General features: G+C 32.7%; 3 protein-coding genes and 1 long non-coding RNA gene across 7 annotated transcripts; 1 reads left to right on the top strand and 3 right to left on the bottom strand.

The window, feature by feature from the left end:
- Positions 1–20,935: 20,935 nt before the first annotated feature.
- LOC126891540 (uncharacterized) lies at positions 20,936–23,314 on the top strand. The gene is made up of 2 exons (XM_050660716.1): positions 20,936–21,127; positions 22,286–23,314. Exons 1-2 carry the CDS (start codon positions 20,960–20,962, stop codon positions 23,312–23,314), a joined length of 1,197 nt encoding a protein of 398 aa, XP_050516673.1. The 5' UTR covers positions 20,936–20,959.
- Positions 23,315–27,363: 4,049 nt separating this feature from the next.
- On the bottom strand, positions 27,364–36,197 carry LOC126891892 (uncharacterized). Of its 2 annotated transcripts, XM_050661232.1 has the most exons (11): positions 35,343–36,188; positions 34,871–35,112; positions 34,608–34,806; positions 33,970–34,179; positions 33,736–33,807; positions 28,908–30,562; positions 28,668–28,840; positions 28,523–28,609; positions 28,304–28,375; positions 28,191–28,244; positions 27,364–27,576 (listed from the first exon to the last, which is right to left on the bottom strand). In XM_050661232.1, the coding sequence occupies exons 3-11, from the start codon at positions 34,788–34,790 to the stop codon at positions 27,422–27,424; spliced, it is 2,661 nt and encodes an 886-aa protein (XP_050517189.1). In that variant the 5' UTR covers positions 34,791–34,806; positions 34,871–35,112; positions 35,343–36,188; the 3' UTR covers positions 27,364–27,421. The 2 variants fall into 2 exon arrangements, with proteins under 2 accessions (XP_050517189.1, XP_050517190.1); XM_050661233.1 differs by lacking the exons at positions 27,364–27,576; positions 28,191–28,244; positions 28,304–28,375; positions 28,523–28,609 and having other exon boundaries at positions 28,714–28,856; positions 35,343–36,197.
- Positions 36,198–37,068: 871 nt separating this feature from the next.
- Positions 37,069–84,235, bottom strand: LOC126890877 (zinc finger protein 235-like). 3 transcript variants are annotated; one of them, XM_050660018.1, is made up of 2 exons: positions 84,026–84,235; positions 37,069–40,429 (listed from the first exon to the last, which is right to left on the bottom strand). In XM_050660018.1, the coding sequence occupies exons 1-2, from the start codon at positions 84,150–84,152 to the stop codon at positions 39,174–39,176; spliced, it is 1,383 nt and encodes a 460-aa protein (XP_050515975.1). In that variant the 5' UTR covers positions 84,153–84,235; the 3' UTR covers positions 37,069–39,173. The 3 variants fall into 3 exon arrangements, with proteins under 3 accessions (XP_050515975.1, XP_050515973.1, XP_050515976.1); XM_050660016.1 differs by lacking the exon at positions 37,069–40,429 and adding an exon at positions 48,029–49,853; XM_050660019.1 differs by lacking the exon at positions 37,069–40,429 and adding an exon at positions 57,504–59,028.
- Positions 84,236–93,034: 8,799 nt separating this feature from the next.
- LOC126891817 (uncharacterized) lies at positions 93,035–94,960 on the bottom strand. Its single transcript, XR_007700586.1, has 3 exons — positions 94,701–94,960; positions 94,449–94,640; positions 93,035–94,386 (listed from the first exon to the last, which is right to left on the bottom strand). It is a non-coding gene; the product is annotated as an uncharacterized LOC126891817 (long non-coding RNA).
- Positions 94,961–120,861: the final 25,901 nt, after the last annotated feature.

Genomic DNA, 120,861 nt, shown 5'->3' with positions numbered 1-120,861 from the left:
ACTAATTCCCTACTGATATTTTCCCACCCTAGTATATTTTCCCACTGATTTAACGTCCACTTAATTTTGTGGTAACTTGGTTTATGTATTTTTGACTTCAGCAGTTGGTTTTCTTTGCCTTGCCCGCCTGATAGTCTTGCACAACACTCTCCCCTTTTTATTTTCCCCACAATCTTCTAGTTTTGCCAGCTACGGTCACTAATATCTATTAATACATGATATATGCTTCTCTGCTTTTGAAAATAAATAAAAGTATAGCTGTCTACACTTGAGAATCAACCGATATACCTTAACAATGGTGATACAGGTAAAATAAGTATTTATTCTTTTCAAATAGCATTTATTTTTTGTTATAAGTTAACTATGCGAGTCGTATTGGACGAAAATGAAGTTATAGTCAGATGTAAGTTTTTTTTAACGATTTTCCTTGGTAAAAGATTCATGTAAACCTCAGTAATCAGTATCATGACAAGCAACGACTCTCAAGAAACAAAAGGATACACGGTTTAGGCAAATCACAGCGCAAAACCATCGGCAATGATGTACGATCTCACTGAAACGTTTCCAAGTCATATTTGAAACGTTTCAGTATATGTATTATACCTTTATTGAAATATCCGCTTTAATACCAGTTCAAGCGTACACGATACTTTCGATTTTACATAGGAACATCTTAAAAAGAAAGGTCTAGAAACTCCTAATCGTCTCAATCGATTTTTTGATTCAAACTACTTACAACTAAATTTGAACATAAGAATTAAAAATTTACTACATTGCTAAATTAATATCAACCTAATCAAGTGTTCAAAATGTCCTTCGTTGTTAATTTGACAGTATCGTAAATGATGATAGAATACATCTATTACATTTCTTTATGTTTCTCTATAAATTAATATCGATTCATCGATAATTCTTTTACTTTAGCTCTGCAACACTTGCTGGTAAGTATTCCCAATAAAAATATTTAAGATTCAAATCGGGTGAACTAGCAGGCCATTCAATACTACTAATACACCGTCCAAGAAATGTCTGATCTAATTAACGCTGAACATTTTCACAAAAATGAGCTTTCAGCAAAAATGTCATTAAAATTGGCTCCAAGCTTGTTTTCCGGGACAGGTACAACTTTACTTCTAAGATAGCATTTCATAATTATTGCATGTTAAACCATATATTTAGTTTTTGTGGTCTTTTATGGTTGTTACGTATCCAGTAACGATTTACTTTCCTTAAGCTTTGGCGATTTACATTCTCACACAGTTTAAACATTGCTTCGTCGTAAAAACATTGTGCTAACGAAGTTCTCTTCGGTTAAAATTTTATTCATCATTGAGGAATAGTCGTAGTCATCTTGATTTAATTCGTACAACAATTGGATTTTGTAGGGTTTAAAAATGAATTCTTATGTAATACACGCAAGACTGAAAGGTGATCTACATGATGTATTTGTGCACCTCTGCGTGAGGATGTAGTGGATCTTCAACGAAACATAATTTGATTACATCTAAAGTTATTGGGCTACCTGTTCGAGTGTCATCTTTTATTCGTCCAGTTTCCTCAAAGCACGTTGCAATTTTTTGTACCGTTGCCTTATGGGTATGAGAATGGTTCAGGCCTATAATAGATAGGAGAATCATTAAAACAGTGTTTCGCTCTTTTTCAGTAAAAACCATATTTATTGTAGAGCTTTTAAAATACACGTAAAACAACTGTCAACTTTACCTAAATAGAATTTGTTTTACAAAACTTTTCAAGAAACGTCAAACTGTTGAATTACTTAACTATTATTTAAGACCTAAGGTAAAATACCAAGTGTTATGGTTGAACTCGTATTGAAGTGAGTATTCTCATAATGATACAATATACAGTGTTGTATTTAAAAAAAATCAAAGTGACTTATGAGTGACATAAGTTTTTGTCCAATTCGGACCATCCATTTAAGAGCGTTCAATTTTGAACATCTTCTCGTCTACCCTGTATATATGTACTGATACCTACTGAAGTAATACTGAAAACTACAATTTTTGTTCAATACTTTCATATAAAAGTTTACTGGGCTCTTTTTAACGTTTTTTAATAAATATTTTGCATTAGGAAATCACTAGAGTATTTAATTGTAACCATAAAAATGTCAAAAATATATTTTTATGTGCTGGTTTTCGAAACTCTTAAGTTCTGCTTATATTGTGGATGGAGAAATTGTTGTGCATGCAAATAACCAATATTTGCAAAATTTCAGAAATATATTTTTGATATTTTAGGTATTTTCTATGTACATAACATATTTTTTCGAGTGTACATAAACAAAATAGACACATGCTTTAGTATGGTCGAGGTTGTGAAGTAAACAATTAAACATGAATACATTAATCAAATCTGAACTAATTATTCCTTATATTTCTCTTGGTAGCTTTTTCCTAGGAAAATAGTTTTTTCTTTGATTCTTTTTCCGAAGTGTTTTCTTCGAATATATATATTTTTCATTTGGCAAACCATTTTGGAGCTTCATTTACCGGTTTTACTTCACTTAAAAAAACTACAAAGTGACTGAATTGCCATATTTCCACATTTTAATTTAAAATTGCTTTATTTTTTCTCACCGAGCCACATGTATAAGTATATTTAGCGAATATAAAATCAATGTTATTACATGACATACATATCAGGAAGGTGTCGAGGTGTCTTCTTTATTCGTTATTTTCTGCGAACTTACGCCACTTTTTTCTCTCTCTAGCTAATTCTTTGGTTTCTTGTCACGATTTTCCTCTATTCTTCAATATTTCCATCACACTTGTCTTTTTATTCCAGATTTTTCTTGGTCGGCCTCTCCTGGGGTGGGATTTCTGTGTTCAATCGCTAACGCCGATCGCTTTCTATCGATGTCAATATATTTGAATTTTTAGTTTTAATTCAAATATTTTCTTGTTTCACTAAGTGTCACTTCAGCATCAATTAGAATATAACCTAGCAAAACTAGAAAATAATTCAATTAAAGCTAAAAATTCAAATATATTCCCGACAATTGACATCGATAGAAAGCGAAGTGTAGATATCTACAGTGCACGGAATCTAGCCCCTGTTTTTCTGTCGACCTATCTGTTAAACAGATAAACAATAGTAAACTCAATACCCCTCCTTGTCCGACTTCGATTTATGGTCTGGCAATACAAACTCTGGATTGTGGTTATCAGTTCCATATCTACTCTCTTATTTGTCTCAGGCTTTGCCATATTCCCTCTCTGCTCACCATGTCAATAGCTTTTTTCATATCTAGGAATTCCTAATATACCGTTTCATCTTTGAGTACTGCTTTTTTCGATGATCTGCTGCAGAGTGAAGATATGGTCCTGGAACTATTATTACATGACTTAATATTAAAATTAAACTCACCAGACCTCCTGGTTGTACTGGGTCGATATTCACTGAGCCGAGCTTTCGACGTCCTCTCTGAAGTCATCTCCAGAGCTTCCGGGGTCTAAACCCCAAACACTACACATCCCCTTGAAATTTTTGTTGTAATAAATAGCCTATACATTTTATCTATAATAGTCAACCCCCTGACACCAATATGACTGTGGTAAAAAAATTATGTTAATTATTCTTCCATCTGTAATGTTTCTAAATAAAATAAGCTTTATGAATTTTTCTGTTTTGTGGGTACATTTTTAATCAAATACTAGTGTGCGGCTATGTGTACTTATGGAAGAAGGAAAAAGTTAGTCCAGTTTTGTAAATGTATTCGGTTTATGAGTGTCTTTACTCAAAAAGAACTGCTAAACGTCATGCAGTTGTAGGTTTAAGCACAAAATTTTGAAATTATTGATCCAAAGGAAAATTAGTGTCTACTCTGGTTGATATTTTTAACTGTCCGGTTTTGAATGTTAACGATTATAATTCTTTATTTTGTTGATGTTAAACCATATTCGCGGATTTTTTAGTCTTTATTTTTCTTGATTCTCTAATGACAAACATAAATCTTTAACAGTTTTTTGTTTTCCCTGTAATAGTTATATGTATTTCTTTCGGATATGTGGGGAAAGTTGATGAACCCCCTCCCCCCACATATTTCGGATGTGTGGGGGACGTCCAATGAACCAAACTACATAAAAGACACAAATAATAACTGCATATGCATTAAGTTTCCTTAATTATCCTAACTAGCAGGTTTATGGAGTTGATTTTGTGTGTCTATGGTTTTATTCATGTCACCCAAGACATTTCAATATTTTTGTTCTTTAATTTTGGACCTTAGGGGGAGGGGGTGTTTCACATATTTCTCTCCCCAACCCTCCCTTAGATCCGCCAATGGCTTCGTTTGGTTATTTTTCTACAAGTTATGCCACATTAAAACAATAGTTTGTTTATAAAAATATTGTTTTAAATAAACAACTGGAGTAGATATATTTGTTTATTTATCGTTGTAGTTATTGGTTATTTCACTTTCTGTAAATTTCTTCTGTCTATATTGTAGCTTTTAAGATCATTTATTTTTTTGTACCAGTATTTATTTAAATGTTTGTCAAGTGTTTTATTCAATAGGAATTTTAGTTTTCTGATATTATCAATGCTATTTCTATTAAAATTATATTTTGTAATAACTTTTCTATTATTTCTATTTGTGTGTAAATATTTCATGGTACTAAAGCAATAAATTTGTTTCTTATAATACTGTTTGTGTTTTATTGTTTACTAACCGATAATCAACTTTTTTATATACAGAGAGAGTCTGTAATTTGGAATAAATTCAAGTTCCATGACATCTCGTAACGCGACAATTCGTAACCGGACAGTTGGTAACGGACAATTCGTAACAGCGACAGTTCGTAACGGCGACACTTCGTAACGGCGACAGTTCGTAACTATTCAAATTCGTAACCTCCAAATTGAATTATTCTGTTTATTGTTGTTAACGTGGAAACTAACTGTTATTACAGTTATACATGAAATTATGTTTATCAACTTAACGAATCAGTATCAGGATAAACATTTTTAAGGCATTTCATATTTCTTGTTTCAGAATATAATAAAAGTATTTAAACCAAGTATTAAAGTATTACAAGCCATCCCTCTTATCAACTATAACCGTTGATTGAATGCCCCAAAGCTATTACCAATCAAGGTTTATTATAATAACAGGTAATTATAATCTTTCCTTTACAAAATGTTTATTTAAAAAGTTTGGAATGTCTAAAGACGGTTGTCAGAATTTCATGAATTAAGTACTTCATTGTTCCTTTGTCTAGGTATATGAAAATTTAAGGAACAATAAGAGTGATAAAATTTAAAAATAATGTTAAAAGTTTCTATGTATTTAAATATATTTGTTTGTGTTTGAAGACTTTTAATATATATTCTGAAACACGAAATATAAAATGTGTTAAACATGTTTATCCCCGTTCTGATTCGTTAAATAGATAAACATGTATACAGTTGAGTCCGCTAGTCTTTACCCGTGCGTCATCACTTGAAGCATACGAAATAAGTCGGAAATCTATTTCACGCAACAACAACTGACAGAAAGTGGCTACTGTTCCGATTACGGGTTTTATTATAAAATTTGACGTTATCAAATATATATGTCAAATGTAAGTTTTGCTTCAAAATTTTTGCGCAGAATTACAGCTACATTTGAAGTAGCTTAATAAATTCTTTTATTATTATTGATTAATAAATAAATAAACAATTTATAAAAAAATCCAATAACATATTTTATTTTTGTTATTTTATTCACTTTGACGGAAATCTAAACACAGTCATTTCTTTACTGTGTGAATGACGTTAGCTTTGTATGTTTTAAATATTAATTGCCTAAATATAATTATTTACCTTAAAATTTCAAAGCCCAATATAAAATTAGTTGTGAAAACAACTGTTTGTGTAATATAAAGAAACTTCAAAACGCAAAAATTCGACAAAAACCGCAAAAAGTTCAACTGACTGACAGCCACAAAATTAAACAAATCAGAAACGTCAAACAAATTGTGCTTAAAATATTGTGACGCCTCACAACCCGGCCTAATTCTTCTCGATATTTCTCCAAGTTACGAGTGAACGCCAGATCTTCCACGGCGATTCGAGTCGACCGCTGTCGAGAGTATTTAAGGACAGGAATCCGATCACAAGTCAGTCAGTCAACGAATGAGCCGCGACGTGTAATATAATTGTACTCGATTCGGATTTAATGAAATGTATTGTTATATTTCTATTTGATATGAAAATTAAATTTTGATAATTATAAACAAAATTCAATTTAATATAAAATATTTTCAATTTTCTCAACCACGGGCATATAAATTTAAAACAACCTGTATACAACAAATTGTTATATGTAATTTTAAGAAGTGATTAGAATAAGCGTACGAAACTCGGAACAATGTGCTTAGATAAACAAAGTGAATGACGCGTACCATTATCGTTCTTCTCGGAAGGTCGATCATTAGCCTATGCTAAATAAAACTCAGTGAAATAGATGATAGTTCATTATCGTTTTTCGCGGAAGGTTTCGATCATTAGCCTATGCTAAATAAGACTCATTTGAAAGAGAGAATAGGTCATTAAAATTTGTATATAGTAGAAAGTATTTTAGAATGGGAATTAAATATTTTCTTTTGAAATCCATTAAGCATATTTAGAAAGATTAAAAATTGGTTTTGAGGAATACTGCGAATGAGAGTTGGTGGTGGAAGATTGATTTGTGAATCTGGAAGGGATATTTAGAAAGTAGGTGAATGAATGACAAAGTGAGGGCAGAATGTTTTGAGCTGAGGAGAAGTGAAGTCGAGTAGTAGACGGTAGTGTACGGAGAGTGAGAAAGCCGATGTAGTTCCGTGAGTGTGGAGTATCTATCGTGGAACGAGAAGTAGGCCAGGTCGAGAGTAAAAGAACCTCCTTGAGCCAAGAGTGTCCCGGTAGCTGATAGCAGTTTCGAGAAAGGTAGAACGCAGCATCACGACAGACGCAGGAACGAGAGCTATACGAGCTAGTTTTTCAAAGGAGAACATTACTGGAAGCCAGGACGAGGTTTGATCGCAGCCAAGGATAGCAGGAAACGGGTCTTGTGTGAGGACATTTTCAGTTCACCAGGAAAAGGTCAGTCTCATTTGTTTGGACATGAATGTATGGGTTTTTCGTATTAAATTCCACATAAAAAATTGAATAACATAATCAATAATATCAGAAAAGCTTCATCAAAGTTAAATAGAGTTGTTCCTAATAACTCCTAATAGTTAAATGTTAATAAAAACTTTCAATTGAAAACCAAAAGGAAATAAGATTCCCATTTGTAAATGTTATGTTTAAGAATAATAAGAAATAGCAGATATTAAGCATTGATTGCCTTTTAAATAAAATAAAAAATATTTTGATTATAATTGTAACCCATATGTGTATTTTTTTTACTCTTTTCTTTTCTATCCCGATTAGGAACCATTAAGAAATATTTGAAGCCACGAAAGTAAGTAATTAATTTATAATTCGCCCTGAGATTGAAAACATATTGATATGTGATCTGGTTAATTAATTAGATTAGTATTAATACATTGATTAAATTAAGTGACATATAAGAATATTATCTCATATCAATAATCAAGATCACATCAACTGTCGTCCAACGTGGAGGGCATTGTAAAGTATTTCTAGTGGCAAATTTGAAGGATAGAAAGAGTAAAGCCGGTATTTGAAAATTTATATGCCTGTGGTAAAAAGTGAGATACTTACATTTGATAACATAAAATTTTAGATCTCTTTAGGTACAAATTTTACATAACTGATTTAATATTTTATTTTTACGATATTACATTTGATATATTTATTGACAATTTATAATATTTGGGTGAGAAAAAGTCGTCTTGGTAACATACTAGTAAAATTTCATATTTGGCGAGGACAGTACTTCTTGAAAACAAATGTCTGTGACAAGAAGCCAAAGCAAAGACAACAAAAAACAAAAAGAACATTCAAATCAAGAGAATAATTCAGACCAAGAAGACATTTTAGACACGACAATCATGGCATCAGAACAGCAAGAATTATCAGGAATAGATAAAATATGACAAATGATGCAACTCCAGTCACAAAGAATGGAACAAAAACTGGATGAAAATCAACGTGAAACGAAACAAGCCATGGAAGAAACATCAAAGAAAATGGATAAAGTGGATCAAAAAATGGATGAAACACAGCAAAAAATGGATGACAACCAAAAGGAAACAAAACAAGCAATAGAAGAGAACAATAAGAAAATAGAGGAACGCATAGGAAAGTAGGAAAAGGAAATAAAAGGATGTTTGACAACAATGAAAAACGAGATGAAAGAACAAGAAATGAAAATTCAAAATAAAATAAAGGAGATAACGAACTGCCAGAAAAAGGAAATAGAAAATTTGGAAAACAAGTTTGAAAACGCTATTCAAGCAATCAGAGAAGAAATGGAAAGAAAGATTGCGGAAATCAATATTCAACAAAATGGAGGAGAAAGAAGAGAAATGGTTATACATAGCACAGATGACGTGAAGATAAGGTTTGGCGGGGATGTAAGAAGATTACACCCAGTGCCGTTCATAAATAGCCTGAAAAAGAAAATACAGCACATCGGAAATTTCGAAACAGCAAAAGAAACTATCAGAAACCATCTCAAAAATGAAGCAAGCCTATGGTTCGATTGCAAAGAAGAAGAATTTGACAGTTGGCAAGAATTTGAACAAAAATTTTTGAATTATTTCTGGGGAAAAGTCCAACAATTGGAAATTAACAAGGAATTGCAAAATGGGAAATACAATGATAGGATGGGTATATCAGAAAGGACATATGCATTACAAATTTACTATAACGCAAAACATTTACAATATAATTACTCATCGGAACAATTAGTCGAACTGATTGCAAGACATTTCGAAGAAACGCTGGAAGACCATATCACATTGCAAAACTACAAAGACATAGATAGTTTATGCCAATTCCTACAAATAAGAGAATTGCGTTTAAGAGAAAGAAAATCAAGAAGGTCGCGAGAAGATTACAGGCCCCGAGAAACACAGGAGTACAGAGATAGAAATGAAAATAGGAGGGACGATACAAGACGAGATTTTAATCCCAGAAGGGAAAACGAAAATAGAGACAACGGAAGAGGAAATTATGAACAAAGAAATAGGCAATGGAATGAGGACAGAAATCGAGAATACCAGAATAGAAACACCACACGCTCAAATCAAGAAAACAGAAATAATGGTAGACAAAATGAACAAGGATATCGAGAAAACCGAAACAGATCCGACAGACCAAGAGAAAATAGAAGAGAAGTAAATAATACCCAGACAGATGAATATGACGGAGAGAGACATTATGACGAAAATATAAACAACGATGAGCAACCGGCGTTTTTTCACGACGGCGCTCACTAAAAACCAAAAATCAAACAGGAATTTTTTGTAACCCCAAGGAGTTTATTAAATTGGCAAGAAACAACGAAAAGAAAAATGGAGTTAATTTAAAATTTGTGGATGGATTTATCAACGAGAAACCAATTAAAATTATGATAGACACTGGATCTGAAATAACATTGGTCAACAGAAAACTAATAGAAGAAGTTAACTTAACAAATTTAATTTACAAAATACCTAGGGTAAATTTAGTGGGCGCAAACAAACGGACATTGGCAACTATAAATGAAGGCATACGAGTAATGGTACGACTGGGTAAGAAGATGTATGCACTACAATGTGTAATAATGCCAAACATGTCACATGACATGATAGTAGGAGTTGACGAATTGGCAGAAAAACATGTAGTGATAGATTTTAAAAATAATACGATGAATCTAACAGAAGAAAAAGAAGAAGAACAGGACAAGGAACAGGAGAAACAAAATACGGACGAATCAGGTAAAGAACAAACAGTGGAAATGAATTTGGCAACGAAGCAAGGACAAAGAAGAAAAGGGAGAAAAAGTCAGAAAAAGACAAAAGAAAATGAAACCTGTGGCTCCTCAAAAGAAGAGTTGAGCCCAGAAGAAGAAAATTTGAGAGTATCAGAAACAAAGGAAACCTGGGATTCCTCAAAAGAAGAGACGAGCTCAGGAGAAGAAGAAATAAAGAAAAAAAAATGAAAGCGAAAAAGATATGATCGAAACAGTGGCATTTGAAGAGGAGGCATATGAAAACGTGGATGCAGAATACACGGTAAAAGTATGTGAAAAATCTGAGGAAAAAGACAGAAGATTAATATGGGAAAAAGGGAAAGACAACATAATAGCCGACACTCTAACACAGGATGAGGACACTGAAAATAAGGAAACAATTACTCTACAGGTGGGACTAATTAGAGTAATACAAGAAGAAGGGGTATAAGACGTAGATTAAAGTAAGGAAATATACAGGGAGTTGGTTTTGCCTCGAGAAAATTTATTTAAAAATGCAGATAAATTTTATCGAATACAAGGCGGGGATTTGTTATATTTCTATTTGATATGAAAATTAAATTTTGATAATTATAAACAAAATTCAATTTAATATAAAATATTTTCAATTTTCTCAACCACGGGCATATAAATTTAAAACAACCTGTATACAACAAATTGTTATATGTAATTTTAAGAAGTGATTAGAATAAGCGTACGAAACTCGGAACAATGTGCTTAGATAAACAAAGTGAATGACGCGTACCATTATCGTTCTTCTCGGAAGGTCGATCATTAGCCTATGCTAAATAAAACTCAGTGAAATAGATGATAGTTCATTATCGTTTTTCGCGGAAGGTTTCGATCATTAGCCTATGCTAAATAAGACTCATTTGAAAGAGAGAATAGGTCATTAAAATTTGTATATAGTAGAAAGTATTTTAGAATGGGAATTAAATATTTTCTTTTGAAATCCATTAAGCATATTTAGAAAGATTAAAAATTGGTTTTGAGGAATACTGCGAATGATAGTTGGTGGTGGAAGATTGATTTGTGAATCTGGAAGGGATATTTAGAAAGTAGGTGAATGAATGACAAAGTGAGGGCAGAATGTTTTGAGCTGAGGAGAAGTGAAGTCGAGTAGTAGACGGTAGTGTACGGAGAGTGAGAAAGCCGATGTAGTTCCGTGAGTGTGGAGTATCTATCGTGGAACGAGAAGTAGGCCAGGTCGAGAGTAAAAGAACCTCCTTGAGCCAAGAGTGTCCCGGTAGCTGATAGCAGTTTCGAGAAAGGTAGAACGCAGCATCACGACAGACGCAGGAACGAGAGCTATACGAGCTAGTTTTTCAAAGGAGAACATTACTGGAAGCCAGGACGAGGTTTGATCGCAGCCAAGGATAGCAGGAAACGGGTCTTGTGTGAGGACATTTTCAGTTCACCAGGAAAAGGTCAGTCTCATTTGTTTGGACATGAATGTATGGGTTTTTCGTATTAAATTCCACATAAAAAATTGAATAACATAATCAATAATATCAGAAAAGCTTCATCAAAGTTAAATAGAGTTGTTCCTAATAACTCCTAATAGTTAAATGTTAATAAAAACTTTCAATTGAAAACCAAAAGGAAATAAGATTCCCATTTGTAAATGTTATGTTTAAGAATAATAAGAAATAGCAAATATTAAGCATTGATTGCCTTTTAAATAAAATAAAAAATATTTTGATTATAATTGTAACCCATATGTGTATTTTTTTTACTCTTTTCTTTTCTATCCCGATTAGGAACCATTAAGAAATATTTGAAGCCACGAAAGTAAGTAATTAATTTATAATTCGCCCTGAGATTGAAAACATATTGTAGCGGTTATTTACTGTGTAATTACTTCTAATTACAATAAAACCAGCGGTTCGTAATTTATTTACGACTTTATTATTTATTTATACAAGTTTACTTTACAAACTTTAGCTTAAGACTAACTCTATTTACAAATATGTCCTATTTATATATGCGATACAGATATTCCAGAAATATCTATATATCTCCAGCTATGTCCATGTGACCGCTTGCACGTCATCGGCGCTGCATCGGCGTATCTCGAAACATCGATAGTGTTCTGTCTGTCCCGAGACGGGAGCTGGTATACGAGGGTAGGTCAATAATTATTTTGTTACACTGCTCCCCTCTTAAGATCTGAGCGTCCCGATCAGCAACTCTAGATGGCCCAGGATGGCGGAATCTACAGGATTCTCCAGCTCTGCATACACCCCTAGAAAAGAAGTAACAGTCTACTGTCTTTGAAGGGTATGACATCTTCGGGTTCATGCAACACACAGTAATCCGTACGCCAGTTTCTCTGAAGATCACTTCCAGCATGCTTCTCACAATCTTCCAATCCAGATTTTCTACTGCATGGCCAATTTTTGGTAAAGCCAAATCTTTGATGTCATAATTACAGACCATTTTCTTCAAATTAGTTAGAGCACGCCATATGTTCTCGTAGCTTGGCGTGTCCGTATAAGACTTCCTGGTCACTATATACAGCAAAGATCGAGGACCATCTTAATCGCAATACTCTTCCAATTTTAGGTTGTTGATTCCTTAACTCGTCCAGGCGGCCGAACTTTCTATTGAATACGGACGATATTCCTTTAGTCATCTCGAGGTCTTGGGCAACACAGTGGGCCAGAGAGACGTTTTCTGGAACACCAAACAGATCTTGCTGAACTTCTGTGGTCACGCCGAATCTAGCACTCTTTCTTTCTGCGTAATTTGACATAAATTCCTTAAAACTTGGCTGTGGTCCATCTTTCATCTCCTGTTGGAGGACTCGGGCTTCCTCTGTTTCATTGGAGCCAGCATATGGTGCAAGACGATTTATGTGAATAACTTTTGGTTTACCGTTTGGTAACTTCTTAATTCTGTATATTACGTCATTTATTTTCTTCTTAACTTCATACGGACCTTCCCATTGTCTTTGCAGTTTAGGACACAGGCCTCGACGACGTTGTGGATTATAAAGCCAGACAAGATCACCTACTTCGAAGCTTTCATTCTTGCAGCGAGAATCATATTGATCTTTCATTCTGTCACTGGCTATCTGGATGTGTTGTCGGGCAAGTTCATGAATGTTGTTCATTCGTAACTTCAGGCGGTCTACGTATTCTTCGCCTGCAACATATTCCTCGGAAGGTCTGCAGCCAAACTCTAGGTCGCAGGGCAAACGAACTTCACGACCCAACATCAGGCAGGTTGGTGTTTGACCTGTAGTTTCATTCACGGCCGAGCGGTAAGCCATCAGGAATAAATGAATGTGTTGGTCCCAATCTCGCTGATGTTCAGATACAACTTTGGACAAGTGTTTACCCATCGTTCGGTTCATCCTCTCGACCATTCCATCTGATTGAGGATGCAGGGGTGTTGTTCTGGTCTTATTGGCACCAATCAATTTACAAACGTTTTGGAAAAGAGCTGACTCAAAGTTTCGCCCTTGGTAGGAGTGGATCTCCAAGGGAACACCAAATCGGCTGAAGAATTCTTTAACAAGTACCTCTGCAACGGTAGCAGCTTCTTGATTCGGTAATGCATAGGCCTCGGTCCATTTCGTAAAATAGTCCATGGCTACCAGAATGTATTTATTTCCAGCATCGGTTTCTGGAAATGGACCTGCAATGTCGATTGCTACTCTTTCCATAGGACTTCCAACATTGTACTGTCTCATGGGTGCTCTCTTTTTACCAACTGGACCATTACCGGATGCACACAGTTCACATTTCCGGCACCATCTTCTTACATCATCTTTACAGTTCACCCAATAGAACCGTTCTCGAACCTTTTGCAGAGTCTTCGTAATACCAAAGTGTCCACCTGATGTACCGTCATGCAACTGACGCAATACTTCTGACACTTTACTTTTAGGTACAATCAACTGAAGCTTAGATTCTGTACCATCATCGTTCTCAAAGGTTCTGTACAGAAGATCATCTTTTAGTATCAGGCAATTCCATTGGCTCCAGTAGGCCTTGACTTCCGGACTACATGCACTAATGTTTTGCCAACTAGGTCTCTCACCTCGACGCATCCAATCCAATACTCTTTTTATACATGGATCGTCTTCTTGGGCTTCTTGTAACTGTTGTGGCCGCCATTGCTCATTAACGACGGTAGTTCGTCTCACAGGGCAAAGCTGTTCATCTACTTTAAGCCGGTGATTACAACTTTCACTGCATGGCCGTATCGAGGAAGCATCTGTATTTGAACCAACTCTTCCAGCCCTCTTCATGCGTCTCTTCGGCATCGTGTCACGAATCACCCTCCGTACCATTTCCACCAAACGTTCATCTTTTCTCTTATCGCCTTTTTCCACGGTTATTACTCGATTGTTTCGTGAAGCTTGGCTAGCTGCTTCGTGTTCCAAGGCAATAGCAAGTGCTTCATCTAAAACTTTCGGTCTTGCTAGTCGTAAAGCTTTCTGTAGTTCATTATCTTTCAGCCCATTGACGAAGGTATCTACTGCAATTTCTTCTAAAACGCTGTCTGGCACCTCTGGATAAGCCAACCGCACCACACGAGCCACATCTGCTTCAAATTCTTGCAGATTCTCACTTGCTCGTTGACTTCTATTTCTCAGTTGTGCTTTGTATACTTGTTGTAGATGGGCATCTCCATAGCGTTTTTCTAGACGAGTGAACAAGGTCTGGTAACATTTTTCTTGACCCTTAGGAATTGATCTTAATATATCTGCAGCATCACCTCGCAAAGCAGCAGTCAAGGAAACAGCCTTTTCTTGTTCGGTCCAATGGTTGGCGGTCGCAATAGCTTCGAATTGTCTAAGGTATATGGACCAAGAGGACTTCCCATCGAATGGTGGCAATTTAAATCTCATATGATGCGATGTTTCGTCTCTCGGTGTTTCATCCTTCACTACAAGATCTAAAGCTACTGCATTAACTGACGGTTGCACTTTTGTATCGGTTATCATGCTCTCTAATTCTTTGATCTTCTCTTCTACGGCCAAAACTACTGCATTAACTGAAGGTAGCACTTTCGTATTGGTTACCATAGTCTCTAGTTGTTTGATCTTATCTTCTAACATTTCTTTACTGTCGTCTACGCTTTTCTGTATCTTATCGAATGTTCTAGAAACCTCTTCAAATTTCTCGTCGTTCTGTCTACAAACGTCTTTAATTACTTGAGAAACACTTTCAAATTTCTCGTTGCTCTGTCTACAAACTTCTTTAATTACTTGAGAAGTCTCGTCAAATTTTTTAGCAACGTTCTCGAATTTCTCGTCGCTTTTTCTACTAACTTCTTCAAGTTTCTCGTTGTTCTTTATAGAAGTTTCATCGATCTTTTGAGAAATGGTTTCGAATTTCTCATTGTTTTGACTACATACGTCTTTAATTATTTGAGAAGTCTCATCGAATCTTTTAGCAACATTTTCGAATTTATCGTCGCTTTTTCTACAAGTTTCATTGATCGTTTCAGAAACAGTTTTTAATTTCGATAAGATTACTTGTTCTGCTGACTGGAAGTGGAACGTCTCTGGGTCATCTCCGTTCTTCGTGAGGACATCCTTGAGTCGTGCTTGTAGGACTATCTTGCACCCACTGCTGTCTAATTCGTACTCTTCTAATTGTTCACGGAGCTGTTTTATGGTCAGTTCTTGTAGCAACATCTTTGGTCGGCACACACGTACTTTTCAAAATGTCTAAGTCTTTCCGAATACCGAACAATCAACGCACTTCAATTATTCCCGACGAATAAAGTTCAAAAGTCTTTCCGAATACCGAACAATTAACGCACTCCGATTATTCCCGACGAATAAAGTTCAAAAGTCTTTTTTTCACTTTTCATTTATTTACACTCCACACCGTTAACACCACTGTAGCGGTTATTTACTGTGTAATTACTTCTAATTACAATAAAACCAGCGGTTCGTAATTTATTTACGACTTTATTATTTATTTATACAAGTTTACTTTACAAACTTTAGCTTAAGACTAACTCTATTTACAAATATGTCCTATTTATATATGCGATACAGATATTCCAGAAATATCTATATATCTCCAGCTATGTCCATGTGACCGCTTGCACGTCATCGGCGCTGCATCGGCGTATCTCGAAACATCGATAGTGTTCTGTCTGTCCCGAGACGGGAGCTGGTATACGAGGGTAGGTCAATAATTATTTTGTTACAATATTGATATGTGATCTGGTTAATTAATTAGATTAGTATTAATACATTGATTAAATTAAGTGACATATAAGAATATTATCTCATATCAATAATCAAGATCACATCAGTATATATTAGTTATCGTTATGTTTAGTTAATTAAATCATAAGTTCGAGTTGTAAATAAATTAGATGTGTTAGTTAGTGTTATTTGTAATTATTAAAATAAATTAAGTGATGTAAATAAAATAATATAAGTAAGTCTTCCTTTATTTAAATTAAACTTAGTGACTAAATCTATAAATAAATAAAATAGTAGAGTCAATCGCGTAACAATATGAAAACATACCGAATCGTCTTTTTTTGTACCTATCTCTTTTCAATGCACTGAATCTAGATGGTTCATAAAAATAACATGTGTTGTTACTTAATAACAAACGGCAGCTGGTTTGTCATGAGTTTCATGCATGGAAGAGAATGATGCTGGATAAAAAGTATGTGTTTTATCTCGCCAGGTATTAATGACGCACGGGTAAAGACTCGCGGACTCAACTGTATACACCGTTCTTAGGCGTCAACGCCCTTCGGTAGGGATCTATGGGGGAGTATCACCGAGCCGCAAGCCCTTATCCCTTGCCGTACTGCTCCCTCATAGGTCGATCAGATGCCCGCATATTCCAGTCTAAGCGCCAGATTCATATTTAGAATTTTATACTGACGCGTTAGCCTTTTTGTTTTTCCGATGGCCTGGCTTGGGCTTGAACTCTCGTACCTCACGGCAAAGTGAAGTGCTGGTCAGCCGCTAGTCGCACTGAGCTATCCGATCGACAAATAGATAAACATAATTTCAATTATAACTATAATAACAGTTAGTTTCCACTTTAACAAAAATAAACAATAATTCAATTTGGACGTTACGAATTGTCTGTTACGAACTGTCGCCGTTACGAACTGTCGCTGTTACGAATTGTCCGGTTACGAGGTGTCTGGTCACGATAAATTCAATATCTCAAATACTAATTGTTTTTTTGAAAATTGCTCAGACCCGCCGATTAGTATTTCAAATTGTCCTTTTTGACATACAATAATAATGTATACAGGGTGTCCCAATTTAGAGATATGACGTAATCGTTGATTTTCTTAAATGGCAACACTGTCATTTTTATAGCTATTTTGATAGGGTGTGTAAAGTTATACATAACTGCAAAATATCAAATTTTTATTCTCTACCACTTACAAGATAATAAAAAATAACAAAGTTATGTCTGGAATAAATTCAATAATTCAAATACTAATGGTTTTTTTGAAAAATGCTCAGACCCGTCGATTAGTATTTCAAATTGTCATCTTTGACATATAATAATAATGTATACAGGGTGTCCCAATTTAGAGATTTGACGTCATTGTTGATTTTCTTAAATGGCAACACTGTCATTTTGATAGCTATTTTGATATGGTGTGTAAAGTTATACATAAATGCAAATTTTCAAATTTTTATTCCCTACCATATACAAGATAATAAAAAATAACAAAATAATAAAAAACAAGTAATCAAATAAAAATTTAATTTAATTATTTCAATTAAGCAAATGTTCATAATGTTGCCCTCAATTATTGTCAAATGGTCAATGGGCAATATTATGAGCATTTGCTTAATTGAAATATTTAAATTTCATTATTATTTGATTACTTATTTTTCATAACTTATTTTTTATTATCTTATAAACGGTAGGAAATAAAAATTTGAAAGTTATGTATAACTTTACACACCCTGTCAAAATAGCTATGAAAATGATAGTATTGCTATTTAAAAAAATCAACGATGCCGTCATATCTCTAAATTGGGACACCCTGTATACATTATTATTGTATGTCAAAAAGGACAATTTGAAATACTAATCGGCGGGTCTGAGCAATTTTCAAAAAAAAACAATTAGTATTTGAATTATTGAATTTATTCCAAATTACAGAGATAACTTTGATATTTTGCAATGATGTATAACTCTACACACCCTATCAAAATGACAGTGTTGCCATTTAAGAAAATCAACGATGACGTCATATCTCTAAATTGGGACACCCTGTATACATTATTATTGTATGTCAAAAAGGACAATTTGAAATATTAATCGACGGATCTGAGCAATTTTCAAAAAAACGATTAGTATTTGAGATATTGAATTTATTCCAAATTACAGACTCTCTCTCTGTATATAAATACTGACCAAAATAGATAAAGCGGAGAATACGGACTCTCTCTTAACATAAAAAACAAATTTATGAAAATTAGGAAAAACAACAACAATACAAACGAAATATTAACGGTAGGCGACCAACACGTTGAAAGAGTAAAAAAATACTTACTTGGGAACGATAATCACAGAAAATAACGATTATACTGCAGAAATAAGAGTGCGAATTGAAAAAGCATGTGAAAATGAAACAGATTTTATGCAGTAAAGATCTGACACTGGCCCTCATAATAAGGTTAATGAAATGTGCACATTGTGCTTTACACTGTGTACAACTCACAGTGTGAGTTGAATCAGGGACATTAAACCAAAATGCAATAAATCGACTTAACGCGTTTGAAATGTGGACATTTAGAAGAGTGTTAAGCATTTCATTTCATGGGTAGATCGAATCACGAATATAGAAATGTCATGGATAATAGGCAGAGAGAGGGTATAGTATGGTATAGTTAGACCCAAACCCAGACATCCAAAGTGAAAGTTATACTCCAACACCAAATTGTTCTATATGGTCCACATAATGTTCAGAAAAAAGTCACACTATTTTGAGCGTCGGGTTTGGGGGGAGAGGGGGAGAAACCTGCAAATTCGTAGTTTTTTTATGTTTTTCGTCAATATTTCTAAAACTAATCGGTTTAGCATGAACAACCTTCTACCGTTGATTGATGTATTGGATTGATATGGATATTACCCATATCAATATTTCAATCAACGCTTCTACACAAAATTGTTCTACATTAAATTTGAAATAAAAAAGGCCCTATGCATAACCCTTCTAAAATGAACGGTTCCAAAGTTACGGAGGTAGTATAGTATAATTGGTCCAAAAAAGGCCTAACCCAGACATCCAAAGTAAAAGTTTTCCTTCAACACCAAATTGTTCTATATGGTCCACATATTGTTCAGTAAAAAGTTACACCATTTTGAGCGTCCGGTTTGGGATACAATTATGTATAAAACATTTTTTGTTTTAAATTTCATGTAAAACATTTTTGTATATAACATTGTTTACGCTAAAGCATAGTTTTAGAAATATTGACGAAAAACTTAAAAAAACTACTAATTTACCGGCTTCTCTCCCATCTCCCTCCCAAACCGGACGCTCAAAATGGTGTAACTTTTTACTGAACAATATGTGGACCATATAGAACATTTTGGAGTTGGAGGAAAACTTTTACTTTGGATGTTTGGGTTAGGCCTTTTTTTGGACCAGTTATACTATACTACCTCCGTAACTTTGGAACCATTCATTTTAGAAAGATTATGCATAGGGCCTTTTTTATTTCAAATTTAATGTAGAACAATTTTGTATAGAACGTTGTTCATGCTAAACCGCATAGTTTTAGAAATATTGGCGAAAAACTTAAAAACTACGAATTTACCGATTTCTCCCCCCTCTCCCCCCAAACCCGACGCTCAAAATGGTGTGACTTTTTTCTGGACATTGTGTGGACCATATAGAACAATTTGGTGTTGAAGGATAACTTTCACTTTGGATGTCTGGGTTATGCCATCTTTTGGATCAACTATACTATACTTGAACTGTATAGTACTCAAGTACTATATAGTACTTGAAAACACAATAAAAGAGAGGACTAAAATCTCGAACATGTGATGAAAGGCGAAAGGGGCCGTTCAAGTATTACGTAACGCAGGTTGGGGGGAGAGGGGTCAAAAATCTTCAAAAATTGCGTTACGTAATACTTAACTCCCCATTACGGTGCATTACATAAGGGAGAGGGGGGTCAAAAATCGCGTTACGTAATACTTGAACGCCCCCAAAGATCATCTTGATACATAATTCAAGGAAAAATAGAGGTTAGGAGATGCGTTTCCTGATTGAAGAACATGAGAAAATGGTTTGATTGCAGCTCAAGGCAACTATTCAGAGCAGCTGCCTCGAAGGTCAGAATAGCCATGATGATTGCCAACCTTCGTCACGGAGATGGCATTAAAGAAGAAAAGCAGACTAAAAATTAAAGGAATAACGCAGAAAACACAACAAATCGCAGAATTTGAAATGCCATTAGTGTAAAAATTTGATAAATGTCAATAGTGTCAAAATTTCATAAGTTTGTGGAGTAAACTTTCATGCTGTTAGACCAATTACAAACAAGCATTACGGCGCCGGCGCGGTAAATTTTAATTAGGTTTCCTCCTAGTTTAAAATCGAGGTATACAGTAGAACCCCGATTATCCGTGCTCCACGGGACCGGACCACGGATAATCCGAACATTTATTTCTTATATGTTGTACATGTGTAAATCATAGATACATAAGTACCTACTATAAAAAGGAAGGGAAAAAAGTAAATTTTATAAGTTTGAATTAACTCACAGTTCAATATTCTGACGTATTCTGTGCAAGTTCAAATATCTACAAGTTCCAAAGTTTCTCGTTGCCCAAGTATATTAGAATATTTGCAGCTTCCTCTTCTTCTTAAAGTTCCATCTCCTAGCGGAGGTTCGATATGGTCACTTTGTTGGCTGCTGCTCTGAACAGTTGTAATGAACTACAGTTAAACCATTCTCTAAGGTTCCTCAGCCAGGAGATGCGTCTTCTTCCTATGCTTCTTTTTCCTTGGATCCTTCCTTGCATAATAACTCTCATTAAAAAAGCAATCAGTTCTGCTTATTCTATGGAGGTTCAAAGGGATGTCGATTCTGCTAATATTAAGAGCTTAGACGTCATGAAAAAACTTATCGATGATCAATGGGCGTTAGAAATATCGACTGAAGCTGGACAGAATATTCAAATCAATCGATTTAATAAACCGACCCTGATTCCCATGGCTGAGGATATTGCTGTAAGTAGACTGTATAACAACTGTCATTCTTTCAAAGCCTACCTGTTGTTTTGCTATATCATTATGAATGTTTTACTGAAAAATTCTTTGGTCAGAATACTGTCATTAGCACACTAATTTAAAAATTGATAAATTCATTGTATATTCAAATTATGAATCGGTTGCACTTGTGAGTCCATTTCAAAAGGTACGTAAAATGAAAGAAATGTTTAGACTTACTCACAATCGTTTATTTAACTATGGACGACCGGTTTCGACCAATACACTTTACTGGTCATCATCAGGTCTCCGGTACAGTTAATTAAAATGCTAAAAAATCAACAACAAATCAGGACAACAAAAGCTTTATGAGGTCTAATAAGTAAGATGCCAATCTAACCTAAATATGGTTTGAGGGTTATCTAATATACTTATATGCCGGTACAAGCTATGGAAACTATCGTGTAGTAAAAATTTCATTTGTGTTACTTGGTTCAAACTATTGGGTGATAACTGTATTATAGAACGATCAACTTTAGGGTAAGATCTCGAGGAGTAGATATTTGGGATAGTACATTTCCCAAATATCTACTCCTCATGATCCTACCCTTAAGTTGATCGTTCTATAATACAGTTATATACTCTCCAATATCGGAGACCTGATGATGACCAGTAAATTTTAGTGGTCGAAACCGGTCGTCCATAGTTAAATAAACGATTGTGAGTATGTCTAAATATTTCTTTCGTTTTACATATCTTTTTTTAGTGTATTTGTGACATTTTAGTTCATAGAGATTTCGAAATTAAAATGGTCATAACTCGTTAAATGCTCTGTATAGTAATATAGAACCCTATATTTGAAGAACAGGGATTATAAGAGAAATGTACATATGAGAATATATACAGGGTATCCCATTTAAAAAAAATGTATTTTTGCTTTACCACGCAGTTATGAACCACCCTGTAGAATTGGGCATATTTTCAAAGCAAGGAGCATATCATTGCCTACAATTTTTCTTAAAAACTTTTTTTGGATATCTTGTACTCTAACGGAGTTATCGACCAATCTCACACTAAAAACTCACCCTGTAGATAATGCACCTAGAATACTAATAACAGTTTATGTACGAATACGAATATAAATTACTAATACTAATATCCATTTCATATTTTTTTCAGAAAATGAAGACTTATCTGGATGAGCTTATAACATCTTCAATAACTCACCTGGATGAAAATGTGAATAACACACAAGCGTACAAATGTCTGCTCGAAGGTACATATTGCAGCTTACTACTTTTTAATAAGAGACGAGTAGGGGAGCTGCAGAGATTACCTTTAGATATTTATTTAAAACATCATGATTCTCAATCTTCTAAAGAGTTTGAGAAAGTCCTAACAGAAACCGAGAAAATTTTAGTTCACTCTTTAAAACGCATAGTAATAAGAGGTAAGAGAGGTAGAGGCGTACCTGTTCTGTTTGACAAATTGACCAAAAGTGGAGTTGACACTTTAATTAAATATAGGAATAATTTTTTTACCTCTTACAACGAATACCTATTTGGCATACCGAATACTATTAACTGCATCAGTGGATATCATGTTCTCAGAAAGCATGCTTCTAAGGTGTTGAATGATGCAAACAAAATCACTACCCTCACGTCAACTCGCCTCAGAAAACACTTAGCAACAATAATACAAATTTTAAAAATGGAAAAGGGTGAACTAGAACAACTAGCAAAATTTATGGGGCATACCTCAAAAACTCATGATGAGTGGTATCGTCTCCCGTCAGACATTTACCAAACCGCAAAAGTTTCCAAAATATTATTGCTCGCTCAAAACACTAATATTGACCAATATAAAAATCGAAATTTAAATGAGATTGAAGTCGATAACGAGATATTGGAAGACGCAGAAGAAGCTGATAGTGACGAAGAAAATACTAATCAACCTATTCTTCAACAAAATGAAGTAAACATCCCGTCACAAAATAGAATAAAGGAGAAAGGTAAACGTATTTTAGTTCCATGGACAAAAGAGGAAAAAGAACTTACGCAAAAATTCTTTGCACGTCATATTAAGAAGAAAATTCCGCCAAAAAAAATGGAAGTTTTAAATTTGGTAGAAAAGTATCCAAATGTTTTAAAAAACAGGAAATGGGACACAATAAAAGTATTTGTACAAAATAAATATAAATCACAATAATTCATTCAAGTGATTACGATTTTCAATAAAATATTCTATTACAATCCTATAGTTTTAATGTATCCTTCATTACTTTCTTATTGAATTAAACCTAATTTTATTAACGTTTTAAAACGTCGTCATATTAATATTTTCTCTTGGATTTTGTAAATCCAATGAAATGTTGTAGATAGAATTTGAGGTTGGACAAACATTCATTTTTTCTTAGTTGTTCTAGTTTTAAAATAAAGTTTCTAACTAGTCTATGTTTCTAATGGTAATAGTGGGTTTTGTACAATTGCTAACGTATAGACTTTACCTATTTTACGTTTTTATCGAGGCTATTTTTTTTTAAATAAACCCGGTGTGGTCAATGTTGATTATTTCCATACGACATGTGAGTCCTAAAGTAACGGATAAATTCAATATTTTTGTAACTAAAAATATTTTGACGAAATCCTCGTACAGGTCGATTTTTGTTTTTTGTTGTGCATTTTTTCAATATAATCTTTTTATACAGGGCGTGTCGTGTAAGAGTGGCCAATACCAACTTTCTTATTTTAAATACAACACCCTGTATATTATTATATCTTTTGATTTCTAAGAATATTCTAGATAAAATTTATATTCAATCTTCTATTCCTATCTTTAACTGTTTTTGAGTAATCGAGGTTGGAAAAGTGACAATTGCTCACAAAATCTAAACAGTTCGATCTAGAGTAAAATGGTTTTTATATTAAGACAAAAGCTTTTTGTATTTACAAAAAGCTTTTGTCTTTATATTGATTCAGGGTATACAGCCAACTATTGGATTTGGTCCATTTTAATTAGTTTTTATATTACTATCTTAGTTTTTAATATGCTATCTAGTGGTATTAAATAAAAATAAAATACGAAAATTGTCGTGGTCGGCCCTAAATTTCAAAATTTGTCATTTTGAATATAATCCTATCATCTCTGGGTTTGATACCACTAGATAGCATATTAAAAAGTAAGATAATAATGTAAAAACCATTTTACTCTAGGTCGAACTGTTTAGATTTTGTGAGGAAAAATACACGAAATGTCACTTTTCCAACCTCGATTACTTAAAAACGGTTAAAGATAAGAATAGAAGATTAAATATAAATTTTACCTAATATTCTAAGAAATTCAAAAATATAATAATACACAGGGTGTTGTATCTAAAATAAGAAAGTTGGTATTGGCCACTGTTACACGACACGCCCTGTATAAAAAGATTCTATTGAAAAAAATGCACAACAAAAAATAAAAACCGACCTACATGAGGATTTCGTCAAAAGATTTTTAGTTACAAAAATATTGAATTTATCCGTTACCTTAGGACCTCACTGTATATAAATCACAATTGATCATTTTATGTACCATTATAGGTATGTGCCATGTATAGCCTTGATAAAGACTTAAAATAAAGTAAAAACATTGGCAAATTTTAAACATTAACTAGGTTTTAATTGTCCCTAACCCACTATTACCATTAGAAGCTATTAAGTGGACACTACTCCTAAAACGTTGTTTACGTTGAAAGCTATGTATCGCCATTTTAAAAAGAGAGACCAAGAAATTTTGTAAATTATATGTTTGCAACTGTGTTTCTTACAAAAACCTTTTGTATGTATATAACTTCTTTATTATTCACTTCTAATGAAGTTAAGAGATAAAATACTGATTCTGAATTTTGTTTAAAAGAAGTGTACCTTTAAACATTTGATTTTCAACTTCTTCAAAGTTACAGTAATTTCAACATCTTTTCAATTCTTGAGTACTTCAATTCCCAAGAGATTTCAGTAATTTTATTTTATTTTTTTCTACGTAGGGCAAACACAACCATGAGATATAATCGAGACTCCATATATTTCAAACTAGGTTGATTTTGATAAAATTGGTTTTTGTTAGGTACAGATAATAATTACCTATGTAGTGCCTTCATAACAGGTAATTCTTATTTTTATGTTACAGCCTTAAAATAAAACATACATTATGTCGAATAAATTTTGATATATTATTTATTAACAAACGGTTAAAGAAAAACAAATATGTGTTAAAATACGACTCTTTTTTAATTATTGCTTTTCATAGTATATGGACATAATATTTTATCTCTTTTTAATGTAAAAGAATCTGGTTCGTTTTGATTGTGCATCTATTATTATATAATACCACATCAAACCAGATTCAGTGACGTACGAGAAGTATGGGCAGAGGAAAGAAAAATACACACAGTTGTAAGAAGTCAGATACCAAAAAATAAAGGAGAAAGTTATGTGCACTTTGCGTTCGGCAATAATGTGCCTGTTGTCTTAAACATCTTCACTTGCAAAAATTTTCACAGTGAGTGTTATCAAATGGTCGTATACTCTTATAAGTACTTTTGTTTGCTTTCTAAGTATTTTTCATGGACTTTGAATTTGCTAAAATATTGGAAAGTGTCATCGAAAATGCAAATCGAAGAGAAATACGAACAAGAACGAGAAAATACAGCCCATATAGCCCATAATGCGACGTAACAGCCCAAGACATGAAGTTACAATCATTGTAACATTTAATTTTAACATTTAATCCTACTATACCAGAATTTCTTTAGTAATACCAAATAATTCATTACAACAGAGCTCTTTTACTCAGGGAATAATCAGACTAGAAGTTGTTAAAAGACGATAAAACATTTTTAAATTACTGAGCTTAAAAAATGTAAAATAAAAGTATTTAGCAAATTAAATCAAATTTGAAGCTGTCATAATTTTAAAAGAAAAATATTCAATCTCGAAAAAAGCAATAACTACCTGCCTACAATTTATAGATAAAGAGTAATATACTCTAACAAGTTAAATTTTTAAACATCCGTTTCGACAACAAAATATTACAATGACTGAACAGATGAATTGACTCAGGTAGAATTCCACCGAAACCTTTAGGTATTATTGTCGACTTGAGTCATAAACCAATGGATGCTAAAGGTCCAAAGCCAATCGATGCCAAAGAAACCGCAACAGCGATTGATGCCAATTGGTACCGCAACAGAATTCGCTGTATATTATGGCCCGTGAATATTCACGGATGCCAAATGGGAATACTTTTCGTCCAGAAGTCAATTGGTACTACAAAGATATATATATATATATATATATATATATATATATATATATATATATATATATATATATATATATATAGACGTACACACCGGCCATGTGAGTCCCATTTTGCCATATGCTGCGCACCGTCCGAGACCCGTTTTGACCATGCGAGACCCTTCAGCGGGACTCGCATGGTTTTATCGTGTATATCGGTTGCAGAAGGTCCAACTTATCCAAAAAAACTGATCAACAAAAAATTTTTTTTGGACTCGGAAGTCTGTTTGCTATCGCAAAATATATGGAATTTAGTTCATAGAAACGCACCATAGGCGGCGCACAGGTAGACTGTATGTAAGCTGTATGTCCATCCGAGACCCAGATTGATCAAACATTATATGCGAGACCCAAAACCCGGCAACATTGCTTTGTTATAATTTACTAAAGGAATTTCATTTGAACTTTATTTTAGCCAGGGCCGCGATTCAAAAAGAACGACTGTCCGCCATATTTAAAGACGGCGTAAATCGTGTAGCCGAGAAGCAGAATCGCGGGACTGATTATATTTTGTCAGCAGGCTACTTTTCACCAGATTATTGATTACGTATTGGTTGTATTCGGTGGGATTTTGTATTGGATTAAAGAAGTTGGAAAAAAAAACTTTTGTGCGATGAAAAAATTTAAAGTTGTATGTATTTTTTAATCCACATTATAAAAACATAATAAAATACAAGTCAAAAAATGTTTTAGGGGTGGACAACCCTTATCATCTAGGGGGATAAAAATCGGTCGAACCGTTTCAGAGGAGTTTGGGAACGTACTTTATGACACAAGAATTTTATATAATATAAGATACTATTTTATTAATCATATTTTTGTTAAGAATCTGATTTGCTAGATTAAATGAATTTTTACCGAAAAATATATATCAAACGAAATCGAATTAAAACACAAATGTTTAGAAACACATTATTTAATAAAAAACTTCACAAAAACTACACTCTGTAAGAATTGTAAACAAACGTTTTAATTTTTACCCAATCAATTGATTGAAAGTTTTCTCCAGCTTTATTTTTTTAAATTTCTGTACGTCTGCTTTTTTCGGAACCCTTTTTTCTTTTATGAATCTTGTAAAGTATTTAAGCATAGTTTGTTTGTCCTTTTCGGTCCATCGGTGCCTTGCAATCGCTAAAAAAAGTTAATACATAAATAGTTATTTATGATATAAGTGTTAAAAGTACACGTTTAAGGCACGCATGTGAAAGTTTGCAGAATGAGCTATAGCAAGTTCTGCAATTCACATGAGTGCCTTAAAAATGTACTTTTTAACACGCATATCATACAATATTTTTTCTACAAACGTAATTACAGAACAATATCTACAAAAACTTTTACTTGAACTTGACTGACATTCCATTTTTATATTTTTTGACATTACATCAAAATTGTCTATACGGTCAATACGAACTGCAGTGCCTTAAAAATATTTTAAAGCACTAGTGCCTTAAAGTAGCATTTTTAACGCACGCATGGAGTGCTAAAAAATGCATTTTTAACACGGTTGTAGAAAAAAAATAATACTTAAAAATTGTAACAAAAAATATGCCGTAAATTAGTTATAAAATTTGGAAAGCATTTTTAATTTTAACAAAAACAGGTAATTGTCCTTTTACAAATAAAATTATTATATTAGAGTTTTTTACGAATAAATATTTTTTAAATCCTATTAGGTAATAAATGTATTATTAAATTAAAACAATTGTATTACGAGTAGCAGAGTAATAGTTATCTAAAGAAATTACCATTTGAAGTGCTTTCGGTTTTTTCAGTAGTTGGCACCTCCTTTCTTTTTGTAACTAAAAAAATCAAATAATACATGCATTTTTTCGATATACTCTTATTAAAACTGCTTTACCTTTATTATTTTGCATTGGATGCGTCATTTCATCGGTAAATAACTTTCTTTTACCCTTCGACGAAACTTTTTCTGCAAATTAATAATAATTAGTAATTTGTTACTTTTAAGTAGAAAACTGCTTTTAAGAGTTAGGAGCTACTCATCTTTTTTTTTTTCATTTATAACATTTATTGTAATGATTTTTTAAGACTTCGTTTATAATAATCTTTTACCTACCATTTTTATTAGCTTGTTCAATCTTTTCGTCGGTTACATCGCTAAAATTACTTTTAGGACTCCAAGAATGAGTAGGCTCTGTTAATTCTAAAAAATGGATTATTAAACTTTTAGGCAATTACCAATGCGAGTACACTAATTCTACCTTTTTCATTTATTTCATTTACTTCTGTTTCTATGTTTTCAATTTCCAAGTAGTCATTTTCTTCTATATTGATATCGTCTAAGCTCTTTCCTTTGTAAATATTAACATCACCTTTATTCAAAGCGATCATTAGTTTGGCTATTTTTGCAGTCTGGTATAGATCTTGAGGAAGTCTAAAAAATATTACAACTATTAATTATGCTAATATAATAATAAACCACTTTAACAAGATTGGCTTACCTATACCATTCTTCATGGGTTTTTTTTGTATGGCCCATAAAAATGGCTAATTGTTCCATGTCAGTATTATTAATGTCCATAATCTGTAAAATTGTTGCAGTCTGTTTTCGAAATTTGGTAGAAGTTAGAGAGTTGGGATCCTTTGCCCCACAGTTTGTTGCAAATTGTTTAATTACACTTGTTCCATGAAACCAACCTTTCGACGAATTTGGATTTGCAAATATGTATTTATTATCTTCTGGAATTAATTTTATTTTTTCCCTTATTTTAATCATCAGCTCAATTTTCTCGTTTAAAAAAGGAGAAATTAAAATAGCTACAGGTTTGCTACCTTTTCCACCTGTAATAATTCTTCTAAAGTTTCTACACAATAGTTTTTCTGAAACAGTTAAACTTTCAGCAATTTCTTTTTGAACACTGGGCTCCGCAAATGATCTTTTGTAAGTAGAAATTTCAAGGTATTGAATCTCACCGATGCGTTTTCTATTTAGTATTAAAAGAAGGGCCATTATTCCTTTTGCTAAGGTTTTATATAAAGGAAGTAAATCATTTTTGTCATTTTGTTTCCCCTCCTTTTCTAAAAGTTTGTTTAATTTTTTGGCACTGTCTTCAACCTGATTTTTGACAAAATTATTAAACTTAATTACGTCACTTGTCACCGGAAGTATTTGGGGTTTTTCCCATTGCTGTTCTTTCATTGTTTTAAGGGCTAATGAAGAAATTTCATTGGCCCAACTGGTCTCTAATAATGTTTTTAAATCTCGAATGCTTTTTTTTTCCTCATTAGGGTTTTTAAAGGTAAATAATGGGGATTTTTTTAAAATCATTCGATTAATTATATCGCATACTTGTTTTAAAGTGGTACCCATATGAAGTGCTAATGATGAAGATTTAAAGCTTTTATCGGCATTACTAAATCCCGAAATTACTTTTGTGGCCTTAACTAAATCGTCAAATAATTCTGGTTTCATAGCATCAATTAGGTTCTGAACAGGTGTGAACTCTCTAAGAGCAATCAAAAGTCTTGCTAATTCTCTCATTTTGTTGGACGTTACTGTTACAATTTGCTTTCTTTTATGTTTTTTAAGATGGGTTTCCCCGAATAAACATATTAAAATATCATTTTTTGCGGTGGCGCTTATTTTATCTGCTTTCATAATGCAAAATACCTCTTTCTTTAATCTTGACTGTGATAAAAAACTGTTTTGGCAGCGAGAAGCCGCTAAAAATGTTTGGGATTGAGTTAAGGCATTTAGTCGCCCACACTTTGTACCAGTGTGTTTTTCTTGGCATTTTTTAGCATGCTTATAGAAAAATTTTTTTTTGTACACCCCAGAACAGTTTTCGCAAACAACAAAATCGTCAAAGTCTAATGCTTGGGCTTCCGTGGGCCTTCGAACAGCCACCACTTTTTTTTCTTCTCTAAACAAATGAAAATTTCCTTCCTTGCGTAAAGAATCCCATAAGGTTTTCCTTTCATTAGATCCTTTTGGAAAAGATAAAATCTTTTTTACTCGACTTTCGTCAGCATGATTTCTTTCCAAATGTCTTGCAAAATGACTCACTTCTACGAAACAAATTGGACAGAAATTCTTTCTATCCCAAACTCTGTTTTTTCTATGTGAAAGGGCAACAATGGAATTATTAGTTTCGATCTAAAAAAATTAAAAGTAAGACTGTAAAAAAGTACATTTTAAAACTAAATTTAAACAATTTAAATTAATTTAAAAATTACAAGGGACAGGCCCGCGCCAAACACACTTGGCGCCCTTGTGCATTAAATTACTGTGCGCCTTCACCTATTAGGCCAGGGTAGATCCTGTTTCGAGATAAAAAAAAATTTAACAGCATTATGCATACTTTATTTTGTAATTATTCGTTTAAGTACTTGAAGGGAAGTGGATCGGGAGGAAAAAAAATTGAATGGGGGTTGGTGGGGGTGGTTTATAGGGGTGAAAAATTTGCCTTGCGATTTCCGGCTTAGGTTCGCAATTTTTCTAATAACATTGAACGTAAAAGTTGTAGATATTAAAAAAACAAACAACTTTTGTTCTATGTATTTTTCAACATAACCTCAAAATTTACGAGAAAAATGCCAAACACCACTTTTTCATGTTCTTCAGTGTAACTTTAACAAAAATTATTTAAATTTAACCAAATTCCGGGAAATATACCTTTTTGCATCTAATATTTTTTTTAATTTTTTTTTAATGGCGGATATTGAACGGTTTCCGAGAAATTTCAATCGAAAAATTTGGTAGCTCAAATTGAGCTTTTTAACTTTTGTAGGTGGGCATTATCTTCGTTGAAATGTGTACTTTCGAATGAAAAAAAAGGTCATCTTAAGAAAGAATTTTTTTGAAAATCGCAAAAAAACCGAAAAAACCGGTTTTTAGGTTATAGAATTTAAGTGATCGTTATAATTTTGAAGTTATTTACTTAAATTTCGGTTCAAACTTTGTAAAACATGTTAACATAGTTATTTATAAACAGTTTTCAATTATTTAAACACGATCAGTTAATAAAACTATTGTTTTAACAATATTTTTGCATACAATTTTTTTGCAAAATTGACATGTTTGCTTGGAAAATTTTTTTTTGTATTTAAAAAAACAAATCGAAAGTATTACATATATGCAATTTTATGAAAAAGGCGATAGCTTTTGAGTAAAAATTCTTTGAAAATTTTAAAAAGTGGTAGACTAGTATAACTCTAGGTTTTTATGTGTTCAGGACCGTAGAAATAAAAAAGAACGTAATTTTAATTTTTTTTATTCAAAATTTTGTACAGATGTTTTAATTACAAAATTAAAAATGAAAACTTGTTACACGTGCACTTTACAAAAAAAATTTGATCAATTTATTTGTGCCTACTTCTTTTTGGAACTGGTTCATTAAAATTTTCAACGAATTTTAACTCAAAATCTATCGCCTTTTTCATAAAATTGCATAGAGTACTTTCGATTTGTTTTTTTTAATACAAAAAAAAAATTCCAAGCAAAAATGTCAATTTTGCAAAAAAAATTTTATGCAAAAATATTGTTTAAACAATAGTTTTATTAACTGAACGTGTTTAAATAATTGAAAACTGTTTATAAATAATAACTTAAAATTATTATAAATAATGTTAACAAATATGTTTTACAAAGTTTGAACCGAAATTTAAATAAATAACTTCAAAATTATAACGAACACTGAAATTCTATAACCTAAAAACCGTTTTTTTTCGGATTTTTGCGATTTCCAAAAAAATTCTCTCTTAAGGTGCCCTTTTTTTTCATTTGAAAGTACACGTTTCATCGAAGATAATGCCTACCTACAAAAGTCAAAAAGCTCAATTTGAGCTACCAAATTTTTCGATTGAATGTATAGTGTCATTTTATGAAAAAGTGAAATTTCTCGGAAACCGTTCGATATTCGCCATTAAAAAATTTTAAAAAAATATTAGATGCAAAAAGGTATATTTCCACCAAATTTGCTTAAATTTAAATAATTTTTGTTAAAGTTACACCGAAAAACATAAAAAAGTGGTTTTTGGCGTTTTTCTAGTAAATTTTGAGGTTATGTTGAAAAATACATAGAACAAAAGTTGTTTGATTTTTTAATACCTACAACTTTTACGTTCAATATTATTAGAAAAAATGCGAACCTAAGCCGGAAATCGCAAGGCAAATTTTCCACCCCTATAAACCACCCCCACCGACCCCCATTCAAAATTTGTTTCTTACCGATCCACTTCCCCTCAAGTACTTAAACGAATAATTACAAAATAAAGTACGCATAATGCTGTTAAAATTTTTTTAGAATTTTGACTATTTTGAGAGGATCTACCTTGGCCTATATACCGCTTTTCACAAAATTTTAACTATGCACGTTTAAGAACGACAATCATAAATAACAGGTAAATGACGCTGGCCTATTGCTGGGCTCTGGGTTCATAATCCATAATCCGCCCTTCTGGCTAGTGGGAACAATGGTTAAGCATGCTGTCCTTGACTATTGAAGGAGGACAAAGATGTTTTCGTGCATAAACGTAAATTATGTATTTAACCTTTAACTACACGCGCTGGCGTATTTTGTACGCCAGATATAAGAATTCTACTGCACATATATTAAAAAATTTAATTTTTGACCTTGTTTATCTATCTAACCTGTCACTGGAATGTGATTTACAATTTGGTTTTAGTTTCGTTATAATCGGCGTTCTGAGAAGATCATAATTTACAGTTTGTTGGTGGACAATAATAGGTGGACAGTAATTTGTTGTTTCCGGTGGTGGTCAATATACACCACGATTATAATAATCTAAGTAGTAATATAAGTACATATTTTAATTGTTTTTTAGTCATTATGGCACAAAATATATTTTTCTTTATAAACAATACTTTTTCTCCTGTAAAAAAAGCACATTTAAAAAAAAATTATTAGTAATTTTATTTATCATGGAATCCAGTTATTCCATGATTCCAGTTATAAATCCCAATTGGCTTACTGAGAAGGAACTCCAAGTATTCACTGATGCCGAATAATGTTTATAACAAACAACAAAATGTATTTCTTCAAAAAAAATAAACAAATCCGCTGTTTTTAAGTGTATTTTCTTGTGGCGTATAAAGTACGCCACGCGTGTAGTTATGTTATAACTTGATGCGCGTGTAGTTAAAGGTTAAGATAGTTCTTGCGCTTTTTGTTATTTAGCCAAAAACCCGGAGCGCCTTTTCATAAATATATATCACTTATATATTATATCACGTATGGACAGAGCGGCCCTGACAAGGGATTCCCAATGACTGCTAATAATTATTTACCTAATAATTCTTTAACTTACGTTAGAAATATGGGGCTTTTCCGAGGGTTCGTCCTTTGTTAAAGTTGATTCAGGGCAAGTTACGTTTATGGTCTAAAATTAATAACACACAATCAGTAATGTCTATAAATAAATAATTACATTGAGCAATATCTTTTAAAATAAGTATCTACTTGTCATTTTGTATTTTACTTAAAATAAGGATTTATCCAATACTTTTTTGAACTGATTAAATATGTCGTATTAAAAAATTACCTTAAAAATTGGAATAATAATTTCCTCTTCCCCTCCCTCAGACTCTATTTCCGTTTCGGGTACATATGAGGATGTGTCACGTGACTCGCTAAAGTCTTCATTGTCTTCATAGTCTCTATGGTCAGTATTTAGATTCGTGTCAATTTTGGTCAAAATTGGATAGCAATCAAAATTTACAGCTTTTAATGGAGTGTAAGTTTTTTCTTCCAGCTAAAGCAATATTTAATAATTAACACCAAAATAAGACTTTTTTAAGATATTACGTTTTATAAAATAGAGCAAATAAGTAGTATGAAGGTGCAATAATATGTCGATAGGCGACTTAAACCATATTATATTTTTCGACTGCACTAAATATACACTTGAAACATTGGAACTAATGACGGAATTAAATAATATAAAATTTCCTCTTCCAGTAAATATTTCAGCACTCCTTGCTTCATTTGATAAAAGAGTCTATGACATATTAGTTCATTTTGTGATTAGGACGAAAGTAGACATTTGATCTTTCTTACGTCATAGTTTGTGGCAAATAGACTTTGTCTGATGCCAAAAACACACACACACACACACACACACACAAGTAGTATGAAAATAAACAAGTTTTTGTTAAATATTTTGTTTAAAACAATTTTTACCTTGTCGTACTCAGGCGATTTTGATGCTTTTTCCTCTAAATCATTTTCTTGAAATTCATATAAATCCAAGGTTTTGTTTAAAGGTTGTGAGTCGTTATCAATGTTATCATTAAGTTTAACATCTGGTTCCAGTAAAATATTTGCTTTGGGTTTTAAATGGTCCTGTTTTTTTTTCTTTATCATACTTATTAAATGGAGTCTAAAAATTAAAATAGTTTTCTTGGTGTATACTTTAATTTACACTAAATGAGATCAAGACTTACCTCTACGTTATTTTTACTTTCAGATAATGTTGATTCATCTATTTTATTTTCTTGACATTCAAAAAAAAAGGGAGTTGTTATAGTTTGCAAGTAGTTATCAATTTTTTCTTTAAGGTTAACGTTCGATAAGATCTTTACATTGGGCTCTAAAAGCTCAGTTTTTTTCTTCGCATTTTGTTTCGTTTTGCTAGGCGGCCCAAAATAAGATTTCCCCATCTTATTTGCATTTGAATAATCTTTTTCTAAAAATTTAAGAAATAAATAAGAATAGAATAAAAAATTATTTATTCCACCAACAATTGCCAATAAAAAAACATAATTTATAAAAGCGCTCCGAAGTTTACAATAAAATGGCATTTTTTAATTTATTAATTCATTTATAATAAATATTTTGTAAAAACTTTAAATAATTAGACGTGTGTAAGTAATATTAACTACTTTGCATAAATTAAAAAACACTTGAGGTACTTACTTTTATTATTTTCGTCCAACGCGAGTTCCAAAATTTTTTTTGATCTATTTTCCATAGGTACCTAATATTTATCCTTGCGCCTAAAATCACTATTTTACGTCCGCCCTTACTATTCACAAGAATTAAAATAACCGCTGAAACAAAACTGTTAAATTCGAGGTGAAATATACAAACCGGGGAAGTACCTAAAATATTCGGCAAACAATACGAGACCCAGCGTTGTGGCAACATCGCTGGGTCTCATATTGTTTGCTGAGTGTGCCATGTATAACTAGCGGGACTCGCATGTCCTTTTGACTTGTAAGTGGGACTCGCACGGTATGCTCCGTATAGATTTTTTAAACTAAAAGATTTTTCTTACCCCTCTCTGGGGCCCATAAAAGTTCATATTATATTCTTTATTTTTCTATAATAAAAATCTAATTATACACTTTGGTTATGGTGGGTCTCGGGTGGTCTGCTGGATATATCGGGACTCGCATGGTGCGTTGCTCGCGTATATATATATATATATATATATATATATATATATATATATATATATATAATTTGTACAAATATTTTCGACCGTACTGTGTTATAGTGGTTTGAAGTTTCAGCAATTCGGTCATGTGAAATAAAAGTCTATTTGTTATTTCTCAATATTTCGTCACACTTTTGTGACTTCTTCAGGAGAAAAAACTATAAGAGTATTAATTTAGATTTTTTGAACATATCGTAAGGGACATTGACTTAATTTTGATTTTTTATTTCACATGACCGAATTGCTGAAACTTCAAACCACTATATATATATATATATAAATCAAATGAAATAGAGAATGTGGAGAAATCCCCTTACGAATAATTCACACATCCACCATATATATATATATATATATATATATATATATATATATATATATATATATATATATATATATATATATATATATATAATACTAGTGACGTCATCCATCTGAGTGTGACAACGTAATCGATGATTTTTTTAAATGAGAATAGGGGTTAAGTGATAGCTCATTTGAAAGGTTATTTAATTTTCTATTCAGTAATATAAACATTAACATTTAACATAATTATTTATACAGGGTGTACAAAAAAAATTTTTCTTCTATTTGTCAAATTTAATCAGTTAATTTAATAATAAAAAAAAATTTTGTACACCCTGTATAAATAATTATGTTATGTTTATATTAGTGAATAGAGAATTAAATAACCTTTCAAATGAGCTATCACACAATCCCTACTCTCATTTAAAAAATCATCGATGACGTCATCACGCTCAGATGATATAACAAAATAAAGAAAATGATAAGATGAAATGAGTGAAGAATATAGAACTGAAGAGAAGGGGATATTAAAAAGGATAGAAGTAGAAGTATGAAGAGACAGAGGCAAACTGAATAGAGTTGGCTAGCATGAGATGCAAGAGAACAACTTGACACTCAAGGATGGATACGGCTCGTTTTCATGCCTGTCGAAGAACAGTAGCTCTAAGTAGATAGTAATGATGACTAAAAGGTGAAATAATAAAATAAGAATAATGTACTGAAAAGGAATGAAGATGAATAATTGCTAAAGACGAACAAAATAAATAAAACTAACAAATCATGGGCGCCATGAAAATGATCTTCGATCATTCTCCCAGGTATCTTACACTGCTGTCAAATATTAAATATATTAAACCTGTAATAATGAACATAAAGGAATAATAAAAATAAATGATATACAAAATAAATAAACATTTATTAAAATAACTTCCAGATTTTTAACAATCTCTGAGTTAGATCAATGCATATAATGTGACTCTAAAATTACATAAGTTATACAAAGTTATATTTGAGATAACTACAATAATGTTATCTGTTACAAAATTACATAAGTACCTCTTACTTACATATAGGGTACAACTCACATGAGTCTTCTACCAAATGGTTATAGTACGCTTGCTACGTACCACTAAATTGAAACCGACGAAGATGAAACTAATATAAATAAATAGGCACAAGCCTGACGAAGAGAAAATACAATGATGAAGTAAGCAAGTTAAATATACAATGAATGAAATAGAAATGAATTTGAGATAAATACCGAAACGATGACCTAAATTAACCGAACAAATGGAATAAAGCTAATAACAATAAAATATTTGGGAAACAAGCAAGTAACATTACAAAATAAATATCAAACCAATAATAAAATACAAAACCTAATTTTCTAGGGACTGATTACCTTGTGCACAATGTAACGTACCATATGATCCTAAATAAGTTTGGGAACCTAATACATACATTAATAAACAAATATGTTATATAAAAAAAATACAGGCAGCTAAATCTGAAAAAATATTAATAAACATAGTGCATTACCAAAAGTCCGAAATATAAAACACAAAAGTTACTCAAATTACCAAACTGAGTGTTCCCAAACAAACCCATTCCTCAAATGTATAACCAACAGGTTCCCAGAAAATGAGCACGAGGATAGTGCCAAACCATGGTTCCTGTAAGCACAGGTGTAGACAGAAAATGAAGCTGGAACGCTTCGCTTGCTCCCAGGTGACCGACTAATCTATGTAGCCGGAATAGGTTCCTCTCAGGTGGGTGAGGGTCTATGATTTCTCATCTTCGTTTTATATTATTTCCCCAAAAGGCGGGAACAAACTCCTAGTGGACTGCCATTTTCCCTGGTTCAAGACACAGCTGGATACTATAATATTATTTTTAAGACAAACTGGGAACTGTAGACACAAATGCTTAATTAATTTATGGAGATATTCTCCGCCATTTTGGGTACTGGTACTTCACTATTCCGGCTCCACGTCCACGAGTCAAGTAACGAGCGAAATGTGCTTCTCCCTAAAGTAAACGTCAAACTCTCAGAACTCGAGGTCATATTCGCCACCAGAGGAGTAGAGCATGTTCCGTACATAGAAATGTGACGTCACGTAAATATTTAATTACGACAAAATTAGAGAATTTAATTAAGCGACCAAAAGAAAATAATTAAAGAACTAAAAATGATGTTATAACGGGTGGACCGTTACAATGAATGACGTCACTAGTATTATATATATGCCAAAAAGTCCTAATTTAAAAATAAAAATCGACCTGTCGTAAGGATTTCTCTTGAAATTTGGCCATTCTCGAGATAATGAATTTATGCCAACTCAAACGTCCTCACTTATACTACAGTGTCGCGCCCGCTTGATTAGCAATTAGAAAACAAAGGGGTTTCCGATATGGTATTGCAAAAAAACTCTTTGGGATTTCATCAATCAATGTTTAAAGAATATCTACCTACCTTGGCAACTTTGAAATTTTTAGATAAATGTTCGATTTCGCAATTTTTAAAATTTTCAATCGCCTATAACAAAAACTATTAACTTAGGAGAAAAATCACTAAAGACCTTTTCTGTTTGGAATGATTCAAAATACCTAAAAAAAAATTGTTCGATGCAAAAAAAAATAATTTTAGGAAAAACCCCTAATCTTTCCCCCTCGCCTGGCAAGGTCTTATGCACTTCAGAATCGCCTGTCATTGTACACATTTCTTCTAAATGACTTAGTCAAACACATAATTAAATTTAAACCTTACAGGAGAAAGTTTATTTTACCCCTAAACTATGCACTTTTCGATTCAACTGGTAGATACACGTGCAGGACTAATGCCTGCCAGGTCATGGTTTTTAGCCTTGGTGTGCTATGAATTATCACTGGACAAATTTCTAGGACGACATTATTTAGTCGGAGGGTTCACTAGCTCTTAGACTATAAGTCAAATTTAAGTTGATTTGTAAAAAAAAATGACAAGTCCGTAAATAAACATTACATTAAGGTTTTTCTCTAGTGTGTACTATCATATGTTTTTTCATATTAGTTAATTGAGAAAACTGTCTAAAACAAATTTCACACCTGTGAGGTGTTTCTCCAGAGTGCACTCTCAAATGTGATTTCAAATGACTTGTTTGACTAAACTGTTTAAAACAAATATCACACTTATAAGGTTTTTCCCCCGTATGACTACGCAAATGGGTTTTCAAAGAATTTTGTTGAGTAAACCGTTTAAAGCAGATCTCACATTTGTAAGGTGTTTCTCCAGTGTGCGTCAAAAGATGTAATTTCATAGTAGTTAGTTGAGAAAATTGTTTCAAACACATTTCACACTTGTAAGGTTTTTCTCCCGTGTGTATTCTAAGATGTATTTTCAAGGTATGTTGGTGAGTAAACTGCTTAAAACATATTTCACATTTGTACGGTTTTTCTCCGGTGTGAACCTGCATATGTTTCTTCAACTTACTTGCGTCACGAAACTGCTTAAAACATATTTCACACTTGTGAGGTTTTACTCCAGTGTGTGTCATCAAATGTGTTTTCAAATTATCGGCTCGACTAACCTGCTTAAAACAAATTTCACACTTGTACGGTTTTTCTCCGGTATGAACCAGCATATGATTCTTCAACCTACTTGCGTCACGAAACTGCTTAAAACATATTTCACACTTATAAGGTTTTTCCCCAGTGTGCACTCTCAAATGTATTTTCAAATAACTTTTTTGGTTAAACTGTTTAAAACAAATTTCACACTTGTAAGAAGCTTCTCCAGTGTGAACTGTCGTATGAGCATCCAAAGAAATTTTATGTCTGAACTGCTTAAAACATATTTCACACTTGTACGGTTTTTCTCCAGTGTGGACTCTCAAATGGATTTTCAAATGACCTGCTTGACTAAACTGCTTAAAACAAATTTCACACTTGTACGGTTTTTCTCCAGTGTGGACTCTCAAATGTTTTTTCAAATTAAATGCTTGACTAAACTGCTTAAAACAAATTTCACACTTGTACGGTTTTTCTCCGGTGTGTGATCTCAGATGTGTCTTCAAAAAATATTCTGCACTGAATAGCTTTGAACAAATTTCACATTGGTAAAGTTCTTGGCGAGTTTGAATTTTTATAGTTTTATTTAATGGACTATCTTCATGGTGTTGACTCATACGTTTTTCCTCAAGAGATGAATGTTCTGTTAATGTTTTTATAATTGGCTTTTTGTTCTCCTCCTTGTCCCTCTCCTCCTTTTGTTCTTCTCCACCTAAAATAAAAAACTTTTATATAGAGTGTTTCATTGGGAAACGGATTTACTTGAAAGGTGAATAGAGGTCACTGAGGCAGTTCGAGATATACATACTACATTTTTTGCTTCAATGATTTTTATAAGGGTCCCCGCATACTGTAGACTTTTTATAGGTGGATAGTTTAGTCGGATTGGGCTGTTGCGTACTAACTAAACAGTCGGGTTGATTAAGAGGGCGCAAACTAGCAACAGCCGACCGACTATTCTAGAACGATTCAGTACTAAGTTTGTATTTACTCTGGGCTAATTAGCAAAATACAAGGAAAAGTTATTTACCAGCAATTTTATTGCTGGAATCGAATCTTACGATTATATATATTAATAATGTAGGTATGCAAAGTCCGCAGATAGTGTGCTACTTTTTTTATAAACAAAATGGCGCCCGAAAATCGTGTTTTTTTTTTCAATTTTTGCTCTATAACTCCAAAGATTTTAACTTTGCACCAAAAACATCCAAATAAAAATTCACCGCAATTAAATTCTGCATAGAGACGTGTTTTTCCCGATTCACTTCGACGAAAACTTTCCCCGGAAAAAGCGGGTTTTTCCAACAAAATCTTTAATTTTCAACTAAAATTTTAGATAAGTAATTGTTAATCAATAATTAAATAACTTAGTAATGTAAAAGCCCTTTTCGTAAAGATTATATTTCCAGAAGCCGATGGAAATTGAATAAATAGTTTAGCAACAATTGAATTGTTAATTAAAAATTTACAGTCGCTATAATAACGACAATAATTATGATGCATAAGAATAACTATGATTTTTTCATAAAAAGACACTATACCTATCTAATGTACTTTACAGAATTAAAATTGGACTATTTAAGCGACCTCAGGAATATTTTAAAATTATAAACAATTTTTTGGCTTATAAACAAATAAAATATCTCGGGAAATATTAAACTAAATTAAATTATGAAAACGGTATTCGAAAATCAGCAGCAGGACGCTTCTTATAAAAGAAAAAACGTTTAATTATGACAAGTAATTCCTGAGATACAACCGGTCAAAGTTGACCGGAATTTACGGCAAAGATATGAACAATAGGATCATAATTTTTAAACCATCACCTTTTTATTTTTGTGCTCTTTCTCCACACCAATTTTCATATCTTTGAAATACTCATAACATATATTATTATAATAAAAACTATCGATAATACGTGTGAAAATTGCCAAAAATAGCAAAATTCCAATCAAAAATTAGGTTGGAGAAAATGTAACCCTCAAAGTTCAAAATCGGTATATGTTAAAAAAATGCATTTTCTCGGCTTCCCATGGAGCAATTTCCTTCATTCTTTTTTTGTTCCCCAATAAGTCGAGTAGAACCATCAAACTAACGTATTATTAAATGTCACACTTGCTTTTGTTTTGTTATAATAGATTAATTTATTTATAAGAACAGAAAACTACATATTTTCTTCCAGTTGTAGGCTTTTTTTAGATAAACTTACTAAAAGTGTACGTTTTAAAGTTAAAAACATAAATATTCTCATTTGAGAGCTGTATAATTATTTAAACAATTTTTATTTAAACAAATTAAAATTTTGTGTTATAATAAATAAATTAATTTATTATAACAAAACAAAAGCAAGTTTGACATTTAATAATGCGTTAGTTCGATGGCTCTACTCGAGTTACTTGGAAACAAAAAAAGAATGAAGGAAATTGCTCCATGGGAAGTCGAGAAAATGCATTTTTTTAACGTATACCGATTTTGAACTTTGAGGGTTACATTTTCTCCAACCTAATTTTTGATTGGAATTTTGCTATTTTTGGCAATTTTCACACGTATTATCGATAGTTTTTATTATAATAATATATGTTATGAGTATTTCAAAGATATGAAAATTGGTGTGGAGAAAGAGGACAAAAATAAAAAGGTGATGGTTTAAAAATTATGATCCTATTGTTCATAGATTTGCCGTAAATTCCGGTCAACTTTGACCGGTTGTATCTCAGGAATTACTCGTCATAATTAAACGTTTTTTCTTTTAAAAGAAGCGTCCTGCTGCTGTTTTTCGAATACCGTTTTCATAATTTAATTTAGTTTAATATTTCCCGAGATATTTTATTTGTTTATAAGCCAAACAATTGTTTATAATTGTAAAATATTCCTGAGGCCGCTTAAATAGTCCAATTTCAATTCTGTAAAGTACATTAGATAGGTATAGTGTCTTTTTATGAAAAAATCATAGTTATTCTTATGCATCATAATTATTGTCGTTATTATAGCGACCGTAAATTTATCATTAACAATTCAATTGTTGCTAAACTGTTTATTCAATTTCCATCGGCTTCTGGAATTATAGTCTTTACGAAAAGGGCTTTTACATTACCAAGTTATTTAATTATTGATTAACAATTACTTATCTAAAATTTTAGTTGAAAATTAAAGATTTTGTTGGAAAAGCCCGCTTTTTTCGGGGAAAGTTTTCGTCGAAGTGAATCGGGAAAAACACGTCTCTATGCAGAATTTAATTGCGGTGAATTTTTATTTGGGTGTTTTTGGTGTAAAGTTAAAATCTTTGGAGTTATAGAGCAAAAATTGAAAAAAACACGATTTTCGGGCGCCATTTTGTTTATAAAAAAAGTAGCACATTATCTGCGGACTTTGCATACCTATATTATTAATATATACAATCATAAGATTCGATTCCAGCAATAAAATTGCTAGTAAATAACTTTTCCCAAAAATAATCAGCCCTTTCCGATAATCAGCCCAGACTAATTTGACTGTTGAGATAAGTAGTCGCACAATGTAAAAATTATACAGAAATATTATTATAGCTCTCATACAACGGAGGAGGAAAACCAAGAAAAGATTCTGAGGGTATTGAATGCATCCAAATCACAGTGGAAGAAATAAGAAAATGATCATGATTTTTTCATATTAGTTGAGAAAACTGTTTAAAACCAATTTCACACTTGTAAGGTTCTTCTCCTGAAAAAGTTTGAACAAAACGGATATCCACTATACGATGAAATTATACTGGATCAAACAGATACCAGAGAAACAACTCCCCCTTCAGTAACTGAAATGCAAGAAGCAGTTACCAGATTGAAAAACAACAAGTCACCTGGATTGGACAACATTAGTGCAGAATTAATAAAAAAAGGCGGAGACTCCCTATTGAATGCGATACACGAACTTATAGTGAACATATGGAATAATACACAACTGCCACAAGACTGGAATACCGGAGTAATCATTCCACTACATAAAAAGGGAGATAAACTTCAATGTAAAAACTACCGGGCAATAACGCTACTGACTGTGGCATATAAAATACTGTCAAATATTGTGTATGAGCGATTGAGACCATATGCGGAACAAATAGTTGGGGGATATCAATGTGGTTTCTGCAGGCAGAAGTCCACAATAGATCAGATCTTCGTTTTGAGACAAATCTTGGAAAATACTAGTGAATTTAATATAGAAACAGATCATCTCTTCATTGACTTTGAGAGTGCCTATGATAGTATCTATCGAGAATTTCTGATCAACGCCCTGAAAGAGTTTAATATTTCAACTCATCTCACTGATATAGTAAAAGAAACACTTAAAGTACAAAGCAGGATTCGAATTCAAAACGCACTAACAGATACAATCCATGTTACAACGGGCCTACGACAGGGAGATGCCCTATCCTGTATTCTATTCAACATCACAACAAATATTGGCAAATATTCAACAAATATTGGCATTTGCAGATGATGTTGACATCATAGCTAGAAGCAAAAGAGAAATGATAGAAGCATTTAATGCTATAGAAAGAGCGGCACAAAACAGTGGCCTAAATATTAATGAAATAAAAACCAAATACATGAAGGCCAGCAAATCGACAGGTCAAAGAAACCTACAGAATCTGACAATAGGAGACTATAACATCGAAAGCGTAATTTTTTTTACATATCTAGGTTCACTAGTTACCGCAGATAACAATGTCAGCGAAGAAGTTAAGAGAAGAATACATATTGCTAATAGAACATATAATGGACTCATTAAACATCTAAGATCTAACAACATCACGAGAAAAACCAAATGCAAAATATACAAAACCCTGATAAAACCGGTCCTTATATATCGATCAGAGATATGGACACTGTCGAAAAGCGATGAGAACTTATTAGGTACGTTTGAACGAAAAATCCTTAGACACATATATAAGGGGGTGAAAGAAAATGGCGTATGGCGCAGAAGATATAATTTTGAACTGTACGCAGCGTACAACGAACCCGACGTCATAACATCCATAAAGATCGGACGTCTGCGCTGGATGGGTCATGTTGAAAGAATGTTGGAGACCGAAACACCAAAACATATAATGAAGCAAACACCAGTAGAGAGAAGGTCAAATGGGTTTTCAAAGAATTTTTAGTAATTTCATAGTAGTTAGTTGAAAAAACTGTTTCAAACACATTTCACACTTGTAAGGTTTTTCTCCGGTGTGTATTCTCAGATGTATTTTCAAGGTATGTTGGTGAGTAAACTGCTTAAAACATATTTCACACTTGTACGGTTTCTCTACGATGAGCATATGGCTCTTTAACTTACTTTCTTCATGAAACTGCTTATAGACCAGGGCGCATCTGTAAAAATATTAGTACATTTATACGTTGAGAGGCGACTTAAATTTTTTTGCAGAATATGCTTGACAATAACTCAAATAATAATATTTGAGTTATCCTCCCTGTCAAAAAGGTCCGGAACATTGTTTAAATAATTAAAATGTCAAAAAATTAAGGAAAAATTTGATTTTTTTCTTCGTTTTTTGATTATAACTTTAAAAGTATTCATTTCTGAGAAAAGTTGTACTGACCTAAAAATTGCGTAATTAAATTTCCTACAATATAGAATTGGCTAAAAATTTAAAAAATAGTCACCCTTGTTGCAAAATAGCAATATGTAATTGCGAAAAAAACATACAAAAACAAGTATTTGCATTTTACGTTTTTCAACCATTTATGCTACACATAGGACCTTCATATTTCACCCAGAAAAACTTTATGATACAGTAAAACAATACTGGAAATTTCATTAAGATCGGTTCGATAGATTTTGCAATCCAGCTTTCGCAAAAAAAATTAATTTTTACAAAATGTTACAGGACTGAAAATAAAGCAGACAGCAAGTTGAAATTTTTTTTGCGTATAGAAGTTTACTCTTAACTTTCATTTGCAATTTGCAAAATTAAAATCGATTACGTCAGTAATTTTTTTTAAATAAACATTGATTAATGGTGCTACGCTAAGGACAGTGGATAGTTTGCTCTGATTGGTCATTCCAATGCCCTTTGATAATGATTGATACAATTTAATGTTTATTACATTTCTATATAAATAAATAAATTGGTTTATTGCAAAATAAAATCACATACTCTATCTTTTGAAATAACTTTTTTTAGCAAAAACTTTCTTTGTTCATATATTTTAACTTAGAGAATAAAAGTTTGTTATTTTTAAACATATGGTTTGGTTTGGTATGGTAACATTTGGTTTTTGTGGAATTAAAATATTAAAATACAACAAAATATAGAGTAAGAAAATAATATATTAGATAAAGATTGGAAGAAATTTTGGTGGAAATCAACTTGTGTGAATCGAACACCGCTGTCCTGCGCGTAGCACCAAAAATTAATGTTTATTTAAAAAATTTCCTGACACCGTGGTAATTAATCGATTTTAATTTTGCAAATTGCAAATGAAAGGTATAGTACACTTCTATAAGCAAAAAAAATTCAACTTGCTATCTGCTTTATTTTCAGTTCTGCAACATTAAAAAAAAAGAATGTGTGTGTACTTTGTACGCATGTAAGAAGTTATACTTCTAAATATGATTTCAATGAAATAAATATACTTTCGGACAGTTTATTTGTATTTTATTTAAAGATTAAATTAATTTTTACTTACTACTTTCCAAAAATTTTTATTAAAACAATACCAAAAATTAAAAAAAAGATTAAAAAACACCAGGAGTCGAACCGGGGTCCTCTTGTTCTCTAGTCCAACGCTCTACCACTGAGCTATACCCTTTTGTATATCCGGGCTACAAGATTTCTCAGACAGTGACAAACAGACGAAGTGCATTATATAATACTTTAAATATTATTACTTATTATCCTATTCCCGAGGTAGACAAGTCCAAATACACAAAAATTATAATAATAGTTACCTATTTATGATATAAATGGTAAAAGTACAATTTTAAGGCACGTATGTGAAAGATTCGCTTCGCTCATTCTGCAATTCACATAAGTGCCTTAAAAATATACTTTTTAACACGTACCTATATCATACAATATTTTTTCTACAAACGTCTTATATATCAATAATTATAATTTATTCATTCTCAATTACAGGACAATACCTACAAAAACTTTTACTTGAACTGGACTGACATTCCATTTTTATATTTTTCTTGACATTACATCAAAACTGCCTATATTGTCAATACGTAAGTCAGAATAACATCTACTTTTATTTTTGTATATTCTAACAAATTTTAATAGTTTTTTTCTACAAACGTGTTAAAAAAGCAATAATACAGTTTAAATTAAATTTTAAAAAACCTTTTAAACCACCTTTTTCAAATTGCGCAAGTTGTATTATTAAGATTAATGTTAATAAATGAAATATAAATATTTTGACGTTTCACAATTTGACAATTCACTTTTAACTGCAGTGCCTTAAAATTTTTAAACACGGGTGCTTTAAAGTAGCATTTTTAACGCTCCTATGGAGTGCTATAAATTGCATTTTTAACACGTTTGTAGAAAAATATATTTAAAAACACTAATATATTCTTTCCACACCTTTTCTGGACTGATACACACATAAATTAAAACATTTAGTAACTAACTCCATACAGCATGTGTGCGCATGCGCGCAGATTAATAAAATTTCACCCTCAATGAAATCGGGCCTAAAGAAGTATAACTTCAAAAAATGAATTTTTTTTGCGAAAGCTGGATTGCAAAATTTATTTTGCAAATTCTGTTAATCCGATCTTAATGAAATTTACAGTGTTGTTTTACTACATCATAAAGTTTTTCTGGGTAAAATATGAAGGTCCTAAGTATAGCGTAAATGGTTGAAAAACGTAAAATGCTAATACTTGTTTTTGTATGTTTTTTTTTCGCAATTATTGCTATTTTGCAACAACAGTGACTATTTTTTAAATTTTTAACCAATTCTGTATTATAGGAAATTTAATTAGGCAACTTTTATATCAGTACAACTTTTCTCAGAAATGAATAGTTTTAAAGTTATAATAAAAAAACCAATAAAAAAAAAGAATGTGTGTGTACTTTGTACGCACGTAAGAAGTTATTCTTCTATTATATAATTTCAACGAAGTAAATATACTTAACAGGTTATTAGTATTTCATTTAAATATTAAACTTATACAGAAGTAAAAAACTTCAAATTGTATTCTGGTATTATATAATTTGAAGTCTTTTACTTCTGTATAAGTTTTTTAAACTATGGTATACAGCCAACTATTGGGATTTTCCCATTGATTTTATTTAAATATTAAACTAACTTTCTTATCTACCACTTTCAAAAATTTTTTATTAAAACAACCAAAAATTTAAAAAAATATATGAATCGTCCAGGATTAGAACCCGCGACCTTCCGTGTGCTTCCGTTCTCTGACCCACCGCTCTACCAACTACGCCAGCCAGCCACTTGAATTGACACGTAAGTTTCGGATATAATTACATAACACGGTGACAAATTGACATATAAAAAATGTTATACCTACATAATATTTTGTTATCTTACTACAGAGAAAGACAAATCAAAAAATTATAATAAATAATACATTTACTAAAAATACTAATATATTCTTTTAATGACTTATTTGCGCTGATACATAATATATGTACGTACATAACTATCTATAAAGAGTAGCAACTAAACGCCATACTGTCTGTGTGCGCATGCGCGCAGATTTATGCAATTTTACTCAATCGCACCAAAAGAAGAATAACTTCAAAAATGGCAAGTCCGTGAATAAACATTACATTACATTACATTAAGGTTTTTCTCTAGTGTGTACTATCATATGGTTTTTCATATGAGTTAGTTGAGAAAACTGTTTTAAACAAATTTCACACTTGTACGGTTTTTCTCCAGTGTGGACTCTCAAATGGGTTTTCAAATGACCTGCTTCACTAAACTGTTTTAAACAAATTTCACACTTGTACGGTTTTTCTCCAGTGTGGACTCTCAAATGTTTTTTCAAATTAAATGCTTGACTAAACTGCTTAAAACAAATATCACACTTATAAGGTTTCTCCCCCGTATGACTACGCAAATGAGTTTTCAAAGAATTTTGTTGAGTAAACTGTTTAAAGCAGATCTCACATTTGTTAGGTGTTCCTCCAGTGTGCGTCAAAAGATGTAATTTCATAGTAGTTAGTTGAGAAAATTGTTTCAAACACATTTCACACTTGTAAGGTTTTTCTCCCGTGTGTATTCTAAGATGTATTTTCAAGGTATGTTGGTGAGTAAACTGCTTAAAACATATTTCACATTTGTACGGTTTTTCTCCGGTGTGAACCTGCATATGTTTCTTCAACTTACTTGCGTCACGAAACTGCTTAAAACATATTTCACACTTGTGAGGTTTTACTCCAGTGTGTGTCATCAAATGTGTTTTCAAATTATCGGCTCGACTAACCTGCTTAAAACAAATTTCACACTTGTACGGTTTTTCTTCGGTATGAACCAGCATATGATTCTTCAACCTACTTGCGTCACGAAACTGCTTAAAACATATTTCACACTTATAAGGTTTTTCCCCAGTGTGCACTCTCAAATGTATTTTCAAATAACTTTTTTGGTTAAACTGTTTAAAACAAATTTCACACTTGTAAGAAGCTTCTCCAGTGTGAACTGTCGTATGAGCATCCAAAGAAATTTTATGTCTGAACTGCTTAAAACATATTTCACACTTGTACGGTTTTTCTCCAGTGTGGCCTCTCAAATGGATTTTCAAATGACCTGCTTGACTAAACTGCTTAAAACAAATTTCACACTTGTACGGTTTTTCTCCAGTGTGGACTCTCAAATGTTTTTTCAAATTAAATGCTTGACTAAACTGCTTAAAACAAATTTCACACTTGTACGGTTTTTCTCCGGTGTGTGATCTCAGATGTGTTTTCAAAAAATATTCTGCACTGAATAGCTTTGAACAAATTTCACATTGGTAAAGTTCTTGGCGAGTTTGAATTTTTATAGTTTTATTTAATGGACTATCTTCATGGTGTTGACTCATACGTTTTTCCTCAAGAGATGAATGTTCTGTTAATGTTTTTATAATTGGCTTTTTGTTCTCCTCCTTGTCCCTCTCCTCCTTTTGTTCTTCTCCACCTAAAATAAAAAACTTTTATATAGAGTGTTTCATTGGGAAACGGATTTACTTGAAAGGTGAATAGAGGTCACTGAGGCAGTTCGAGATATACATACTACATTTTTTGCTTCAATGATTTTTATAAGGGTCCCCGCATACTGTAGACTTTTTATAGGTGGATAGTTTAGTCGGATTGGGCTGTTGCGTACTAACTAAACAGTCGGGTTGATTAAGAGGGCGCAAACTAGCAACAGCCGACCGACTATTCTAGAACGATTCAGTACTAAGTTTGTATTTACTCTGGGCTAATTAGCAAAATACAAGGAAAAGTTATTTACCAGCAATTTTATTGCTGGAATCGAATCTTACGATTATATATATTAATAATATAGGTATGCAAAGTCCGCAGATAATGTGCTACTTTTTTTATAAACAAAATGGCGCCCGAAAATCGTGTTTTTTTCAATTTTTGCTTTATAACTCCAAAGATTTTAACTTTACACCAAAAACACCCAAATAAAAATTCACCGCAATTAAATTCTGCATAGAGACGTGTTTTTCCCGATTCACTTCGACGAAAACTTTCCCCGGAAAAAGCGGGTTTTTCCAACAAAATCTTTAATTTTCAACTAAAATTTTAGATAAGTAATTGTTAATCAATAATTAAATAACTTAGTAATGTAAAAGCCCTTTTCGTAAAGATTATAATTCCAGAAGCCGATGGAAATTGAATAAATAGTTTAGCAACAATTGAATTGTTAATTAAAAATTTACGGTCGCTATAATAACGACAATAATTATGATGCATAAGAATAACTATGATTTTTTCATAAAAAGACACTATACCTATCTAATGTACTTTACAGAATTAAAATTGGACTATTTAAGCGACCTCAGGAATATTTTAAAATTATAAACAATTTTTTGGCTTATAAACAAATAAAATATCTCGGGAAATATTAAACTAAATTAAATTATGAAAACGGTATTCGAAAATCAGCAGCAGGACGCTTCTTATAAAAGAAAAAACGTTTAATTATGACAAGGAATTCCTGAGATACAACCGGTCAAAGTTGACCGGAATTTACGGCAAAGATATGAACAATAGGATCATAATTTTTAAACCATCACCTTTTTATTTTTGTGCTCTTTCTCCACGCCAATTTTCATATCTTTGAAATACTCATAACATATATTATTATAATAAAAACTATCGATAATACGTGTGAAAATTGCCAAAAATAGCAAAATTCCAATCAAAAATTAGGTTGGAGAAAATGTAACCCTCAAAGTTCAAAATCGGTATATGTTAAAAAAATGCATTTTCTCGGCTTCCCATGGAGCAATTTCCTTCATTCTTTTTTTGTTCCCCAATAAGTCGAGTAGAACCATCAAACTAACGTATTATTAAATGTCACACTTGCTTTTGTTTTGTTATAATAGATTAATTTATTTATAAGAACAGAAAACTACATATTTTCTTCCAGTTGTAGGCTTTTTTTAGATAAACTTACTAAAAGTGTACGTTTTAAAGTTAAAAACATAAATATTCTCATTTGAGAGCTGTATAATTATTTAAACAATTTTTATTTAAACAAATTAAAATTTTGTGTTATAATAAATAAATTAATTTATTATAACAAAACAAAAGCAAGTTTGACATTTAATAATGCGTTAGTTCGATGGCTCTACTCGAGTTACTTGGAAACAAAAAAAGAATGAAGGAAATTGCTCCATGGGAAGTCGAGAAAATGCATTTTTTTAACGTATACCGATTTTGAACTTTGAGGGTTACATTTTCTCCAACCTAATTTTTGATTGGAATTTTGCTATTTTTGGCAATTTTCACACGTATTATCGATAGTTTTTATTATAATAATATATGTTATGAGTATTTCAAAGATATGAAAATTGGTGTGGAGAAAGAGGACAAAAATAAAAAGGTGATGGTTTAAAAATTATGATCCTATTGTTCATAGATTTGCCGTAAATTCCGGTCAACTTTGACCGGTTGTATCTCAGGAATTACTCGTCATAATTAAACGTTTTTTCTTTTAAAAGAAGCGTCCTGCTGCTGTTTTTCGAATACCGTTTTCATAATTTAATTTAGTTTAATATTTCCCGAGATATTTTATTTGTTTATAAGCCAAACAATTGTTTATAATTGTAAAATATTCCTGAGGCCGCTTAAATAGTCCAATTTCAATTCTGTAAAGTACATTAGATAGGTATAGTGTCTTTTTATGAAAAAATCATAGTTATTCTTATGCATCATAATTATTGTCGTTATTATAGCGACCGTAAATTTATCATTAACAATTCAATTGTTGCTAAACTGTTTATTCAATTTCCATCGGCTTCTGGAATTATAGTCTTTACGAAAAGGGCTTTTACATTACCAAGTTATTTAATTATTGATTAACAATTACTTATCTAAAATTTTAGTTGAAAATTAAAGATTTTGTTGGAAAAGCCCGCTTTTTTCGGGGAAAGTTTTCGTCGAAGTGAATCGGGAAAAACACGTCTCTATGCAGAATTTAATTGCGGTGAATTTTTATTTGGGTGTTTTTGGTGTAAAGTTAAAATCTTTGGAGTTATAGAGCAAAAATTGAAAAAAACACGATTTTCGGGCGCCATTTTGTTTATAAAAAAAGTAGCACATTATCTGCGGACTTTGCATACCTATATTATTAATATATACAATCATAAGATTCGATTCCAGCAATAAAATTGCTAGTAAATAACTTTTCCCAAAAATAATCAGCCCTTTCCGATAATCAGCCCAGACTAATTTGACTGTTGAGATAAGTAGTCGCACAATGTAAAAATTATACAGAAATATTATTATAGCTCTCATACAACGGAGGAGGAAAACCAAGAAAAGATTCTGAGGGTATTGAATGCATCCAAATCACAGTGGAAGAAATAAGAAAATGATCATGATTTTTTCATATTAGTTGAGAAAACTGTTTAAAACAAATTTCACACTTGTAAGGTTCTTCTCCTGAAAAAGTTTGAACAAAACGGATATCCACTATACGATGAAATTATACTGGATCAAACAGATACCAGAGAAACAACTCCCCCTTCAGTAACTGAAATGCAAGAAGCAGTTACCAGATTGAAAAACAACAAGTCACCTGGATTGGACAACATTAGTGCAGAATTAATAAAAAAAGGCGGAGACTCCCTATTGAATGCGATACACGAACTTATAGTGAACATATGGAATAATACACAACTGCCACAAGACTGGAATACCGGAGTAATCATTCCACTACATAAAAAGGGAGATAAACTTCAATGTAAAAACTACCGGGCAATAACGCTACTGACTGTGGCATATAAAATACTGTCAAATATTGTGTATGAGCGATTGAGACCATATGCGGAACAAATAGTTGGGGGATATCAATGTGGTTTCTGCAGGCAGAAGTCCACAATAGATCAGATCTTCGTTTTGAGACAAATCTTGGAAAATACTAGTGAATTTAATATAGAATCAGATCATCTCTTCATTGACTTTGAGAGTGCCTATGATAGTATCTATCGAGAATTTCTGATCAACGCCCTGAAAGAGTTTAATATTTCAACTCATCTCACTGATATAGTAAAAGAAACACTTAAAGTACAAAGCAGGGTTCGAATTCAAAACGCACTAACAGATACAATCCATGTTACAACGGGCCTACGACAGGGAGATGCCCTATCCTGTATTCTATTCAACATCACAACAAATATTGGCAAATATTCAACAAATATTGGCATTTGCAGATGATGTTGACATCATAGCTAGAAGCAAAAGAGAAATGATAGAAGCATTTAATGCTATAGAAAGAGCGGCACAAAACAGTGGCCTAAATATTAATGAAATAAAAACCAAATACATGAAGGCCAGCAAATCGACAGGTCAAAGAAACCTACAGAATCTGACAATAGGAGACTATAACATCGAAAGCGTAAATTTTTTTACATATCTAGGTTCACTAGTTACCGCAGATAACAATGTCAGCGAAGAAGTTAAGAGAAGAATACATATTGCTAATAGAACATATAATGGACTCATTAAACATCTAAGATCTAACAACATCACGAGAAAAACCAAATGCAAAATATACAAAACCCTGATAAAACCGGTCCTTATATATCGATCAGAGATATGGACACTGTCGAAAAGCGATGAGAACTTATTAGGTACGTTTGAACGAAAAATCCTTAGACACATATATAAGGGGGTGAAAGAAAATGGCGTATGGCGCAGAAGATATAATTTTGAACTGTACGCAGCGTACAACGAACCCGACGTCATAACATCCATAAAGATCGGACGTCTGCGCTGGATGGGTCATGTTGAAAGAATGTTGGAGACCGAAACACCAAAACATATAATGAAGCAAACACCAGTAGAGAGAAGGTCAAATGGGTTTTCAAAGAATTTTTAGTAATTTCATAGTAGTTAGTTGAAAAAACTGTTTCAAACACATTTCACACTTGTAAGGTTTTTCTCCGGTGTGTATTCTCAGATGTATTTTCAAGGTATGTTGGTGAGTAAACTGCTTAAAACATATTTCACACTTGTACGGTTTCTCTACGATGAGCATATGGCTCTTTAACTTACTTTCTTCATGAAACTGCTTATAGACCAGGGCGCATCTGTAAAAATATTAGTACATTTATACGTTGAGAGGCGACTTAAATTTTTTTGCAGAATATGCTTGACAATAACTCAAATAATAATATTTGAGTTATCCTCCCTGTCAAAAAGGTCCGGAACATTGTTTAAATAATTAAAATGTCAAAAAATTAAGGAAAAATTTGATTTTTTTCTTCATTTTTTGATTATAACTTTAAAAGTATTCATTTCTGAGAAAAGTTGTACTGACCTAAAAATTGCGTAATTAAATTTCCTACAATATAGAATTGGCTAAAAATTTAAAAAATAGTCACCCTTGTTGCAAAATAGCAATATGTAATTGCGAAAAAAACATACAAAAACAAGTATTTGCATTTTACGTTTTTCAACCATTTATGCTACACATAGGACCTTCATATTTCACCCAGAAAAACTTTATGATACAGTAAAACAATACTGGAAATTTCATTAAGATCGGTTCGATAGATTTTGCAATCCAGCTTTCGCAAAAAAAATTAATTTTTACAAAATGTTACAGGACTGAAAATAAAGCAGACAGCAAGTTGAAATTTTTTTTGCGTATAGAAGTTTACTCTAACTTTCATTTGCAATTTGCAAAATTAAAATCGATTACGTCAGTAATTTTTTTTAAATAAACATTGATTAATGGTGCTACGCTAAGGACAGTGGATAGTTTGCTCTGATTGGTCATTCCAATGCCCTTTGATAATGATTGATACAATTTAATGTTTATTACATTTCTATATAAATAAATAAATTGGTTTATTGCAAAATAAAATCACATACTCTATCTTTTGAAATAACTTTTTTTAGCAAAAACTTTCTTTGTTCATATATTTTAACTTAGAGAATAAAAGTTTGTTATTTTTAAACATATGGTTTGGTTTGGTATGGTAACATTTGGTTTTTGTGGAATTAAAATATTAAAATACAACAAAATATAGAGTAAGAAAATAATATATTAGATAAAGATTGGAAGAAATTTTGGTGGAAATCAACTTGTGTGAATCGAACACCGCTGTCCTGCGCGTAGCACCAAAAATTAATGTTTATTTAAAAAATTTCCTGACACCGTGGTAATTAATCGATTTTAATTTTGCAAATTGCAAATGAAAGGTATAGTACACTTCTATAAGCAAAAAAAATTCAACTTGCTATCTGCTTTATTTTCAGTTCTGCAACATTAAAAAAAAAGAATGTGTGTGTACTTTGTACGCATGTAAGAAGTTATACTTCTAAATATGATTTCAATGAAATAAATATACTTTCGGACAGTTTATTTGTATTTTTTATTTAAAGATTAAATTAATTTTTACTTACTACTTTCCAAAAATTTTTATTAAAACAATACCAAAAATTAAAAAAAAGATTAAAAAACACCAGGAGTCGAACCGGGGTCCTCTTGATCTCCAGTCCAACGCTCTACCACTGAGCTATACCCTTTTGTATATCCGGGCTACAAGATTTCTCAGACAGTGACAAACAGACGAAGTGCATTATATAATACTTTAAATATTATTACTTATTATCCTATTCCCGAGGTAGACAAGTCCAAATACACAAAAATTATAATAATAGTTACCTATTTATGATATAAATGGTAAAAGTACAATTTTAAGGCACGTATGTGAAAGTTTCGTGTGAAAGATTCGCTTCGCTCATTCTGCAATTCACATAAGTGCCTTAAAAATATACTTTTTAACACGTACCTATATCATACAATATTTTTTCTACAAACGTCTTATATATCAATAATTATAATTTATTCATTCTCAATTACAGGACAATACCTACAAAAACTTTTACTTGAACTGGACTGACATTCCATTTTTATATTTTTCTTGACATTACATCAAAACTGCCTATATTGTCAATACGTAAGTCAGAATAACATCTACTTTTATTTTTGTATATTCTAACAAATTTTAATAGTTTTTTTTCTACAAACGTGTTAAAAAAGCAATAATACAGTTTAAATTAAATTTTAAAAAACCTTTTAAACCACCTTTTTCAAATTGCGCAAGTTGTATTATTAAGATTAATGTTAATAAATGAAATATAAATATTTTGACGTTTCACAATTTGACAATTCACTTTTAACTGCAGTGCCTTAAAATTTTTAAACACGGGTGCTTTTAAGTAGCATTTTTAACGCTCCTATGGAGTGCTATAAATTGCATTTTTAACACGTTTGTAGAAAAATATATTTAAAAACACTAATATATTCTTTCCACACCTTTTCTGGACTGATACACACATAAATTAAAACATTTAGTAACTAACTCCATACAGCATGTGTGCGCATGCGCGCAGATTAATAAAATTTCACCCTCAATGAAATCGGGCCTAAAGAAGTATAACTTCAAAAAATGAATTTTTTTTGCGAAAGCTGGATTGCAAAATTTATTTTGCAAATTCTGTTAATCCGATCTTAATGAAATTTACAGTGTTGTTTTACTACATCATAAAGTTTTTCTGGGTAAAATATGAAGGTCCTAAGTATAGCGTAAATGGTTGAAAAACGTAAAATGCTAATACTTGTTTTTGTATGTTTTTTTTTCGCAATTATTGCTATTTTGCAACAACAGTGACTATTTTTTAAATTTTTAACCAATTCTGTATTATAGGAAATTTAATTAGGCAACTTTTATATCAGTACAACTTTTCTCAGAAATGAATAGTTTTAAAGTTATAATAAAAAAACCAATAAAAAAAAAAGAATGTGTGTGTACTTTGTACGCACGTAGAAGTTATTCTTCTATTATATAATTTCAACGAAGTAAATATACTTAACAGGTTATTAGTATTTCATTTAAATATTAAACTTATACAGAAGTAAAAAACTTCAAATTGTATTCTGGTATTATAGTCTTTTACTTCTGTATAAGTTTTTTAAACTATGGTATACAGCCAACTATTGGGATTTTCCCATTGATTTTATTTAAATATTAAACTAACTTTCTTATCTACCACTTTCAAAAATTTTTTATTAAAACAACCAAAAATTTAAAAAAATATATGAATCGTCCAGGATTAGAACCCGCGACCTTCCGTGTGCTTCCGTTCTCTGATCCACCGCTCTACCAACTACGCCAGCCAGCCACTTGAATTGACACGTAAGTTTCGGATATAATTACATAACACGGTGACAAATTGACATATAAAAAATGTTATACCTACATAATATTTTATTATCTTACTACAGAGAAAGACAAATCAAAAAATTATAATAAATAATACATTTACTAAAAATACTAATATATTCTTTTAATGACTTATTTGCGCTGATACATAATATATGTACGTACATAACTATCTATAAAGAGTAGCAACTAAACGCCATACTGTCTGTGTGCGCATGCGCGCAGATTTATGCAATTTTACTCAATCGCACCAAAAGAAGAATAACTTCAAAAATGGCAAGTCCGTGAATAAACATTACATTACATTACATTAAGGTTTTTCTCTAGTGTGTACTATCATATGGTTTTTCATATGAGTTAGTTGAGAAAACTGTTTTAAACAAATTTCACACTTGTACGGTTTTTCTCCAGTGTGGACTCTCAAATGGGTTTTCAAATGACCTGCTTCACTAAACTGTTTTAAACAAATTTCACACTTGTACGGTTTTTCTCCAGTGTGGACTCTCAAATGTTTTTTCAAATTAAATGCTTGACTAAACTGCTTAAAACAAATATCACACTTATAAGGTTTCTCCCCCGTATGACTACGCAAATGAGTTTTCAAAGAATTTTGTTGAGTAAACTGTTTAAAGCAGATCTCACATTTGTTAAGTGTTCCTCCAGTGTGCGTCAAAAGATGTAATTTCATAGAAGTTAGATGAGAAAACTGTTTCAAACAAATTTCACACTTGTAAGGTTTTTCTCCGGTGTGTACTCTCAAATGTCCTTTCAAAGCACCTGCTTGACTAAATTGCTTAAAACATAATTCACACTTGTACGGTTTTTCTCCGGTGTGAACCCGCATATGGCTCTTTAATATACTTGCTTCAAGAAACTGCTTAAAACATATTTCACACTTGTACGGTTTTTCTCCGATGTGAACCCGCATATGTTTCTTTAATATTCTTGCTTCACGAAACTGCTTAAAACATATTTCACACTTGTGAGGTTTTACTCCAGTATGTGTCATCAAATGTGTTTTCAAACTACCGGCTTGAGTAAACTGCTTAAAACAAATATCACACTTGTAAGGCTTTACTCCAGTGTGTGTCATCAGATGTGTTTTCAAATTACCGGCTTGACTAAACTGCTTAAAACAAATTTCACACTTGTACGGTTTTTCTCCGGTGTGTGATCTCAGATGTGTTTTCAACAAATATTCTGCAGTAAATAGCTTTAAACAAATTTCACATTGGTAAAGTTCTGGGCGAGTTTGAATTTTTATAGTTTTATTTAATGGACTATCTTCATGGTGTTGAATCATATGTTTTTCCTCAAGAGATGAATGTTCTGTTAATGTTTTTATAATTGGCTTTTTGTTCTCCTCCTTGTCCCTCTCCTCCTTTTGTTCTTCTCCACCTAAAATAAAAAACTTTTAGAAAAATTAAAGTGTTTATCTACTAGATACTACTACGTAAGTCATCTATACGTAATTATTACTTTATTATTGTGAAAAGAAAACGTCAAATAATAAATATACACCACCGTTCAATCATTTTGTGAGGTTAGCTAGCATGCGGTTGGTTTGTCACTTACCAGAGCCGGACTGAAGCTTTCGCCACCGCAGCTAAAATGACTTCACACAATGTAAACACACCTTCCGATCTAACCAGTCCAGTAAATCAACGTTCGAATATCACAAACAGTTATGCATCAGCCGCTTCAAACTCTTTTCCGAGTAAGACCCAAGCAATTGTATTTAGTTGTATCGATAATGCTAAACTGCAGGATTATTTAATTCCGTTGGGCACAATAATCAACCCAAAAAATATTATTTTTTCATCTAGATTATCTCATAATAGAATCTGCATGTATTTGGCAAACAAAACCGTAGTAGATAATTTCATGCAACAACATGGCTCTATAGAAGTACTCGGCGAAATTGTAACAGCACGTAGACTTGTCTCTCCAGCAGAAAGACTAGTCTTGTCTGGTGTCTGCCCGTCAATTCCTCATCAAGTATTAGTTGAAGAATTACAGTATATTGGTTTAAAGCTTATTTCCCCAATAACATTTCTGAAAATTAGCTCAACTCTTCCCGAATATAGTCACATATTGAGCTTTCGGAGGCAAGTTTATGTAAGCCCTATAACATCACCAATTCCAGATTCTATTCTAATAAATTTCGACCAAACACCTTACCGCATATTTTTGTCACAAGGTACACTCACCTGCTTTATTTGCAAAAATACAGGACACATATCATCCCAATGCAATAACAGTTCAGTAACGGAATCAACTCATATTGATTCAAACAATGAAGTACCAAATCAAACAGATCCAACAAGTATATTACACAAGTTACCAAACACTCAGCAGTCATCAAGTTATGCATTATCAAATCCGAGCATATCACCTACACCTACAAATCTCCATGACCAAGAAATTACTAATACTCCTACTCATAGCAACACTTTCAGTCATCCACATTCAGCGGCAATACCGTTTTCACAAACTCCGAAAGCAATATCCTCCAATCTATCAGCACCTCTTCCATTAGATACAACTGCAGAAAACTCCAATAAAACTGATACATCACCACAATTTTCCGAAACAACCATTTCAACCAATCTTACAATCAAAACTTCAAGCTCGACTTCTGTCATTACCAATGAGTCTGCTCCATTACTTCCAAAGGTAATAAAGCCACAACAGCTAAGTGAAAACTCTAATAGCACTTGCGAAAACGCAAGTTCTTCCATAAAACGCAGTATTGGTGAGATCGATACTCCTCCTTCAGACTCAGCAATTTCATCACAAAATCTGTTTGCAAAACCCAAATCTTCTAAACCAAAAAAACCGCGCTCATCTAAAGTCCCATCTACACGGGAAACTCTTGAAAATTTTATTGATAATCATACCCCACCATTCGTTTTAAATTACCACCAATTGTCCTTACTGATTGATAATGTCCAAGGCTCCCCCAACACTATTAGCGTCGTTAAAGAATTTACAACTGATAGATCTACAAAAACTAAGGTTACAAAACTTCAAAAGAAACTTATTAACCATTTAGGGAAAGAGATTTCTGACTTAGACAGTGACTCTTCTGTAGATAATTGCTCAGTATCATCTAACTCCGAATCTGTTAACAACATTCAACTCGATACTTCAATGGAACATTGATGGATTTTTCCATCGTCTCCCTATGCTACAGCTTCTTTTATCTGAATATTCTCCAGATATTATTTGTCTACAGGAGACAAACTTAAAGACCAATCAGTTGTACAATTCAAAACATTTCACTTGTTTCCGCAATCCGAAACATCCTTTTGAAAAGTTGCTAAAATACCAGCTTTCCCAAGCTCATGAACATGGAAGAAGCGTTCAATTTGTATGGGTTCCCTCACACGTCGGAATAACAGGAAATGAAGAAGCTGACAGGACTGCACGAGAGGCAATTTTAAGTGATTTTTCGGAGCCGATAGACAAGTGTGTATCCAGTGACTTAAAAGCTTATTTTAAAAATAAAGTGTTGTGTTTGTGGCGAAATGAGTGGTCTCAATCTAATTCTAAGTTAAATAAAATAAAAAATAATGTGTCTCAGTGGTTTCCATCGTCGCGCAATAGACGAGAACAAATTGCGGTTGCGCGTTTACGTCTAGGACATACCAGGTTAACGCACTCTTACCTTTTCACAAAGAGTAATCCACCTACATGCGATCAGTGTAACGTCCGATTAACAGTCGAACACTTTTTAATAGTTTGTAGTAAATATGACCAAGAAAGACAGCGCTACAAGATCCCAAACGCTCTACCACAGGCTCTAGATCAAAACTATTCCTGCGACAATATAGTTAATTATCTAAAATCCATAAACATTCTGTACAACCTGTAGTTGTTTACTTTTGTTATTTATATTTTGTTCCGTCGCTAATAACCTTTTGGTGGATGCGACTTCTTTTTCTAATAAAAAAAAAAAAAAAATTATATAGAGTGTTTCATTGGGAAACGGATTTACTTGAAAGGTGAATAGAGGTAACTGAGGCAGTTCTAGATATACATACTACATTTTTTGCTTCAATGATTTTTATAAGGGTCCCCGCATACTGCAGACTTTTTATAGGTGGATAGTTTAGTCGGATATACACCTATGTAAAAAATTTGTGTGTAGGTATTGTACAAGCAAAATTAAAAAATTTTGCTGCTACATAAATTGTGCTTAAATAATTAAATAATTTATTTAAATTAACTAAATATGTCTTTTATTAGTTGGTATTAATTAAATATAGGTTTTTTTTTCAAGTAAGAAAAGATACGAAAACGACTGGCGATAGAAAATTCTAATAGCCGTCATCTTGACCGCTCCGGTGCTTCTAGGGATGTAAAAATGTTGGTGTTTCTAGTGTTAATATGGGTGCCATGTCATAAAGGTGTGCATGGTAATATTAGTGGAGTCAATGAAGGTGGATATGAGTGATTACCTCAGATTTCGTTGAACCTCCATCGATTTTCATAAAAATTGGTGAGTGGTTAAAGAATACCTCAAGGAACAAAGGTGACATAGTGCCAACTTGCGCTTTTTGCATTTTAGGGGTGAAATACACCCCTTTTTTAAAAATTATTTTTTAGATTTCTGAAAGTGCAGTCACTGTAAGTTTTCACTTCCTATTTTGTTGAACCTTCATCGATTTTCATGAAAATCGGTAAGTAGTTAGAGGATACCTCAAGCAATAAAAGATATATAGCATCAACTTGCGCTTTTGCATTTTAGGGGTGTAATACACCCCTACTTTTTAAATTGTAAAAAATGCAGATTTCCGCATTATGGCGCAAGTAATCTCGTTTAATTAAGAAAAATAAATATTTTTTTTATATTTATGTGCATGAATTACATTTTTTTTTAATTTTTCAAACCTTATAGCAAGCAAAAATCCGAAAATTAACAAGGCGAAAATCACGAAAACCTTATTCTTCTATATTTCTGAAAGTGTAGTCACTGAATGTTTTCACCCACGATTTCTTTGAACCTTCATCGATTTTCATGAAAATTGTTGATTAGTTAGAGGATACTTCAAAAAACAAAAGTGATATGGCACCAAGTTGCGCTTTCTGCATTTTAGGGGTGAAATCCACCTTTTTTTTTTAATGATAAAAATGCAGATTTCGGCATTCTGGCTCAAGCAATCTCGTTTAATTAAGTAAAATAAATATTTTTTTACATTTATGTGCATGATTTATAATTTTTATTAATTTTTTAAACCTTATAGCAACCAAAAATCACAAAATTAGCAAATCGACAATCACGAAAAAAATTAATCTTTTATATTTCCAAAAAGGCAGTCACTGAAGGTTTTCACCCCTGATTTCGTTGAACCTCCATCAATTTTCATGAAAATTGGTAAGTAGTTAGAGGATAGGTACCTCAAGAAACAAAAATGATGTGGTACCAACTTGCGCGTTTATCCTGGGGGTGGATGTTACCCCTTCTCATGGGTGAACACTATTTTATTAAAAATAACCCCATAATTAGATAGAGGAGTAAATTCTAAGCAAACTTTCTTTTATCAAGTTTATAAATTTTTTATTTAAATAATATTTCATAATTTAATAAAATATTGTTGGTACAGTAAAACCTGACAATAACGGCCACTAAAAATAGAAAACAATTGGCCGTTATAGAAATGTGGCCGCTAATGCTAGGTTTCCTTTTCCACAAATACATAAAATATAATTGAAAATTTATTTATTTTAGTAATTAAAGCAAATCTAATTAAATATAATTCTACAAACAAACGGAACATACTAAAACGTAAATTCAATTTACTACAATATAAAACAATATCTATACGAAAAAACAACTACAAGAAAAACAGAATTTTTGTTTGTTTTACATTTTTTTAGATAAACGAAACATACTAAAACTAATTTAATATAAGTAATACATAATATAAAACAACATACTATAGCTACTACGAAAAATACGCTTATCACTAAAGTATCGTCGTGCTTCCATGCTATATTCAACAAAACCAACTTGGTAGGGCCTTTAATTAGATATCGCAAATCACTTTGGCTGATTTTGTCTGCATATATATTATGTTTGAGGAATCCCTTTTTTTTTGTGAGACTGGATATAGGACATTTCTCAAGTATGAATTCACATTCATGGTATATCGTTGCTTTACAGGGATAATAATCTGTGCAATGTTATGGTACAGGCTACGTTAAATATGAAGTAAATGTGGAAGATATGGTTATTCATTTCAATTTAATTTGATTGTTTTTTAATCGTTCGCAATATTTAAAATAATTAAAGACATAAAGTTAGGGATTTCAAAAATAAATTCAGTTCTCACTGGCAGGGTGGGAAATAATAAAGTGCCATACAATAGCATTTCATTACAATGCTCATTACAGGCTGCTCCGTTTGAGAAAACTCATACTCTCAAACTTTGAGAAAACACTCATTCAGTTTCGACCAACCCCGTATTAGCTAAAATTAAACGTTTTGCTAGATTAATAATTTTTAACAATAATAGATTATATTAAAAATCATTTGAACATAAATTGATTTTCTGATGTCAAATCACTACAATTATACAGGGGGTGAATATTGCTATGAAATTTGAAAATAAAAACGTAATTATCTTTTAAACTACTTCGTATAACATCACAAAACCTGATATTTTAAGAAATAAAACATAGAGGAGAATCCAAAAATGTAAAAATATACAGGGTGTTCCATTAAACAAAAGATAATTTTGTTTCACCCAGTCAATATGGGTGGCCCTGTATATTTGGAAATGTATTTAAATTCTGATATTATCCATGCCCCAATCTCACCTAAATAAACTTTTTTCGTATCTCCTACAACAAACGACTAATTGGACTTCCCACAACCTGTATACATACAAAATCTCCGCTATAAAATTTTTTCAAAGAAAACGTTATTGGTTTTTTTAAAATAACTCCGTTAAATTTTGAAATATGAGATTTATCCAAAAACCATTACAAAGCTAAGTAAAAGTTCTATAACACTGTATTAAACATAATTTTCTAAATATTTTATTTTTTTTTAAATACAAGGTGAAAGGGCCCCGGTTACATGGTTCTCGCAGTAAAATTTAGGTTTTAAATGTTTCTATCTCGGTTATTTTTTGTCGTAAAAAAATATTAAAAAAAGAAAAAGATTAAATAAAGTTAAAACTAAAATTTTGTTCTCTACCATTTTTTAAGTATATCGAGTATTTTTTTAGTTATTATAAAAAGAAAATGAAATTCACGAAAATTTGAAAAATTCTAATTTTTTTTTAATCGTATTTTTTTTCAAAAATAAGCATTCTAAACCGGTCAAAACTGTTGAAGTTATTACTCATGTTAAAATAAATAAAGTTTTAAATGGGTTACTATAAATTTTAATTTTTGTGGAAATGACGTATGTTTCATTTTTCATTCTTCCCTAAAAAATCTGAAAGGGTCCTCTTATTTCCATCATAACTTGCTTAATTTTGATGCTATCGACTTATTATATAGCTTTTTGATAGTTACCTTTAAGTACTTTATTAAAATGTTTAATATCTATATTTAACAAAGTGCATCGTTTTCCTGTTATTTAAGCTTGAATACTAAGATTTGAGTACTCGCGGAAAAAAAATATACATTTAATTGCATATAACTCACTTTGTATATGTAATAAAGGATTTTTCGAATAAGGAGCTTATTTATTTTTATATTACCTTCGATTTTGGTAATAACAACTTTTTTGAAGAAACTTATGGTTTTTGAGTTATTTATGAAAAACTGCTTTAAAACATGGATTTTTTTTTCAGGAAAAATCAAAACTTTTGATCTTTAATAACTCAAAAACTATTGATTTATTGAAATAACTTTATATAACAAATTTTACTTATAATTTGTCCCTCTATCGATTAGTGGTATTATTTTTAATAAAATAATTTCCACCCCCGAGAAGGGGTGGCATCCCACCCCAGGGTAAAAGCGCAAGTTGGCACTATGTCACCTTTGTTTCTTGAGGTATCCTCTACATACTTACCAATTTTCATGAAAATCGATGGAGGTTCAACGAAATCGGAGGTGAAAACCTTCATTGACTCCACTATATGGGTAATGAATAAGCAGATTTGTGAACAAAATTAGGCTCAAGAGAATCCTTGGTAGGCCCAGAACCACTGTGTAGCCTCGCCAAAGCTGCTGTAAGCAACAAGGTTCAGAAGTAGCTAATAAGGAATCATCCAAAGAAATGGACAACCATTGAAGTTCAATATTGTTATGAAGCTATTTATTTGTGGCATTTATGTAATTTATTATTCTAAATATGAAATAAGCCACAATTTAACTTAAAAAAATGATTTTATTGACGTTTCGACTTCCAACTTAGACATCGTTATCAAAATACAAAATATTACTAAATTAAACAATTAAAAATTAAAAAATTAACTATTTTTTAAGATAAATTATGGCTTTTCCCATTTAGAATAATAAATTACATTGAAGTTCAAATCCAGACTAATAATCTTCTCAGGCGCAATCTCCTTCTTAAATCTTCAATTATATTGAAAAATACAAAGGTAAAACTCTACAAAACAATAATACGCCTGGTCCTAAGAAATGATTTAGAGACCTAGGGTCTAATAAAAAGTAATGAAATTATGTTAACAAGGTATGGTATAAAGCAGGGGTGGGCAAAGTGCGGCCCTCGGGCCGCATGCGGCGCTTTATACACTTTTTTGAGGACCGCGGAAAAAAGTGAATTATTTTCATTTAAATATTTTTTTAATTATTGCTAATATTAATAAATAAATATAGATAATGCAGCTATTAATTAACACTTTCGCAGCGGGTCATTTTTCCGCAAATTTTCAATATAATGAGGGGAATTATTTGGGTTTCCGGCAGTATGAAATCCACGAAGTTTCAACAAATGGAAACGATATTTTTGAAGTAGTCTGGAACTGTTTTAAAAATTTTAAATTAACGCTGTAACCACCTAGTAAGTGTAACAACTAACGGAACACCAAATTTAAGAGGAGCAAATATTGTAATGTTCAGAAAACTTAAAGATTACGTCCATGAACAATTTTCAGAACATCAGTTATTATTTTTTACTGCTTAATGGCTTAAGGCTATGGGTACATAATTCGCAAATATTTTACGGCTATCCCTACCTTTTCTGTCTTTGCATGGCAAATTACGTGTAGTAAAATTCACACTGGTATGGATATGTACATATTACTAGAATGTCATTCTACTTGACAATGTCATAACTAGCTTAAAGAGATGGCTTTTGAATGTTCTTGGATAACTGTTATTTTCTGTATAATTGCAAATTATTAATTCAGTTAATAAATGTGATAATGTTTTCACTAGTTATGTATTCAGTGATTGTAATAATTTATATGTACCTACAACGAAAACTAATACTCAATCGAGAAAAGAGGAAAAGTGTTAAAGTGATTTTTTAATAATATATTGTTACTATGGAACGCTTACAATTTTGAACATCTTTAACAACAAAATACTTGGATCACAGAATATATCTTTATGTATTCTCTGCTTCTATCTTCCATAAATAATACACAATAAATAACTTTTTATAAAGTTCACCTCTTAAATCAATTATTTATCAAATACACTATATATCTATATATAATATATATATATATATATATATATATATATATATATATATATATATATATATATATATAATCTTTATCCCTTCTACCCTGAGGTGTAGGGATCTGTTTCTGTTTCTTTCATTCTTTTTTGTTCTTCGTTTTCTTCCATATCTTTCTGTTTTCTGTTAGTTTTTTGGCATCGTTCCATGTTGTTCCCCTCTTTTCCAAAACATCCATTATTACTGCATTCCATTGTTTTCTTGGTCTACCACGTTTTTTCCTTTCTATATTTCTGCTTTCCCAGATTTTTTTAACAGGTATATTATCACTCATTCTTTGAAGGTGTCCCCACCAACCCAGCTGTCTTTCTTCTATATAAGTTTCTACTGGTTCTATTTCTAATTCTTCTCTTATTTTTATATTCTTAACTCTATCTCTTCTTGTCACTCCCATTACTCTTCTTAGGTATTTCATTTCTATTGCCTGCAATTTACTTTTATCCCTTTTTGTCAATACCCACGATTCACATCCATATGTAAGTACAGGTCTATACACAGTTTTGTATACACTCATTTTCGTTTTTCTTGATATTTCTCGTCTATTTACAAATCCACTGTTTATTGCATAATATAGTCTATTTGTTTTTTGTATACTATGATTTATATCTATTTCTTGTTTTCCGTTTTCTTCAAATATTACACCTAGGTATTGATATTTACTGACTTGCTCTATTTCTACTCCATCTATTTGCACATTTATCCTTTTCCTATTTCTATCTATTACCATTGTCTTTGTCTTACTCTTATTCAATTTCATACCGTATTTTGTTAATACCTCATTCCATACTATCAAGCTTTCTCTTAGGCCTTTCTCGTTTCCTGCTGTAATAACCACATCATCCGCAAATGCACATTCTGTCATCCCTATTTGTTCTAATTTCCTATATCCTATGTATATTGGTTTAGTTCTTTGTTTCGTTTCTCTTATTATTTCATCCATAAATATTATGAAAAGAAGCGGACTCAATCCCCCTCCCTGTCTAACTCCCACATTTGTAGCAAATTTTTCTGATATCATATTATATCTTATTACACAGTTATTTGTTTCTTTGTATAAACTTTGTATTATCCTTATTAGTTTCTCATCTACATTTTTCCTTTTTAAACATTTCCAAATAAGTTGCTATTATTGTCTTGATGTGTGTCTTGCATTTTAATTCTATCATCAGTATTCTTTCACTTATTGCTTCCCATTTGTTAAGTGTATTTTTGTGTTCTTTCTTTATTAAACATCCCACTCCTGCTGCCGCTCGTGCATTCTTTTCCACTCCACTCCATATGAAAATGTGGTCATTGTCTGTTTCTACTATTCCTTTATTCTTTTTCTTTGTTTCCGTTATTATCAATATATCTAAATCCGCTTTTTCAAATTCTTTGTTTAATTCTATTTCTTTTCCATTAATACTTCTTACGTTCCACGTTCCTATTATAAAATCTTTTACTACTAATTTCTTTCTTTTATTCTCTTCTACTTTTTCTTCAATTTTATTCGTTTGTCCTATTCCACTCCTGTCCATTTTCCGTTTTTCCTTTCCCGTCTGTTCTTTACTTAGTTTTTTGAACCATCGGCTTTTATTTCTTTTTTATCTCGTTTTGGAGCTCTTTCTATTATTTCCTTATCCTTATTCCATTTTCATTCTTCACTTTAGATCCATATTTTTTGATAACCCATTTTGACTTTCTTTCCCTTATTCTTCTCCTCAATCGCTATTTCCTTCATTTGTCTTTGTATACGTTTTTCACTTACAGTCATCTCGTTATTAATATATATATATATATATATATATATATATATATATATATATATATATATATATATATATATATATTTCTGTTGGTTGTGTTCCTTAATTTGTTTTTGTTTGTCATTACTTTGATTTTATCTTCTATCTTATTGAATTCCACTAAACAGGTCTTATATCCTATCTTTTTTGCTGTTTTTATCTCTACTTCAATTTCCAAATTATTTTGTATAAAGGTTTTCATTTCACATTCTAAAATATTCGATTCGTTCGTGTCTATTTTAACTCCTTGTATTACAATATTATTGCGCCTTTTTTCTTTGTCTATTTCTTCCAACTTTTCATTGATTACTTTTATTTCTTCTTTTAAATGCATATTTTCTTTCTTTATCGCCTCATTCTCTTCCTTCACCTTTTGTATTACTTTAATATATTCTTTTTGTCCCTCTCTTATCATTTTTATCTCTTGTGTCAATACTAATAAAGTTTCCATTATTTTATCTATCTTATTTTCTTCTTCAGAGTTACGTTTCTCTTGTACTTCCATCTCTTTTCCTTTTTTTTAATCTGTTCGATTGTCTATTCCAATTCTACTTAACGCTATATCTAAATTATAATTACCCTATATTATCTTTCTAAATATTACCCAACACCAGCATAAAATTAAAATTAAAATTTCCGAATTAACTTATTATCTTTTCCCTTCCAATGCACCGCGGAAAAGAACACAGACCAGCTATACTGTCAGTTCCGTGCACTTTGTCAATGCAATATAAAAAGAAAAAAAATTCCTAACTAATTAAATTCGTTTTCTTAACACCTATTACTATGTTTAAGTATTTACTTACAGATCTGGCAACGGTGTTTTCAAGCAATCCACGTTCTTACCATCAGCTGTTTTTGGTTTGGTGTGTGTTTTATCAGTACACCTCGTTATCACTTAATGTTGTCAACAATAACGTGTTTATTTTCTGAAATTTATTCTAATTCTGCAGTAATTCTAAATATTTTTGTCTTTTCACTAAATCAATTGTTTATTATCACTTATACCACTATTTCGACAATTATTTTTCGGTATAACTCCCGATTTTTTGAGTTGATTATAGCCGCAAAATAACACGATATTTTCTTCCACTATATATCAACATTATTTAATCAACAACTAAAAATATTCCCGATTCATGTCAAATAACTATTTAAAATTGTCACTGATTGTCAGTGTCTGACTGACAATATTCTATTCGACTAAGTGCGTTGTATGACAAAGATAGATTTGGAAAATATTACCACGGACATTGTGTTCATTTTTTTCGAATCCTGAAAAAACCAATAAATATTTTTGAAAAATCTAAACGCAGAATGAAAGACTAAATTATTACCGAGGGCCGAAAGTCCCTTAGAATCAATAAAAAGTTTATTTTGAATGAGATATTTGAAATTAAAAATAACACTAAATTTTCTCTTAGTTTTTCACCCCTGTAACTTATTAAAATAAACAATATAGAAGTTCTCAGGGACTTTCGGCCCTCGCTAATAACGTAATCTTTCATTCTGCGTTTAAATTTTTTAAAAATACTTATTAGTTTTCTCAGGATTCGAAAAAAATGAATCCCCATTTGAATAGCATTGCAGCCGAAAAAACGTACCGATCCTCTTAATCCATGAACAGGTATTGTACAAAAATGTTTTGCAAGTAGTCAACGTCAACGTCATTTCAATTATAACTAATATTGTTAATTATTCGTTCAATAGGATTAAATCATCGTACATATTTTTATATTATTTAATTCTTTCAAAGAAAACAAAATCAATGAAGGAAATATAAGATTTTTCAAATTTATCTTTAAGATTCAGATTTTTCTTTGTTTATTTTGATTTAAACGACGCGTGTTGCATATTACGTATGATGCGTGTTTGCATCTATTTAAGCACGGAATTTCCCTTCAAATATTTAAGTAACTATTAGCAATGTGAAAATAGAATTTACTATTTTATTTGGGAATAAGCCACAATTTAAGTTTGAAATTAAATTTATTTGACGTTTGCATTTACACTTCGGAAATCGTTATCAAAAAACAAAACATTAATAAATTAAACTAATTCAATAAATGCTTAATTTATTAATGTCTTGTATTTTGAATACAATTTCGAAAAAAAATAGCCGAAATTGTGGCTTTTTCCCAAATAAAATGGTAAATTGCATAATATTTCACAAGGAAATAGCTTCAGAACAATATTAGGGAACATGAAATAGGTTCATAGATAAATTAAAAATAAATAAATATATAGACACACATATATTTGAGGGAAATACCATGCTTAATTAAGTGCGAATGCTGTTTAGGGGGAACGGGTAGGGTTTGAAAAATTTGAAATTTTTGATTTTTTTATTATTTTAAATGAAAGTACATAAATAAATGAATAAATAAATAAACTTCAAGAATACTCTCTAAAATGTTCAGCTTGACTGGAGTAAAATTACCGGAAGTAAAGCATGTTTAATATCCCTACCTTCGACTCGTTTTGCAGTAGCTTGAGCGTAGTGAGAAACGTCCAACAGCTGTTCTCGTCTCTTTTTGTAAATTACTCTGAGATTCAAAAACATATTCCGGTGTGCACACTGGCGGATCCAGGGGAGGTGTCATGGGGGTCATGACCCCCCCCCTAAATTGTAAATCCATGTATCCTAAGATTGGTAAGACTAAGTCACCTTGCATCAGAAATAGGTAATTAAATCACCCTCAAGACCCACGACCCCCCCCAAACAAAATTTAGGGATCCGCCACTGGGTGTGCATCACTTTACGATTTGACAGATAACAAACAAATTGAAATAAAAGTTGTCAAACCAAACGCGTTTTTCTCAAAACTGCTTTTTTCAAAGGCAGTGGACATTGTAACTCAAAAACTACCTACTTGACAGATACACCTGAAATTTTTCATAGATTTTCTTTAGACATTTGGTGAGGTAACTCTGTCGAGATATGTTTAGGTTAACAATAATAAATATGTTGATTTTCGCCCTTTTTTACAAAAATATCGTTATTTTGACTTGTATTTTGAGTGATATCAAAAAGTCAAAAATCGTTAAAACTAAATTATCTCGAGAAACTCATAAGCTAATAAAATATTTTTGATTTTTTTTGTTTCTTATGATCCATTGACAAGTTCTATTGCAAAATCTATTTTTTTGGAGCTGCCTGTAAAAAATTGCCACTGTTGGCTTATTTTTCAATATTTGGTCTTGAATTTTTTTTTTTGAATAATCTTTGAATTGCACTGGACTAATTTAATTTAAAAATAAAATAATTCTACCATAATTTCAAATAAAATTTAAGAAAAGGTGCTTGAAATGTTCATTTCAAACCACCACCCCTCCCCCCTTAAACAAAATTAGTAAAAAGTTAAAAATACGAACATGTTAAGGTAACAAAAAATAATTGCTGCCCTCAGTAATAGACCAAAAATATTTTGTGGCCCTTACTAAAAAAAAGTTTGCCCACCCTTGGTATAAAGGCATTACGACCAAGTGCCATGAGTCTCACCTGATTTAAGAAAAAGAAGAAGATTCTAATTATTTATGGTGCAATTGATTACAAGGTACAGTTCCACGGATTCTATGTGACTTGATACACCTATGAAGGTGTATTTAATGATTTTAATATCTCATTTTTCGAAAGTAGATACTCCCTCTTCGATTAGTAGACAATACAATAGATATCTATAAAAAACAATTAACTATTATATCTTTGTAAAAGAGCAGTATTATGATTGTATACCTACCAACACAATAGAATGTATTTAAGGAGCAGTCCTTTACAGCTCATTTATATAAAAAAAACAAGATAATACCATAAATGTAAGATGGGGAATGCTCATTGACTGGAAACCCAATAACCCTCAATCACACACATTTGTGCAGAAAAGGATATTTTTCAGATTCAGATATGTTTATTGCTTTTAAATACAGTAATATCTCTCCTCATAAAACATTTTCCCCCATGACCATAGGTCGTCTGGGGGGTTGGCCAAAATATAAATCAAATCATTCTAGTTTTCAACATTCTCAAGTACAAGTGGAACAATTTGTCATGCCATGTTTTTGCTGAATTTTAAGAGGTTTTTGTGAAGTAAATAAACTTTATTTTATATGTAAATTTGCAGAAAAATCAAAGTGATTCAGTGATTTACCTTGTTTTGCTGAACCTGTGTTTGTTATGCAATTAATTGACTAAATTGTGTTATAAATCCACAGTAAGTTGTTAATGAGCTGGTTTTTGCTTCCTTCTTTTTTGCCGACATCAATTAGTAGAGGCTAATTTAACTTGTTTCCAAATATAAGTTGGTTTTTAATAAGCCTTATAGTCCAGGGATTTAGTTCAAAGTATTATTATGAATGCAAATTGTGGAAATTGTAAAAATCCTATGGGAGATAAATCTGTAGTGTGCGACAGCTGTCACATAATATTGCATAATACTGAAGAGTGCACCAGTCTCAGTGCCAGTGAGTTACGTGCAGTGGTTCTGCAGAAGAGATCTTTATACTTTTTTTGTACTGACTGTAGGCTTGCGTTTAAAAATGTGCCAAATCTTGTGAGGCAGATTGAAGCTCTTAAGGCAGAAGTTGGGCAAATGAAAGTGGAAATTCAAAATCTAAAAGAAGAGAGGTCAAATCTTAGTGCCGAAGAAGTGATTACAGAAATACAGGAGAGGCAAAAACGAGCGAATAATCTCATGATTTTTAATTTTCCAGAAACAAATCATAACTCTGATGTTCAAGAAGTTAAGAGTTTCATAACTCAAATCGTAGATAACCCATCCAGCGTTGAAGTTAAAAAAATAATCCGAGTGGGTAAGAAAAATAAAAATGGCAATCGACCACTAAAACTAACACTATCTTCTGCTCAAGAAGCTTTTATGGTGTTTAAAAATAGACACAATACCAACAAAGACAAAAAAATTTTTATAAGTCTCGATCAAACTCAACTGCAACGTGAGCTTTTTAGTAAAACTCGAAATGAATTATTAAAGAGGCAAGACCGAGGTGAACTTGATTTAACCATTAAACATTTTAACAATATACCCAAAATTGTTCAAAAAACTAAGTCAGTCTCCACGTGGCACGCCTCATAATAACTTAAATGTTTATTACCAAAATACAAATGGGCTTCGAACTAAACTTCAGACTCTTTTATTAAATATTTCACATTGTTCCTATGATGTAATTATTCTAACTGAGACTTGGCTGACTGCTGATTTTCTAGACTCTGAACTTGGTATGGAAAGTTACATTGTGTACCGAAAAGATAGATCAAATAATCCACACTAGGGGTGACGGTGTTTTGATTGCGGTCAGGAAGTCAATCTCGCGTGCCCTATTTGTAAGCAGCAGTAATATTGAACAGGTGTTTATTACTATTGGCAGTGGTCAGTCTATGGCAATATTTGGAACTGTTTATATTCCACCCAAAGCGGAACCAGCTGTATATACCGAATTCAGTGAAAGTGTTGATGAAGTTAGTGAGAAGTATCCAGCTTCCAAACTATTTTTGTTCGGAGACTTTAATCTGATAAACATTATGTGGTCTAATGATGAACTGTCTTCCAATGTTACTTTTAGTCAATATTGTACTCCTAATGAAACTCAATCTGCTTGGATATTGTCAAATCTATGTAATTTTCACAATTTATTTCAAATCAACACAATATCCAATTCTCGTGGGGTTTTATTGGACTTGATATTTGCTAACGACAGTTCTATTCAAGTTGTAGCTTCTGATGAGGAAATAGTTCCATTAGATAGGCATCATCCTGCCTTGAACATTGCCATCAAAGATTTTCTTTGTAGTAATAGCTGCTCAACAAACCTGAACAGCTCTTACTATTTGGATTTTAATAACACTGATTTTAATGCCTTGAATGATTAACTTTCTTGTGTTAACTGGGATCAAATTCTTGAAAATCAAAGTCTAGATAAAATGTTAAATACATTCTATGAAGTCATGTACTGTGCTTTTGAAATTTTTGTGCCAAAAAAAAAATAATGTCAACAAAACAGTTTCCAAAATGGTTCTCGCCAGAACTAAAGAAACTAGTAATTGAAAAAAAGTTATCACATTTAAAATTTAAAGTTAGTTCCTCTCTAAATGATTATAATGCATTCTCGAGCCTTAGAAGTAAATGTAAAGCTCTAACAAAAACTTGTCATAATAATTTTATAGAAAAAACTAAGAATTCCATTCATAGTAACATTAAATCGTTTTGGTCATTCATAAATTCAAAACGAACTAGGACAGGTTTACCAAATGAAATGTCTTTGAACAATATCACTTATACAAGTGATATTGCAAATGTTTTTGCATTATATTTCTCATCAGTTTATTCTGAGAAAGTAATCAGTAAACGTGTTTTACCTCCCACCACCAATATAACGATTAATTCATGTAATATTACAATATCTCAAGTATATGAAAGGATGATGACGTTAGATGTGAACAGAGGTGCTGGTCCTGACAAAATACCTCCTATAGTTTTGAAGAAATGCAGTTTTATTTTGGCCAGACCATTGTGGAAAATTTTTAATTCTTCTTTGTATACTGGTTACTTTCCTGATCCATGGAAATTAAGTTTTTTAACGCCAATACATAAAGCTGGTAGTAGATCTGATGTTATACATTATAGACCGATTTCTATATTAAGTACTATTCCTAAGTTATTTGAAAGCTTAGTGTCGGACTGCCTCTCGGTATGTTTCAAATTGTTTCCAGTAGATGAGCAATATGGTTTTCAGAAACACAAATCATCGGAATTAAAGCTTCTTTGCTATTTGGATGCGTTGTCAAGTGCTTTGGAGGGTGGGTATCAAATTGATTCTATTTATACAGACTTCTCCAAGGCATTTGACAGGGTAAATCATAACATCCTATTGTCTAAATTAGAAGCTGCTGGAGTAGATGGGAAACTGCTTGAATGGCTGGAAAGCTACCTAATAGGAAGGCGCCAAGCAGTAAGGATCCAGGATTGTCTATCTCAGGATGTAGTTGTCAGTTCTGGGGTCCCTCAGGGTTCACATCTGGAACGCTATTACTTATTATATTTATAGATGATAATGCAGATATAAACTGTGATAAGCTTTTGTTTGCGGATGATTTAAATTTTTTTTCGAAAATATCTATTCCTGACGATTCCGAAAATCTGCAATTTCAATTAAATAAAATACAGGATTGGTGTAAACACAATGAAATGGAGCTAAATGTCAAAAGTGTCATAAAATTAGTTTTTATCAAGGTAGAACGTATATTCCGTTTGAATATAAACTTGATAACACACCACTAGATTGTGTTAATACAATAAGAGATCTTGGAATACTGTTTGACAAATCGCTAAAATTCGCAGATCATATTGATTCTATTATTTCAAAGGCATTACAGATGCTTGGCTTCATGAAACGAAATTGCTATGATCTTAAAAGTCCCAATACCCTAAAATTGTTATACTGTTCTCTTGTTAGACCTTACTTGGAATACTGTTGTAGTATTTGGTCACCTTACTATAATGTTTACGCAGAAAAAAATTGAAAAAGGTTCAAAATAAATTCCTTAGGTTTTTGGGATTTAAAATTAGAGCTATTACTGGGAGTAACAAGTTTTACAGTTATGACGAAATTAGAGCATTTATAAATATCAATACCCTGGAAGAACGTCGTTATCACCATGATTTGAAAATTCTATATAGTTTGTTAAATGGTACTGCAAATAGTCATTATTTATTGCCTAACTTAAAAAGAGTAAAGGTTAGGTTTAAAAGAGTAAAAGAGGTTTTAAAGTTCCTTCATACAGTACTCGAAATGCAGTCGAAACCACTTTTCATGTACCATTTCATTGATGTAATTATGGCCTCAATGAACCTATAACTAGAATGTTACATCTAGCAAATCAAAATACCAAGAGGCTTAATTTTAGTTCCACACCCAACCAATTTATATGCAACTTACAACAAATTAATATTGCCTCTTAATTGTTTTGTTATGTCCACCTTTACCAGTCTGTTTCTAATTTGTTCTGTATGTAATTTATATTATTTATTTTAACTATTTTAACTATTATATTTTATGTGTTATATATATGACTTATATTTAGTATACTAAATTGTTCCAAAATTTGTAAACAATTGTACTTAACTGTATTGGGCTTGTCTCGTGGAAATAAAAAAAAACAAAACAAAACAAAACATTTTTTTTTTCTATAAATAACAATAAAATTAACAATAATTAATAAAAAATAAAAACTAATGAATATGAAAAAAAAAATGATAACTATCCTAGTTTCCAGTGAAATTCCCTAGCTAGGATAAGCTTACACCAGGCACCAGAATCAGGGCCGGATTTACCACTAGGCTGACAAGGCACTGGCCTAGAGCGCCAAATTTGTTAGGACGCGGAACGGACGGATTTTATTCACATTGCCTAGCTCCGAGTACACGCTGGCACAGTTTACCACACATTATAGTTGTTGCCGCTGTAAAATTTCTATCCACAAAAGGATTAGCTCTTCGTGGTAGCCATGAACATTTAGGACTGTTTGATCAAGGCAACTTTTTAGGTTTAATACAATTTTTATCAGAGTTTGACCCCTTTCTTGCAGAGCATTTGAAAGTATATATAGCGATGGAGGTTCAGGTAAAACTTCATACATTTCCAAATCTACATGAAGAAGTGGTCCTTCTTATGGCTGAAAATTTTCGAAGACAAATATTAAATGAAGCTAAGGAAGCAAAATATTTTGGGATTGTGGTAGACTCCACTTTAGGCATATCTCATATTGACCAATTAACGTTGGTACTAAGGTATATAACTAGGGATGACATACCCGTCGAACGCTTTTTGTGTTTTTTGCCCAACGTCGGACACAAAGCTGAAGAGCTATTATCGATGTTTTTGATAAATTCGATTTGGATATCACAAAATGCCGTGGTCAGTCATATGACAATGCCAGTAGTGTGGCAGGGATATACTCAGGTGTTCAAGCCAGAATAAAAAAACTATGTCCTCAGGCTGAGTATGTCCCATGTGCCGCTCATTCCTTAATCTGGTAGGATCTGTGGCCGTTAGTTCATGTGTGGTTGCTGTTTCTGTTTTTGGTCTACTTCAAGAACTCTACAATTTTTTCACAAGTTCAACACATCGATGGGAGCTTTATTTGAACCACAAATGCTCTGTGGTACTTCATAGCCTATCTAAAACACGTTGGTCAGTGAGAAACGATGCTTGTCGAGCTCTAAAAGAAAATTGGCCGGCAATTACAGAAACTTTGAAACTAATAGAGAATGGCAGGAACGAACAACCTTCATACCGAAGTGATGCATCTCTGCTCTAAGATTAAACCTTGAATCACTAGACAGCATTTTTGTCCACATTTTGGAGTACCGTTTTAGAACGATTCCAAGTAAATTAAAAGGATATTACCAGCCGTTGGCTGGTTTTTTGGTAGAGCTTAGAAATGATTTTTGGCGATTAGAAACCTTACCTCATGATGAATCTGGCAAAAGTGAATCTTAAGTTTTAAAAGGATCAGAGAATTTTCTCATAAACACTTTATGTCATGGTAGATTCTCTCAGCACTGAGCTAGGGATACCTGCAGAAAAGTACTAACACTTGCAAACTTGTTTGGTTTTTTTGAAGAAGTGAAGCAGCTGACATCGTCCACGATTACGGAGAAGGCTATAGAACTATGAACAGTGTACGTGAATGATCTTGAAGAGTGAGTGGTTCAAGAATGTTTACATCTTAAATCTTTTTTGTTGTATTTGGAGCAAAGTGACATACAGAACTGATTTAAGCCTCCTCTAACTGAATAAACTATTGAGGAAAGAAGATGTAACTGACGTCTACCCGAAAGTTAAAATACCATTAAGGATGGCTCTTAGTACACCAGCTACAAACTGCACGGGGGAGTGGTCATTCTCTACACTTCGCCGAATAAAAAAACTACCTAAGGCCTAAGGTCAGTCTACTAAATTAAATTTTCTTACAAATTTCCTCATTGTTTATGTTGTCGTTAACTTAATAGTACTTATAAGTAATTTTGTGTCCTTTTATCAAGGCGTGGGGGGCAAGAAATATTAATGCCTAGTCGGGTTCAACATGTAAATCCGGCCCTGACCAGAATACATAATGCAATTTTATAAAGTACTTATTATGTACTTAGATAAACATATAAACACAATTAAATTAATAAATTAATTAAGATTGAATAAAGAATAAAAGGTCACTCTTTAATTGATAAGTATTAACTGCAGTAAAAAAATATAGATTAAATTTTACTATTAGAATGTGGTGAATACAAGCTCAAAATCATTTAAAAACTGATGAAGAGGCAAAATACACGAAGAAGAAGAATAGAGTGTTATGGTTATGAGTCTAATAGTTATATTCCAACACAGTGGCGGCCGGTCAGGGTCGGCAGGGTCGGCAGTGCCGACCCACACATTTATGGACAAATTGTAGATTTTCTAAATATTTAATTTAATCAGAGTTCATGATACTCGTTTCTGTAAAATAAAAAAAATAAAAGAATTCGATCAATCCGATACGTTAAGTGATCCCTACGCGTAAGAAATTTTCAAATTAATAATCCCAGCCATGCGTCCGATTGCGATTGTGTGAATTCTTTTTTATAAGATCTGCTTCGACAGGGACGGCATGCCATCCCTAGATCTACCATTTGAAGCGCTGAGGAATATTAGCAGATAGGCAACCAATTATACATTTCACCAGAATTTCACCCGTATTTGAATGGAAGAGTCCGGCACATAAACAATCTGCCGTTTGGTGATGGGCAGAGAGCAGCAGCAGGCAAGCCACGTACCCTGCCTAATAGTGCGCTCGGGATGAAATTAGTAGCTTTTGTAGATGAACTTAGTAGCAGATTTTCGTAAACAGCTTTTGGAAGTTTTAAATTTTATTTTATTAAAAAAGGCCACAATTTTGCAAGTGATGATATTATCTCGATTCGTGAAGCAATCGGTTTGAAAATGAAATGATTATTCTTTTAATATTTTTTTACATATTTTTAAGAAAGTGCTTAACCAAACTGATGTGACATTCAATGTTGTTGAAAATCAGTCAGCTGACATTATTTATTCCAAAAATAGAATAACAAAGCTGCTAAAAAATCTCAGAGATAGTAACTTTCAATATATACGCAGTGACGTTTTGGATTCGCTTGATATTTCCGAACACCCCCAAAAAATACAAAAGTATGACACAGATGTCGAAAAACAAGTATATTTTGAAATTTTTGATACTATTATTACTTGTGCAAATAGATACTCCTTTTTTCAAATTTTGAAGATTTGCAAATTTTTGAATATTTGCAAAAATTTAAAAGTTACGCCAAAGAATTTTCAAAATATCTATTAGACAAGTGTATTAAAACTATGCATCATTCTTTCATCAAATAAACAACTAAAGAAATTAATTAAAAGTTTTATATGCTGATCCAAATATTTTCGGAAGATGAGATAAGTTACAAAATATGTATAATTTTATATACTGCAATTCATTGCAACAAACTATTCCAGAAATTAATAAATTATTATCATGAATAATTATCTCATTGCTACCAACTTTTGCCTTAAGGTGATACAGTAGCGATCAACAGGTAGCAACAAATGCGGTAGAAGATTGCGAAAGTTCTGCGAACTTTCAAAAGTGAGGCAACAGTGCGTCGGTGATTCGACACTGACAGTCACGTTTATACTATCAAAACAATAATTTTTATATACCTAGGCGCGAAGTGTTGCCAAGTCAGTGACGTTAGATTTCTTGTTATAAAAATATCGATTTTTGGTAGTTCCAATGTGACACAAAATCTAGGCACGGGATAAAAAAGTTTATTTGAAGAAAGTGTATTTTTTTGTCTTTCTTAATGGCGGTACAGGCACCTTTTTGTAATATTTTATTTAGTTATAGAGTAATTTCCACATACTAACATATTTCTGAAATTGGGCTCTGTACCGCCTTTCTTTATTATATTAGGAATAAGTGTGCCAAATATCTAGACAAAATATTCAAAATTACAGCCGCAATCTTGGAACGCGTTTGTTGCAACCTGTTGATCGCTACTGTTTCCTCTTAAATGAACGCGATTTCTCTTGTCTCAAAAGTGTCAAAACGTATTGTCGAAACACCATGAAACAAGCAAAAAAAGTCAAGCTTTTCTCAAATGTCAATAGAAAAAAACTATTAAAATCTCCCCAACACATTAATAAATTTTACGATGATGTTATAACAACAAAGACTAAAGTTAATGTATAAACATGTTAAGGTTCTAAATCTATGTGAAAAAAAAACAAAAAAAAATAAATAAAAAAAAACAACAACCAAAAATCTTCTATGATGATTGAAGCCTTTTAATTAGATGGTATACCTATCTGAGGAGACAAACACCTTGCCGACCCTGTCCCTAAAGCCACGAGCCGCCACTGTTCCAACACTAGATTGTATATATACTTTCATGCATCCCTTGCATATCCAACCAGTTCCCTCCAGCCCAAACATCTCAATAAGTTCCAACAATTCTTCCCTATCTAATCTACTTTTTCTGAACCACTTCATTCTGTATTCACATATTATGGGACATCGTCCCATGAAATGCAAAATATCTTCCACCTCCCTTTCATTACACAAAGTACACTTTTTCCTATTATCAGCCCTACCAGGGCTATCATTGAGATACAATACTCCACATCTCAGCAGAAAAGGATATAGATTAAATGAATTCTACAATATGATAGAACACAATTTAACAGGTTGACGGTAAAAATTTGATATAAACGGATTTGCCTAAAATGGCCTATTTTTTTGGACTTAGCCTAAAAACCCAAAAAAAGGACAAATTTTAATGTTTTTGATGTGGCAAATTATAAAAAATGCATAAAAAGTATGAAAAAGACACAAAAAAATTAAAAACTGTAAATTATCATAAAACGAGAATACAAACAACTAATAATATAGTAAATTATTTGAATAATATTTAATGTAATCGAAATATTGTAATTATCAACAGGTTTTTGATGTTATTTATTTATATTCATTAAGTTGCACATCAGAAAATTACCAAAATTACAGTTATGCGCAATACTCAAGTTGTTGTAGATATGCGCACTGTTGCCACATTTAAAATTTATTTTTACGGAACAAAGATGTAATCGCATATTTTTGGTGTCTTTTTCATACTTTTTATGCACTTTATATAATTTGCCACATCAAAATCATTAAAATTTGGCCTCTTTTTGGGTTTTTAGGCTAAGTCCAAAAAATTACCATAAAATGACAGTACAAACAACAAATAAAATAGTAAATTATCAGATTAATATCAAATGTAATCAAAATTGTAATTATCAATAGGTTTTTGATGTTAATTATTTAAATGCATTTAAGGTGCACATCGGAAAATTACAGTTATGCCCAGTAGTTGAGTTGGTGTACCTGAAAGTCATCTTTCCGTCCATTTTAAGGGTATTTCCGCACAGACACACTATCACGTCCTTCAACACCCCGTGATTAACAAAAAACTTTAGCACCTCGTCCTTGGTTTTCGCCATGTAGCCAGCTTCTAACACGCCGATGCTACATGGTTCATCTCACGCCATTTTTGATGCTTAGTCCTAACACAAACACGGTATGAACAAGAAAGAACGAAAAGGACGCGCTGGTTAGCGTCGGTAATGCTAAGCCAACCCCCTTCTACCTCCTTAGTTAAGGGATGAAAGCATCGTTGCCAAGTTTAAAATTTTCGCAGAATTATTTCCATACCATATTATTTTTGTATACCCCATATTATAAATGCAAATGCAGAAAGATGTTAAAACCAACTACAAAAAACTACATAGTGTTTCTTTTATAATTAATATTTATTGTATTAAATAAATAAATTATTATTAATATAATATTAATTATTAATAAAATTAAAAAATTAATAATATTATATATATTATTTATTATACAGTACAATTTTCAAAGGAGGAAGACCTAACCCTTCGGTCCAAACCTAACTTTCGGGTATTAGAGTGTAGAGTGTTTTGTTAATTATTAATAAAATTAAAAAATTAATATATTATATATATTATATATTATACAGTACAATTTTCAAAGGAGGAAGACCTAACCCTTCGGTCCAAACCTAACTTTCGGGTATTAGAGTGTAGAGTGTTTTGTTTACCTGCCTTAATCCTTCCGTTGCGCGCAATCACAGCAACCCTCTTCAGGTAAATTTCAGTACCCCAGGAGGTATTTGACCGCTCCTGGGGTCATTCAAACCATTCAAATAAACAATAAATGAGACGAGCTACGGCAGTCAAGGCCAAGCAAATCGAATAAAAGAAGAAGAAAAAGACAAAGAAAGATTGAAACGAGCATTATGTTTATGTTTGAATAAAAAATAAAGCACCTTCCGTCTTTGCACAAGAAATTATAAAAAAATTTAAATTAGGCAACATTGCAGAAATAAACTGTCATCAATCCATACGTAAGCGATCTGCGCATACTGTAATGGCGGCCATAATTTGAAATTGATGTGAAAATTTCACATTTTTAAATGAGATAAACACAAAAATTAAAGCCGAGCGCAGTTAATTGTTAATTTTAAAATGATAAGAAGGTAAGGCAGATACCATATATACAGTTGTCAGACTTGTGGGAGTTGTGAGTCAACACTAAATAAATACCAGGTTGACTGCCCATATATAATAAAAAAAATTGGCCCATATGCCAAGCACATATTAGTCAAGTGCATAGCCGGCGTATTTTATACGCCTGCCGGGGCATATTGGGAGAATTAGGTAGCCCAGTCAACCTGTTAAAAGATATGAGAAAGTTAGTATTCTGTAACTTAATACACAGATTCGAGTAAGTGATTTCAGTAAAAATAATATTATTTTGTAATTATGTAGGTACTTGTTTTATTTTTCTCACCTAGAAGTTCTTCTCCTGGTTCATTTTTCAAGTATTTCTCCATATCTATTGATGTGGACAACCGAGTGTCGATATATTTTTGGTCATATTCATCAAACTCTTGCTTAATTTCAACTTTAACTTCCATAGCTAGTACACTGAATGAATGACTAATTTCCAGAAAATGTGTTATTTCAGATTTTAGATGATATTTACATCCATATTAAAATAAAAAATAGAATATGACAAATGACAATGACAGTTTGACTTGACAGTAACATCTGTTATATGACAGTGCGATGTTGCCGATCTCACTTTTTGGATATACTCGTGTGGAAAAACTACCGAGCCGGACCATGCCGGACGATGGCCGGACGGAAAACCCATGGACGTATATTGTTTTTTAGCATACTATTCGCTTCGAGCGTTAACAAAGTGTCAAAGCACAATCGACCGACCTGCTCATGGTGGCGGTTTTTTGAAAGTTTGTAAGGACGCTTTGTGTATGTTTAACAAAGATATTATACACGGTAGATTAGGCATGGATTAGGCTAGTCATATGCCACCCAATGCATCGAGGTGTAACGCCGACATAGGATTGAGTGGTCTAGCCACCTTTTTTGTCGGTCACATGCGCGGGGTCGCTTGGTTAAAAGAGATAGATAGACCACCGATCGACTGTTTCCATGCTGTTTCCGCGTTACGATTTTTTGGTGAGTATGCCGTGTCTACCCTTGACATGTCTCTGATGTTTAAATGGGATATTAAAAAAAAATTCCGTGTCCCGCCAGTGATATTATGTATTAATATAAACAGAAAATAAAAACGCACTTACGCCCGGTTTCATAATCAGTTAAAGTGGACTTTAAATTTTAAGTTGGTATCTTTATCAATGCAATTCAACCAGTGATGTGGAAGAGAGTCCCTCCCTCCCGCATCACTGAATTCAACTCACTACAAAATAAAATAACTATGGAGACCTGTAAGAAGGAGTGGAAACGCAATGCATCGTGTGTGGGCTAACTTTTCAACCTCTAATTCAGCTTTCAGCAGTGGCCGCCAGAGGCGCAAGTGTTTGAATAGGTGCTACAAATAGCTCTAAAGGCCCCGTCTCACCATCAAATAATTGACAGTTATTTGATCAAACTTGACAGTCAAACTTGACTAGTGACACAAACTATACATACTAACTGTCACTTTGTGTCACTAACTGTCAAGTTTGATCAAATAACTGTCAATTATTTGATGGTGAGACGGGGCCTTTATGGACTTATTTAATATTTAACTCATTTTATTAATGTTTTTAGCGTAATTAGACATTAATTTATTGGTTGATTAGTGCTGAATATGTTTTATGCAAAAAAAATTATTTTAACTTTATAACATATCGACGTGTGGTAAAAAGTGTATTCTTTCTATTCGCTCCGAGCGTTAACAAAGTGTCAAAGCAAAATCGACCGACCTGCTCATGGTGGCGGTTTTTTGAAATTTTATAAGGACGCTTTGTGTATGTTTAAATGAGACATTTAAAAAATGTCGTGTCACGCTAGTGATATTATGTATTAATATAAACAGAAAATAAAAACGCACTATAAATTCTCCACTTTTCAATATTGATTATCAGTTTGATTTTGTATGCATAACCTCACTATCGCAGTTTATGTCAATAAATATTTATTAACGAAAAAGAAAATATTTTGTTGCACTATAACTTACAGTATAAATTAATAACTAATGAATTCTAACAATTGTATTCGGTTATTATCACTACAAAATAAAATATTCAAGTTTAACAAAATAATCCCATAAGACTCAATGCTAAAACGTCCTTACAAAATCTGACAGCGTATCACGTGACTGTACGTAGAGGGGAGACGCACGGAGCCAATACCATTGTAGATGGAGGTGGGACATCAAATTTAAATTTGTCATTACTTTAATGTGGGACAGCTTATTTTGAAGCGGAAATATTTTGTCAAATTATTATCTAACTGCCACATTTATATACCAATAGTATTTAAACTGCAAATTAATTGATATCAAAAAGTTTGTTAGTTGAAAAAATGGAACTTGTAACTGTACTTACGGCCGGTTTCACAGAGTAAACTTAACTTGTGGTTAAGAGATAACCTCAAAATTACCCCAAAATATGCGTTTCAGTTTCATAATTGTTACCCTTCTGGGTATACCCATAAGGGTAACCCACTCCAACCTCTGGTTAAAAATCTGTGAGTTAACCATACTTTGCCGTTGACCTGAAACTAAAACGCATATTTTGGGGTAACCTCTGGTTATCTCTTAGCCCCGTATTTATAGTCAGTACTCAAGACTGATCTCGAGACCGGTCTCAGCCAAGACGATCTTACGGCAACGTCGAGCTCAAGACCACGTTCTGTTTTATAAACGAGTCTTCGGCTGATCTCGGCCAAGATTGATCTCGAGGCTGGAAAATTATGGATTTTAAGCAATTTTGACATAGAACACCAACTAAAAACTGTCAATCGTCAAGTTAAATATCTTTGAAATGTTTTTATATTTATTTTGTTTTTTGAAAATGGATTATTAAAATGTTTTCAGTTAAATAAAGTTTATTTTATTAGTGGATAGTTTACATTTTTATTTTTTCTAAATCTTACATGCTATTTGTTCAAAGGTTAATGACCTCTCATTTCTTTCCATTATGAGGTAAAGGATTTCTTTTCTTTGTGGTAAAGGATTGCATATTAAAGGAAAGTATAAATATATTCTTTGATATTACCCCAGTATATAACAGAATACTGTGATATTACTTTATTCTTCGTTGGAGATATCCTTTATTTCTTCTGAGAGAAAGCAAATAAAACTATGGTACTTCCTAGTATTACCTGCCTTTTTATTAATGGTGTAAGCTTTCTTGTATGTTTATATTCTTCATCTGACTTAAAACAAAGAAGGAACCATGACAGGTGGAACTTATATAAAATGCAATTACTATTTTCATGGGAATAAGCTGCAATTTAAGTTTGAAATTAAATTTATTTAATGTTTAAATTCTTAAAGACAGGTCACATGCTATAAATTTTGTGACGGATATTATTGAGTTAAAGTTGATTTTATGTAATCGAATTAACTATATTTTAATAAAATCGTCCCAGGAACGCAACTCATAAATATTGGCTACTTACTTACTTACTTAGTCCTAAGCCTTTCTACCTTTAGGTGTAAGGCTGGTGGAGTTGAGTTTGGCATTGTAGTCTCCATGCTTTCCGATCTTGCGCTAGGTTTCTTGCACTTTCCAATGTCAATCCCTTCTTCTCGACTTCTTTCCTGATTTCATCTACCCACATAACTCTTGGTCTCCCTCTTTTGTTTTTCCCCTGCACTCTCGTTTCGAACACTCGTTTTGTTAGCCTCTCGTTCGACATTCTACACACGTGCCCGAACCATCTAAGTTGTCCTTCTACTATTTTTTCATTGATTGGTTCTAGTTTTAGGTTTTGTCTAATTGTTTCGTTTCGTATTTTGTCTGTCCTTTTTCTGTTTGCTATTTTCCTCAGGAACCTCATTTCCATAGCATTGACTCTGGATTTTTGTCTCCCCGTCAATGTCCATGTCTCGCTGCTATACATGATTGTTGGTCTAACTACTGATTTAACGACTGCCGTTTTTACTTTTTCCGGTATCCCTTTTTTCCCAAAAAATGTTGTTTTCATAGTGTTAAATAAGCTTCCTGTTCGTCCCATTCTCTCGTTTATTTCCATGTCTTGTTTACCATTTGATTCGATTATTACTCCTAGGTATTTAAAATATTCCACTTGCTCTAGTTGTTTCCCGTCTAATTCTATTGCGTGTGTCTTCCTCGTATTTGAAATTATCATTGTTTTTGTTTTCTCTGTATTAATTTTCATATTTATGTTTGATAGTTCTTCTTCTAGGATTTCAAGATTGTTCTGTAAGTCTTCTCTGTTTTCTGCTATCAATACCATGTCGTCTGCAAATAGTAGCTCCGATAGTTGAGTCTGTTTCATTTGCCAGTATCCTAATGTTAGTTTTCTCATTCTTCTCTTGGCTTTCTTTATCGCTTCATCCAGTACCACTGAGAATAGCAGTGGACTCAGCACGCATCCCTGTTTGACGCCTTGACTTGTAGAAAATTCTCTGGATTCCTCGTTATTGGTTCTTACTGTATTTGTATTATTTTTGTACATATCCTTTATTACTTCTATTATGTGTCTGTCGACTCCCCTTTCTGTTAGTGTCTTCCAAACGTCCTTTCTTCGGATTCTGTCAAACGCCTTTTCCAGGTCAATGAAGCACATATGTATCTCTCTATTTTTCTTGATTACCTTCTCACTTACTTGTCTTAATGTGAATATTAGGTCTTGCGTGCTTCTGTCCTTCCTGAATCCACACTGTGTGTCTTCCATAGTTGTTTCTATTTGTGTTTTTATTCTTGTCTCTAGTATTCTTGCTAATACCTTCCCAGGGATACTTGATATGGTGATACCTCGGTAATTATTACAGTTTCTCTTGTCTCCCTTTTTGTGTATTGGTAATATAATGTCTTTCTTCCAGTCCTTTGGTAATTCTGCTCTATTTATGATATCATTCATTAGTTCTTTCATGCTATCCATTCCCTCTGTCCCCATGAATTTTATCATTTCCGGGGTGATATGATCCTTGCCTGGTGCTTTGCCCAGTTTTACTCTTTCTATTGCTTTCTCTAATTCCTCTCTTGTTATGGATTCCACTTGTTGTTCTTCATTCCTTTCTTGTATCTCCCCTATGTTGTCCTTGTCTACATGAGTTAGCTCTTTGAAATGTTCTCTCCATCTTTCCATTATTTGTTTTTCTTCTGTTAGTACGTTTCCATTCTTGTCTTTTATATTCGGCATCGTGTGCTCTTTCTTTTGTCTGAGTTGTTTTAATGCGCCGTAGAAGAGTTTTTGGTTTTCCCTATAATTTTTTGTCATTTTTTGTCCAAATATCTCCCATGACCTTTCCTTTCCTGCTTTCACCGCTATTTTAACCTCTTTCCTTTTTTCTTTATATGCTTCGTAATCTTCCGGGTGTTTTGTGCTTAGGTATCTTTTCCATTTGTCTTTTTTGTTCTTTATTTTCTCTCGTATTTCTTCCGTCCACCATTCTGTTCTCCTCATGTTAGTGTTTGCTATTTTTGCTTTCCCGCAAGTTTCCTCAGCTGCTTTGATTATGCTGGTTTTTAGATATTCCCATTTTTTTTCTATATTTGTATTTTTTGCCCTACCTTTCAAAGTATTATCTAAGTTTTCTTGGAATTTCTTCTTATATATTTCCTCTTTTAATTTGTAACTTTTTATTTTTTCATTTACTACCTTTCTTCTCTTTTCTTCTTTTTCCTCTGTTGTTCTCATTCTCATTATTACTAGATGGTGGTCACTGCCAATCTCCGAGCCTCTTTTCACTTTCGTATCCTGTACTCTTTTCCATTTGTTGCTGCTTACCAAAAAGTAATCTATGATTGATTTTTCGTTTCTGCTGTCTTGTACTCTCGTGTATTTGTGTACTTCTTTATGTTTAAATTTTGTATTTGTTATAACTAGTTTATTCTCCATACATATTTCTATTATTCTTTCACCATTTCTGTTTAGCATTTTTTCTCCTTCTTTTCCCATGCACTCCTCTATTCCGCTGTTGTTGTTTCCGACTCTACCGTTTAGATCTCCCATTACAATTATGTTTTCTTCCCCATTATCAATTTGCATTTGGAGCTCCTCGAAAAATTTATCTTTCTCTTCCTTTCTTGCATCTTCATTTACTCCGTAGGCTGTTATTATTGTCCATATTTCTTCGTCCATCAGTTTAATTTTCACCGATAATATTCTCTGGTTAACATATGTTTCTTCTATAACGTGTTGTAGTCTATTCGGTGCAATTTATTATCCCGACTCCTTCTTTTGCTCTCTCTTTTGTATCCGCTCCTACCCAAAGTAACCAATATCCTTTGTGTATTTTCTTAAGACCTTTTCCTTTCATCTTCGTTTCTGTTATTCCTAGTATTTCTATTTTTTGTCTTATCATATCTTCTACCAGTTCTTCCTCTTTTCCATTGATGCTTCTCACATTCCATGTTCCCATTTTTACCTCTCCTTTTTTCTGCAATCTAGCTTTCCCCTTTTTCCTATTTTCATCCTTGTTTACCTTTGCATCATCTTTTTCCCTATCGCTTTTCCCATTCATTGCCTTGGTTGTCATTGTTGTGGGTCCGGTCTCATTATTTTCTTTTAGTTTTTTGAAGTCCCTTCCCCGATATTTCTGTGAGTTAGTATAAGTTTCTCTTTATTATGGTCCCATTTCCACTCCTTTCCATTAATCTCCAGTTTCATATATCCTATCTTCGTAGTATTACCTTTGTCTTTTTCTTCTTTTGCCATTTTCCTAATTTTTGCTTGTATTTCCCTTTCCTTTCTTGTTAAATCTGATTCTATATACACCTTTTGTCCCTGTAGATTTTTCAGTTTTCCTTTATTTTTTAGTACACTCATCTTATCCGTTAGGTTTTCCATTTCTGCTACAAAGATTTGGTCGCCGATCTTCACCGCTCCTCTCAGTCTGACCTCTAATTTCAGATTTCTTCCTATGAAGTGTTCTACTGACTCCTTTACAGGCTTTCCGTCGGTAGCATCTAGTGTTAGGCCTTTTAATACTATATTATTTCTCCGTCTATCTTTTTCCAATTGTTCTATTCTATTGTTTGCCATTTTTAAACCTTCTTCCAATTTTTCGTTTTTTTTCTTTCAGCTCCTTAATATATTCCATCGTTTCTTTTTGGTCTTTCCGTATGGTTCTTATTTCTGCCATCATTTCATCATTTTTCCACATAACTTCCCGCATCATTTTTATCATCTCTTCATTTGTGTCGTTGCTTTTATTCGGTGTTCGTCTCGTCAGGTTACTCTTTTCAAAATATAATTTATCTTCTTTATATTTTTTCTTCTTAGATTCTTCGTCGCCACTATCAGATAGTTCTTCATTCTTTCTATAGGTTTCCTTTCGGATTGTTCCTGTTCCGCCACTGGCCATTTTAAATTAAATGTTAACCTCAGCACTAATATAAATATTATTATTATACACTTAGAAGTTTATTTTTATTTCGCACAAGAACGCTTTTTAAGTTTAACGATTATCGATAACGATAGGTCTTTTAAATATTGGCTATATTGCTTTAAAGTCATCTACTCTAAAATGTATAAATATATGTCTGAATTGTCAATATGAATGAGTCAGATAAAATTAAATTATTAGAAGAATTTTTATCAAGCAACAACAATATTGATATAAAATATTAACAATCTTACCCAAATAACAGCACAAAAGTAAATATAGCCTATCCATTTCTACTGGACATTAACGCTCCTCCTCCAATTCTACACTTCTATATCATCCAAATCTCCTTACTGCTTCTAACAACTCTTTTCATGGTCTTTCTCTTTTTTTTTCCTCCAAAAATAATCTGTTACATGTCGCTCTTACATTCAAGTAATGTTGACCTAGCCACCTGACTTTCCATATCTATTATTTTTTGCCAGTCCTAACTCAGAACTGCCAGCCCCTACCAGTACTATGTCTATTTTCATTTCATCTTTCTTATTAATTGTTTCAAGTGCCACAAGCATACAATGCCACTTAAATAACTGCTTCATAATACATTTTTGCATTATAGTTGTCCTACATACGTTTTTGACTTCAATCATATACCATCGATCTGCTTACTATTGTTTGTTTTTGAACCAAGAGGAGTGATTCAAATTTACCGCGCTGTAATGCTTGTTTCTAATTGGTCCAACCGTAGGCAAGTTTACTCCACTGTTATTAAATTTTGACACTAATGACATTTATCAAATTTTGAGACTTCTGTCATTTTATAGGTTAATTAAGTATATCTGCGATTTTTGTGTTTTCTGCATTATTCCTTTAATTTTTAGATTTTTAGTCTACTTTTATATAAAAGCAATTGTTTTTAGAACTCTTTAGCGATGTGTTAGTATAATATAATATGTATGGATTATCATCGAAAGCTGATATGATCAACGAAAAAAGAAGATGAATTTGGTGACATTTCGAGTAACTTTCTTGGGTGTGAATCGGTCTTTTTAGTTTACTCCTCTTGGTAAAAAAATCAACTATAGCTTACTCTTAGTAGTATCTTTTCTATTTCTTTTTCTTCTTCCCATTTATCAATTATTGCCACTCCTAAATACTTGAATTGGTTGATATTTTCAATTTTGTATGCCTTTGTTCCTGTTTTTAGTGTGAAAAATTTATTCTACTTCATCTCTCCATACATTTCAATACACTTAATATTTTATTTTTGTTTCATTTATAGACATGCAATTTTCTTGCTTCACCTCTCAAGTTTCTAAACAACTTCAGCTTTTTTTCTTGTTAAGAGGACTATGTCATCTGCATAAATAATGGTATACAGTGATGAGCGTGCTATTAACTGGCAAAATGACACAAAAGATGGAAACATATAGTACGTTGTGAAATAAAAGGAGATGAAACTAGTAGAGGTGTACAATTATCAACCTACAAATTTACATTACATTACATAATTTCCCACCTTTAGACCTCTGCGACAGTTGTCATACTCCTCCCACACATCTAAAGGTGACAAACTATGTCATGTAAATTTATAGGTTTCTATAGATAATTTTACATCTCTTTTTATTTCACAACATATGTTTTCCATTTTTTGCGCTATTTTGCTGGTTATTAGAGTGCTGTTTACACGCCTGGACCTCGGAGGTAATCTACACTATGTCGACATGGTGTTTTTTTATTAGTTGGATTATACACATTGGTTATATATTATCATTAAAATATAGTCATATTGTCTTTTAACTAATTATGGGATATATCAGATTTTTATTAACATCCTAAGTGCTCTAAACTTTGTTGCAAACAAACGCTAAACACAGTTGCTCGAAATGACATAGTGTAGTTTACCTCTGAGGTCCAGATGTGTAATTAATTTTATATTTGGTAAGGAAAGGTTTGTCAAATAAATACTTATTTAAGAAGAGGGAAACTCATACTCATTTATTTTAAAATAAAATATAAAAAATACATATTAAGAAATAAAATAAAAAATAATATATCTAACATAATACAGATTCAATAATGTATTCTCAGAATAAATAAACAAATTCCAGTTGAACAAGAGAAAGACAGAAGGTATATTTATATTCCAAAAATATATGGTGAAAGTACAATAGTAGAGTAGCAGTAGACAGGTACAGTCGGAAAAATGAAAGAATACCCATGAACGAACATATAAAACACGCTGTATTTTCCTGTAACCGTCTCACAACTAAAATTGTCCAGTGCAAGTATATGAAACAATAAATATTACATGTACTTGCACTGGCCAATTTTTTGTGTGACAAGGTGACAGGAAAATACAGCGTGTTTTATACGTTCGTTCATGGGTATTCTTTCATTTTTCCTACTGTAGGTAAAATAAATGATGATAAATTGATAAAGCACTGGAAACAACGATAAAGCACTAGAATCAGGCTAAATAGCATCTAAAATATGAAGACCAGAGAAGATATAATTTTGAACTATACAGGGCATACCACGATTCATATACATTCATCAAAATAGGACCACGTTCTAAGAGGAAAGATGGAAGCATATGAAATATAATTTTGAACTATACAGGGCATACCACGATCCATATACATTCATCAAAATAGGACCACGTTCTAAGAGGAAGGATAGAAGCATATGAAATATAATTTTGAACTATACAGGGCATACCACGATCCATATGCATTCATCAAAATAGGACCACGTTCTAAGAGGAAGGATGGAAGCATATGAAATACTTTCCAAAATAAACACACAAATGTCAGCTGGACATATAACGAGAGAAAGACTATAGATTATATATAAGGAACAAACAGAATAAGACATTGATATTTTAAAAATAAAAAATTGCAAGAACAAATCCTGAAATAGATTGGAATGGAGCTGTATTCCTCAAGAGACCAAAACTCAAACAAAAAGGGCTGTCGAACAATGATCATGATATTTTGAGAAATAATAGACAAAAAAATCAAACACAATAAGAGTAGGTATTCAATAATGTATTCTCATGCAAAATATTGTTGAAAAAAATGTCACCAAAAATTTAGAAATTGTTCCACATCATTAACATGTCTATTTACCACCAGATCATTATTTACCTAGATTGTAAGGTACTGCTGTAGCACATATTATTGCAAGACATGTATATAATTTGGTTTGTAGACCTTGTTGAAGACAAGGAAACTCTTTTCCAGGTTCCAAATAGCTTTTCTACATTTCTTGTTCTCACATGAGTACTATGGTAAAAATCTTATTTTCTTGATCATTACCTAAAAAGATATTTATGTCTATTAAATAACCTACTATTTATTTAGCAATTATCAATAAATACCTGGGTGTAATACTGGGGTAAGTAGATAGTGTCTGCATGCATACCCACTACTGTCATCTATTCCTATTAATAATCCTGGAATTTCACTTCTTTCCATTTCACAATTTCACTCTTAATGCTCTTAGATCAAATATTGAATGACTTGATAACCTTGTTGTTGAACAATAATACACATAATTTCTCTTCTAGTACCTACAAATTCATTTACATAAGAGCCTGAATAACATAATATATTGTATGTCTTTACAGTACCTGTACATTTTTGGAAAGCGGGGTCCTCATAAAAACTGGTTATATTCCTATAAGTAGCATAAAACCTTTATTGTTTAAGTTAATGCGCTGATTCGCTGATGAACTTCAATATTGTAATACTCCATTGTATTTTAGATTATATTTTTATCTTGAATATATCGCTTTTGTATACTTCCCGGGCGATTTTCTTCTCCAATATTATCAATAAACTCTAAAAATGCTTTTACTTCTTCATACATTTTTGTTGTCATTAGAAAAACAAAAAATATATGTTGGAACTGAATTTAAAATATTCAAAATTCAAACAATAACAAACAAAGTTAGGTTAGAATCGCGGTCTTGAGGAAGGTCGATCCTTAGACAAGGAAAGAGAGAGGACGAGTAAAGGCGGCTGCACAATTGCCCGGGAACGGGAACGAGAACGGAAACGGGAACGGGAAAAAAGTTAACCTCTATGTAAATTAATGTTGTAGATGCACAATAACCGAGAACGAGAAGCTGTCCGGTAACGGGAACGGGAAAGTTGACCATGTTTCAACTTTCTCGTTCCCGTTGTATTCCCGGAACCAATCAGAAGGCAGTATTAAACATACTGTCAAATGCCCAATAAAAATTTGTTATTATTATAGAAGTGTGTGATCAAGTTTTATTGACAATTTTTATACATTTTGCATTAAAATAAATGACGAACGACGATTGATTTCTTTATTTGAAAAATGTCCTCATCCGTATGATTGATGTAGATCATAGTACGTGTACTTATATGGTAACTAGATACAATAATAATATAAATATTTTAATGATATGCTTTTTATCTTTACGCTGACAAACCTTTGCGATTGCACACATATTGTGTAAATTAGTTCCAAGATTATAAAAAACGAAAATATTATAAAAGCTCGTCATCAAATAAATCCATATTTTTAGAGTTCACAGACATGATCTTTTAATAAAATTAGAAAAAGATCGTTCCACAAAATTTATTTTGAGAAGAAAAATAATTAATAGCACAAGTGACAGTGACACAAAACAGCTGTTTACCATTTAATTGTGGATCTGCTGATGCTTTCAGTTTCCGTTCTCGTTCCCGTTTCCGTTCTCGTTCCCGTTCCCGGTCAATTGTGCAGCCGCCTTAATCCTATGACCAAAAGTGAAGCCAAACTGACACCAGAGATTTTGATCATCGACGTATCTTTGGGGTATTGTTATGCATTGAGTATTTAAAATAAAAACATGAAATGTATTTAAAATGAAGAATTTGTGTACGGTAAATATTTTATTAAGTTTCTCATATTACGTACATATGTTTCAATACATACATATGTTTTTATTACGAATTTTAGATGATGATTTACTTTATTTTTTATGAAATTTTAACCTTCAACGAACACCCACCACTGGCAACCCATTGTTATTTTTGACGTGACCGCCATGTTTCTGGTGACAAACAAACCAAAAACTGGCTTCATTTTTGGAACGTGTGTGTTAAATGAGTGTTACCCGTCCTCTCTTTTTTCCTTGTCTAAGGGTCGATCGATGACTTGAGATTCGCCTGTCATTTTACACTTCCCAAGACAACGTCGTGTCTCGAGATCGGTTTATAAAACACAAAGTTGGTTCAAGGTCGGTCTTGAGCATCGACGCTGTCTTGAGACTCGACTATTCGCTCCGAGCGTTAACAAAGTGTCAAAGCATAATCGACCGACCTGCTCATGGTGGCGGTTTTTTGAAATTTTATAAGGACGCTTTGTGTATGTTTAAATGAGATATTTAAAAAAAATGCCGTGTCACGCTAGTGATACTATGTATTAACATAAACAGAAAATAAAAACGCACTTAATCTGATATAAATTCTTCACTTTCCAATATTGATTATCAGTTTGATTTTGTATACATAACCTCACTATCGCAGTTTATGTCAATAAGTCTTTATTAACGAAAAAGAAAATATTTTTGTTGCACTATAAATTACAGTATAAATTAATAACTAATGAATTCTAACAATTGTATTCGGTTATTATCACTACAAAATAAAATATTCAAGTTTAACAAAATAATCCCATAAGACTCAATGTTAAAACGTCCTTACAAAATCTGACAGCGTGTCACGTGACTGTAAGTAGAGGGGAGACGCACGGAGCCAATAAATACGGGCCTTAACCACAAGTTAACTTTACTTTGTGAAACCGGCCGTTAAAGGACAGCTTAAGTCTGACGTCACAAATGTCACAAAATTGGGAGGAGCTTATATTGACTCCAAACAATTTTGTTTGTAACGTTAAATTATCATAAGGAATTTTTCATTTATGTGCTTTGTGTGCAAAGTAAGACTTCGTTTAGGTATTTCGTTAAAGAAACGTGTTAATTAAGAGATTTTTATTCGTTTTTGCTCAGGTGGTTTTTATTCCTTAATGGTTGAAAATAAACATAACCTCAAAACTGTTTACGTTCTATCACTGCATTAAATTAACTCACCTGGACAAAAACGAATAAAAATCTCTTAACTGACACGTTTTTTTAACTAAATACCTAAATGAAAAGTCTTATTTTGTCACACAAACCACGTAAACAATAAATAAAAAAATCCTTATAAGTGTTTAACCTTATAAACAAAATTGTTTGAAGTCAAATATAAGCTCCTCCCAATTTTGTGACGTCAAGACTTAGGATGCCCATTGTTTTTAAAAAGTTTAAAACGTTATTTGAAGTTTATTAATCAAAAATTTTTTGAAGTTATACTTCTTTACGGGCGTAATGACGGTGAAATTTTATATGGTAAAACCTAGCGACCGGGCGCATGCGCATTATAACTTTGTTCTGATTGGATGTTCAAATGACATGACAAAAATTATCCAATATGGCAGCTGTGGGACTGTGGTTTGGTTATAATGTATGCTTGTTGCGTTTTAAAATTTGTAGGAAGAGAAACAACAAACAAAAAGTTAGTTAATGGTTATACTGCCTTTTTAAATAATTTTCATATTATATTTTTGGACTTATTTACATAGAAGAGATGATTGTTGCATGCCAATGTGAAAGCTCATCAAACTGTGACTAGTATGACTGCCGCAGATCTCGCTTATTCAAAGCTAAAGAATCTTTCACTGGTAAGTGTTTTATAAATAGTTGATCAAATTTTGTTATGATATTTGAACATAGCCACTTTGCACGACGCAAGTGATTGCGAAATTTATTAGTCGTTATACGGGCTCCGATACCTACCTTGAACCTACCAAAATACATAAGTAGTATGTAATACTTTTATTTACATAATTTGATTACCATCAAAATGTCTATCAATATTCACCTAATATATTGTTTTCTTACTCTATGTTTTGTTGTATTTTTTCAATTCTAAATCATTTCAATTCAAAATCAAAATAATTTGATTTACATAAGTTAAAAATGTCAAAAGGTTAATCTGTTTAGTTAGACGATCTTCGCACATAATGACAAGCTGTCTCTGTGGCGAAGTTTTAATGCGAGTGAATCCCAATACAACGCAAATACCAGCCGCGTGGTAAGTTGGTTCGAATCCCAATAGAAACTTTTATTTTTTTATTTTTTTTATACATTTTATGATTGTAAGTATATTTATTATATAATTTTATTTTCAGAAAATACGTATTTAGTTAAAAATTTTTCCGACAATTAATGTTCAGAAATCATTTGTGGCATTTTTAATGTGTTTGTGTGTGTTTTATTTTTTTATTATTTTAATTTTTGGCACTGTTTTAATAAAAATGTTTGAGAAGTAGTAAGTATAAATTAATTTAATATTTAAATAAAATATAAATAAAAAGTATATTAATTTCGTTTATAATCATATAATCATATAATAGAAGTATAACTTCTTACGTGCGTACAAAGTACACACACATTCTTTTTTTAATTATTCTTTTTATCAATATATTTATATTTAAAATGCTTTTTCTTTTGTACATTTCATTTATACATATTCTGAAAGCTTATATTCAAATGTTTAAATTTAGTTAATTAAAATATATGTAAATTAACTACATAACTACAGACGACAGTCTGACTTTTATAAAATTAGTGTTAATTTTTGTGAAATATTTTGTCTCAAAAAATGCATTGTTTCGACAGAAAAACTTTCAAGATCATCTTACTATTATCATTATACTTTTCAGGTTAAAATAAAAACCAATAATAGGTAAAACAGAAATTTTATTTACACCTAAGGAAATAACATATAAGCGAATATAATCCGTGAACGTTATAAAATATCATAAAGACAAATCTTTATAAAAAGTCTTGTATTAACTTCGTTAAGTTCCCTTTTGAATTTTTTATCGAAACGATAACTCTATATAAATCCCGGTATGAAGCAAGTCAGTGTTAGCTTTCTTGGCACTATTATTTAAATAATATTAACCACCAAAACCAGTAATCTTATATTAACTACGAATAATTAATTATTTTCGAAATTTTCACATTCACTCCAATGCAAAACTAGCATCTATCTCTACGCCGGAGTACAGAAAAGAAGATAGAACAGCCACATCACAAAGTGGGGGGTAGTCAGCCAATAAATTCAATCCAACAACAGCATTTAAAGGGGTAGTAATACTACAAGCAAATCTGGGGAGATGTAGGTCGGCACATGACATACTCACGTTAAGAGGGGATGAAACGGGGGTAGATCTAGTAATAGTATCAGAACCCAATAAAAGATTACAGCTAAAGGGGGATGGATTGTAGACAAGAAGCAAGACGTAGCAGTCTATATTAGAAACAGAGAAATAGGAATAAGAACGTGCATAAGGAAGGAGGAATTTTAGGTCCTGGACCTTGGAATGTTCGTCCTGGTGGCGACCTACATCTCTCCTAATATCACACTCAGGGAATACAAGAAAGTAGTGGACGACATAGCTAGTCATGCAAAAGGGAAAATGAGACTGATTATTGCGGGTGACATAAATGCTAAATCTGTGCTATGGGGAGCACCACAAAATGATCACAGAGGAGATATGTGGAACGAGATAATACAAGCAATGAACCTATCGGCCCTTAATAACGGCAAACCAACCTTTGGCAGAGGAGAAAGTCAGACTCACATAGATGTCACGCTAGCGACTGCGACGATGAGGAAGAAATCGGCTGAATGGGGAAATACAGGACGTACTGGAAGGGGAAATATTTACCCACCATAGACACATCTTATTTAAGATAAGAGAGAACGTAAAGAAAACTCAAGATGGCAGAAGAACGAAACACATCGATAAACAGAAGCTAAAAGAAGAAATCAGAGCAATGGAAGAATATCCCAACAATTATGAAGAGGGATACGAAAAAATCAAAGATCTTGCCAGAAGGTGTTGCCCAGAAGGTGGAAGAATTAAGTGAACATCAAACAAAATTAAAAATGGACTCTTCTACCACACCAATTATGCAACCCTCACAGATCACACCCGCTAGTCAGCATGGAATGCTACAATCAGGTATTTATACGCCTAAATTATTACAGTATCAGCAACCTCAGATTATTAACGAACAACACCCAATACAAGTTCAACAGTTAACGAATGTCGCACCTACCTATCCAAATATTACTCCACAACTTCATTGTAATACCTCAACATTCCTACTTTCAACATCCACACAACAGCCAGTACAAAACACTCCTGAATGGCAAACCGTACAAAATAGTAAAAAACGAAGTCTCAGAAGTCCAGAACTAATAAATGCCAAAAAACAAACAAAAATCAACGACTACTGGCTGCAGAAACCAATCGAAACCAACAACCGATTCAGCGAGCTGTCAGAAGAGGGAGAAGCGTCCGGTGAAAACAACGAAGCTAATAAGCCAAATGACAAACCGAAACCTCCACCTATAACAATTTACAATGTAGAGGCTATATAGATCGGTTACATGAGTTGATTCAAACTGTAACTAAAAACTACACAGTTAAAACCATTGGCCACGAAACCACCAAAGTTCAGGTTTTTGAGGCAGAACATTTCAATACACTAATCAGCGAACTGGATAATAAAAACACCCAATATCATAACTTCAGACCAAAAAATGAGAAAACCTTCAGATTTGTGATGAGAGGACTTCATCACGAAACAAATACTGAAACTATAAAACAGTCATTGCAAAAACTTGGCCATGAGGCAACAAATATCCACAATATAAAACATAGAATTACAAAAATAGCTTTGCCTATGTTCTACATTGATATTAAGCCCAATGAAAATTACAAGGAAGTATATAATATTACGAACCTCGGAAATAATATCGTTAAATGCGAACCTCCATACCCCAAGAGAATAAATACCTCAATGTACTAGATGCCAAGCTTTTGGTCACACCAAAGCTTACTGCAGGAAGATTTTCAAATGTGTCAAATGTGCAGAACTACATGAAACAAAAGATTGTTTTCGCAAAACAAGGGATGAACATGTAAAATGCGCCAACTGCGGAGGGAATTACCCTGCGAATTACAGAGGCTGCAACGTACACAAATAATTACAGCAACAATTGTATCCAGCATTACGAGAAAAAAGCAACGCCTTACCACAAAATCAACAAACAGCTAACAGATATATACAACCTGGAATGACATATGCCCAAGTAACAAATAACCAAGTGCAAACCAGTCAAACAATACCAGAAAATATCCAGTCTGTCAACAGCATGGCTAAACTAGAGGAGATGTTACCAAACTAATGGAGCAAATGGGGACAATGTTAAATTTACTTTGCGCAGTCGTTAGTAAATTAGCTTAATGACAGTACAACCCAAATATAAAATAGCTATCTGGAATGCCAATGGCCTACAACAACACGCGTTAGAAATAAAAACCTTCCTCATTGAGCAAGATATCGACATAATGATGATTTTTGAATCACATTTTACAGATAAAAATTATCTTTGTATTCCGAAATACAAATTATACTTCACAAAACATCCAGATAACAAATCTTATGGAGGTACTGCTATAATCATAAAGGAAAACATCAAACATTACGAAAGAGAGAAATTCGACAAAAATTACCTACAAGCTACTAGTGTTACAATCGAGGATGAGCACGGTCATATAACAATGTCTGCCATATACTGCCCACCCAAACATAATAACAAACAGATACAGTTTGAAAGTTTTTTCAATACACTTGGAACCAGGTTCTTTGCAGGAGGTGACTATAACGCTAAACATGTCACTTGGGGCTCACGAATTACAACTACAAAAGGAAGAGAATTAGTCAAAACAATGAAGGCTAACAATCTACAACAAATATCTAGAGGCGATCCAACATATTGGCCGTCAGATAGTAATAAAATTTCAGACGCCATAGACTTTTGTATTACGAAAGGTAATGATACTTACGCCCGGTCTTTTCACCTCCGAATAAAAGTTATCCGGAGGTTTATTTGACAGATTTACATGTAATCTGCCGGATAAACTTCCTGATAAATATTTATTCGGAGGTGAAAAGACCGGACCTAAGAAATGTAAAGCAGAATCTTGTTTTGATTTATCATCCGATCACTCTTTAGTAATAATAAAGGTTAATTCTCAGATTACAAATAAAGAAAAACAACCTTCTTTGTACAACAGTAGGACGAACTGGAACATATTCCGGGACAAACTAGATAATTTAATTTTCCTAGACTTACCGTTAAAAACTGTACTAGACATCGAAACAGCAGTTGAAAAGCTAACAAAAAAAGCATCTTGGTTAGCCACTACAAACTATGAAACACCTCTAGGCAAAAGTGGAACATCCCCTACAATTAACGAAAAAATTGCTGTCAAAAGACAATTACGGAAACAATGGCAACAGGCAAGGACTGGTGAAAACAAGAAGAAACTTAATAAAGTAACCAAAGAATTAAAACAACTAATTCAAGAAGAGCTAAACCAAGGCATTCAAGACTATATAGAAAGTCTTACACCTACAGAAGCAACGGCATATTCATTATGGAAAGCAACAAGAAAACTCAAACGCAACAACTTCCAAATCCACCAATCAAAAACTTCAACAATACATGGGCCAGAAGCAATAACGAAAAAGCTGAAGTCTTCGCGGAACACCTAAAAAATGTATTTAAACCATTTCCTTCCGAGGTATCCACCGCAGAAGAAAAAGAAATAATGGACCACCTAGATGCCCCATTTCAAATGGACTTGCCTCTACATAAATTTACTGTAAAAGAAGTCAAACACATTGAAAAGCATGAAATCAACATAAAAAAGGCATCTGGATTCGATCTAATTTCTGGAAAAATCCTACAAGAGTTACCTGAAAAATGTTACAAACTTATAACCTTTATAATCAACGCAATGCTACGGACGAGTTACTTCCCCTGCACCTGGAAGGTTGCACAAATCATCATGATCCCTAAGCCCGAAAAAAAACCAGAAATCGTCTCCTCATATAGGCCAATAAGCCTGCTCCCAATGTTATCCAAAGTTTTCGAAAAGATCTACGCCAGTAGGCTCGAAATAATAATAAATTCAGAAAAATTGATTCCAGATCATCAGTTTGGATTTCGAAAAAAGCACGGAAAGAACTCTTATCCTATCCCCACTATCTACTACTAAAATCCTACTTTTCAGACAGACATTTCTTCGTGAAACAAGGGAGTGAACTTACTGCATTACATCCAATATATTTTGGCGTTCCTTAAGGCAGCGTCTTGGGACCTATATTGTTTTTCCTTTATACAGCTGATCTGCCAAGAACAAGAACCACCACTGTAGCAACATTCGCTGATGACACAGCGGTCTTGGCATCCCACACCAATTCGGCCTCAGCCTCAAAGAACCTTCAGACAAACCTTGGTAAAATCCAAACGTGGCTAAAAAGATGGCGTATCAGAGTTAATGAAACGAAATCTACACAAGTGTCATTCACTTTACGCAGAGAAACATGTCCACCAGTAAAAATCAACGACTGCTACCTCCCACAAGCTGACGATGCTAAATATCTTGGCATACATTTGGACCGACGGATGACTTGGAAGAAACATATATTCACCAAAAGAAAACAGCTAGGCCTTAAATTTAGCAAAATGTATTGGCTGATTGGACGCAAATCTAAATTATCATTGGACAACAAAATACTGTTGTATAAGGCCATTCTCAAACCTGTGTGGACATATGGTATACAACTTTGGGGAACCGCCAGTAATTCCAACATTGAGATCCTTCAAAGATTCCAAAACAAAGTGTTGCGAACCATCGTCGATGCACCTTTCTACATCCCCAACAGGGTCATTCTACACGACGTCAAGTTGGAATCCATCAAGGAAGTGATCTACCAGTTCAGTGTTCGTTACAGTGAAAGAGTGTCAGTGCATCCTAACGTGTTGGCCAACCGCCTAAACGTGCCCGATGTCAACGAAGTGCGTAGACTTGGACGCCTGCTGCCTGCCGACCTGTCTACAGGACGCAGATAAGTTTTAGCTTTTAAGGACATATAACATATAGACACCAATAAGTACTCTCATTGTCAAAAAAACATTAAATTTAAATTTAGCTAGTTCTTTAAAGGATATCACTCACTGGAGTGATACTCTACATGACAATCTCACATTTGTCAAAGCAAACGCTTATTGCCCTTCCGGCAGATTGCAGAATCCATTAGGGGTTATATAAAAAAATATTGGTGGACAGACAACATAGAGGGAATAAAAAAGGGATATATCGAACTAAGAAGAAAAGTCACTAGAGATAAAAAGAAGAACCAACTGGTAGAGGAAGAGATAGAGCGATTAAAAACTTTAAAGAAAGAACTCTCAAAGGAAATCAACAATGAAAAGAAAAGGTGCTGGAAAGAAATGTGCGATAACCTCGAGAATGACATCTGGGGTGATGCATATAAGATAGTGACAAAAAATCTCAAAGGAAGTAGTATCCACAAAATCGAAGAAAGCCGGAGAAGAGAGATAGCAGAAGAGCTATTCCCACAGAGAGAGATTAGGGAATTCACACCTTGGCATGTAGAAACGCCGGCAGAAGATTTCCCTATGGAGGAGTTGGTAGAGGCAGGGAAAGCACTCAAAGACAAGAGAGCGCCTGGACCTGAGAAAGTTCTACCAGAAATTGTTAAGATAATCATAGAGGAAAAAGCTTCGTGGGTGAAAGATATCATGAATGACCTCCTCAGAAAGCAAAACTTCCCAGAGGCATGGAAAACGGCGAACCTCTTACTTATTCCCAAACCTGGGAAGGAACTTGGGGAACCGGGAGCTTTCAGACCGATATGTCTATTAAACATGATGGGCAAGGTCTTTGAGATACTTATAAAGACGAGATTAGAAAAAGAAGTAATGGAGAAAGGGGGCTTCTCTGAACGCCAATATGGGTTTAGGAAAGGGAAGTCCGCAATCGATGCAGTCAGTAGGATCACGCAATTAACTTCCACATGTAGGAGCAGGTGGTTGGTGGTCTTATTTCTGGACATAAAAAATGCCTTCAACTGTGCAAGCTGGAGAGTAATAACTGAAATACTGGAGAATTTGGAAATATCCCCATATCTACAAAATATAGTGAAGGAATACTTCACAAGTATAAATATTAACATAGCGAGGGGATATGCTATGCAGACATCGGCGGGGTGCCACAGGGCTCGGTCTTAGGACAGTTGCTCTGGAATATCCTCTACAATGACATATTAGAAGAAGATCTAGGAGAGGGGACACAGGCTATAGCTTAGGCGGATGACCTGGTCATTTTAGTGGAGCAAAACGAAAACAGGCTCCTAGTGAACACGGCGAATGCTGCACTGGAAAGGATGAAAACGTGGCTGAATGATCGAGAGCTGACACTCGCTACGCACAAATCGGAAGCCTTGATATTAAAAGGACCTAGAGACAGAGAGCACATCTCCTTCACCCTCGAAGGAGAAAGAATATCGCCGGCCGAAAAGGTTAGATACTTGGAAGTGATTCTGGACAGTAAGCAGATATTTGGCGAACTTGTCAAATTTAATATGCTGCACATACGGCAGAACAGAGAGCAACAGCACTGGCAATAATCATGCCTAATATAGGAGGCCCAGGTACGGGGAAAAGAAGGATCCTAATGGAAGTGGTACACTCCACAATCCTATATGCGGCACCGGTGTGGCATCAAGTAATAAACAAGAAAAAGTACAAAAACATCTTAGAGAAAGTCCAAAGAAAAGTCCTATTAAGGGTTGTGTGCGCCTACAGAATGACCTAGACGGTAGCCCTACAAGCTATAGCTGGGGTACCACCAATACACCTGCAGGTAAAAGAGAGAGCCAAAATATACGGCAAGAAAACGTGGAGAAGACAGAAGAAAGGAGAGAAACCATTATAAAGTGGCAAGAAGAGTGGGAAAGCGAGCGGAGGGCTGCATGGACAAGGACTCTGATCCCTGACGTGGAGGAGTGGGTGAAGTGCAAATATAAAAGTACGAACTACTTCTTCACGCAATTCTTTACAGGACACGGATCGTTTAGAGCATACGTTGAGAGGATAGGCAAGGCAATAGATGGTAGTCGCGTAGATTGCGGAGTAAGCGACACAGCAGAACATTGCGTGTTTGAATGCAGAAAGTTTAATGACGAAAGAGCGGAGCTATATGCAAAAGTAGGCATCTTAGGAGCAAACAATTTTATGGCCATAGTGACAAGAGGGGAGAGGGAGTTTAAAGAAGTGATAGAGGCTATGACAAAAATCATTAAAAGAAAAGAGATTATAGAAAGAGAGAGACAACAGAGGTAAACAAAAGCAAATAAGCAAAAGAGAGAAAAAGAAAATAGCAGAGAAAGGGAGGTTGCGCGCGCGAGAGAACGGTCAGGAAAGACGTGCCACGCGCGTAAGCCGAGAGTTGGTAGGCATTGTAACACGGATGCATCCGGAGGCAAGGCCCCCAGAGGGGTAACTGCGTTCGGATGTACTCCGTTTACTCTGAATCCAACACACGCCAGGTACGATTCACCTGGTATGGTCTTTAGAAGATTCCCTTCTTCTTCTTCTTTAGGTGCCCTGTCTGTATTCAGACGTTGGCCGTCATCATGTTTACAATTTCTTGAAATCTCTCTCTATCGGCTGCTGCGCGAAATAATTCTTCTACTGTGCAGCCACACTATTGTCTAATATTACGCAGCCATGAAAGTTTCTTTCGACCAATCCATCTCTTTCCCTCCACTTTTCCTTGTATTATAAGGCGAAGCAGATGGTATTTAGGTCCTCTAATTATATGGCCGAAGTATTCTGTTTTTCTCCTTTTTATGATGGTTATGAGCAGACGTTCTGAATTCAGCATTTGAAGAACATCTTCATTGGAAGTGTGCGAAACCCACGATATCTTTAGGATTCGTCGATAGCACCACAATTCGAATGCTTCTATTTTGTTTAGCATTGTGGTTTTTAACGTCCATGTCTCACAACCATACAATAGGATAGACCACACATAACATTTCAGCACCTTCTTTCGAATATTCATCGACAGGTTTCTGTTACATAAAACTGGTTTCCAGGTCATAAAAGCCTTCCGTGATATTTCGATCCTAGTTATTATCTCTTCATCAGAGTCACAATTTACATTTAACCAGCTGCCAAGGTACTTGAAATGATTTATCCGTTCTAACTCCTCTCCATCAAGAGAAAGCTGATCTTGATCTATATTAATCTTTCCAACTGCCATCCACTTTGTCTTTGAAATGTTGATTTTAAGGCCTCTCCGATAACTTGCTTCACTGATAAAGATTTAGTAGTGTCTGAAGATCTTGTAAATTTTCAGCAAGAATGGCTGTATCGTCAGCGTATCTAATATTGTTGATTACTTCTCCGCCTAGCCTTACTCCCTCTTGTCTGTCATCCAAAGCCTCCCTAAAGACTTCTTCAAAGTACAGATTAAAAAGGGTGGGTGATAAAACACAACCTTGTCGTACTCCACGTTTTATCGGCAGTTTTTCAGTACGACTCTCTCCAATTTGGATAGAGGATACTTGATTGTAATATAAGTATTTTAGCAGTCTTATATCGTAGTGGTCAAGTTCTGCTGCCTGTAGGCAATCGAGAAGTGTATCATGTTGTACTCGGTCGAATGCCTTCTCGAAGCCGATGAATCAAACATAAACGTTCTTTCGGAATTCACAACTTTTTTGTAATAGCACGCGCATACAAAATAGTGCTTCTCTAGTTCCTAGACCATTTCTAAATCCAAATTGCTTATTACCCATTCTGGTTTCGTACAGAAGGAATACTCGGTTTTGTATAATACGTAAAAGTATCTTAAGTGTGTGACTCATCAAACTGATTAGTCTAAAATCGCTGCATTTGGTGGGCCTGCTTTTCTTTGGTAATGTTATAAACAGTGACTCCAACCAATCATCTCGTATTTTTCCTTCGTTGTAAATTTTGTTAAAGAAAGTAGTCAAGTAGGTAATGTTTTCCTCATCTAATACCCACTTTACATCAACAATAAATTGAACAAGAAATTGACCAACTTCTTCAAGGTCAAATTTGACTTATACAAAACACAATTCCACATCCAATTTTGCCGTGAAGAAAAAGAAAATAAAGAAATTTGACAAAATAAAACATATCCAATTGTTCTATTTCATCAAATTCCTTCATTTTCTTTTGATTCACATTAAAGTTACAGAACACTTTAGGTGATCTGTGGGTAAAATTGGATGTCAAATTGTGTTTTGTATCACAAACCATACATTTTGTACACGTCAAATTTGGCCTTGAATAACTTTGTCAATTTCTTGTTCAATTTATTGTTGATGTAAAGCGGGTATAAAAGTTTAAGTAGCTCAACAGGGATTTGATCTGGTCCAGGTGCTTTATTGTTTTTGGCTTGTTGTATTGCTTTTATGACTTCTGACTTCAGTATACTGGGACCTCTGTCTAATTGGTTGTCACAGGTAGTATTTGGAGTATTTTCTCAAGAAGCATCGTCAAAAGGTCACTGAAGGCCGCGTCTCACCACCAAATAATTTGATCAAACAGTTTGAGCAAACTCCGGAAGTACGTCAAAGTGACGTCACAATTGCAGTTTTTTTGAAATTCTAAAAATCTGTGCTCTCACTATCAGTCTAATTTGATCAAATTTTTTGTATTGAGTTGTCTAACTTGTTTGTACTTTATTTAAAATTAAAATTTTTCATTATTATCCACAATGAACACTCAGGATGTGACGTCACTAACTGTCACTTTCAGTTTGCTCAAACCAGTTTGATCAAATTATTTGATGGTGGGACGCGGCCTTGATGTGTCTCTCCCATTCTTTGCACTGTTGTTCGTGATCACAAATTTTTCCGTCTCTCCCAAGAAGATTCCCACTCTCACAAAAAAAATATCTCTACGCCACCGCCGCCCTAGCGAGAAACCAAGCAAACAGGCAAAATCGTAGGAAAACGAGTAGGAAGTTTGGTCCTGCGGGTCTCGTAAAATCACTTTTGGATCTTGTTGATGTTTTTTTCATTTACTATTTTTTGAGATATTATTTTGGTAAACACACACGAATCTTAAATGACAAGCGTTGTCATAATAAAATACAAAGTTGATGTCATGATACTATAAATAACGAGATAGTACCTAACACCCTCTATGGTTCAGTGGTAAGAGCGCCTAACCTTTGGATCGAAAGTTCCGAATGGTAGTGAGTTCGAATCCCACCAGGGTCGGGAATTTTTTCATTTATTATAAATTAATAAATGAAAGGAGTTTCTGTCCTTGTGGGATCGGTACTCACCGGAGGGACCGCAGACGTTCGGATACAATTAGTGTCTCTTTGCAAAGACAATGACGTCGACTATGCAAAGTAACAAGACACTTACTCAACACACACACTACACATTACACCTGAGTATGGAGCCCTACACAGAGGAGAGGAATCGAGATAGGACGACCTTGAAATTTTTGTACACGATTTTGCCTGTTTGCTTGGTTTCTCGCTAGGGCGGCGGTGGCGTAGAGATAGATGCTAGTTTTGCATTGGAGTGAATGTGAAAATTTCGAAAATAATTAATTATTCGTAGTTAATATAAGATTACTGGTTTTGGTGGTTAATATTATTTAAATATAAGTGCTAAGAAAGCTTACACTAAAAGAAATTGCTTCGTACCGGGATTTATATCGAGTTATCGTTCCGATAAAAAATTCAAAAGGGAATTTAACGAAGTTAATAAAGACTTTTTATAAATATTTGTCTTTATGTTATTTATAACGTTCATGGATTATACCTATTCGTTTGTATGTTATTTCCTTCGGTGTAAATAAAATTTGTGTATTACCTATTATTGGTTTTTATTTTAACCTGAAAATTATAGTGATAATAATAGGAGGATCTTGAAAGTTTTTCTGTCGAAACAATGCATTTTTGAGACAAAATTATTTCACAAAAATTAACATTAATTTTATAAAAGTCAGACTGTCGTCTGTAGTTAATTTACATATACTTTATTAACTAAATTTAAACATCTGATAGGTAAGCTTTCAGAATATAGATAAATGAAGTGTTCAAAAGAAAAAGCATTTTAAATTTTGATAAAAAGAATAATTTAAAAAAAATTGATACAATAAAGTTCAAATTATTTAAATAACTTTTTAAACTTTTTAAAAACAATTACGTACAGTTAAGTTCAATTTTTTCAACTAACAAACTTTTTGATATCAGTTACAAAGATATTAACAAATTAATTTGCAGTTGAAATACCATTGGTATATAAATGTGGCAGTTAGATAATGTGACAAAATATTTCCGCTTCAAAATAAGCTGTCCTCATATTAAAGTAATGACAAATTTAAATTTGATGCCAAATCTCCATCTACAATGGTATAAAAAGAATACACTTTTTACCACACGTCGATATGTTATAAGGTTAAAATAATTTATTTTTGGCATAAAACACATTCAGCTACAATTCACCAATAAATTAATGTCTAATTACGATAAAAACGATAATAAAATGAGTTAAATAATAAATAAGTCCATAAGAGCTAATGTATTTGTAGCACCTATTCGAACACTTGCGCCTCTAGCGGCGATTGCTGAAAGTTGAATTAGAGGTTGAAAAGTTAGCCCACAAACGATGCATTGCGTTTCCACTCCTTCTTACAGGTCTCCATACACCTGAGTTAGTGATAAGATATTCGCTCCGAGCGTTAACAAAGTGTCAAAGCAAAATCGACCGACCTGCTCATGGTGGCGGTTTTTTGAAATTTTATAAGGACGCTTTGTGTATGTTTAAATGAGACATTTAAAAAAATGTCGTGTCACGCTAGTGATATTATGTATTAATATAAACAGAAAATAAAAACGCACTATAAATTCTTCACTTTCCAATATTGATTATCAGTTTGATTTTGTATGCATAACCTCACTATCGCAGTTTATGTCAATAAATATTTATTAACGAAAAAGAAAATATTTTGTTGCACTATAAATTACAGTATAAATTAATAACTAATGAATTCTAACAATTGTATTCGGTTATTATCACTACAAAATAAAATATTCAAGTTTAACAAAATAATCCCATAAGACTCAATGTTAAAACGTCCTTACAAAATCTGACAGCGTATCACGTGACTGTACGTAGAGGGGAGACGCATGGAGCCAATACAATTACGTGGCTGAAGGTTCTAGTTCTAAACCAAGGCCGGAATCAGGGAAAAAAAAGATAGTACCTTCCCGTAGCGCAAAATACGTCCGAGTTCGCGCATGATGACGTAACTGGAGACCGGAAGTTGAATTTGAATTCTTGTTAAAGTTAAATGAGATTTGTATGCATTCTGTGATGAAATTATTCAATTAGCAAAATAACATTAAACTTCAATGTATTCGAAAAAAATTTAGTGTCGAGATTCCTGTCAAAATAACTGTCAAAGATAAAATATAAAATACACTTAGCTTACAACCGCGAACAATTCAAACTAATCGGACATTACGAATGATTACGAAACATTACGAACTTGTCGGTCTCCACTCATTGGCGTAGTTAGACTTTGAGCTTGGGGGGGGCACGGCTCCCTGAGCATCTTGAAGTATGATTAATGGACCCAAAAAGCCCGCCGCAGGTGCCTCGGAGGCGAAAATTTTTTTGAGCACCACGCCCATTTTTCATTAAAAAAATCACCAATTTTGCTTCTTTTTTTTACCTGATCATATACATAGTCACACGAACAGAAACCATTTTCTAAACTTACAACTTAAAATGTTTATTAATTAGGAATACAAGTTATAATTTTACAAAGGTTCTTTTTATAAAATTACAAAAATAAAAATGAAAAAACCAATTGTTTTAGTAACGGGTATAGGTACATGTCATATAAGTAATTATAATAATGTTATTTTAGGTAAAACATATACATCTTATTATAATTTTGCTACAGAAACATGCTTCTAGGAAATTAACTCTTGTCTAAACAAGAGTTAATTTCCTATTTTTTTCAGCAAATTTACATAAAACTTTTTCAGCTGTTATTTTATTTTTTACGATTTCATTTTCTATATGTATTACTGAGAGATTAGAAAATCGATCCTGAATCATAGTAGCTCTTAGCCAAGTTTTGATTCTCCTCATAGCTGAAAAACTCCTCTCACAACTAGAAGAACTTACTGGCAATATTCTAGAAATTTGCAACAGTTTATACAGGTTGGGATAATATTCTTTTTTAATATGCTGCATTATATTATCTATATTTATTTCATGTCCTTTTAGTTGCAACATATTCTTCATAACCACAGCTTCAGCATTTAAAGAGAAAGTATCAATTTTCAATATATTTTTATAATTGTCTACGAAATCTTGTGCATTCTCCATATCTAATTTACAAAATTCATCAACTGATGTGGCTAATGGTAAATTTTCAAATCTACTCGTAAAATTAACTATTATATTGTCTAAAACTTGGTAGTAAATATTAATTTTCCAGTATTCTTTAGCCGTTATATCCTTTTTCAAGTCAAGTGTATTGCTTTTTCCTATAGTTGACTCAGTAAAAAAGTCATTTTGCTGTCGTCTTCTTTTTGAAACTCTTAAAGGCTCCAGTGAAATTTCGTGTTTTTCAGCAAATTGTTTAATATCTTGCCAAATTTTAAACTCAGATCTGTAACCTTTAAAAGTTTCAATAGTACTTGTTATTAGATCACTAGCCTGACCAAGAGTAGTATTTGTGTCTTGGAAACATTTATTTAGAACATTAATTATAGAAAGTACGTTATGGAGTATATGTAAAGAAACTACAAATTCAGGTTTAGTTATTGTGGTCAATAGCCCTATCGCTTCTATGGATTGCTTATCTCTATTTTCGGCGATTTCTTCTTCTAACTCTAGTTTAATGGTTTCGTAGTTTATAAGCACTGCTTTGCAATTTTCAAAACGACAACTCCATCTAGTTGTTGATAGACTGCCCAATTCACGGCTCGCTTTAACGCCAAGGCTATCTAATAACTTTTGCAGGTTGGCGTGATGACCGGGATGTGAAAAGTGCACATATAAGGCTTCGATGCCATTAAAAAAAACTTTAGCCAATGCAATATTTGCACACGAATCAACAACAACTAAATTTAGTCTATGTGCTAAGCAATGTATATAAACAGCACTAGGATGACTCTCTTTTATAATAGCCTGCAAGCCTCGATTTTTACCGGACATGACGCTTGCGCCATCGTAAGACTGTGCTATTATAGGAAGCTCGTTTAAACCATGTTTACTTAATTTTTCTAAAATAAGCCTAGCTAATCCCTGAGCATCTCTAGAGTCAGAACAATTAATGAAACCTATAAACCTTTCAACAATTTCTAAATCTATGACATACCTTATAATCAATGATAATTGTTCTTCTTTATAGCACCTTGCCTCATCCACGCTTAACGAAAAGAAACCACAGTTTTTAACTTCTTTAGCTATTTCCTGCAGAGTAAGGCTTGATATAATCTCAATTATTTCATTTTGAATGTCTGGACTGCAATAATTGGAGTATTTTTCAAAGTGGACAGAAAATTGCTTATCATATTTGGCAAAAACTTGAGCAATTTCCAGGAAATTGCCTCGATTCTTAGACGATACATCTTCTCGATACCCTCTCAAAGCCAAACCTTGACGAATCAGGGTTAGTATTATATCAATAACTTTAGTTAAATATTCTCTATTTTGAATAACTTCTTTTTCTTTTTGTTTTAAAATTTGCTGGCAAACATCTCCGACTCCGACTTCCGCAGTTTGGCGATAGTTTATATACATTTGGCTGCATGCAGCGTGAACCGATGATTCCGAATGTTTTTTTAAGGCTTCTGACAGTTTCCTCCAGTTATTAAAACCACTTTTAATAAATTTTTCATTCTGGTCTCGTACGTTCTGTTTGCCAAAATGCCTGCACACAAAACAATATATTTTATCTTCCACTTTATTATATTCTAACCAGCTTTTATATATTTCATAATATGTGGAAGAAAACGACCTCATTTTAGCTCCAAACCGCGATTTTGGGAAAACTAAAATTGGCTGCATTGGCCCGGTTTGAAGAGTCCCCAACCCCAATGTTTCCGTTCCCGTATCACCTCGGCTAATATCACTCTCAGCCAAAATGGAACTATTTGAAGAACTGTCCTTATCTTCGGCACTTATGGTAGATGAGCTGGCTACGTCTGCGATCCCTACGCAAATATTTTCTGGACTTTCGAGAGACTGCTCTACATTATTTCCTTCTTCATTTTGAACTGCTTGCTCGGTTCTTGTCTCGGTTCTTGTAGATGGGACAGAGTTCTCGCTTTGTGAAGAGCTTGAATGGCGAACCGATGATTGGGTATTTTGAAAATATGACCTTATATCCTTAAATTTTTTCATGTTTATATCTAGAAAATAAAAACAGATGGTCATGCTTACATAATATGTACACATTACTGTGGGTCATTTTGATTGATGATCCATTTATTGAGATCTCAGCTACAACAATATTAAATGATTAAATGAACAAAGCTATAAACAAAAATGTGTAAGCAACTTTCAAATGCCATATGGACATAATGTGTACTATAGCTTTTTAAATTTTTGAGATTTAATTTTAATCTTTTTGCTAAAAAAACGATTTTTTATTTTTGATTTTAGTTTTCTATATGTCTCGATTATTTTGAGCTCTCGTCAACTCCTTTTCCCTTATAAGTTATGAGGTAAAATTAGATGAAAAATGTTCGGACGTTAGTGTATTTCTCTTGTATCGCGCATCACGGCAAATAAACTTTTCGAACGTACCCAGTAACTGTTAAGTGAAAGTGGCCCCATTATTGACCCCACCCGCTGGCAGGATTGGTCGGCGCTGCGCCGGAAGTGACGTAATCGATATTAACGACAAGGCCCGGCAGTCGGCACTTGAGTCATAGAGAAAAAAATCTGCCGTCAGAGAAAGAACAAAAATATTAAAATTCAACACAATACCTATACTCCTTATTTTCAAATCTCTTACAAAATTCTTTACAGCTTTGGCCATTATATTCTATCTGTTATCTGTTACAGTTCCTATATTATCTCAATACATGCATCAATAAATTAGTAAAAATTATAATCTTACCTGTTTGTGTTCCCTTTCAAAATCGTAAATACTAAGTAAGTGAAAAACACCTATTTTATTGTCGAATCGTATCTGACAAAAACAGCAATAGCCAATATCACATTGAATTTTCGAAATCACAAAAAAATCTTGTATGTATGTGTCGCTGCAATAATCGCTGCTTTACTCGCATGCGCCTGGCAGAACACTAAAATTTAATAACGCCGCGCCGACGCGAAACTGACTGTTAAGCAGTGTTGCCAACCGTAAGGTAATTACCGTACTTGTACGGTAATTTATGCCAAAATACGGTATACGGTAACATGATCATTACCGTACGTAAATGTACGGTAATAATTCAGAGATTATCAAGAAATTTTATTTATTTGTAGTATTTTCCATCGTATTTATATATTTATAATCCGTCTGAAAATGATGACGAAATTAAGATTGAAAATATGGAATAGTTTCCCACTTTCCTTTTTTTTTACTATTCGAATAATGAAAACCTTCATATTATACCATCATTTGTTTTTGTTTTGTTTGTGTTTATAAGTTTTGTATATTTTGTTTATAGGTCTAAAGTAAAGTTTTTAAATATTTGTAAATTTATTAGCTTATACTGGCTACAAAAAACTAAATATCAAATGCACTATAATTTCTATTTACAGAAAATGACAAGAATATTATGTATACAGTATGTCCGCGGATTGAGTTTACAAGAGGACAAATTTTTGTATTTTTGATTATAGCCCTGTTCAACTAAATTGAAGTTTCTTATGGCAAATGATATTCTCTCAACAAGCAAAAATTTTCATCAAGGATTACTTTTTTTCGTATTTTGCAAAATACGGCATTTTTACTCTTGCGCAAAATGATATTTTTTGTATTTTTGACCAACCCTGTAGAACTAAATTAAAGTTTCTTATGGTGAATGATATTTTCTCAACAAGCAAAAATGTTCATCAAGAATGACTTTTTTTCGTATCTTTCATTTTTTGGTCCATTTGTCCTCTTGTAAACTCAATCTGCGGACATTCTGTAACATAATATTACTCCAAAAATATCCAAATGTAATTTAAAATAATGTACGGTAATACGACGCAAAATACGGTAATTTCGGACTACAGGTACGGTAAATTGGTTGACAAAGGTTGGCAACACTGCTGTTAAGGCAAGATCCCGGCTAAATCGACTGCCGCATAGTATAGCGAGTTGCGTCATGTTGGTGTCTGCGTATACCTAGCACGACTTCATCCGAGATTGTAATGTGGGTTGCCTATATTGATTGTGAATAAATCTTGTCTTGAACCGGAAGAATGGGAAGCACGAACTTCAAAAAAATTTTTTTCGCAGACCGTGGTGGGGTGTTATAATACTAAATACAAATTTCGTTTTTTTTCTGGGGTGGGCCACCAGAATTCTGGGGGGGGGGGCCGTGCCCACCCCTGCCCCCCTAACTACTCCAATCACTTACGTCACGACTTCCGGATGTGCAATATATTATCTTGTTATTTATAGTATCACGGTTATTGAATAATTATTATCTTGTTATTATTTTATTACGTTCTTTCGGTACGAGTTGTGTAAAATGGTACTTTCGATTTAATCAATCATACCGAAAGTTTTATTTTCGGGACGGCTGCAGAAAAACGTTTTTAAGTCGTTGCGATTGTTGAAAAAACTTAATTGTGATATGTAGTTGTAACAATGGTAATAACTTAGTCGCTGTAACGTCGTAATGTCACCGGTAACAGAGGTCGTTGGCCGAAACAACTGAAAATGCACTCGGGCAAATATACAGTGCAATTGTTTGTACTATCAAAAAATGCGTCTAAAAATTGCTACTTAAGACCATAGTAGGCAATATAGAACGAAAAAATGCATTGTTTCGGAAAAATTCAAACAAACTTATATATTTCTAAAACTTTCCAAGCTTCAAAAAAACACCTATAAAACTATAATATCTGTTAAGACTTGAGTAATACCGTCTTAAAATGGTAGTAATTCTATAAAACTACGAAGTTTTCTAAAATTACATTTTTTGAGACGTCGGTCGTATCATTTAATCATCGTGTAAGATGTTTGAAAGGTAAGTTGTGCAAATTTGAAAGTTTTATTAGACCGGGCAGTATCGTCGCCCCGCTAGCGAAATTATTCCGATTCGATTTTTTTTGTACAAACTTACTAAAAAGGAGGTCCTTATAACATATCCACAGGGTGCCGGGCGGTGCCGTGGTGGAAAAATTGTTTAAACAATTTTTTTAAAACAAATTCACAAAAATAATTTTTTTCATTTCGAACAATTTTTTTCGATAATTTGGCGTATTTTGAGCAAAAAAGGTCTCTTGTCTTTTTTTTGTAAAATTGATTATTGTCGGGTTATGTTTGATTAAAAATTTGAAAAATGCGAAAATGGCCATTTTTAAGGCTTAATAACTCGATTAAACTTTATTATTATGAAATTCAAAAAGTTATCTAATCAAGTTTCTAACCCCTTGTTCAAGGTCCGAAAGAGATTTTTGTCATTATTTTATTACAAAGCTGTTATTTTTAATTATTAACAATTAGCGCTATAGTCCAGGATTATCGTCGCCCCCGTTAGTGAAATTATTCCGATTCCATTTTTTTGCAGAAACTTACTCAAAACGAGGTCCTTATAACATATCCACAGGGTTCCGGGCGGTGCCGTGCTCGAAAAATGGTTTAAACATTTTTTTTTAAACAAATTCACAAAAATATTTTTTTTATTGCGAACGATTTTTTTAGATAATTTGGATTATTCTGAGCAAAAAAGGTCTCTTGTGATTTTTTTCTAAAATTGATTGTTGTCGAGTTATATGGCTATTTTCGCATTTTTCAAATTTTAAATCGCGTATAACTCGACAACAATCACTTTTAGAAAAAAAATCATAGGAGACATTTTTTGCTCAGAATGTCCCAAATTATCTAAAAAAAATTATTCGAAGTTAACCTTCCGATGACCAACCTTTTTTTGTTACACGGATGACCAAGGGGGGAAAAATGACCCCAGGTCAAAAATGACAATTTACAAAAAAATGAAGTTGACTGTGTAGTGTGTATGTTGAGTAAGTGTCTTGTTACTTTGCAAAGTCGACGTCATTGGCGTAAAACTACTTGGAATTACACATAATAGACGCTATTTTTCTAAACATCAACTTCAGAATATATTTTTTATTCGTAAAATATTGGGAATTTTTTTATTTCAAAATATGAGGATATCTAGAATGATATTAAAGTCAAATAAAAAAATAATGAGTTAAAAATTGAAAATACTTTTGAATTTATTAAAGAAAAACATACGCTGGTGTCACAATTTCCCCCGCTTGGTCATCCGAAGGTTAAAAAATTATTTTTATGAATTTGTTTAAAAAAAATTGTTTTAACAATTTTTCGACCACGGCACCACCCGGCACCCTGTGGATATGTTATAAGGACCTCTTTTTGAGTAAGTTTGTGCAAAAAAATCGAATCGGAATAATTTCACTAATGAAGGCGACGATACATCCTGGACTGTAGCAATAATTGTTAATAATTAAATATAACAGGTTCGTGATAAAATAATGACAAAAATCTCTTCAGGACCTTGAAGAAGGGATTTGAAACTTGATTTGATTTGATCACTTTTTGAATTTCATAATAATAATGTTTAATCGAGTTATTAAGCCTTGAAAATGGCCATTTTAGTATTTTTCAAATTTTTAATCGCATATAACTCGACAACAATCAATTTTAGAAAAAAATGACAAGAGACCTTTTTTGCTCAGAATAAGCCAAATTATCAAAAAAAAATTGTTCGAAATGAAAAAATTATTTTTGTGAATTTGTTTAAAAAAATTGTTTAAACAATTTTTCGACCACGGCACCGCCCTGCACCCTGTAGATATATTATAAGGACCTTTTTTGAGTAAGTTTATGCAAAAAAATCGAATCGGAATAATTTCGCTAGCGGGGGCGACGATACTGCCCGGTCTATATAGGTAAAATTGTATTATAATTACACATTTTTAAATAATTTTGAAACAATATATATATATATATATATATATATATATATAAAAATTTTCTTCTATTCAAAAAATTTTCCCAACCCAAAATGGTGGATGTGTAAATTATTCGTAAGGGGATTTCTCCACATTCTCTATTTCATTTGATTGATATCGTACGACTGGTCGTTAAACCAATAACTTCTCATCTTTTGTTTTCAACATATGTTTTACTTCGAGTAATTAGGGAATTAAAACTTGGGACTGTCATTTTCAGATTTGGCGTAGATCTACGCTTCTGCTATGTCTTGGTCTCGAATGTTGTTTTTGAGTGGAATGTGTCTAAGGATATTCAACCTCTCATCCTTACCGATGAGCCCAGAGAGGTTGAAGAGGGCGAAACACATTTCTAAGAACTAGTGTTTGGATTTTTAATTCTATTCAAAAAATTTTCCCAACCCAAAATGGTGGATGTGTAAATTATTCGTAAGGGGATTTCTCCACATTCTCTATTTCATTTGATTGATATCGTACGACTGGTCGTTAAACCAATAACTTCTCATCTTTTGTTTTCAACATATGTTTTACTTCGAGTAATTAGGGAATTAAAACTTGAGACTGTCATTTTCAGATTTGGCGTAGATCTACGCTTCTGTTATGTCTTGGTCTCGAATGTTGTTTTTGAGTGGAATGTGTCTAAGGATATTCAACCTCTCATCCTTACCGATGAGCCCAGAGAGGTTGAAGAGGGCGAAACACATTTCTAAGAACTAGTGTTTGGATTTTTAATTCTATTCAAAAAATTTTCCCAACCCAAAATGGTGGATGTGTAAATTATTCGTAAGGGGATTTCTCCACATTCTCTATTTCATTTGATTGATATCGTACGACTGGTCGTTAAACCAATAACTTCTCATCTTTTGTTTTCAACATATGTTTTACTTCGAGTAATTAGGGAATTAAAACTTGAGACTGTCATTTTCAGATTTGGCGTAGATCTACGCTTCTGCTATGTCTTGGTCTCGAATGTTGTTTTTGAGTGGAATGTGTCTAAGGATATTCAACCTCTCATCCTTACCGATGAGCCCAGAGAGGTTGAAGAGGGCGAAACACATTTCTAAGAACTAGTGTTTGGATTTTTAATTCTATTCAAAAAATTTTCCCAACCCAAAATGGTGGATGTGTAAATTATTCGTAAGGGGATTTCTCCACATTCTCTATTTCATTTGATATATATATATATATATATATATATATATATATATATATATATATGTATATATATATATATACAATAGCACTAAAGGCCTTAGAGGCCCATGGCTTGAATTGTTTTTTTTTCTTCATTTTCACGTTTCTTTATATGCTGAGCTCTTCTCTTGCTTGATATGTGATTTTCCTCCATTCCTTCCTGTTACTCATTTTTCTTTTTTGGCCCTCTAGCCCCATTCTTTCCAAATCTTTTTCGACGTCTTGCTTCCATCTATTTTTCGGCCTTCCTCTTCTCTTTCTTGAAGTTATAGTGTAGATTAGTACCTTTTTTGGAGTCCTCGTGTTTGGCATCCTTTCAATGTGACCTCGCCATCTAAGTCTCTGAGCCTTTATCACTCCTATTATATTAGGTTGGTTGTATAATTGCTTTAAC

This window comes from Diabrotica virgifera, chromosome 9 (assembly GCF_917563875.1).
Source record: "Diabrotica virgifera virgifera chromosome 9, PGI_DIABVI_V3a".
NCBI lineage: Eukaryota > Metazoa > Arthropoda > Insecta > Coleoptera > Chrysomelidae > Diabrotica > Diabrotica virgifera.
The sequence above is the reverse complement of the archived record's forward strand: the minus strand, read 5'-3'. Positions and strand labels throughout refer to the sequence as shown.

What these genes read in the sequence shown, in the direction of transcription:
- LOC126891540 (XM_050660716.1), top strand. Translation starts at nt 20,960, where the DNA reads ATGGAGGTTCAAAGGGATGTCGATTCTGCTAATATTAAGAGCTTAGAC. An exon ending in CCATGGCTGAGGATATTGCT is followed by an intron (nt 21,128 to 22,285) that starts GTAAGTAGACTG and finishes TATTTTTTTCAG; the next exon opens with AAAATGAAGACTTATCTGGA.
- LOC126891892 (XM_050661232.1), bottom strand. Translation starts at nt 34,790, where the DNA reads ATGATAAAGAAAAAAAAACAGGACCATTTAAAACCCAAAGCAAATATT. An exon ending in ACCCATGAAGAATGGTATAG is followed by an intron (nt 28,841 to 28,907) that starts GTAAGCCAATCT and finishes AATATTTTTTAG; the next exon opens with ACTTCCTCAAGATCTATACC. An exon ending in TGAACAAGCTAATAAAAATG is followed by an intron (nt 28,376 to 28,522) that starts GTAGGTAAAAGA and finishes ATTAATTTGCAG; the next exon opens with AAAAAGTTTCGTCGAAGGGT.
- LOC126890877 (XM_050660016.1), bottom strand. Translation starts at nt 84,152, where the DNA reads ATGGAAGTTAAAGTTGAAATTAAGCAAGAGTTTGATGAATATGACCAA. An exon ending in ACCAGGAGAAGAACTTCTAG is followed by an intron (nt 49,854 to 84,025) that starts GTGAGAAAAATA and finishes TTTTTATTTTAG; the next exon opens with GTGGAGAAGAACAAAAGGAG.